The sequence below is a fragment of the Cupressus sempervirens genome, chromosome 11 (genome assembly GCF_028749045.1).
Source record: "Cupressus sempervirens isolate cs-2001-9-10 chromosome 11, ASM2874904v1, whole genome shotgun sequence".
Classification (NCBI taxonomy): domain Eukaryota; kingdom Viridiplantae; phylum Streptophyta; class Pinopsida; order Cupressales; family Cupressaceae; genus Cupressus; species Cupressus sempervirens.
In genome coordinates this window covers 267469989-267614167 of record NC_143128.1, presented here as the reverse complement: position 1 = coordinate 267614167, position 144179 = coordinate 267469989, and the positions used below count along the sequence as shown (strand labels likewise).

General features: G+C 35.6%; 2 protein-coding genes, 1 long non-coding RNA gene and 1 pseudogene across 3 annotated transcripts; 1 reads left to right on the top strand and 3 right to left on the bottom strand.

Moving 5' to 3' along the window:
• Positions 1 to 33721: 33721 nt before the first annotated feature.
• LOC149529159 (CRM-domain containing factor CFM2, chloroplastic-like) lies at positions 33722 to 77807 on the top strand. Its single transcript, XM_089807926.1, has 11 exons — positions 33722 to 34542; positions 39551 to 40094; positions 40222 to 40358; positions 73375 to 73701; positions 74886 to 75042; positions 75171 to 75463; positions 75631 to 75690; positions 75985 to 76113; positions 76283 to 76532; positions 76676 to 76806; positions 76920 to 77807. The coding sequence occupies exons 1-11, from the start codon at positions 33883 to 33885 to the stop codon at positions 77016 to 77018; spliced, it is 2787 nt and encodes a 928-aa protein (XP_089664052.1). The 5' UTR covers positions 33722 to 33882; the 3' UTR covers positions 77019 to 77807.
• On the bottom strand, positions 41713 to 42545 carry LOC149529161 (protein DMP4-like; annotated as a pseudogene).
• Positions 42266 to 77694, bottom strand: LOC149529160 (uncharacterized). Its single transcript, XR_016358323.1, has 4 exons — positions 77639 to 77694; positions 42877 to 42952; positions 42652 to 42790; positions 42266 to 42403 (listed from the first exon to the last, which is right to left on the bottom strand). It is a non-coding gene; the product is annotated as an uncharacterized LOC149529160 (long non-coding RNA).
• Positions 77808 to 101909: 24102 nt separating the features above from the next.
• Positions 101910 to 103708, bottom strand: LOC149529158 (B3 domain-containing protein At5g18000-like). Its single transcript, XM_089808116.1, has 4 exons — positions 103637 to 103708; positions 102460 to 102934; positions 102274 to 102368; positions 101910 to 102179 (listed from the first exon to the last, which is right to left on the bottom strand). Exons 1-4 carry the CDS (start codon positions 103706 to 103708, stop codon positions 101910 to 101912), a joined length of 912 nt encoding a protein of 303 aa, XP_089664242.1.
• Between the last annotated feature and the right edge of the window lie 40471 nt (positions 103709 to 144179).

Below are 144179 nucleotides of genomic sequence, written 5' to 3'. Positions count from 1 at the left end.
AACTGACTGGCACTAGCCTTCAAGTCTATATCAATCTTAGCTAGTTTATCCTTGATTTCCTTGGTAAAGTTTTTTGTATCACTCAACTTTACAAATAAAGCTACAACATTTTCTAATGTAGAAATTAAAGTAGACAATTCGACTTGATCAATAGCTATTTTGTGTGCTACATTTTCTAGCACTTTATTGTCAAACTTCCTTTCAACCTTCTAAAGAAGTTTGTCCTATCCATCGATATTTTCATTGAGTTTATGTACAATTTCAACCAGTTGTTCAATGATAGGTACTTTTTCATTTATCTCAATAGACAATGCATCCAAAAATATTTCTTTGATATCCTCAAGGACTTTACTTATGTCCCTTTCTTCCCTTAACATCTATTGCTTGTCTCTTTTCTTCCATAATTCTCCCAATATGCCCATTTTTTCAGTAGAAAAATTAGATTGGTCCCAATCTGGAATTACAATCTCTTCATCAAGATCAATATCATCAACAATTTTTCCTTTACCTTTGTCCTTGGTAGTTGATGAAGTTATGATCTCCTTTCCTTTGTCAACTCACTCCTTCCTTGGTTGATGCTCGGTTGATACCATGGGAGTCTATTACTCAGTTATTGTAGAGGAACTTGGTAAAGATGTAGTAATCTTCACTTCACTACTTAGCTAAACTAGGTTCAATTTGGTAGGTTGTATCTCGAGTGCTAACTTGGGAGGAGTTCATGGGAGAGATGCTATGACCTCTGTTGCAATTTTCTCAAGATTAGACTCTTCAATAGTCTAAACCTCTAGCAGGCCTCCCTCTTCTTTGATATAAAAAATGGTTTTCCACATATTTGATGTGGACTATACAAAATCCTTTATTTTATTTCACCAAATTTGAAAGGATTTAAATCTAGGCATTTACTTGTTTTCATATTTAGACACAACCTCCTTTATTTCCTTCTCTAAGAAGTTTGGCATAAACTTCCTTAGAGTCTATTCTCTAATTTCCTTCTCTATTAACTACATTTTTTGCGATTGTGAGAAACAACCTTCAGTAAGGTTTCAAGACAATTCCCTTCAAGTTCAGAGTAGTCATACTACCATCTAGCCATCTTCTCAACTAATGCCTCTTCAATCTGTTTCTACTCCTTTTTATTTTTGGAGTCATATTTGAAGAATTTAAATCCTGTCACTCCACTTCCATTGCTTATTATTTTTATTTTTTTCTCAAAGGTAGGTGGTTGTTTCTTTAGAGAGATGATTGGAATTTTTTCTTCATCTTCATCATCAACCTCATCCTCAAGCCTCAATTTCTTTCTAGGTGTCCTAGGCTTGGTGGCAGTGATCACAGGGGTAGAAGATTTTGTTAATTTCTTTGGTAGTGTCTTTGTCTTCTCCTTTGTAGGTTCCTTTGCCTCTTCTTCTTCTTCATCACCTTAATCTTCTTCTTCCTCTTCTACATCATCACCTTTTCCCTCAATAAGCATGAGAGGGGAATCAAATTTGGTTAAAAAAATCTCAAGCTTTTCTAACCTTTCTTTCCTCTCTTCAAGATTTGAGGAATCTAAATCTCAAGTGAGATTCTATTTTTTGCTTCCTCATAAGTTCCAAAATATGTAGCCTTGGGATTTACTATTTCATTGACAAGTGCTTCAATGATGTTCCTTGTTTCATCAATATTAACTTCGTAGCCCAATGGCTTTATCCATGCAATCCTAGGTCTAACTACTTGAATATGGACTTTGTCACAATCAACTAGGAAACATATATCTTGCTCATAATCATTTACTATTTGTTTAGGGATCCTAAACCTATTTTGCATCCTCTCCTTGAAATTATCAAAATATGAATCCATGATTCCTTACAAATTCTCACCCATTTCACCTATGAAATCATTGATCTAATATAGAACGGGTGTGTCCTTCTTCCATAAAATAGTTCCTTTTGATGGAAAGGATTTTTACAAATAAAAGAATAAAAAGACCAAGAGTGAGCCAAAAATAACATGAATTATTCTTGGAGGCTTGGATGCTCTACATGTTCTTGCTCAACTGGGAGTGTTCAAACTCGGCAAGGTCAAAAGATAATTTCTTCTCATGACTTTATATGCCAAGTCAACTGCTTCACAAGGAACATTTTTTGGTTGGCTTTAACTATAACTCTTGTGAGTTATGACATGAATGTCAAACTTTATTTCGATGTCAGTTACATTATTCAAATTCATGCCTCTATCGTCCCATTCAGCTAGGGTTAGCTTAGATAGTTTAACACATCCTAGGTTTTGGTTGTTTTGGACTTCTCCATCATTGGGTAACCAGTGATTCGATGGATCATCCTCTTGGTGATTGGAATAGGTTGCTCAAGCTAGAAGGTTATGTCGTGGACTCGGCTTAATACAAACCTAATCCACTATATTTGAAAATTTGTTGGCATATAAATGATGTGATTCAAACCCTTAACTTCCATATGCTTCTGTTCTGGTTTCAACACTTCATTCTCACACAATGCACTATATGCCTAATCTAGCTCAAAATTACCCAATTCTTGAATTAAATAGTGATAAAATAACCTTACATCATGAATGAGGAGTACCTTGGGAGGAATGGGTAAGTGTGGTCATGTTGGATCCTTCACCTCAAAAATTAAGGGATATAGTTTGAAGTTGGGTGGTATGTGTTGTCACAAAAGTTTGCACCCTTGCCTATAGTTTGACCTAGACAACCTTGTGAAACATGGAAACAATCTCCAAGTTGTGGAACTTGAACAATGAGATTGAGTCTCTAGAGAAGGTCAGTTTCCTCACTATTAGGATGCACCTAACTACGTCTTTGAAGGAAAAGGAAGAAGGAAATGCATGAAATCAAACTACCTATTCTAATCTAGAAGGGTGATACGCCAAATAGTACATTCAGTCTTATCTCTACCTAGAACTACGTAGTTCATCAACATAATACCAAAGTACACAAATTCAATCTTTGCTTTAACTCAATAACCATATATAGATTAGAAACCAATAAAATTCTATAAGGAAGGAACTTCACTCTATGTCATTCCAAGGAAAAATAGATACAACATACAAATTGGAGAATAGAGGCAATGCATTAACAAAAGGAAATAAGATATTGCACAATATATTAATGGAAGAAAGCGGCACAATAGAGGAGTCTATTCAATCAAAGGAAAAGGAAATTATAGTAGCAGAGGATGCAATATAGTTGATACAGAATCAGAGGAGAGACTGCCCCTTAAAAGAGTTACAAAATTTGTCTTTATAGCTTAGGCATAACTGAGAAGACTTCAATTGAAACCTAAAACTCAACCATTGTCCTAAAGTTGCAGAAGAACAATAACTAATGATCATTGGAAGTTTTGATTGGGTGCACATCCATATGCAGAAACTATGATCTTTACATGCAAATCTAGGCTTGAAGAGATAAAAACAATAGCCATAACTACTCTAGTTGGTAGATGGATTACCATGATGGCAGTAGAATAAAATTTGCATTTATCAAGCATGGAGAAGACCAAAAAGGGTGGTTGCAGGTGATCAAAGGACCTATTTTCTATTGATGAGCTACTTGATTTCATGTTCATAACAATGACAGGTTAGATGTGTCATCATTCAATAGTTAACTTTGCCACGTGCCCTGATATCTTTAAATGTTTCACCACCTCACATGCTTTTTCTAACTACCATTTTGACTTGCAATGTTGTGCTTTCCTCTAATCATCACTTTGTAATTCTTTTCTTCATTAACTATATGGCCTTGCAAAACTATGACACCTTTATTTTATGTTGTATCACTACTTCACAACTATCTATCACCTTAATTCATTAACCATTGCGACCCTGCAATGACCATTGAACTAACCTCTCACATCTTCGCAACACTTTAGAACCTAGCATTTCTTTTTCTTGCAATGTTGTGATATCCTTTATCTTTACCTTTATTTTCCCTTTGCAACCACTAGATACAAGCCCTTCTACATCATGTGACATCGTGACTGCTACCCTAGATGATTGTCATCTCACTTCACATCTTTGCAACTAAAAACGTTAACTATAGATTAATCCTTGTGATGTTGTGCTAGCTGCTTTAACCTTAACATTTCTTTGTTCGTAGCCTTGCAGCCATGAATCTTAACCTCATATGTAACCCTATGAATGAGTGAACAAAGTGTTTCGCTATTTTTCCATCTTAACCCTAGGTTACTCTTAACTCCTTGCGACAATGTGAAAACACTTTACTTAACTGTTGTTATCTTTCACATCTTTGCAACTTAGAAACTGGAGTTAATCGGACCGCTTGTGATCATGTGATGGTTCAAAATTTGATGGCATGGCTAATAAAACATGTGTCATTTCATTTCTTTCTCACTTTGGCTAGACTACATGCAACTTTGAAAAGTGAGAATATGATAGCCATCGATCTAAAAAGATCTGACAGTCATGATTGATCATGGGCCCTTGAGACATTTCTTCCTTGATGCTCCATGAACTCTCAGAATGTTGACACTTGTCTACCTTGTAACATCATCACTAGATCACCTGACCGTAGGTTTAATAAAAGGTGTGCTTAGACTTAGAGAAATAAAAGGTGGGCGTATAAATGATTTAAATGAATAGGGTGTGGGGTCAACACATAGAGTGAATGAACCTAACAAGTGGACTCAACTTAAGTGATGTATGGATAATCTAACCCTTCAAAAAGGTAATGCAAAATTATATCATTGAAAGGGATAACTAGGGCTTTAGTTAGGTTTTAGCCACATCTTTAGCACTTTATGCAAACTTGATGCCATGAATAGATATCTCTGATCAGATTTCAATGACAGTGAAAAGGGAAAATTGTGGGGGGGCTAAAAATGGCTAACATTTTGGTCAACTTAGAGGGGATGGAATGGAGTTACAAAAGTGAGCCCTATTCTGCAACAAAAATTGCAAACTTTGCAATTGCAAAAAAACTAAAAACTTTTCTATTTCACATAGAAATAGCTTGTGCTCACCCGCTTATTGAAAACTAAGAAACTAACCTATTATGTATAGAAACCCTTAAGATTCCCTAAAAGAAAGGCTTACAGAAAATTCTATTGACTAGAATTGGCAGGATATCACCATCAAGCATGGATAACTAAAAAGCATTGGCCTTTTTATAGCTGGTGATAACATATGCTGGACCACTCCACATAGCATCAAACTTGGAGTGTCTACCTAGTTTTAGCTTTGTCCACATCCCACTTGAGAACAAGGTCTCCCTCCTTGAAAAACCTATCTTTAGCCTTCCTGTCAAAAATCTTTGTGACGTGTTGATGATGTGTCTCAAGTGTTTGCATAGCTTGCTATATTTTTTCTTCTAGTTCAATCAATTCTACCATCTTGACTGTCATGGCCTTGTCTTCAATTAGCTCCAATTGATGAGATAATTCAAGATAGAGAAACTCTAGTGAAATAGGGAGCCTTGCTTCCCTTCCATATACTAGCATGAAGGGTGAGTTCCCAATTGCTCTCTTAGGTGTAATCCTATCAACCAAAAGAGTTGTTCTTAACTTTAAATGCCAACACCTCTTATTATATTCAATTGTCCTTTTGATAATCTTGATTAGGTTCTTTTTGGAGGACTCAGCCAAGCCATTTCCCTAGAGATAGTAATTTGAGGATGTACTCAAATAGATACCATGGTCAATTGCCCAAGAGAAAATGTGAGGCCCAACAAAGGAGTTGGCATTATCTAGTATAATTTTTGAAGGGACACCAAACCTGGTAATAATTCCATCAAGGAATTCCACTACTGAAGTCTTTGTGGCATTCTTCAAGGCTATTGTTTATGTCCACCTTGTAAAGTAGTCTATTGTAGCTAAGATCCACTTGTGACCAGAGCTAGAAGGTGGATTGATTGGAACAATGAAATCCATCCCCCATTGGGAAAATGGTTGATCAACCTGAATAGGATGAAGGGGAAGAGTTGTTAACCTTTGTTTACCATTAAAGAAGGCACACTTTTCACATTTCCTCACATGTTTATGATAGTCATTGAATAGAGTCAGCCAATAATAACAAGCTCTCATGATCTTCATGGTTGTTGTTCTAGCTGAGAAGTGGCCACCATCAGGGCCATCATGAAGCTCTTTTATCATTCTATTTGTTTGATCAGGGTTAATGCATCTTAATAGAACTCCATTGAGATCTCTCCTAAAAAGAATCTCAACCACTATGACAAAAGGAATAGACTGCAATCTGAACTGTCATCTTTTAGCTCTGTCTAATCCTTGTGGACATCCTCCTCCCAAAAAGAAGGTTGTCATCTAATGTATTTAACTATTCATATTTTGATCCCCTGCTAGTTATTCATCTTCTAATACCAGTGCAACCTCTTTGGTCATTTCCTAGGATGAAATCATATTCTCACACAGTCCTTTACCTCTCACAAGCTTTGTAATTTTGATGTCAACATCATATTCGATGACCTTGGTGATCCATCGAGCTCTTTTCACACTGATATCTTTGTTCAAGAGGAACTCCTTCGCACTTGCATGTGGAACTAGCAGCTGGACCTTGTTATGTGATAATAGATGTCTAAATTTCTTTAAAGCCCTTATGATAGTAGGAACTTACTTTTCTACATAATTGTATTTTTCCTCTTGATCCTTTAGCCCTTCACTAAAAAAGGTTATAGGTCATTCCTCGTCTACATCATTCAACTATGTCAAGATAGTTGATACATTTAATTCACCCCCAAGGGTATAGAGAATGAAATCCTTATCAAAGTGGGATTGATAAGGATAGGGGTTGATGCTATTGTTGCCTTGATTTCTTCAAAACTGGCTCTCCCTTCTCTTGTCCAAGTGAAAACCATAATCTTCTTCAGCATGACTGTAAGGGGTTTGACCATAGTAGCAAGATTAGGAATGAACCTTCTTACAAAGTTTATTCTACCAAGGAAACTTTACAGCCCCTTCTTATGACTAGGCAGTGAAAGAGAAAGGATTTCTTTTATTCTCTCTAGATCAATGGTTAAGCCATCCTACTTTCCTTGACTAGTGGCAAATACACACTTGCTTGGATTTAAGGACACACCATATTCCCTACATTTGATGAATACATCCCTCAGATGACCAAAGTGGTTTGCCACATACTTTGAGTAGACTATTATGTCATCAAGGTAGACCAACACAAATTTATCAAGAATGGTCTTGAAATCCATCTCCATTGATTTTTGGAAGGTAGCACCCGCATTAGTTAATCCAAAAGGTATTTTTTTCTATAGGCATAGGTGCCTCATTTAGTAGTGAAGGTTGTCTTGTATCTATCAGACTCCTAAACTAACACTTGGTTATAACCTGAAAACCCATCTAGGAAAGAAAATCCTTTAGAACCATTGACTTTGGATAATATTTGTTCCATGGAAGGGAGAGGATGGTGATGTTTGAGAGAGGCCCTATTTAGGTCTCTAAAATATACACATAATTTGATTTCTCCTCTCTTATTTCTAACAAGAACAAGGTTGGCTACCCAAGAGGAATGCTTAATAGGAAAAATAATGTTAGCCTCTATTAGCTTGGATAGCTCCCTTCTCATCATAGGTTCAATCTCAGGGTTAACTGGTCTTTGCTTTTGCTTAGCAGACTTTGCATCACTATTTAAATCTATGGTATGTTGAAATAAACTTGGGTCAAAACTATTTAAATCATTTTATGTCCATTCAAATACATCGTTGAATTCTTGACATAAATGAACAAGATTTTCTTGTTTGGCTCCAACACATACCTTTCCCAGATTGAGAATCTTTTCATTAGCAATGGAAACTGGTATGTGATCATCTTTATTTGTAGCTAGGTTTAGACCCCTACTCCTTGCTTGATCATCAGAATTAAAAACACCTTCTAAAGTGATTAGACCCTTAGGAAACTTGTTGGAGTTGAGGTTCATGATCTAATCACCATATTGGCTTTGTAGCTTGGATTGATTCATATTAGAGGATTCTGCCTCACTTTGCAAAAAGTTGATAATTTGTAGATCAGAGTCAAACACCTACCAATTGGCATGGTTATTTGGAACAACAAGTCTTACAACTAGCCAAATGTATTGCTCTCTTGTGTCCTCAACATGCTCTGGTACATCATAGTGAGCACCTATTGCTACAAGTTTATTAGCATGTTTGTTATCTCTTCTAGAGACACTTTGGATATTGAATTCTTGGAAGCCCTCAAGAAGATCCCAAACTTTATGCTTGTATGATTCGAGAATATTATTCTTTGTGATGTTATGGCTCCTTACTTGGTTAACGACTAGCTCATTGTCTCCAAAGACCTTTAAATATTTGATTCCCCTCTTTTGTGCAAGTTGGAGGCCTTGAGGCAATGCTTCGTATACTTTTATATTGTTAGTACAACTAAATTGGAGCCTATAAGAGAAATAGAAATTTTCCAAATTAGGAGAGATAAGCATCACACTAGCTCCTAAGCCATTCTTGTTTCTTGAGTCATCAAACAACATGCTCCATAATCCATTGGTATCTTCTTGAAATTTTATGAGGTTAGGAATAGGAGCATTCTTTTAAAATATGCAATAGGTGCCACGGCCTATCTCTAGAGCTTCTTATGCTGGATCAAACTGGAAATTAGTGGCCCACTCATCTAAAAGATAAGATCAGACACCTTTTCTAGGGAAGTGGTAGGTTCATGTGTCATGCCCTTATCATCTATCTCATGGATTAAAAAATTCATGTTTATAGGGCTAGGTGTATAGGTTTCTATGTGATTAAGAGCTAAAGCTTCTACCCTTATGGAGGCCTTTGTCCTATATCTTGTCCTAAAGAAAATATAGGACTAATCTGATGCAATATAACCACCTATATGTGTTGTGAAGTCTTTGGAAAGACAAATGGAAAAATGTGGATCAACCTCAACTATTGATATGTCTTGAGTGACAATATAACCAAGGCATGCATGCAATGCCATTTCCACATTTTCTAGGATTCCTACCATCATAATAGGGCTACCATCTAACTAAAGTACACCTCTAACCATTGGTTCATATTTAATACAAGGAGGTCAGCAATGCATTTAGGCATTACTGAACTATCTCTGGAATCTATCATGTAATTATGAACTAGTTTGTCCCCTTTAATCAAAGATACATAAAAAGGAGGAGGCTTATTTTTCTTACTTGTGTCTCCTTCTTTTGTAGGATGCACCAAACTCGTTGCATCATCTAAGGTGGCTAACTGACTTGACACTTTTATACTCTCTAACTCTTATCATAGTAGCTCCATCTATGATGACATTCTTGGAAGCATGAATGTTGATGATACTTCTATGGGGTATTATTGTAGAAACATGATTAGATCATTATCATGATGATATGTTACATTCATGACTATGTTTTTCATTGATGTCAACATAGTAGTTTTTTGTGGTATCTGACAGAAGAACAATGGAAAGATCAAGTTGGTACAAACATATGATTGAGTACTTTCACTAAAGAGGTTAATGGGAGATGATACTAAGTGTCTAGTATATGTATCTAACCTCAAAAGCATAAGATATTAAGTGTGTAAGAAGTTATGCAAGTTTCGGTGAAGACTATTCTAAGATAGAGTTTACAGAAGCATGTTTTGGTAAACTTGCTATATCTTTTAGCAGATTTGTTATTTTGAGAAGTTGAACTTAAAGATGTGAAGAAGAAATTCTAGAGATAACATAGCTAAGATTTCTCATCATAATGTTACACATATGGAAAGTTATTCAAGTTACAAGGCAAAAGATTAATGTTATCGCTAAGTGTAACGTGTTTTGAATGAGGTCCTATAATAATTAATTGAGAGGGTGTAATAGTTAACTCAGGCAATTTTTTTATAGATTTAGTATAAAGGAATGAAATTTTCCTTTATCATGTATGGAATGAATGGATGTATGAAAGATTGTAAGAAGCACAAAGAGCAGAATGCAAAGATAAGCAAAGCAGAGAAAAGTTGGAGAGAACTTCATTGCTGATGTTTTATTGTGAGATCTGAAGTTTGATATTTGGATCCAAGGTTTGTGACCTGGTCTACAAGGTCTGACAATGATTGGTTTGGTTGAAAAGATAGAGGAAATAATTTAAAGCACAATACAGACAATTATTCTACAAGAAGTAGTTGAAAAATTAGTTGGAAAATGAGTTCAGTGGTCTTGCCCCAGAAGCTATTTGGACAATGGGTCCTTCTATCTTCTACAACTCCTAATAGGGTTGGAATCTCATAAACAGGGATTCAAAGTCCCCTAACAGGGACTCACATGTACCAAATGTTGTAATAGACTCCTAATAGGGTCCATCCTCTAATAAGGAATATTTATATTAGTACATCATCTTGTTGCCTGCATCACTCACACTGGGGTTTTCCCTTTGATCAAGGGTTTCCCTAGTTAACAAATCTAGTGTAACTATGTATGTGCATCTTAGTATGGTTGTTTTTTACTTTGATTGAATGGTTAAGATTAATTAAGGTTGATAAATGTTTTAATTGGGTAACTGATTCCCCCCCTGCCTCTCAGTTATCTTGGTGGACTATTGTTTCTAATAGGTGTAGTGGCAACATCCCACATAGGAATATTAAAAATAGTCCTTTTTCATATGATCTATAATGTTGAGAGGAGTGCCAACTACTTTGACTGGAGCTTTGGGGGCTATAGGAACTGATGATTGAACTTGAGTAGCCTGAGGTTTAGTAGACCTATTATTTCTTATATTTTGCTTCTATCGCTGAGAAACATTTGATTGTGCATTTATAATTGGAGTATGAGGGGAAAAACCTGAAGTTGAAGCCTGGTTTGATGAAGGAGTTATTGTAGCATTCTCAATGGCTCTTATTTTGCTTCTAGTCTTATGAGCTACAACATCATAGCTATCATGGTTACCATAAAAATGTTCCTCTAGTTGATGGTTCATAAAAGAACAATCACCATGTTGTTGTAGGTGAGAACCATCAATAGGTTGGCTAGCACTATACTACTCTCTTGTTGCTTGATCCTATGTGGTTAGTGCTTGGGATGGTTTTTCCTTATGGCACATACAATACTCATATGAATAATTGCAAGAAGGAAAAAAATATTTCTCTTAATCAAGGTTATTATGAGGAAATAATGCCCTTTTTGGATTTGTGCTTGTATTTGCAGTAAGGGCACTACCCATAGGTCTACTTTGGTTTTGTGGAACATAACCCTGACCTTGATTTGGTGGCCTATTATATGTGGGGTTTTGGAAATGAGGTTGGGAAGCCCTTTTTTTTTTTAGCTTGTTTCCTTTCTAAAGTCGCCACCTTTTTGCTCATCTTTTGTACCATTGAGAATTTGTCTTCCATCTTCCTTTCTAGATTGGAACCTTGATCTTCTAGATTGGAACTCTGATCCTTGATCTTGTCAACATTTTGCATCAAATCTTGCATCATGTTCTTCAACTCTCCTAACCCGTTGGAGGGTGTAGAGGCTACTGGGGCTATGGCAAGAGGTTGGCTTGTGGATGTGGTAGGAATAGGGGATACTTTAGGCTAATGAGTAGGCATGTTAGGAAGGAAAGACATAACTTCCCTCCTTGAATCAAGGTATTTTTTTCTCTTATGGAAATTTCATATACAACTGGTAAGGTATCCCCTCCCATGGTTTGTAAAGTAGTAGCAATATCACTATTGAAAGCTCTTAGGTAATGCAAGAAAGCATTATCAGGGGAAGGTTTCACTATAGCAGGTATTCTATCCCATCTCTTTTGGAATCTATAATTAAAATCATTCATATATTCATGGGTTGCTCTTTTGATTGTAGTCAGCTGCTCGAAAAGTGATAGGTGATCACTTTATTATGTGGTAATCCCCTATACCATTGTAAAGCTTTTCCCTTTAATAATGAGGCTAAAATTCTAACAACAACATCATCTTCTATAATACCATGTATATTGTAGATGTTTGAAACTTCTTGAATATGTTCTATTGGGGAAATAGAAGTTTCATTAGTAAAATCCGGTAGACTTTTAAGAGCAGATACTATGATATCATGTCTTTGGACTAAGATGAGAGGAATCCCTCCATTAAAGGTAGAAAACACCTAATTCCTAGGGAGGGCCATGTGGAATAATGGTCTATTCAAATGAAAAGATGGTATCGTACTTCATGATCTATCAACTGGAGGAGTAGAAAGAGATCTAGTAGGTGTATGTGATACTTCTAAACTCCTCAATGGTGATAGAGAGAGTTTATTTCTTTTTCTTCTATGATTTAAAAATGAAAGTTTAGTAAACTATAAGTTACCTCGAGAAGATGCTCTTGTTTGAACCTTGGGCATGAATTACAACAATTCTAGTCTGAAAACCAAAATGTAGAGATGGAGTCACCAAGTGCTTTGAATAAGAGCCTCTTGAAGGCTCAAATGCTAAGAGAAGCACTATTTCCTTAGCATAAGTTTGAAGTTCCTTTCTTGACATGAGTACAATAGTAGACTTCAATATAGTCCCACTGGGTTTGCCAACAAAATTTGTCACAAAAGTTTGCACTCTTGCCTAAAGTTTGACCTAAAGTCAACCTTGTGAAACATGAAAACAATCTCCAAGTTGTTGAACTTGAACAATGAGATTGAGTCTCTAGAGAAGGTCGGCTGCTTCACTATCAGGATGCACCTAACTACTTCTTTGAAGGAAAAGGGAGAAGGAAATGCATGAAATCAAACTACCTATTCTAATCTAGAGGAGTGATACACCAAATAGTATGTTTAGTCTTATCTCTGCCTAGAACTGCATAGTTCATCAACATAATCCTAAAGTACACAGATTCAATATTTGATTTAACTCAACAACCATATGTAGATTAGAAACCAATAGAGTGCTATAAGGAAGAAGCTTCACTCCATATCATTCCAAGGCAAGATAGATAAAACATACAAATTGGAGAATGGAGGAAATACATTAATAGAAGGCTAGAAGACATTGCACAATATATTAATGAAAGAAAGAGGTACAGCAAAGGATTATATTCATTCAAAGGAAAAGGAAATTACTATAGCAGAGTATGTAATACAACTAATATAGAATTAGAGAAGAGATCGGCCCTCTAAAGAGTTACAAAATTTTCCTTTATAGCTTAGGCATAACTAAGAAGATTTCAACTAAAACCTAAAACTCAACCACTGACCTCAACTTGCAGAAGAATAATAACTGTGATATTGCTATCAGAATAATAACTACTGATCACAGGAAGATTTAATTGGGTTCACATCCATACGCATAAAATATGATCTTTACATGTAAATATGGCCCTAAAGAGACAAAAATGGTAGCCATAACTACTCTAGTTGGTAGATGGATTACCATGGTGATGGTAGAATGAAATTTGCATTTATCACATATGAACACCAAAAAGGGTGGTTGTACATGATCAAAGGACCTATTTTCCATCGATGAGTTGCTTGATTTCATGTTCATAACAATGCCAGGTTAGCTATGTCATCATTCAATATTCAACTTTTTTGAACGGCCCCATATCTTTAAAACATTCTACCACCTCACCTTCTTTTTCTAACTGCCATGTTGACCTATGACATTGTGCTATCCTTTAATCGTCACTTCACAATTATTTTCTTCATTAATTGCATGGCCTTTTGAAACTATGACACCTTCATTTTATTCCTTATTGCTACTTCATAGCTATCTATCACCTTAGTTCATTAACCGTTGCAACCTTGCGATGACCATTGAACTAACTGCTCACATCTTCACAGCAGTTTTGAACCTAGCATTTCTTTTTCCTACAATGCTATGATACCCTTTATCTTTACTTTATCACCCCTTTGCAACTACTAGATACAAATTCCTTATGCATCATGCAATGCCATGATTGCTACCTTGGTTGACTACCATCTCATTTCGCAAATTCGCAACTAAACATGTTAACTGTAGATGAATCCTTGCGATGTTGCGCTAACTACTTTAACCTTAACATTTCTTTGTTCACAGCCTCGTAGCCATGAATCTTAACCTCAGACTTAACCTCATGAATGAAAAAATAATGTGTTTCACTATTTCACCACCTTAACCTTGGGTTACTCTTAACTCCTTGCGACAATGCAAAACCATTTTACTTAACTGTCGTTGTCTTTTGCACCTTCTCAACTTAGAAACTGGAGTTAATTTGATTGCATCTAATCATGTGATGGTTCAAAATTTGACTTCATGGCTAATAGGACACGTGTCATTTCATTGCTTTCTCTCTTTGGCTAGACTTCATGAAACTTTGGAAAGTGATAATACAATAGCCATTGATCTAAAAAGATCTGATAGTCATGATTGATCATGGGCCCTTGAGACATTTCTTCCTTCGATGCTCCATGAACTCCCAAAATGTTGACACCTATCCACCTTGTGACATCATCATTGGATCACCTAACCGTGGGTTTAATAAAAGGGGTGCTTAGACTTAGGGAAATAAACGGTGGATGCATAAATGATTTAAATGAATAGGGTGTGGAGTTAATACATAGAGTGAATGAACCTAACAAGTGGACCCAACTTAAGTGACACATTCTCTATGATCTTGGTTTTAGTCATCATTACTATCTAGTGTGAGTGTTAGCCATGGACGTTGTGCTTTTTGTATAATTGTCATTGGATCATTATCTCCATCAGCATAGTGGGAGTGGACCTACATGTTTCATGTAGTTGGGAGGCATAGCTACCTATACCACTGCTAGGGACCAGTTTACAGAGGCATTCTATTGTCCTAGTGTGACTATTGCTTGATGTTTTTACTTAGTACTTCAAGTTTTAGAGTATTCTTTCTTCTTATTTATGCTTTCATTGGAATGCTTGTATATCATGTTTAGATGATGTTAGTATTGACTCATTTCCTTATTATGATGTTTAGCATATGTTAGATGATGAGTTTGATTTGTAGGATTATCTTATGCTTTACTTCTAGCATGTTAGATTTCCATATTCTTATGTTGTAGCACATTTTAGTAGTGATGTCCTCATAAGGTAGCACCAACAATCTGGTTGATAGTTTGGGATGCTACACGTGGGGGATGTCTAGGACCCATGATGGTCTTATGACACTATTATGGTTGGGAGGAATTGTGTACTTAGTTTGGTTGTTCTATTCATTTTGATGTTGTTTTAGTTTATTGTGATTTTTTTAGTGCAATGTGATGTTATCTTCCATACTTTCCCCTCACTGCTATGTTAGATGGTTAGATGCAATTTCATCTTGTAGCTATTTTTTTTAGTATCTTTGCCTCGACTGTGGATTCAGTTTTCCCTGGTGTAGAGGTTTCATTTCTTATTTTATCCCTTGTTTTGGTCCTTAGAGTAATTATTTCTTTTACTAGTTGATCATGCATCAGCATTGGGCGATATATTAAAGTATTGCACGCTCAAAGGAGAAAAATCGTGCGATATTGGAAAGTATCACACGCCCATGTAAACTCTATCATGCGACACTTTGTTGTATCAAACGCCTCTTGGAGAAAGGTCATACAATATTGGTAAAGTATCGCATGCCTTCTTGAGAAGTGTCACCCAAACTCTAATTGTATCGCACACCTTCACTAGAAAGGTTGTACGATACTGGAAAGTATCATACCATGCTTGTTTATAGTATCACTTTGATTTTGGAAAAACCTATGTGGGTGGATAGTGGGCACTTTTCGATTTGACTAAAAGTTTTTTAGAGGTTTTTTGGATACCCTTTATGGTGTCGTTGAATACCTTGGAATTGTATTTCGAATTCAGTATGTTATCAAATTCATATTTGTTTACATCCTTCTTTGGTTAGTCATTTTGTTTGATTAGTGGCGTTGGGAGATTCGTTGCTTATCAGGATGGTGGTTTAGTCTTCCATTGTGATATTTGTGATCCTTGTATGATTTTTTCATGTGCATTCATACTTTTTTTTTTTAAATTATCTTGACTTGTATTTCATCCTTGTTCCAAGGATCTCTGGGCAGGACATTACACCACATGCCTAGCACACTGTGCAAACTTGATGCCATGAATAGATATCTCCAATTGGATTTCAATGATGGTGACAAGGGAAAATGGGGGGATTAAAATGGCTAATAGTATGCAGTCTGCATTTTTTATCAACATTTCATAACCCTTCTTAACCTTTGTGCTTGGTGAAGCTGCCATAATGCTCGCTTGATGAAGAAATTTGGATGGTAAATTCACCTTCAAATTTCTTCAACAAATAATTCACTCTAGATCACTTGGGGGCTCAAAGAATGCTATAGTCTATTAGATCTCTAAATTCATGGTCAAGAAATAAATCTTCAATTTCTCCTTTAATCATATTTTTAATTTTTAGAACCTCATTAGTGCTCTGTAATTAGGTAGGTGAAGAAGGCTTGATTAAGTCTTCAAACTCGATTGCACCATGAAGCTTGGTTAGCTAGATGATTTCACTCAGTTGAGTCTGACCTTGCTTAGTTAAAGCTAAAGAGTAACTCGGATAGCTCGGTTATATCTAAGACTTAACATGATTCCTCCATCTATCCTAATGCATCTATTATGTTGATTTGGACTTTCTTGTTTGCATGACTAGAACTGATGTAGAATATGATTTTATTCATAGCTCCAGTGGTCTCCTTGTATGCTTATATAGAGGTAAATGAATCACCCAACTCATTACCTTGGGAGTTAATAACTTTACTATTTTGGCTTGAGTTCTCTAGAGATTTTCTCACCCATTACTGCTTCATTTGAGTGTTGATCTTATCAGCTTTTGTTTTCTTTTCATCTTCAACTGTAGCTCAATTTATGAAATTCTTTATTAGATGACCAAATTCTTTGCATACATAGCATCTTTTGGTAGGATTCCTTTTCCTAAAGTGAGTCCTCATACAGTTAGCTCCAATGTGTCTATATTCTCCACATAGATAATATATGTACCAAGTGTTGTAATCCCAACCAAAGATTGTTTTAGCAAGTTGTTCAATAGGATTTCATTTCTTGGTTCTATACTCTAAAGATTTATGACCTTGTTTGTTACATGTGAACCATTTTCCTTTAAACTTAGTTTTCTCTATGAATTCACTTGCTCTATGTCCATGCTTGTAAAAACTATAGCATTTACCATTAAATCTTGACTTTCCATTGCTCCAACATTTGTTTTATGTACAACCTAACTTTCCACAATGATTACATGTAGGTCTTTATTTGTTTTGAGCTCCTTATTGTGATGATTCTCCTTGTTCAGTGTAGCCCAATCCTTCTTTCCCTTTGTGTCCTTTCTAAGATAGCTCAACCAACTGATCCATGCTTTCTTGTGATCTCATCATTCTTTCATTGGTTTCTTTTTCTTCTCTAATATCATTTGTAAGTTATTTATTTTATGTCCATAGATTGATGACTTCTTGATTTTCACTATTTAACTGATTTATCATATATGCCTAACGTAGTGAAGGCTAGTGGATTTCATTATCCTTTTCTTCTAGTCTGGTGATGACTAATCTCTTGTCTTTATCTACCATCTCTTTGTTATTTTCAGCTTTTTTCTTTTGTTCCATAACTTCACATATTATAACTAAGTGAATCGCCTGTTCTCTTTTCAATTTTTTAACTTCTTGCAGAATGAGGTTCCTTCCAAGTAGATCTTGTATTGTTGCATCTGCTTCATCTGAAATTATTTCTCTGCAAGTATCTTCAATACTTTCTTCTATGTATAGATTGTTGTTCATCTATACTACCAATGTTTCTCTTCCTTTTAGGGATTGAGAAAGTTGATTCTTCAGTTTCTTGATTTGTTCCATGGCCACATTAGATCCAACTTTTCATTTTTAGTGGCTTTCTCTAGGTTGTACACTTTCATTTTTTCTGATCTTTTCTCTCAAGCTACTAAACTTCTGATAAGAGAGCCTTTCTCTGATACCAATTATTTAAAATGTAATGCTGACCAAGTGACTAAGAAAGGGGGTGAATCAAGAACCACTTTTTTAAAAAAATCACTTAATCCCACTTCATTATATTATTTAATTTACTTGCATGCATGGAACATAAGGAATAAAATAACAACACCACAACATAGTATTTGGTAACCCATAAACCCTCCAAGTAGAAGGTAAAACTGGTGGTACAGTAATAAAGTTGGTCTGTTAGGGCTTACAATTGATCACTTCTAGTGATCTACTTGTTTAAGAGTAAGAAGGACTATTAGTTCCACCTTCTAAAAGGATTTATACAATACAATTAAGTATGTACTCTATTAAGAGTTCCTGCAAAGGACTGTTATTTCCACCCTATTAAAGGATTTGGGATTGACGCACTTGTTACGATGAATCAATGGATTGATCTTTGATGTGAAACTTGATTTGTTGGTGAAGATCCTTTGATTAATATATATATCACCTAACTTTGATGGATGATTCTTTTCCTTTCCTTGTATTATTTGATAGCCTCCTAATCAATCTACTCTTCCATTATCCATATTCACTTATGATAAGAAGATGTAACTCAATACCTATTTTCTTGGATGAAACTAAGTGTCTTCCTTATATACTGATCCAAATAATAATTATGCATTAGGTCAACTAAAATAGAAATACAATAGTTTAAAAAATAATTAACAAGTTAGCTTAGTGCTGAGACTTGGGTCCAATAGCTTATTCGGGTGATACTCAAGACACTCGAGCAACACTGTCATCTTGGCTAACTTTGGCACTTGATTGATACTGGATGCTTGATCCATATTGATCACTCAAAAAATTTGGTTGGCTTGGTTCACACTGCTTTACCTACTTGGTTCTCATTCTGTGACAAAAATGATAAATTGACTTGGTTTACACTAGAGCTCAGTAGATAAGTTGTTAACTCGGTTGACACTACAACTCGGTAGATAATGTCAACTCAATTAACACTACTCATTACTTGCTTGGTTAACATTGTTAACTTGGTTCATACATGAACTCAGTTCACACTTCTGTTTGGTAGCTCAGCCACTATTGTCTTCTCATGATGACTAAGTGTTTTGGCATGAATTGACAATATGTCTTTCCATACGGTCAACAATATGGACTTTTGAATTTTCATACAAAATTTTAAAAAATTAAAAATAGTGTATTGTGATTGGTGGAAATAATACTTTTTAATCACAAGTTAATGAAAATTGATTGCAATAGTATTTAGCCTATCTACAAATACTAAAAAGGGTAACAAGAGCTATAAAGAAATCTAGTGGGCATAGAGCACATAAAATTTCAAATTTCAAAAGACTTTGAGAACTCGGCATTGATATAACTAGAGGGTTTTGAACAAAAGAAACATCAAGTAAATTTTTTGAAGAAAGATGATGAGATGAGTTTAAAACCCATCATAATCACAATTAAATTATAATAAATTTCTCAGAAACATTACAATCCCAGTAATGCAAATGACTAAGTTTCTCTATAGTTGTTTTCTTTAGAAAAATTGGGCTTCAAATAAGCAGAATCTAAATAGAAATCACACTAGTCAATGAGATCAAAGCCAAGAAGAATACAATTATGGAAGGTGTCGTATTAAGAAATATGCTTTGCCAAAATCCCATAGAAGAGTATACACATGAAGACTAAGCTTAGTACCATTTTTCCTCCCATTTTCTCTAGCATTAATTCTTTTAATATCCATTCTAAGCTAGTGAATATGTTTTCTTAGCACTAGCATACCCTTGTTCATGATGCTCAAATGCCCTACACGAAACAAATTAGAAGTTCAGTATGGTGGCTCTGCTTAGAAAGAGCACAAATAGAAGACTAAGTACAATAGTTGCAAAGAATATATATAGAGCTAATAGAAAATCATCCTCTAGGAATGAAGAATAAGATCCCAAAGAGTAGAAGTCAAAGTGATTCAAGGAAATAGTATGTACCTCCTCCTTTCCATCGGGTGTAATTGTACACTGAATCATTCATCAGTTACATTTATTCTCTACTACCAGGTTATTGAAATAAAGGATCATATATACTATTTTTAAAATACTAAATGATTATGATCTTTATTAAATCATAATTATATTATTCTACAAACTTATTTGATAAGACAGTCAAATGGAATTCACTTTTGTTTCAAAAGGATAAATGTTTATATTGAAGATTTATACCACTATAGAAAGCCTCTCGACTTAATTAAGATTCTTTAAATTTAAGGGAAGAATTACTTTTATTGTTGTTATTCTTCATTTTTTATTGTTTCTTTATTTGCATTTTAAAATAATTATATAGAAGAAATCATATAGTAGTTGGAATTTTTAGACCATAAGTCATATTTTGCCAATTTTTCTAGTGTACTTCAACATGTGAGTGGAGTTCTTAAAGCTAAGGTCTCAACTTTTGGGTATTCACCCTATAGGGACCGTAGAGTAGCAAGTGGTCCAAAAGTGCAATTTCAAAATGCTCCCCCAATACCTTCTATGCTTGTGCACCAATAGTTGCTCACTCAAAAATGTTAATACTTGTAACTAAATGTCCTAGTGGTCTTTATGAAATATTCCAATAGTGGTGCACAAATGGGCCAATCACCAACCAAAAAAGTAAAAAAATGATCGACTATTAGTACATGTGTGATTGGCTATAGTGCAATTATTTTCATTATTTAGACTCCTTTAAAAGTAGTAATAGAGGTATCTATGACAAAAACCATAACAAATTTTTGGAATTAGATATTTTCCCTTTTATCATTTATTTTTCTTTTTTAAAAAAATTAGCAACATTTTTAAATAAAAACCTCTTGGAATGTTGTTCTTTGAAATAAGAAAAGAAATATAATTTATAATGAAATAAGATTAGAATATTCCAACTAAGTTTGATGAAGGTATAGCTTAAATATTTGGTGATACTTTATATAAGACCCATTGTTCAAAAAAATAGTACTCAAATGTTTCCCACAACAATGATATCCACATGGACCACTCTTTGTAGTTGTCTTTTCTACAACCAATTGTTAGACTTTTATTTACTCCGCATTTATTTGTTCAAATATAGATATTGTGCATCATATAGAAGTGTTTCTTCTTAAAAATTTCACACCCACATTCAATGCTTACATACCTACTTCTCTTACCTAAATTTATTTTCTTTCCTTTTTTTTTCATTTTCCCATTTATAGATTCTTGGATGATAGCATGAGTGGTAGAGATTGGGCAAATGGCCTACAGTTATTATTATTTATCTTTTATGAAAAATGACACCATTATATCTTAATAGCTCTTATTGTTTATCTTCATGCAACCCACTTAAGGTGAATATGTTTCTGAATAATTATAGATAAATCCTTCTCCTAGCATTCAATCAAGATATTCTTCATTTAATTTACTATAACATTTATTCTCCATTCTTGAGAACTTGAATAGAAATCATATGCTTGACTATCATTCACGAATTTTCGTTCCTAGAATGTCTAAGATGTCATGAGCCTCACCAAGAATTCTTTCATGTAGTATACTCATTAGAAGAATCTTGGATTATCTTTTCTATGTTTACAAAAAGCTAAGGCATTACAAGTATAGAATACATTATCATTCAACTAGAGGTATCTAAATATGAATGTTATCCTAAAATAAGGCATAAATATGAAAATAACTATTATTATGTACAAGATTCTCATATGAGAAAAAGAGTTTAATATCACAATACAAGGTGATAGTTATCCTAAAATAAGACACAAATACAAAATACAATATGAATAAAAGAAGCTCAAATGAGATAAAGAGGTGACTATTTATAAGACATGTCACAAAGTAAGAAGTAATGACAACCAATGTGGGATAAAAGAGATGCACATATGTAATAAAAGTGTCCACCAAATAAGGAAATGAAAAACAACTTACTAAAGTTGATAAATGCAATGATTTAATTAGAGACCTATCATTGGGTATTGGATTCCACAACCAGAAAAAATACTAATAATTATGCCTCCAAAGACAACATGGACATTATATAAATAATAAAATGATGAAGCACCAAGATTTTAATTCTCTAATATAATGTTTAACACAAGAAGAAACTTTCTCTATTATGTATTTTAACTCACAAAATACATTGAACAAATGTAGCCTTGTAGAGAATTTATATGTCAAAATAAACTTTCAAATTACATAACAATGAACAAGATCATGTTTGCATCAAAACTACAAATTTAATAATTACAAACATGATAGAACATGGCCCTCTCTCCTCTCAATCAATTTCAACTCACACAATTACTTGAAACTCTATAGTACAATGTCTTTCTCTCTTCTTGAATCATTTTTATCATTTTTTTATTCTTCATATTTCTAAACAAAATTCCAGTTCTAGAAATGTTTATAACTTGGCTTTCACTATATACTCTTTTTGAGCTAAATTTTGAATCTCCAATTATTCTATTTTTTCTTGTACGTTGTCTTCCTCATTGTGCACGTACGTATACTCTTTCGTCATCTTTCTCATGCACCCTTCTTTTTTGTCCTTACTAACCTTTCTTTGCAATTTTCTTCAACCTTCATCTCTCCCACAAGGTTACCATTCAAATTTCCTTTCCTTGGGCCCATCCTCTCTTTTATGCATCTTTGTCTATATCTCCTTCTCTCTCTTTAAATTGTTCCAAATTATCTAACTACCATAAACTCAATCTTTTATTCAAGATTGTTTTTCAACTAATGAACTTTTGATCCCAAACAAATTATCTAACTAAACCAAGAACACAAATTGAACTACGAAAATAAATAATATTGAAGTTGGCTCAACGATGCTCCTATAATAAACTCCCTAAAAAACTAAAGAAAGCATGTTCTCTTATGCACGAGAGTAGAAATCAGTAACTATTCCCTATGTTCTTTTATTCCTCTTTTTTAAATATTATTATGGAAAAAATGTCATGCTTCTCCAACATCATTGGGTAATTGAGTTTACTTCATACATATATTTACACTCATTGTTCTCATTCTTCTCTAAAAAAATCTTTATCGCTTAAAAATACAAACTAGTATATGGAAATTAAGACATTCTGAGTCTTCAAACTTAAATGATTTGCCTTTCAACTTTAAAATCTTTCACAAGTTTATATAAATATGTACTTACAATTTTATTTTTGCATTCTATTACTTTAATGTTTTTTTTTTTCCAAATATACTTCCTTGGTAGGTAACTTCTTTTTTTTTTTAAATCATTTTTAACTTCACCATTTATATAAAACCAGCAATGGATTTACTAAAATCTACATATGCTACTTCACTTTTTTTTTTTTCCAAATTTCTCAACATCGGTACACAATTCACAAAATTTTATTTATATTCTTAACTTGTAGTGAAATAAACTTTATTTAAGTATAAAGAATGGAACTGAAATGAAATGTAAAAGTGTGATTAACAAATAAACAATACATGCACACATATAATACACAGATTTGGTATCGTGGAAACCCTTGGTTAGAGGGAAAAAAACCATGACGGGGATGACACTCACAATCATCTCACTATAGTTGAAAAGAGTGCTTTGTTAGATGCTTACAATTTTCCACTCTCTAGATGACTCACCCTATCAGGAGTTACTAATACCTTGTTAGAAGTGTTTCAATTCCAATTACATTTTATTATGCAAATGGATTTCAACCTCACTTATGTAGAATTCACCTTGTTAAAGGATTTATAATAAAGTCTTGCTAAAGATTGCTTGGTTAAGAGATTTAAACTTTTTGATTTGTTAGGAATACAAGAGAAGATATCCTATAATATGCACTCCTCTATGCTAATCATATCCTTGATTCTCTATTCTTGACTATAATTCAGTATTGTAGCCTCTCTACAAATAGTTTTTTCATCTCATTTCAAGCATTTCATCAATTGGTGTGATTCTCCTCTCTATCTCAGACATTTTGTTTTATCCATGGCAATTGTCTCCTTATAAACTATTTTTACCTTCAAGATGAAAATCTAATTAGGGTTTTCTATTTTCCTTGAATTCTTCTAATCATTATTGATTTGCAAAAAACCAAAATTCTTTACTATGTTGAGCTAAATTTTAATGTAAATGTCATTCCCAATGTGAAATATTTCTCCATTTCCATTTGCCAAAACATGTCTTAAATTCATACTCAACTCTTTACACAATTCCATACGATTTTACTCATTCAATTCCTTGAACAGTGTAATATGTTTTTCATGTTGGCCAAATTCATTGAATCTTCCACCTTCATGAATGATTTAACAATAAATCAATACTTGTTAATATTATGTACTATTTACTTGTTCTCCATACTAATTAGTTAATGATATCTTCACTTTTTCCTTTACCGGTAGTTCACCTATTCACTAATATCTTTCATGTTTTTTTATTTTAAAAAATGTGTTTCATTTTACCACTCAAACCTTTATCTCATTTTTTTTCATCAATGACATTATTGCTTCACCGATGGTCATATTGTGCACTAGTTAACTTAATCACCTAACAGTATATCGGTTGGTATAGCTGCTTACTAGTCGTATATAGTTGTTTACTGGTTAGTGAAACTTCACATATTTATGTACAACATATTCACTAATGTAACAATCTTCTAAACGGTTTTCCAACAATGATAATTATACTCTACAAAATTATCATCAATGCCAACTATCATGATTCTTCATATAATAAAGAGGCTATATCAAAAAGAGATAATGAAGCCTTGTTAGTCACTATGTCATCATAATTAGGTTTGATAGTTTCTTGAGACTCATCAGGAATAGAATCAATGACAAAATTGTTACCAAGATCATTAAAGGGGATTTTTTTGAAATTTTTTTCAAGTTGAAACCACATAAATTGAAGATATAAAACTTTTTACTCTCCAATAAAATTTGGGTTGAAATATAGGGATCCCCAATCATCATATGAAAGAGAAATAATAGGAAAATGACAATCATTAGATTTTTGAACTAGTTCCTCTTCAACAGACACACGAGTATTGCTTAATTTGACATTCAAAGAAGTATTTAGACTATCATTTGCAAAAAGTGTGTACATCACATTGTTGTAGAGAAATTTGATTTTTTTATGATGAGTTGAAGAAACAACATGCATAGTGTGCAACCAAGGTCTACCTGAAAGAATATTATAATTAAGAGGTTTAGGCATCACATGGATAGGAGTATATAGGCTAACATGACCTACTTTAATAGGTAAAGTGATGACTCCTAATACTTTTTTAGCAACAATTCCAAATCCATGACTCAGAACATTAAATTAGGTTTAATAGTGGACATATCAACTTCAATTTGTTTGAGCATATCCAAACTACAAACATTCAATCCAAGCCCACTATCAATTAAGGTCCTTTGAATAAGATTTTTATTGATAAAGGAAAGCTCCCATCAAGGTACCATATTGACATTGAACTTGTTTTGAAGGAAAATCATCTTGAGTAAAGACAATTTGAGCAAGAACGGGAGTAGGATATATACATTCAAAGAAGGAATTGATGTTATCTTGATTAGAAGGTGGATTTGGCAGAGAAGTTAAATCCCTTTATAAATCTTCATGCTATGTAGAATTTATAAGAATTTCCCATAAGGAAATATTTATAGAAGCAACATGTAATTTCTCAACTAAATCATACTCCTTTCCAAGATTTTGAGCAAGAAGGGGTGGAGGAGAAAGAATAAATTGAGAAGGTGGGAGAGAAGTGGTAACAACCAAATTAAAATGTTGAGGATTATTTAGGAAATATTTTTAGAAGCAACTTGTAATTTCTCGACTAAATCATAATCTTTTTCAAGATTTTGAGCAAGGTGGGGTAGAGGAGAAAGAATAGATTGAGAAGGTGTGAGAGAAATGGTAACAACCAAATTAAAATGTTGAGGATTATATCTTGTTCAATAGGTGTGAGCCATCGGATGATAATCCTAAAAGAACTCCAAAATATTTCTAGGGATATCTTTCACAGTTATAATAGGTTTATTCAAAGTTTTAAAGGAGTTTTGGGGATTGTATCTTCCAACTATTATCACAAGATTAGATCGAGAATAACCCTTAATAGTGGTGATAAGTCTATTAGAAGTTTGAGAGGAAGTTGATTGAACCTGCATCCGTTGACACTTATCTTAGGCTTTTTGACTACCATAGGTGGAGCATGAATATTGACAACATTAACTTGATCACATACTTGAATCTTCATAAACTCATCAATAGAAGGGAGAGCATTAAGGAGACTGATATTATCCATTTTTTCCAAGGTGTCCTTAGAATAGGGATTATGGATTTCCTTTAAGGCTTCATCTCTACTATGAGTGTCAAATCAAGGCAATTTGATATTCAAAAAAGTATATATTATGTATCTCTCTTGCTCTAAAATATCCTTATGAAGACGGTATATTTTAGGAGAAGGAGAAATAATAAGCTTGAATGTGCCATGTTTAAATAAAATAGAAGAAGTGTATGCCATTGTATCATCTTATTGGACTAAAGTTACTCTATGAGGAAGAGAATAATTAACATTATCATCTAATGGTTCATCCCAAATAATGATATTATTGCAAACTTTAACAAAAGTGTCATTGTAAGTGATCAAAGCTTTATTCCTTGAAGAAAAGGCATCACAAAGGGAATTTTGAAAGGTATGCCCATAAGGGAAGAACATATTAAGAGAAGAGTTAACATCAATTTTTAATGCACCTCTCGTAAGAGAGATTATTGAAAGAAGCATTAAGATCTTCTTCTTGCTCTAAAATGGTCTCATGGAGGGTTGGATCTTTAGGATAAAGTAAAAAAATGGAAGATAAACAACTATCGCCTTGAGTAAACAAATGCATTTCAAGGCTAATATAAAAGAAAGACATACATGGAATGAAATTTTGTTTTCTTTTTTTGTAAGAAAGGAATTGTAATGACAACTATTCAATGCATGAATGAATTTTTTAATTATTTGTTTGTGTTATAATGAAATGTAAGTAGCTAAATTAGATCAATGCAAAATTGCAAAGAAGATCTAAGATGTAAATGAAATATATACAAATTAAATATAGATATGTAAATGCAAGACAAAGGAGATCTAGTTATATGTATACAATGGAACAAAGTAGATCTAGATAGAAAAGGAAATCTAACACCAAAATCAAAATGAAGATGTAAGAGCTCAAGTTCACCAAAATGTATCATATAAAATGGTGAGAAATGCTAGGATAGATCACTAAATCATATATTATATTTAGGACGATTCAAAACCTTGTAACAAAGAAAATCTGATTAGCATAAGATGTCAATTTGTGATCTTCACAATGTAGGTTTTGGATGGTCGTTCCTTTCCATAAGAGGAGTTGTAAATGATATGAAAGAGAAGGATCTAATATATGAAAGTAAATTCTAGATGGAGTGGAGTACTCATATTCAAGGTAAGTTGAGGAAAAAACTTCAAATCTATAGAGACCTTACCAAACTCTAGTGAAATTGGAAGTAGATCAATCAGAATCTAGAAAATTGAAAGTTGAAGCTTTCAACTATAAAAATCTCAAGGCCAGAGGAAGAGGTCAACTTGGGGAGACCCATATTAGAGATAGGATGAACTTGGGGTTCAAACCTATACCTGAGAGGGAAAATTTTGGAGGTTTTGGGATTGTGACAAATACAATACCTTTAGATCTACAATTCTAAATTTGAAACTTTGTTAATCTACAACTACACATAATAAACAAGGTAAGATTGTTGGGGGGAAGAATCTTGCCTCAACCAAGCCCTTATTTAGGAATTAATCTTGAAATATAATTGAGAAAGCATAAGTAAACATAATCGATAAATCTAAAACATAAATTACCATACACCTCAATAATGTTACGTCACTTTGGAGATGATCACAAGTGTTGATGCAATATAGCTTGGACTCCACAAAAATAATAGGAAATCATAAAACCAAAACCTTAAATGATGAATGTTGTAATTTTCCATAATATTGGATTGAAGGGGAGAGAGACGAAGAAGACTTAATCGATAAATTTAAATATCCCTCCTTGATAGAAAACTTATTTGTCTCTTGTGAAGAAAGAAACAAGATCTAAGGAAAGAAATGCATCAATGTTTGATGGATGATGAATGCCTTCAATGAATGATTTCCCTCCTTTAGCTCCTTAAATGCACAATAGTTTTCTTGTAGGGATGTTCATTAATTGTGGGTGTGAAAATGAAGGGATAAGGCCTCCTTTTATAGTGATTTTGGGGTAATTTAAAAAAGGTAAACTCTACAAGGCAAGAAAGGATGGAGAGATTTTGCTTTTGGACCACAACCCCTAAAAGGGGACCTCTAAAGTATAGGTCGCCCCTAGGTGACCCATACCAGGAAGGTCAAAATTTCAACGCATCAGTGTGAGGAGCAATACAATCTTAAGGGGTTTGAGTTGATTAAAAATGATGGATGATAAAAATGATTAAAAATGTATTTGAATCTTGAATTTACCAAGATAGAACCTAGGGGAAGATTGATATTTGTGTCTAGAGGAAATATATATATGAGGATGCATAGAGATTATATCCTACCTTGATTTTTGCACAAGTTAGAAAGGGAAAAGTAAAGGGGTATGTATTAACTTTAAATCCTACCTTGACTTTTACAGCAATGAGAGAGGGAAATTGAATTAGGTATTAATGGGAAATTTATGCATAGACTAGAGCCAACATAGAGTTTGAGGAAATAATATTGATTTGGAGGATGCAAAAGGGCTAAAATGATGTGAAATTAATGTGGGAATCTATAAATGCTTAAATGAGCTCAAAATGAGTACCTAACAAGGGTGCTTACATTTTAAGATGATACATGATCAATGAAACTACAATGATGATTTGATGTAATTTGTGATCATGTAATAAATGTATGTTTTAGAGTTAGATAGATCAATGTTGATATTGACTATCATATGAGGTTACATGTTATCATTACTATGTTAGAAAGCGATCAAGAACATTCAAATTAGTGCTTGAAATTAACATATAATGATAGAAATGATCATGATTAATAAGATGTAATTCATTATTGTTTTTACCCAGTTAGATATGATGTTGGGGAGCCCTTAGAGGACATAGGCTACTAGTATAGGTTTTCTTATATTCATGTTTTAATGAATATACATGCAGATGTGCTATTATAGCTTTATGGATTTAAATCATTATTTCTGAATGTATTCAATGATTAGATTAAGACGCAATTGTCATTAAAAATTTCTACATTATTTTGATAGTTTACTTGTCATCCTCTTGGGTTCCTTAGTGGGGCATTACAATGAATCTTCATAAAATCTCTTCTTAAAATTTTCACACCCAATATTTAATGCTCACATCTCTACTTTTTTCAAGTAAATTTATTTGCTTCCCATTTTTCATTCATGCATATATTAATTTTTGGGCTATAGCGTGAATGGTAGACATTGTACAAATGGCCTACATTTCTTTATTTTTATAACTTATGAGAAAATACCTCACTATATTTTAATAGATTTAGTGTGCACATTTACATTATGATATGACAATGTTAACAATCTCCTTTCCCCTTTTGATATATCGGTCAACATATTCAAGTTATTCATTGTTTTATAGTTGAAAATAGAATGAAATCAGAGAAAAACAAATACATCCACACACAAATTATGTATGTAATGAAACCAAAATAGATGTCAAAATGGACAATAAAAAAGGTCATACCAACCTCTGATAACAAAAGAAAATGTTCTACAAGAGTTTTAAAAATACTAAGATGAAATATAGAAGAAATTAGGGCAAAAATAAATAATTAAGATTAGCCCTAGAAGATGGCAATAACATCAATATAAAATATAAAAGATTTGAGGTGGAAAAAAATTCAAAACAATCAATTATTATGTCTTTCATGTTAGTAATTTTGAATTTGAAGTCGTCAACACTTCAAATGCCACATTACACACAAACTATGTAATTAGTGAAACCAAACTAAATGTAAAATAGACACTAGAAAAATGACATATCAAATACTAATAATAAAATCATATGTTCTATAAGAGTTTCAAAAACCCTAGGATGAAATGTAAAGAAAATAAGGAAGAAAATAAAAAAATTAAGATTGTTCCTAGAAGGTGGCAATAACATCTACTATGGTCAGTTAATGCTTTGAAGATTAAATCTGTTTGAATATATCATTAAATTTAAGGATTATCTTTTGGCAATCGACATTGTTATGTCCCCTTCCTAGGTGCTTGAAGCTTCTCTAACTTAAAAGGCTACCACCTCATAATATTATGAACAATGGATGATAGTATCTCATTGAAGAGACAAAAAAGCTAGTTATTGTAGAACTAAAGTTTTTTTGTCAAGATTCCTTAACTGCTAAGGACCATCCAATCACTATAATATGGGGAAATAGGTTCATGCAAGCTTGAGGACAAAGTCTATTTTAGACTAGCATTTTTTAGATTCCATAGCTAGCATGGTATTTTTTGAGCAATTGGATAATGTCATGTGTTCTCTCATCACACATGTATTTACAATCCTCATGGAACCCACCATTTGTGAATATAATTTTGAGAAACAAATAAATTATTCTCCTAAAATTCAATGAGGGTCTTTGGCCTCAAAGTTTTTGTAAAATCTCTTCTCCATTCTTGAGGAGTTGATATCAATGATGTGCTTGACTACCATCCATGAAATTCCTTTCCTTCAATGTTTGAGGCATCACTAACCTCACCATGAAATATTCCTCTTGGGATACTCATTAGAATCCTTTTGATTTATCTTTTCACATTTAAAAGAAATCAAGGTCTTTAGATTCATAATTATTATAACATGTCATGATATTTTGCTAGCTATTATGGTTTTGAACCAATCATGTGATGCTCTCTACACAGTTTTTTTTTAACGTTTCTAGTTTCTTGTCTCTTCCAACAATGGCCTTACCATATGCAACCTTGTTATATGACTTTCCCATCAAGTTTAGCATTGAATGGCAAGTAGGCTCAACCTAGCCTTGTAAGTCCCATTTTTCAAAATGATTTCTTGATGAGTCGTCATCTCATGTTTTCTCATATTAGGAATATATAGAATATGTCATCTTAACTATCCAACTGGATGGATTGTGTGGTGGAATATAGTTATTCAATGCACATCTTATTTTCTCTACATCTATGGTCACTAGCCAGACATATTTAGGATGCATTCATATAAGACTATTGTTATCATGTGGGACCCTCAACCCCTCCCTTCGGACCTGTGTCGTCTCTGGCTAACCTCTCTGGTGGCACCCTCACTAACAGTTCAAGCTTTTGGTGTAGTGGTAGCCAGTCTGTGTTAAAAAATTGGCGACTCTACTAGGGAAGGGTTCAAATCCCACTAGTGCTCTTTTCTTGCCTCGTGGTCACCTATGTCCCATGCGGACCTCTCAGCTCAGGGAGCTTGATGCAGGAGCATCTTGCATCCAAAATAAAGGGGAGACATGTTGAATGTAAAATTTAAAATTTAAAAAAAAAAAAAAAAAAAAAAATCTGGAGGAGAGAGAAAAGTGACGAAAATTAGAAGAGAAATAATAAAAAAATAAAAAAAGGGAAAAAGGAGAAAAGAAAGGAAAAGGTGATTTCTATTTTCGAGGTGCATAGGTGGCATAATAGAAAAAAATAAAAAAATAAATGTTTGTCATTCCATTTATCGAGGTGAGTAGATAGAATTCTAGAAAGTTATGAATATTGTAGAAAGTTTTGGAAGTTGTAGAAGGTTGTGGAAGTTGTAGAAGGTTGTGGAGGAATCTAGAAGGTTGTGGATAAGTCATGCATGGGGTGGTAAGTGCCTATTTAAGCAAGGCATATGAGCATTTCTAAATCAAGCTCGAGGAGTAGTTTGAGAAGTAGAAGTTGTGGAAGGAGAAGCTCAAGGAGAAGCTTGATATCATCTTGTGGGTGTTGTAAGGATCTTCAAGTGTAATAAAATTTCTTGTGAAGCATTTTTTTTTTTTTTGGTCTCCATATTGTTGCACTCTTGGTTATGAGTTGGTAGGGTGGTGTGGCCCTCTATCAGAGCTAAAATGTTATCACGTGGGACCCTCAACCCCTCCCTTCGAACCTATGCAATCTTTGGCTAACCTCTCTAGTGGCACCCTCACTAACAGTTCAAGCTTTTGGTGTAGTGGTAGCTGGTTTGTGTTAACAAACTGGCGACTCTGCTAGGGAGGGGTTCGAATCCCACCTATGCTCTTTACTCGCCTTGTGGTCGCTTGTGTCCCATGTGGACCTCTCAGCTCGAAGGGCTAAACTATTATCACATGGGACCCTCAACCCCTCCCTTCAGACCTGTGCGATCTCTGGCTAACCTCTACAGTGGCACCCTCACTAACAGTTCGATCTTTTGGTGTCGTGGTAGTCGGTCTGTGTTATCAACTACCAACTCATATCTCCACTATTTTATGAAGACGCTTGCTACTTAATCCTTCAAACCTTTTTAGGTTTAAGTGAAGCTAAAGTGGTAAATGTATACAATAGACGATCATTCTATTAGAGGTGCCCACATATAATAGCTATCTTGAAAAAAGAAGAAAAATACAAAATACAATATGAACACAAGATGCTCAAATGAGAGAACAAGGTGACTATTTTTAATGCAATACAACTATCTTGAAAGAAGACACAAATGTAAAATACAATATGAAAACATGGTGCTCAAATGAGAGAAATGAATAACTATTTATAAGACATGCCACGGAGGAAGAAGTGCTTACAACCAATATGGGATAAAAGAGATGCAACATACATAAAGTAATATTATTCACTAAGCAAGGAAAAACACACCCACTTACAAAAGATAATAAACATGGCTACTCAAGTAGAGGTGAGAACCTAAGGAAGTTGGAAGCAAAACATAAGTAGATAAATAAGAAAATTAAATAATTCATTGAAAACTATTGCAAACTTGATGTAACATGTGGTATTAATGCAGTATGTGCAAACATGACTTGATTAAAAAAATGCATCTAAGTTCATCCAGCAGCCTTTGTTTGCTAGTTAGCTAAGAATTTGAAGAGTCAACGAAAACTAGTGAGGAGCTAGTAAGGAGCTTGTTGAATTGATAGGTGAATGTATTCTACTAGTTCAAATCCTTTGGTGGACCAAATAAATGATAATACAAAAACCAAAGGTAAATTGTTGATGTTTTTTCTAAGTTATATTCATCTTAGTGTATTATTTGAAATCTTTGTAGTTGTAAATTCCTAAGTTCATATGAAAACATGGATGCCTTATGTATGTGTATATCAAATTTGGTGGTCATACCTCTACTTGCTTGAAATAATGGTAGTTTGCAATATGTACTAACACTATCCATTAGATTATAAATTGGCCTATGTCTAAAAAACGAAAAGTGAACTTAAATTATTTGTTGATTGTAAAGTTTGTTCTAGTCAACATATAATAAATAATAAAAGTGATAATGATTTCAATTTGCATCTTATTTTCACTCTTCTAAATTAATCTACATCAATTTTAGGTTATAAAAAAATAATTTCATAATTAAAATATTAATAAGTATTTATAAGTATTTATAAGTCAATATACCATTTATCTCTATATTAAGACATTTCAATTGCCATTAACAAAAGGTTAATGGAAAACAACGTAATGTATTAATTTCTCACTGCAGGTCTTTCCGTAAAATTTTGAGACTTTTTTACACTAGGCCTATACCTGGTTACTGTGATACTTCCTCCAAATTTGGTCCCTAAAATGAGTGACTGTCAAATTGGATATAGCTGTCGGAAATATCTCAGCCATGAGCTACAACTAAGATAGCTCGATTATTTTGAAATATTCACACGAATAGTTTGTGGCGTTACACTGAGATCCCCAACTTATCCATACTAAGTATGGTGGAGTCAGAATTACACAGTTGCCTTCCTTTCGAAAGGAGTGGAGCTGAACAAGAACATTTGTGCCAATAAACAGTAGAATTCACATGCACTGCACAATTTCTAATGGCTATAATGACCAGGCTTGCGCTAAGTGGTTCTGCTCTGGCAATGTGTAATTTGTATATTTCACTGCAGAATTCTGAAAACCATGGCACCCATCTGCAGCTACCACTGACTTTGTGCAAGAAGCCCAAATTTCAGAGATTAAATTGTAGTGCCTCGAATAGTAGTCAAGATAACGATGAGCCTGTCAATACTAGTAATGGCATTGGGAAAATTGCTTTGCAGAGGATTGCAGACAAATTAAGGAATTTGGAGCATGTGGGCTTTGAACTGGAACCGGGTTCGTCTAGGAAAAAAACTGAACCCCCAAGCAGACCAAAACACAAAATTGGGCATAATGTAAGGAACAGGAACAGCTCAAATCATATGAAGCTAAAGTTTTATCAGGAGAAGCTGAAAAGGGAAGAGGAAGAAGTAATATCTGAGAAGAAGACACCAGATTTTGTACCTACATTAGCACAATTGTCAATACCTGAAGAACAGCTTAAGAGGCTTAGAACTCTCGGGAAATACTCAGATAAGAAGGTTAGAATTGGTAAGGATGGCATTACAGAGGCTGTGATTAACTATATACATCACCAATGGAAGAAGTCTGAGGTTGTCAAGATCAAATGCGGTGGTATATCTGCTAATATGAAGGAACAACAGGACATTTTGGAGGTTAGTTTCTTTTCTTTTTCCATTTTCTTTTTTTCAAAAATGGGAAATTGAGTTCCTGTTGTTTCTCGTGATTATATAAAAGATTCGATCTAAATCCTCTCATTGGACTCAAAATTTTATTGAAATTTTAGTTATTGAAATTGGAAAAATTTGAAATGATATTAGATTTTCCCAGGTTTTAAATTAAATTACATAAAATTTATTTGAAATCAATCTTTAGAATCACATTCCGTTTGACAAGATCTAATATACTCCCAAGCTAAATCATGATGACAAAACCCAGGGATGTAATGACTATATTTGATTATATAAGAAAAAAGTGGGGAAGGATCTCCCTTGTGGATTTCTATGCATCTGACTAAGCCGTGGCCTAAAAAAGAGCTCCATTTGAGATTGATTAGTCTCCCGTAATGAAATGTTTGATCTTGTATTGACTGGGTAAAAATCTCATTTTCAATCTGGCAGAGAGATGCATGTATGGTCCTGTTAAGCATATAGTTTTAAATTGTAATCCCTGCCCTGGTAAGACGGTAGTACTAGTGTAAGTAGAAGACTCAAGGATAAAAAGAAAGGTGGGGCATGCAAATCTCGAACTACAACCTTGAGAAGTGCAGTAGGTGAAAATGTATTGACAAATTTTACTACCTAACATGAAATATCCTGAACTAGGATATTGTTCAAATCTGATTTGGGTTTTTGATTTCGCCATCTTTAGCTGCTCAAAATGATGCAAATCTGCTCAATGATGAACCCTGAGTGAGTCCACCTCTTAAGTAGCGCTGGGATTCTGTCCAACCTATAAATATTGAAGGGTTTCCGTCCTCAGATATGACTACTAGTGTCAAACCAGCAACAACGGAAAGACTCCCATGGCCTAGGAAAGACTTGAGTCATAACTTAAGTTGGCCCTTTTTTTATAATTACCAATGAATAATTAAATTTGTATTAGCCATTACTATAGCTTTTTCCTCCTCTTATTTAATTAAACACAACCCCCTTTATTAACTTAATCGGTTTGCCTATGCAGAGAATTGATAATAGGCTAGCATTAACATATATAAATTTATTGGTAGGCTCGGTAAAAAAGGGACATTACAGACCATCATTTTTTTGAATAAATACTGATATTGCAAAAGAGGAAGATAATCCGATTTTCTGGTCACACAAAGTTGTATGTTGGGCCTAAATATCCCAGCTAACTTGCCTTATTGTGTTAATATCCTTTTCTGGAACATGAGAGTACACATTGCACACATTGAACATCATCCTGCTGGAGGCTGTGCAAATTTTTTTTAGTCTGCACCCAGGGCCTAGGCTGCATCAAAGCCTGTTAATAGGTTCAATACCGATGGGACACAATAAAGATAGAAAATTGCAGTTTTGCACCTCATATGCACAATCAATGATGATGTCATAATGTACCCCTTTTTTGGCTCTTCGGTTACTCTTGTACTACATGAATAAGGGTCATATAATAAAAAGTATTTTTCTCAACCCAAAAAGTTTTCATTTAGGTCATATTTTTATAAACTGAATTCTCTTGAAGTGTTGATGTGTGGTTGACAAAAATTTAAAGAACTAAATGCACTAATAGATTTGTAAATAAGTTGTTTTTGTTGTAAAATGTACTAATAGATTTGTAAATAAGTTGTTTTTGTTGTAAAATTCTTGTTTTACCTTTATTTGAAGATCGTTTTTATTTTGTGTAGGTTAATCCTGCTTAGGTGACCAGCTGGTTAGAGAGGTAGTTATCTCTCAAATCATTTATATACCCATCACTTGATTAAAAAAACACATCAATTCAAACTACAATCTTCAGGTTTTGGCTGGTCTTTAATGCTAGTATTTTGCTGAGCTTGCCTGGCATCATATTAACATGGTAATAGAGCCAACCAAGTTAGACTATTGGTTCAAATTTGCAAAAGTCTATTTTTGAATGTTTCCTTGCAAGTGTTAACCTCTATTTGTGGCTTCACAGAGGTCTTATTTGGCATCCTGAAAACTTTGTACAAGGCTTATTTGTCAATGGAATATGCTGAGATATTTTACACCACAGAGGAGGTTGATTTGTGCCTATGTGAAATCCATCCAGGTTTATTTGAAGGAGATCTAGTTCAAATTCACTTTGGAGGACACTTTGTTTTAATCTTTATATTGTAATAATAATTGCTGGCATTTTGATCATTTCCGCTGTAAGCATTCAAATCCTTGTATAATCTGCGAAGGCACTTTGTGTTTTATGGTGTTTTCTTGGATTTGTGTGAATATGTCTAAAATTTGTGTAAAAGTTTGCAAAAGGCTGGCTCTGTTTGCATGAATTTGCAGAGATGTTTGCAAAGGCTAGTTTTTTGCTAAATTTGGAGAGAGATTTGCAATATTCAAAAGCATTTGGGGCATTTTCAATTTCTGTTTGCAGCACAGGTGTTGAAAACATTTGTGGCATTTTGAACAGATGTGGCACTCATTTGAATCTCTATTTGTTAAATATTTGTAATTAGCCGTTGGAATTTTATAGTTTAGCACTGGAAATTGCATTTTTGGTGCTGGTGTTTGATTTTCTGCCCTTTCAACATATGGGGAGGGGGTTGTACTTTGTGTTGTGTCTTGTATACCTTTGCACTTACTTCTACAGTTCGGAGGTTCATTATGTTTTGGAAACAAGGGATAGAAAATCACTCCTTTAAGCAGTGTCTATCACCCTATCTCCTTGGACTTGTTGGTTGATACATTGATAACCTGTATCCTCCATCTATTATTGCATGTGCAAATTTTACTGTTGCTTCTTTGAGAGCTTCCAGTGGTTTGATGTATCGTATTTTAAATACTACTTGGGATGAGTACTTGACAGATATTGCAAGTTTGTTTGGTATGTCCTGTATTCTAGACTTGGGAGGACACTATTGAGGGTATTCATGTTCTCTTTAATGTTATCTCCTATCGAATTGCATCGTCTTCTTCAGATATTATGAGGGCATATTTAGACCCTCTTGTTCCCTCTCTACATCATCATTTGCCAAAGATTGGCATTGGTGTGGAGACATTTGACAAATGTTTGGAGGAATCATCATTGAGTTTTTCTTTCTGCATATTCTTTCCAGGATTTAGAAGACAACTTACATACATTTGTGGTTCTATTTCTTGAATCTTCCAAAATGTAGGAATATTGTTTGACTGGATTGGATCATCTTCAACATTCATTGTCAAGCTTCTACCATCATCATAGATAATTGATGGGGGCTGCATGGTCTCTTATTCTTCTTCTCTCTTATGTGGAGAATTTTTCTCTCAGATAGGAGTTTCGCAGGTCTTATTTATTAGGGACCATATTTCTTTATTTAGGGAGAGTTTATGCCCAAAGGGCTTCTCCTCTTCCCTATGAGGTTGCATTGTACTTGGGTGCCTTATTAAGGCTTGTTAACAGAACCCAATCTTTTGTCCTCATCTAGGTTGTGCTTAAGGGGAGAGGTTCTTGGTCTAAAATTCTTGATTTACCTTCATTTACGGGTTAATCTTGCTTAAGTAGAAAATTGCTGAGAGAGGTAGTTATCTCTCAAATCCTTTATCCATCACTTGATTAACGGAATAGATCAATTCATCCTACAACCTCCTGGTTTTCGTTGTATTTTTTATGCTAGTGTTCCACTCATATTTTGTCCTCCTGGTTTTCCTTGTATTTTTTATGCTAGTGTTCCGCTCATATTTTCTGGCTTCATTTTCACAGTTTTGGGGGCATAAATTTTCCTTATTAAATCTAAAAGAAGTAAGAATATGATGTGGAACACTAATAAGGCTTTAAGATGGGTACATGCATTTAGGTTTTATCAATCGATTGAAAATATAATCATCTCCATGTTTATCCATACTATGTTTTTTAAAATAGTGGGATTCAACTTGTCTCTTTGTCATATCATTGCTAATAACCTACATTACCGGATTCGCACCCTGGAACCTTGAACCAAGCTCGGGTGGGATTCGGATTCACAAATCAGTCCATGATGGATCCAGGATAGGTTCGTGCTTGATCTGATGGGTCCATGCAGATCCGCAGGATCAAATACGAACCCTACCCAGATCCATCACAGACTAGGGGGGTCTCGTGTGGACCTAGGGGAATCTCGCACAAATCTGCGCAAACCCACAAGCCAAACAAAGAAAATGTGGGGCCAAAGTCAATGTGATGATTTTGTTTAGAATCGTGAACATAGACCAATGATCAAGTATTTAAATTTTTAATGTTTATCTTTGACATTTGACATTGATTAATGATCAAGCATCATAGAGTCATACTGTGAAATAATTTAGTTTTACAATTATGTATATTTCTCATACTAGTTTGTATACACACACACGAACCCATAGGAATCATCATGGAAAAAAAAAATTCACGAATCCACGAACAGAATTCTTGTACCCGGACCCATGCACGAACCCGAACCGGAAACTTAACTAATAACCTCTTTGTTATCTAAAGGTTACTAAAAGGTGTAGATTTCTGTCACAATAATACAATTTTCCTAACATAAGTGATGTCATATGCAAGCTTACAACATTCTTTAAAGCGGTTATAAATTTTGGAATCTTGACATCTATGTCTAAAATTTAGAGTGCAGAATTGGAAATCATTTTGGCTTTTGCATTTTAATGCACACTGCCTGATGTCTTAACACAAATACATTAATGGTCTAATGTGCTTTGATATCTCTCGGTTCCTCAATCTAAGATACAACCAAAAAGCATTATTAATTGAAAAGGGAATTAAGAAATTAGTAATTATCCATATGTTGATTTTAAGATTGATCTTCTCCTTATGCAAATTCTTCTTGGATTTACTTTCTCAAATGGCATGCATCCTAAAGAGATTGCACGGTATGGATTTTGCGTGCTTGAGTTCTATTGAGTGATTGTTATTGCATCCTGTGAAGCCTGCCCTTGAGATTACTAATTCAAGCTACATAATTGATACTTGGTAGTTCTAAATTTTTAACTTTGGAATGCTTTTTGCTGTCAGAAAGAAACTGGAGGACTGATGGTTTGGAGAGCAGGAGATATTATAATTCTTTACAGAGGAGTCAATTACAAATATCCTTTTGAAAAACCTTCTCCAAGTACAGGAGTTGATTTGGAGTCTGCAGATGGTATACAATTTGCTTCTACAAGAAATTCATTAAACACATCACTCCGTAAAATGAATGGAAACCTACCTTTGGACACATCAAGTGAATATGGGAAAATTGATCTGGTAAATGCAAAAGGAATAGATTCTCTTGATAACCCTGACACTGAAGTTAATCAAACAGATTCCAACTATCCTCCAAATGAACAACAATTTGAAGGAAGATGTGACCATCAATTAGATGGATTGATTACTCATTTTACTGACTGCTCAGCATATGGCCCTTCACAAGTAGATGCCGACTTGTCACTAGAAATTGTTCCTCAATTTTTGACACCTGCCAGGATTCTTCCTTCTCGCACAAAAGATAAGATAACTGAGACCAAGATGAGCAGTTTGCAAGAACTTGCAGAGTCACTGCCTCCTAACTTCTCCCTTGGTACTCTTTAAATCTGTTCTTTTCATGAACTCATAGCAAGCTTTTTTTATTCTTATCACGAATCAGTATCAACATTTCATTATTCTTTTCATTTTGCATCTCTAACGGATATTTTCTTTTGGGAAAGATATAAATTGTCAACTGCAGGAATTGGCAGCTGCCATTTTTGAATTGTGGGAACAAAGTGAAATTGCAAAGATTGCAGTGAACTGTGGAGTTCAAACTCAGAGTAACATTAGTGAGAAAATGGTGGAAGAAATTATGGTATTTTTTCTGTTGATATGATGAAAATTCTAGTACCCTGTGGCTTTACTTTCTTTTTAAATTTAATAATCATGCTCTCAGTAGCCTGCCTTTACTGTAGACACGGAAAATTACACACACACCAATATTATATATTATTGTAGAAAGAAAATTAAAAAATCTAGTCTATATCAGTAGTAAATCAAACTCAAAAGGCTGGAATAAAATACAAATCCATTATAAGCTAAAGAAGAAAGAAAGATGCAAAACTTCAAACATCATATCATTAAGTAACTAGCACTTGCACTTGCACTCGATAGGTTTGGGGGTTGCATTAATTTTACAAATTATTTAATGTGTTAAACATATTTCTAAGCTCTTTAATTTTTCTCTACAAAAAGCAATGGACATAACTTTAACATACATTTTCCATTTGCAACATTATCAATTATTTGAATTATCCTAGATAGTGAAATATTGCAAACTTAAAAGTGGTAATGAGATGTTTTGGTAATTGAAGCTGATGCATTTATACATATATATTGCTCCTATCTATATGGGGAAAATTGCCCAAAGTGGCACAAATATCTCTTGTATGAAACAATAAATATGCACATAAATAATTAGAAATAAATGTACATGTTACACTATATAGATAGTGCAATTGCTTTAGTAAAAGTTTTATTGACACATAGTAAAAGCAACATAGCTCTTACTTCTAGTTGTATCTATGAGACCTTGAATGTATATCTAACATTTTGCCAACAACACTCTCAGACTCAAAATCCATGGCAGTGGAAACATGAAAAACACCATCACAACCATCAAAGGCGGCATCAAAGATCTCTTCATCATCCAAATCTTCTGTCCAAAGTATTAATCTCTCACTGGCCTATGAGAGATCCTACAAATGCTTGGTTTTCACTAGATTCATGTAAACCAAAGAAGAAAGCATGATGTTATCAACATTAGCCATATCTAGCATATGGAAAAGCTTGATGCCTTTGGACCACGACTCAAGCCTTTACACAAGCGATTTCAGAGCAATGATAATGGAGTGAACCAAACTACCTTGACAAATTGAGAGTATCCAATAATGACTCTCCAGAAATCAACTTCCTTCATACATTCAAAATCAATAGAATGGAAGAAATTAATCTTGTTCATATATAATCATAATCTACCTAACCTTAATATACTTAATCACAATCTTCTATTGTAATAAATATAAAACCAAACCTACAAGACTACTAAGTTGAATGAAAAGTCTCAAACCTACAAGATTACAAAGAAAAGACAAATGTGTATATTTCATTTATATGTCTAGTCCACTGATTCTACTAACACTATTATAACATTCACAACATCCAAATGATTGAAAAGTCTAAAACTAACAATCATCACTAATAATTTTTATTTCCTTGTTTCTCTTGCATTCTGATAATAGATCATGAAGTGTGATCTGAAATATTGATGCTAACAATTACTACACTATCAAACCCAAACATATAATGCATTGATATAAATAGTGGAAATCTAATAACGTTGATCACTAAGAATACCTATACCTGAGCAACATACTCTCCTGGCCAAAATACATTGAAGCATGCCCAATCCCTAGTCTGTGGCTCAGAAACAAGACAAACAACAAACTGATCACAAATTCACAACTGGCACATAATTCAGATAAATCCTGGGTATTTCAGGATAAAAGCAGTCTACTACATCAAAATTAGCTTAGCCTAAAAAAATCACAACCAACACAGGAAAGATGTTGTGAACAAAATCCAAAACCTAACCCTAAAATGCAAAGTATCAAAATCCTTACACTTCCTGCTCCCAAATGCCCACAGACCCCGTTGCGTTGCAACTGTCCATGAAAGACAAGACGAAAGAAGAAATTCCGCAGAGAGTTAGGAATTTTCGCAGGTGATCACATTGCCCACCGTTGGTAAAAATGGGGCAGAGCACTTGAAATGCTACCATTGTGCCCATGGGTAGCAGGTTGTTCAGATGAACTGTTCGATTTAGGGTCCAATTTACAGCCTGGATGATGCTCGCTTCCTCTGAAAATTCCACATCATCAATGCCTAAGAATGTCTCATGCTGCTATATATTCTAAGAAATGATTTTGGCTAAAGATTGTAATTTTATTGTTGTGTATGTGCTATTGTTACAGATTTTCACAACTTATATACCGCCTGGCATTATTAGAATTATTTTCCGTTAGGTGACAGCAAATGATGTGAGCTTGTTCCAGCTCCTTCAAACAAAAAAAATGTTTAAATTGTCTACAGAATAAATGAGAGTTGACCTTATCTGTTATGTGGCAGCAGAAGACTACTTGATGGTTTCTTTTTGGAATTCACCAGCGGCAAAGTTCAGGCCACAAAGCTCCTGATTACAAGCTGCAGCATGAGGAAAATCCAGTGGGCTCTCACCCAGGTGAAAGCCTATCGGCTAATTAAACAATGAGAAGTCGAGATGATAAAGTAAACGAAATAAAATCTACTAGAGAAACACCATTCAGCTCTTCTACCTTAAGTCCTTTGAACTTCCTGTCCATCATGTGATTCACTGGCCAAGCGTTCTTACTGCATCTCACCGTTAGACAACTGAATCATCAAAAGAATCTCTTTTATTTTTATAATATATATATATATAGTATTCAACAAATATAGAAACATATGAAATAGGGCTCTATTCATTCTGGAGCTTCATATCCAATCCACAGATATCAAAAGCATAATGCAACATAGAATAAAACCCATACCTGAAAATATAGGTTAGATGAGAGCACCCACGACAGCCCTATACATTACGGAACTGGAAATATAACTCCCACACCCATCAATAAAAATCAAGACATGCATAAAGGTGACCTCTGAAAGCATCCAAACTAGATTATGGTTATCAATTTGGATTCTGGAGTCCAAAAACTATTTTTACCTAGAACATAAAGGGTATCTATGTGGGTTGCCCATGCCTACAAACTAAACATGAGAGGCAAAGTCTTTTCAAACACAGAAGGATGCTTTCTATCTAAGCCTAAGCTTCAACTGTCAAACCTTCCATCCTTGATGACATGGCAATTTACTGTCTGTCTGATTGGGACTTAGACATTTCTAAATTTTAGTTGGTATCAATTTCTCACAATCGATTAGATTAAGATGCATAAACTTCTGGTGTAAACTATGTATGATTTTTTTCTAATGTTTCAGATTACATGTTGTCCATTATCAGCAAAAAAAAATCATACACAACTAAGTGCAGAAGTTTATGCATCTCGTCTCTGTTATAAACTTCTGGTTTGAACTGCATATGATTTTTTTGTCAACATTTCAGATCACACTCAGTAGACCATTATCAACATTTCAAATCACACCACAGTGGACCATTATCAACATTTCAAATCACACCAGAAATGTATGCATATTGTTTCAATGTTTTGTCTTTTTCTCAGTTGGCCTGCTATGGGGAGGTGGCTTTGTTGGCCAAAATTGGGCTTGAAGAGGATTTAGAATATGAATATTGACTGTTAGATACCCTTTGGGAAGCCCAAGAAATACAAGCTCTCACATCTAGAGCACTTACTGTTGTCCAGAGTGAAGAGTTAATGAGATATTCAGGGGAAATATTCTGAAAGATCAAGACATGGAGATGAAAGAGGTGGCCGGAAACAGTGAACTAGCTATGAAGCTCAAAGAAGATTCGTGTAGAGGAGATTATCCTGAATATTCCAGGAGTTGTACTTTTGGCTAGGTATTGGTGGCAAAACAACAATAATCACATTCTGCAGATTCCTTGACTAGAGCTCATACCCACCATGTGTTGGTGGGGCTCATTTTTTTATGCATAAGTAATAAGCCCGTCCTCATTGGTTTTATAAAAACACAATGCTAGAAGAAACATCCATCTAGATCATTGAGAATGAGGTAGTTACCATTTTGGTGATAGAATTTTGATTTACCCAAGACAATTTTACCATGGAGGGCAAACCTATGAATATAATTTCATTGATAATTAAGATTATGGAAGTTTCCAGTTCATAAATCCTTGATAAACTTAGGTGATGGAATTTTCAATTACCCAAGACACGGTAGAAACTGTAGTTGATGAATTTAGCCATGGAGAACAAAGTTATGAATATAACTTCATTGAGGAACTGTGTGATCCTTCTATCTTGATCAATATGCAAACAACATCAACCCGACATATTAAAAGGGAATTAAGATTCAGTATGTGCATACTCCAGAGATTCTAGGCATTTAAAAACATTCAAGTTTCAGCATGTTGACGGGTGAGGTTTGTGTACAGTACCATATACAATTGTGTCTACTATGTGTTGAGAACAAGAATTTCCTGAGTAGATTGTATAATGGTTTTTACATCTCTTAGCAACCTTAGCATTATGATGCCATTCCTCGGATAAGTGTGAAAGTTACAGATGACTGTGAGGTTACCCCCATTGCCTTTCCTAGAAGGAAATCCTATGGTTTTCAGATTGGAACAGTCAGGAACGGATGTACTCCCACCTCCATTGTATGAATAACATATGCCAAATTAAAAACCACTAAGAATTTGGATGATGGGGTCAATTTTCTACCATAGAATAGGATATAAAATGAGACTCTAGTCTATGAGGAGGCTCAAACTACAATTTGGAGAGGATGGAGCGGATAATTTGGAGAATGTACCTTACAGGATGATGTGGACATGTTAGGGGACAGCATATGTGATTGACACATAATTGGAGGTTCCATATTGTAGTCCTAGAGATTTTAATTTTTATGGGGACTTGCACTTCACGAAGTATTTTACTATACAAATTATATATTTTATTACTTTTGTAAATCCAGATGATAACTATTAACCTTTGTATATATTGGTCACTCTTCTGTTTCTTTCTATTTTTACATATTTTGACTGGTGACAAACCCCTACTTTCAAGATTTTTATTTTTATTGTCTTTTATCCAAAACATGTTCCACGAATGAGTTTGATTTACTCTTACTACATGTTAGCTGCAATCACTACAAGAGCCTATTAGAAGAAATTCTTATCCAAGTAGGTGATCGTAGGTCTAAAAAGATCTTTGTTTTCCATGATAATTCTTATTAAGTTGAGGATCGTTCTGGTTGCATTCTTTTAAGGTGGCATAACATCTGGTGTCAGGTCCATAAAGCTGCTGCCTATTGCAGAGTAGGGGCAAACCAGTGCGTGCTTGCAGAGGCATCTTTGGATCTCAACATAACATCTTAAGTGGTGCCCTACCACCTCCATTACAAGAAAAACGAAAAAGATTGTGACAATAATTTATTGTTGTATACTGAAGATACTGAGATTGATATATTTTTTCTCTATTTACTTGCCTGATCAAAATTGATTCTACCCTCTCAAGTTTTCTATAATCTTTTACTATTGAATAAATATACATTTCTATACAAAAGGTCCAAAAAATAGAGGGATCTATGTTCTTCAAAACGGCCACTTAATCTGAAGCATTTCTTGTACTACTGTGCACATATTCCACCACCAATTACAAGACAGTTGACTAAAAATGTCAAAAAACTACTATGCATATTTAACTTGATTTGATGTATCAGTTAATTCAAGAAATGGAAAATCCCTGTGTTGAAGACACATGGAGGGTTAAAATAGTAATATTCTCCAATTGGTAACCTATCAAAGATTATAAGCTTGTTTATGCTTAAGAGGTGATGATCATAAATCTATCTATTGACACTTGCAACTTCATTCAACACTACCCCAACCCAACACACAAAGTCAGAACCATGGAAGTAGTATTATTGAAATTAAGACCAATCATTGATTGTCAATATGGAGATATACAAAAAGGCAAATAAAATCTTATAAATAAAATATGTAATCTGATTTCCTTGTTTCATTATGTTGGAATGCCATCAATTCATGATCTCAAAAGGAAGGTTAAACGCCTAGAGAATGACTGAAACAAGAAAAGAAGCTCAAATAGTTTAAGGATTTGTTCTTGAGGATTGAACGATAGCAGTCAGTAGGAACACTACCAGGAAAACAATTGTGTGAGTAATAGTATGAGAAATTGGCTGCAGAGTGTTAGAATCTGAAAAGATTAATAACCCAGAAAACTAGTGCAAAGAATAAATATATAAACTATGAATGCAAATGATACAAAATCAAAATAGCAACACAAAGTTAGTCTCCAAGAGAGTAATGCAAATGCTAGAAGCAAAATAGCATTAAGAGGATGCAAAAACAAGAGATACAAATACAAGCCAGGTAGCATGCTTATATAGGCTAGGAAGAGGGAGGAGGTGGCAACACCAACCAATGAGGAGCAACCATCTATCGGACTAAAGATAGCAAAGTATCTTCCCAAGATAGTTAATGGATGCTCACATGTAAGAAGGTGACACCTCGCAACCATTCACCTAATAAGACATGCTTTATTAACCTAAGCGAGATTATTAAAAGTGTAGGAAAAACCTAGCAATATAGAGAAAAATAAATAACCTACTAGGAAATAAAAAACTACACTAACACCCCCCTATAAGCGAAGCTTAGGTGGATGTAGAAATGGATCCCGGCAAGTCAAGCCTGATGAGGTACCCATGTATATAAGATTCTCCCAAAAGAGAGAGAAAAGAGACCCCCCAAAAAAAGTAAGGACTCTGAGTGAGAGGAAGAGGCCCCCCCCAAAAGATGAAGCATCCCACACCCCTAGCAAAGCTCACAAATGAAAGAACTTGCTCTCAGTGAAGGGTTTGGTGAAGATATCAGCAACCTACTCGAAAGTCGGACAATAACGAAGGTCAATGACGTGACCATGGATGAGCTCTCGAATGTAGTGCATGTGCACCTCTATGTGTTTGGTCTGCTGATGATGAACCAGATTCTGTGAGATCTGAATGGCACTCTGGTTGTCACAAAATATGACTAATGGCCGTCTAATTTGGATACCAAACTCAGTGAGAAGATGTTGAAGCCAAATGGCCTCAGTGGCAGCATTTATAGCCCCCTGATACTTAGCCTCAATAGAAGATAGAGTAATAGCAAACTGCTTTTTGCTCGACCAACAAATAGGACCTGAACCAAGTGAGAAGTTGTACCCTGAAGTAGACTTGCGATCCTGAGAATCACCTGCCCAATCTGAATCTGTGTAGCCCACCAAATCAAGCTCAATACCTGTTGCGTAGTGAATCCCACAATTGTGATAACCCTGAATGTAGTGAAGGATCCGCTTGGCTGCTTTCCAGTGCAGCTCATGGGGTCCTGCATGAATCGAGAGACCATGCCTACGACATATGAGATGCCAGGTCTCCTATGAGTCAAATAAATGAGACTCCCAACAAGTTGGCAGTAGAAAGTGCCATCAACAAGTGGAGAAGAACACTGAGCCTCAAGTTTGACTCCAAAAAGGAAGGGAGTCGAAGCAAGCTTACAATCATCCATATGAAACCTCGAGAGTGACTATGTGATGGTGATCCCGGAAGGAGACTGAAAGATCTCAATCCCAATAAAGTAATGCAACAAGCCCAAGTCAGTCATCAAAAAACTATCCTGAAGGGCCACTTTGACAGCCTTAATGGTGGGTGAAGAACTTCCTGTGATCAGCAAGTCATCAACATACAAAACCAAAAATAGAAGTGAATCACCTTGTTGCAAAATGTAGACATTAGGATCAGAATGGCACCGAGTGAACCCAACTGATTGAAGGAATGAGTCTGTTGTGAGGTTTTCACACATCGCCCCAAATTCTTGGGGACCCCCTTTTTAATCGCCTTTAGGGCCAGTGGAGAAGGTTAGATGTATTTTTCACCCGATTTCAACTTGATTTTCCAGAGCTATCAGTTCTATCCTTAGGCCGAATAAGTTCAAAATTGATTTCAACTTGGCAGGATAAGATTGTGAATTTTGTACTTAGACGATTTCTTTTGAAAATTTGGATTTAATTGTAAATTTGAATAATTTTCAAATAAGGAAATTTTTCGTTAGACTTAGGTTCTTGGAAAATCTTTTTTTTTTTTGGTGAAATAGAATTTAATTTTGTAAGATGAAGTTAAATTGCAAAATCGATTTTTACTCTAGAGGCAATTTTATTTTTTGTCATAAAATTTTAATTATTTAGCAAAATCGATTTAGAGGAAAATTGCAAAAATTGGCTTTAATAGATTAAATTTGCCTTGAAAGCTTTTGGTATTTAATGAAATTGGTAAATTAATATTAAGAAATGGCTTTTGGTTAGCCAAAATTCAACTTCAAGGATGTATTAATTAGCAAACCCTCATTAAATAGAAATTTTTAGCATCCCCAAGGCACCATTCAATTTCGTTTTGCAATTTGTGGTTAATTAGTAAATTAAAAGTGCAGTTTTCATTTTAGAAAATTAAAATTTTGGCAAAGTATTTAAAGTGGGCCACTAACTTAGCTTTAATTTTGATTTTTTTTTTCCTCTATAGGACCAAGTCGGCCAGCCTGGGAGGAAGGTGAAAGCTGCTATAAAGGGAGTCCCCTCCCATTTCATTTTCATCAATTCATTTGCTCCTCATGCTTGGGCGAATTTGAAGCAAGGGCAGATTTCCAGACTTGGGCGAAATTGGTGGAAGGCAATTTTTTGGCGATTTTTGGGCAATTTCTCCATTGCCATTGTTGGGCGATTTGTCTAAGGGCTAGATTTTTTGCGTTTTTGGGGATTTTTGCTCCACTTTGTGGGCTGCGATTTGTGCCCTAGGTGGCAGATTTTACAGATTTTGCTCCTTCTTTGCTTGGGCGAATTTTGTGGAAGGGCAGATTTTTTTTCATGCTTAGCCGAATTTTGTGGGAGCCGAATTTTGTGGGGGCCGAAATTTGTGGAAGACAAAATTCTGATTTTCTAGAGGGGCTGCAATTTTTATATCAGATTTGGGCAATTTTGTTGGGAGAAGAGATACATATGAAAGTTTGATTTTTGCATAGAAGGCAAGTGTTGGATAAGCTTAGAGGCTTTGTTTTCTAATTTGCAAAGGGATTTGTAATTCTTTGATGTCATATCCCGGGTTCCGAAAAGTTGCTGTAAGATTATTAGTTAAGGTGAAAGTCATCATCTAGAGTTGCAAGGAGTGCTTAAGCTGACATCCATTCTTTCGCTCTTTTCTAAGAATTGCACTACTTGGTTCTTCTTGCCTTTTGGTCCACCACTCTACCATCCCTTAATAGGGCGACGAGCATGGAGGATGATAGTGCAAGTAAGAATCCCAAGCGGGCAAACGCTAAGAAAGACAAAGAGGATATGACGCCCAAAACTTCCTTCTTCTCGAAAATGAAGAAAATAACCGATACTAATATCGCTACAGTGGACATGATACGGATGAGGGACAGACTAAAGGAAGGACAATCCCCCTTGGCAAAGAGGATATACAAGAGCGGAATTGTACATGCAGCAGCTTTTCCTCCTACTTTGCCTTGTCCGGAATTGATTATGGAGTGTGCATCCAGATTTGATCTAGACAGTAAATCCATCATTTTTGGTGAAAGGAAGAGAGTGTTGGCCAACATTGGTGAACAAGCAATTGAAGAGACATTTAATATTCCCCAGAGCAAGGGCATGACAGTTGTAATGGTGGATCAGGCGGCCAAATCATTTCAAGGTAACCAAGAGGCCTACTTCTCACATCTAAAGCGGAATTGGATACACGAAGGAAGGAAAGGAGTTAACAAATCAACAAGGCTTACAGTGGCAGATTTCAAGCCGGAATATGGCGATCTCATTGTTCTTCTCAGCCGGATCATGGGCCTAGCTCAAGCTATGCAATTCGAAAACTGGATGTACTTCTTCATTGATGAAATTGAAAAGGGAAAAGGAAATTTTGATTGGGCTAGGATCATAAGTGAAAATTTAGAGTTGCAACTTAGAACAGTTCAAAACCAAAGGCAATTCTACATGGGATCCTATCTGTTTTACTTAATTGCTAGATTGTATGAGAGTCCGGGACTTAGGGCCTTAGGAGAGATTGGTAATGGGCCGGGGCAATATTTGGTGCATGAATGCTATCCGCAGCTTCATTTGCACAATAACAAGGATTACAAGATGTTTTGCGATGCATTCGCCATGAAGACAGTAAGGGTATTACAAGGGGCGCCTGCTAAGAGACTTTCATCGGAAGCAGAAGCAAGGATTAAGAAGTTTGGGAGTTGGTTCATCCAATTCCCGCAATTCACATACATTAGAGTGGCAGGAAGTACAGTTTGTCCCAAGAGGCTTCCAAGATACCCGCCCGACAAGGTAGTTTTGATGGAATTGGCTAGGCAGCTTGAGCACTATGATAGAGTAATGAGGAATGAGAGGAAAACAGGCGTTTCCTTCTCAATTATAATTGGCAATGATAGTTGCCCAAATCGGGCCACCTTTGAGGCTGCGGAAAAGGAATTGGAGTGGTATCATCTAGGATGGTACAGAGCAAGGCAAGGATTCGACCCTGTTGGTCTTATCAAGGCATCTCATGGAAGCGAATTTAAGCATGTTCCCACTATAAAGGACTTTTGGGCCAATGCAAAGGATGATTTTCACGTGAGAAAGCTAGCTTTCTCGAGATTGTCGGTGAACATGATGAGAGATATCAGATGGAGAGGCCTTGATATTCCCGATCAATTGGAGGATGATCGTAGTGTGTTGAGAGAAGACTATGAGACAGTAGTTGGAACAGAGTTGAATCCAGTGGATTGGGACGATCATCAGGATCCTTCCTTGGAGGCAGTCACAAGGACAGTAGATTTGCATACCGAGTCGTGGTATAATGCCAAGTTGAGAAAGCTACAAAGACAAAAGGTTCTCCTTACTTATGAGATGATGAAACCGAAGGAAGGTCTGGTAGAATCAATCGGACAGAAGGGTGAAGGAAGTGGCCGGCAATCGAAGACAGTTAGAAATAGCAAGAAGAGGGCTTTGGAGGTAGAGAAAAGCCAAGAACGTTCGGAACCTCCAGCCAAGAGACAGCGAGCAGCGCCGTCAAGGGAGAGTATAACTAAGGCTAGAAGCCAAGAGGTCAATTCGAGTGATAAAGGGGCCGCAGTGGAGGTGAGCTCTGATTCGGAATCAAGTGGCTACAGTGAAAGTACAGAGTACTCCCCTCTCTCGGAGAACCAGCAAGGAAATATGGCAGAAACTAGTAGAGAAGAAGATGGGCCGATTGATATTGAAGAGATAAGTCAGGCGTCTAAGGCCATTGGTGATGCTTTGTTGGTCGAACCGAATCCGGATTTGGGGAGATGCACTGCACCACTATGGTTAAGGCAAATGCTTATGCCGAGAGGCGAGGTGGTAATGGCTCACGCAGTTGATGATATCCAAGGACTAATAGAAAAGGATGATAGCGAGAACCAAAAACAGATGGCAAATACGGTGGCAAGGGTAATCAGAAGCGACAGTGATGGTCACCGAAGGGTTCAGATTGCTATACCAACAGTCAATAAGGCAGCGGATGAGATTGCAGCCCAGGAGTACGAAATAGTAGAACATAATTTGGGAAGAAATACAGATGATATGGAATGTGAGGAGGTTCAGGAAGGCATAGCATCAATCAGAGAAAGATTGAGGAAGGCAAACGAAAAGATAGTAAAGTTGGAGGCCGAAAACAAATATTGGAGAGATTGCCAGCCAATCCAACAGCTACATCAGGCAGCCCTTCCTCAAGACAGCGGGAGCAATTCAGAAGAGGTATCAGCTCAGTTATATGAAGTAAGGGGTTGGATCTATGATACAATCCAAGATGGGCGAAATTTCTTGCCCTCCTTCATCTCAACATTCCAGTCATTGGTGACTGTTAGAAACAAATTCAGATTATTTGAAGAGGAATGGAAGAATTTTCTTCCCATCAAGGATTTGGTTATTCCTAGGCTGCAGGCGTTCATTAGGCTACCGGAGGCATATTTGGAAAGAGCCCGGTTGGTTGATGAGAGAGGATTGAGCATAGTTGAATCTTGGTATGTCGCATTGACTACCAGATTCAGAACACTTGAAGAAATTCATGATGAGATTGCACAACACGGCCCAAGCGTCGACACTTCCATTTCGACCATGATGAGCGACGTTGGGGTGGCGCTTGATTTTGAGGGTATTAGAGAGGAGGATGTCAGTGAGACAGGATTTGGATTGAGATTGGATGAGTTAGGAAAGGCTGTCGTCAAAAGGAAACATCTGAACACCCTTTCCTCACTCAATGCTTTTATTGGGTTTGCAAAGGAATATGAGAAGGATCACGAAAGGATACTACAAGCAGCAAACAGCGTGGCAAAGTCAGCAGAACTCCGAGCGAAGCACACACCTTGTCCTCCTATGGAAGAAGTTAACAAAAGGCTAGCTAAGTTCATCGCCTTAGCTAAAAGAACAAAAGAAAAAGGAAGAATTATATTAGAAGATCATCTTATGTAAGCTCAAGTGGCAACTTTCTCTTTCTTCTAGAATAGGACAAGTGTTTGTTTCTGATTGGCCACCATTTTGGTGCCTTCTCATTGGTTGCCACTTTTGTACTTTTTTCATTGGTCCATTGATGAGGTGGCATCTTCTCATTGGCCGATGGGGTGGCAACCCTAATTAGGGTTTTTGGATCCAATCTGGATCGTCGATCTTGTTTTGATCTCTACCGTCCATTGTATTTTGGACCTCTATATAAGGCCATTGGCTCTCATTTGTAAAAGGGGGGGGGGGTTGGAGAAATTGTTGCGAAAATAATACCAAACTGCTCTCTTTTTCATTGCATGTTGACTAAGAACATTGGGTGTTATTGCATGTTTTCTACTTCCACATAGTTAAATTTTCTTTTCAAGTTGAAGCAATTTCATTTCAAGTTGTTAGAGTAAGAGTAAAATAAAATGGATAGTTGCATGGTAGCTTTGGTAGATGTTTGATAGGGGTCAACACTAGGCCACTAGCATCCTAGCGGCTGGTTGGGAGGCTTTGTGTGGTGATCTAGTTTACTTTCCTTCGAAGCGTTGCATCTATGGAGGTAGGGCCGCTGGTTAGCCTTCATTAGATTCGATCCCCGTCCATCTGCTAACCTTCCATTCTTAGGAGTAGGAGTAGTTGAGTAGCCAAATTTCATGCTTAGAAGAGGTTAGTTAGAGAAGTAAACCAAAACATCGGCATTCTCACCTTCCATCGCCATTCACCCTACATTGCCATCATCGCGCCATCAACATCATCTAGCATTCACACCGAACCACCATCTCCATTTTCTCACCAAGATCCAAATTTTTCTCAAACAAGAAAACGTAAGGCCGCCTACGTGATTACCAGCAAATCACATTGATAAAACTGAGCGAGTATCCAACGGTGTAAGGAACATTGGAGTTATACTCATGTCCCATGAGAGATAACTTTTCAAGAGAGGAATTGTGTATTTGATATTCTGTATCAAGCATCCAATTACTAATATGTTATGTAGTGACACAAAACTCGCATCAACAGAGTCCATCTTGGCATACCAGGCCCGAGGAGCCTGTTTGAGGCCATAGAGAGACTTCCAAAGACGGCACACAAGTGAAGAATCCTGAAGGAAGCCCTGTGGCTTCTCCGTGTAGATCTCCTCATGAAGATCACATCCATCTGATGTACTTCCCAACGATTAGCTGCAGCAATGGCAAGAACAAGTCAAATGGAATTCATTTGGGCAACTGGCGCAAAAGTCTCAAAGTAGTCAATCCCAGGAACCTAGGAGAATCCTTTGGCAACCAAGCGAGCCTTGTGTTTGTCAACTGACCCATCTGCTGCAAATTTTGTTCAATAGATCCACTTACATCGAACAAGTTTTCTTCTGTAATGCCCCGTCAAGGGATCCAAAGAATTAACCTAGTATTTCACTAAGTTTGGTAGCATTTTTTTTTTTAAAGTAATTACCACTTACAACTTATGCACAATAACGGAAGCAATAGCAATGTCCATCTAAAGAGTAAACTTAACATATACAACAGATTACATTCTTTAAGATCCCCTTAACGTGAATTACTTACATGAATCCATCTAGTACAACATCCACATGAAATAATATGATAAGTCCAATGTTCAGTTATTACATATCCAACTGCTCATTCATCCACTGTACATGTCACAGGGTATGAAGGCTTAAAAAAATATACATATGTAGAATAAGGTACATCATCCTATTCTAATCCATGATACATCAAAGTAAAGATAATCACATGATACTCATGATACATCATCATAAAAGCCATTTACATCTATCAGAAAGATCAAATAAATAAACTAAGTGCACGGTTCCTCCCAACCGTTAATAGCATCATTAGACCATCGTGGATCCTAGCCATCCCTCCATGCGTAACATTCCAAGCACCGAAGAGGTCATCGGTATTATCATAGTAGGAATGTCACTCCTAACATCCTACTAACATAAAAAGTAAAGCATAAGATATCATCATCTAATATATGCTAATCATCAATGAAAGGATACATATCCACCATCACAAAGGACGCATTAACCACAAAGTCTCAATGAATCTCAAATGATAAAAGTGGAAAATACACTACCACCCGACCGCGTGGTACCTAAGTGGTCCACTCCCACCGTGCTGAGGAGATAATCTCAAGTCCCAAAACAGGTTTTCAAAACCACATAGCACACGACTCTAAAGTCCAGGAATCCAAAAAGTATACTAACTCAAAGGTTCCAAACACAAAACAGACATCTACTTCCCAGAGGCACACAATGACATGTAGGAACCTACTATGCAAGCGGAAAAGTGTCATCGCATTTATCTCGTACAAGTTACCCTGGCAATTAGCTAAACTCCACGAGTCCATACAGATCTCATGCGGTCACTAGTATCCTTTCATACTGACAAGGCATACTATGGAATGCAAGGTCGCAACCATGCGTTCTCTCTACTCCAATCCTAGCCTATACAAGCACTCAAGGCATGGGCGAGAACCAAAACTCTTATCTTTTTAGGTTCATTCAGTTAGTATTAAGTGTGTGAATGTTATCACTTATTAACCAACTTACAATGAGTTACCCTGGCAGCCTCTTAGGGCCCCGGCCCCCATTGCAAGCCACTTCCCGACACTACATGCAGATATCCTACCCTAATGCTCATGGTATCATAATCATAAAGAAAGTCCACAAAATCACCATAATAAGGAATCAACAAATATCCATGATTAAAAATCATTAAATATGCATAAAAGCATCAAATCACCATGAGCAACATCCATAGAAAATCATGAACACAACAGCTCTCTATTGGCAACTGAAGTATCACTGATAATCAAAATATCCATTGGTTCTCTATAACCAAAATATATCTCAAAATCATACTGATCGAAGACTCCAAAATGGTTGAGTCAACACGTCACATCATGACATCATCAATAATAAATCCACATATTAGTCCCACCATGGCGACTAGAATATATCCAAGGACAACTGATCGATGACCAAAATAATGGTTAAGTCAAGGGTTCCAAACATAAGAAATCTCAACTATAACAATCAGTATTCACAATCAACTCATAGAGCATTCCATCACATAAGCATGGTTGGGTTTATAAAGATCGAATGAAAACATCATCAAGACATCACATTCACATAACCCCCAAGCCTCTGGTAGACGTCCTATACCGGTCAACACTAGTCAACCCAAGACCCAAAACATTAGTATAATGAATACACAATGTAAACACATGTTTTTGGTTTGCTAAATTTTCAAATTTGAATTCATATGCATAATCTCAGTTTTTGTATTCCAAGTTTAGAGAAAGAACATTTTCCTACGTTTTTCCATGTATTAATTTTTTTGGATGGATTAAAAATTCCCTCTAAACTCCAGTTTTCCAATTATAACATTTAAAAGACGTTTCCACTAACTTAACTTTCATATGCTTCATTTATCTTATAATCTTAAACTATTAATTCATAATAGTTAAAACTATAAAATTACAAAACTATTCATCATTAAAAAAGCGATGAATTTATAAATCTTTTATTAACAACTTTAAATCTTTTAATATATATATATATATTACATATATACATATATATATATATTTATATTTAAACATATACATACGTACATATATAATATAATATTTAATATTTTTGCATTTTATAAAAAAAAGAACTGAATTTTTATTAATTTCGATTCATAAGGAAATCGAATAACAAAGTTTCCTTAGAACAGAGCCGAATCAATATACCGTCGGCTGTCACTGTAGCGACCATTGCCGCGGGTACCCTGCGACCAATGCAGTCGCGGGTACACTACGCAGCAGGTACCGCGCGCCCCTTAAATACACGGGTACAGGGTGCGAATTCCGCCCCCACCCAATATGCATTAGTTTTTATGAAATCAAACAATCGCAATGCGATTTAACAAGTTGCGATTCCGCCATAATAAGGATACAATTATATAAATACATATCATATATATATATATATATATATATATATATATATATATATATATATATATATATGTATGTATGTATGTATATAACAAGGTTTATGTATGTATATATATATATATATATATATGTATATATATATATATATATATGTATATATATATATATATATATGTATATATATATGTATATACAGAATCTCAAATTGTTTATAAAATTACAAGCTTTCATTTTCAGAACCTCTCTATGAACTTGTTCCCTTAAGAATTTCTCTGATGACTAATTCTAATGGGTTTGTCCATGAAATTGCAACCCTAGTCCATATTATTTTCAGATCTAAACATATAGAATTCTTAAATAAAACTTAATTGCCCCAAATTGAAAATGCACAATGAAGACATATGGAAAATACGAAGAAGACAGGGGAAAGCAAGATGCAGAAGTATCATAATGAAATCACAAGAATCTACCCGGATTCTGATGCTAAACTCGCTTATCCTCAAACAACCCGCAGAGTAAGCTTCCCTTCTTCAGAATTTTCCCGAATCCTCCAATGCCTCAACTATTCTCCGCACTAACCATACTATCCACGCTATGTCCCCGCTCTCCCCCAAGCTATTAAGGAATGCCCGAATATAAAGAGCTTTCGGATAACCCTAGAATGCTTCTAGAATCGGCTGGAAGATATCACCAACTAAGCATGGACCTATTTCCAACCTTTTAGATAAGCCCTAGGGTTGTAGACTCCATGTGCTCAATTGATGCACTAACCCCCGTGTTGTTGACACATGAAAAATAGGGAACTGCATTATTTTCCATGCAAACTTATAACTCCAATAACTTTTAAATTAATTTCCATTTAAATATTTGTAACTTCCACTTTAATCTTCATAACTTTTATTTTAATTTTTTTTATAACTTTTATTATTAATATTTGTTTATTAATTAATTAATATTTTATAATTTATTATTAGTATTTGTTTATTAATTAATTAATATTTTATAATTTATTATTTATTTTAATTTCTAATTTTCTTTTAATTTAATTCTTTTCTCTCAATTAATTCTCCTTTAATTAATAATCAAAATATCAAAATCATGATATTTAATCTCTCAAATAATTAATTTGTTAATTAAATCTATTTATTAAAACTTAGTTAATAGAAAATTCACCCTGGACCTTCATGATAAAATATGAAAACCCATCATGGAACAATTCATACCAAATCAGTCTAAAAGATTAAAAATTACAAAATATGTCATCTGACACATTCAGTGGGTACTCAACTCAGATACTTATCCTAACTCATTAGGACAAATGGTTTTAGGGTTTGGGATTTGGACTTGAGAATTTATCTCCCCTCTCTTATCATTGAGATAGTATAATAGGGTACGCTCATCCTGGCAATTCAGGGAAGTCGATACCCGGTACCTGCAACCTGCAGAAAAGCCATGCATGTACATACAAAATATATAGTGCTAAGCTAAACAGGCAATGGCAGGAAGTGGTGCATCGTGTAGATCCCGACTAGGCAGGTGACTACGACTCCCTTCCTTAACCACATCAGAAACGCCATACAATAAGAAAACACGCACACCATACACATGCAAGTATGGGGTAAGTATCCATAATAAAACACATAAGATAATCAACCATCTAACTAATCATCAGCAGTAACCGAAAACAATATAGTGATCATCATACATACATGAAATGTGAAGTCTAAATGATCTCATCACATGATAACTGAATCCATAATATAATGTCTGATAGTGTCAAAACAATACCACTAATCCATCTACATAAACTAGTCCATCAAAGTCTGATAACAATAGCAATAATATGTCCAGAGAAGATGTGAACGAGGGTAGGCACTACATCTTCCCTTAGGAAGAGGGACAAGATCCCAAGTGTGGTTCCTCATCAAGGAACTATACTCTTCCTGCATAGTTGTATCCCACTCAGGAATACCAGAAGCCTCATGAAAGGACTGTGGATCTGAGGCAGTAGCAATGAAGACATGTGGAGCATCCTGGAATTTTGAACAAGTCTGCCTAGTGTCTGATGGATCCCCAACCCAATCACCTACGAACTGCAAGGTCTGTCTAGCCCAAAGTGGATCGGAAGATGGAGAATTTGGCAGGGAATCATTAACCTCTGAATGATGACTAGGAGAGGAAGGAGGTGAGTTCTCTAAATCGCTCTCTGCATCAGAAGTGGAGGTAGAAGACCGTATAGGTGAATCTGACTCATCAGAAGATCTGTCATGTATTCCAAGTGACTCCAATATCAAAGTAGGAATTGGAAAAGTGATAGAAAGTGAGCTTGAAGATCCTTCCTCAAACTAAACACTCCTCTCAATGAATAACTCATGTGTAGTAGGGTGGTGCAACCGATAACCCTTCACACCATTAGGATAACCTACAAATATGCAAGGTCTGCTTTGCGGATCCAAGGCCTTACGTTTCTCTGCATGAATGTGGGCCCATGTAGGAGAGCCAAAAACTCGAAAGTGCTTAAATGATGGTTTCTGACCGCTCCAAGCTTCAAAAGGAGTAACTCCCTTCAAGGCTCGATGAAGAACATGGTTCTAGATATAACAAGCACAGTTAATGACCTCTGCCCAATACTGTGGTGCAAGAGATCTAGAGTGAATCATACAGTTTGCCATTTCCTTCAAGGATCAATTCTTTCGTTCTGCAACACCATTCTGCTGAGGATTGTATGAAACTGAATGCTATAAATCAATCCCCTCTGAAGTGCAAAATCTTTCAAACCGATGGTTGACATACTCACCACCATTGTCTGTGCGCAAAACTTTGATGGCTTTCCCGGCTTGCTTTTCTACAAAAAATTTGAAGTCCTGAAAATGATCAAATACCTCTGACTTTTGTTTGAGAAAGTACACCCAAGTATATCGAGAAAGGTCATCAATGAATGTGAGGACGTATCGGGCCCTGCTGAAAGAAGGATGTTGAAATGGACCAGCCAAATCACTATGAACTAACTCTATTATCTGTGAAGCTCTCCATGCCTTACTTTTGTCAAACTTTTCCTTAGGATGCTTACCAAGAATGCAAGCTTGGCAAACATCGCTTGAGAACTGAACCGAAGGCAACCCATTGACCATGCTTTGCTGGTTGAGCTGATGCAAATAGCGAAAGTTAAGATGGCCAAACCGCTCATGCCATAATTTACTCACATCATTGGAGTGAGTGAGCAAAACAGACGAAGGAGGATCAGGAACAAAGTGAGAAAACAGAGTCGTGACTGATGATCTGCTCTCCCAACTGCAACTATAGAATCACTGTGCAACTCACATATCTCCACGGAATCAGGAGTGAACTCAACCCGCTTGCCTGAACCTGTGTGAGTGATCTGGTATACTGATAGGAGATTAGTTGATAATGAGGGTACACAAAGAACATCATGGAATGTGCGAACCCCCACATCAATAGACCCTCTCCCACACACCTCAACAGGAGTGTCATCACCCATCAAAATAGAAGGCATAGTACACAACTCCAAGGATGCAAGTTCTTCCTTAGATGAAGCCATGTGGTGTGAAGCACCTAAATCAAGAACCCAAGTGGATGGTGAAGAAGCAACTGCAACAAGAGCCTTGCCCTTTCCTTTCCCCTTGCTGTTTTCTTTTAGACCCTTCATTAGAACTTTGTTTGATAGACTCAGGAACACTAATATTATTCTTCTCAAGAATGTATGTCAAGTGATCAATTTGTTTCTTCAAACATTTATGTTCATCATGGTCAGGTCTTTTACAATAGGCACATTTGACCTTTTCTTTCTTAGGCTTATCGCCCTTGGAGGATGGGGTATCAATAGTTGCTTTTGAAGCAACCGGTATCTGATCCTTCTTTTCCTCGCTATTATTTTGTTTCTCATCCTTACTATTGTTGTTACTACTTTGTCATTTTTGTTCTTTTGTGCCTTGGTTCGCAAGGCATGTGACTTAGAGGACTTAAGAGTGCCCATCTGGATTAGCTTGTCCTGTTCTCGAGTGAGATTGATAGCAAAATCATCTAAAGATGGCATGGTGAACTGAGTACCAAGTGCACCCTTAGTAGCATAGAAGGTAGAGACAAACACAGAATATTCTGAACTTAGCTTAGAGAGAATACTAAGAATCAGTTGTTCATCATTTTTTTCAATTCCACATTGTTTTAACTGCAACCTTAGTGATTTCAATTTGGTGAAGAAATCCTGGATTGTGTTGAAATTGCCTAGACTTAAACTAATTAGTTCATTTTCCAACATATGACCCCTCATTGAATATTGTGTGCCAAATAGTGTTTCTAGCGTTGTCCATATTTCATTTGGTGTATCCAAAGACTCAATGTGAAATAGCAAGTCAGGAGAAACAAAGAAACACAATGTTCCATATGCCTCATCACATTTGTTAAACCACTTAGGCTTATCTTCATCTTTATTAGGTTCAATTTCAAGTCCCATAGTTATCCTATTTAATCCAGCTTTCCTTAAGTGAATTGTCATGCGTGATTTCCACTCAAAGTAATTGTATGGAGTTAGGATGGGCATATTTGTTTGATCCATGATGAAGAAATACAAAGAAGAAATGCTAAAAAGAAGAGAACCCAGCCACAACAATGCCCCCCCTTTTTACTCAATCATGTTTACTGCATAGGTTAATTAAGAAATGCACACAGATAATGAACTCGAACAGAAGTACTCTGTTATTCGCATAAGCCAACAGATTACATAACTGGTGATAAAATAAGATAAGATAAGATAAGATGATTTACAATGTACCCAGATGGGGTATAATTACTTTCTGTCGAACCTTCCAGAAGGGGTCCGTCGGCCACATACAATACTAATCTATTCGTCGGCTACAAATCTTTACCAACAATATGAACCCGTCGGCTCATCGGCTACAAAATCTTTACCGACAACACCCTGTCAGCCACAGCTTCTACCGACGACATCATCCCCCCCAAAAAGAAAAGTCGTCTCCTGACGACTAACAAAATAGGAGACAACCACATACAATAAAACAAAAAATACTAGAGGAGGTGGTGCCCCTGAAGAATGATACTGCCGACGCAACTCATAGACCTACTCCGTCCGGATGCTCAAATCCTTCTGTATCCGTGAATTAACCTCAACGGCCTCCTTCAGGAGAAGCGCCACATCCATAGCCTGCTTCCTTGCTAATTGCAACTCCTGTTCTACTGCATCCTTATCTCGTACAACTGCTTCCTTATCCTTCAACAACGTTGCCCTTTCAGCTGCCCATGTTGCCTACTGAGTGGCCAAATCCGCTGCTAACTTCTCTCTAGCCTCCCTCTCAACTGCTAGAGATCTCTTGGCCGCAATCTTGTCTGCTGCCCAGTCCACGGCTGCACACCTGCGGGCATAATAAATCTCCTTATATAGTGCCATGATCTCATGTTCCAGCTTCTCTAGCGGAGTGTTGCGCAGCCCCAACTCCGGCTCACTAGTCCAATCCGCCAACATCTCCGGTGTCTCGACTGTTGGCCAACCCCTCTCCTCAAAACATGAACAGAACCGCTGCGAACAAATCTCCCTGATGAAAGCTCGAACCAAATGCCACTCCCTTCACCGAGTCATAGCTTGCAATGCCACATCATGTCCCTTTTGCAGCGCAACCTTCATAGCCCTAAGGTAGTCTCTGCACCTGTCCTCATCCGACCCATAATCCTTTGCAAAACCCTCCATCGTCCACTCGGCATCACTATTTTGTTCCTCATCTGCAAGGAGCATGCCCACATCTGGTGCAGCCTCCTCTATTCTCGGCGCAACCACGGCCTGCGACACCCCCACTTCCTGAGGCTCTGGTGCTGTAGCTGATACTCCTAGGTGCCCGGGGGACTGGATGGACGGACCAACCTCGGCAGGGATAAGTCAGAACTGCTATCTCAAGAAAGCGCTGGCTCTATCCATCACCTCTGACTGCTTTGACTGTGCGGGCTCCATGCCCTCCTGTTATGTTGGCTCGGCTGACTGGACTGGCTCGGCAGATGCTAACAAGGAAGACGAAAAGGTGACAATTGCATCACAATCAATCAAATCCAAGCAAACTTGGGGCTCAAGCTCCAGTGCTAGTAATTTGACACTGCGGGGCTGGCTCCACTGGGACATCTACTACAGCCGCAGAAAAAGTCGCTCTTGGAGTGGTTGCTAGTGCAACAACTGTCGACGGTGGGACACGCTCTGCTACTGCCCGAGGGACATCTGCTACAGTTGGCAGAGTCATCACAACCGATGCATGACCCTGACCAAAAGGGGGAATGTGTGACGTAGGAGCGGATAAGTGCGCCGAAGTGGACAACTGTGGCAGGGTGAAAAATGTGGGCTCATTATCTGCTGGTTCGCTGCCAACCTTTGCGAAAGTACTCTCTTCCTCATACTCCGCCCCACTGCTTTCCAAAGTCTCCTCCTATCTGCTGTCAGTGTCCTCGTGTGCCGCCTGCAATCCCCGAAATACCTTTTTCTGTCCTGCGGCTGTCCCACCTGTCTCCAGATGTCTCCAATAAAATATCGAAGGCTCTCCCTGTGCCAAATTCCCCCGAGGTGGTGCTTCAAAATCATCCATGGGTATTTGATTAACCGCTGCCTCCAGAAACAAACCAATCGCATCATATGGCATAAAGAAGTGCGATGTTGAAGCGTCATGAATTCCTCCATCCTGTTAGCAAGGACTGAAGCCCAATCATACACTATACCCTGCATGATACCATTCATGAATACAACCTGTGGCAATGCAATATCTAAAGCCCAAGTCGCACCCATCAACCTACTCTTGATCACATCCATTATGCACCTCCAGTGACCCTCCCGAATGAAATCTCTGCAGAGCCCTCTGCATTTTGACCCCTTAACCACTGAATCCATCTCCCCGGGTGAAAGATCGCGGCCCACTAGCTGTATCCAATGTTCCTTCTGTTCCTAAGAGAGCTTGTGGTTATTAATTTCCACCTTACCACCGAGGCCAGGAATGCCAAAAACCCTCGTGAAATCCCTAGGCTTAAAAGAAACTGTCATCTGGTGCTTTTTATACAAAAATGTACTCGTTCGGGTGTGCCGATTATATGCTTCTATCATTGTCCTCAATATTGATTCAAATAAACGGGTGGAAAAAACTGGAAGCTCGATGGCCCAATGTACCTGTGCCCGTATCAAAATCTGCTTAATTTGGTCTGCCTCCGGAGTCTCCTACCACCATCTCCGGCATTCGCTGCCATTAAGTCCCTCGAACTGGACGGTGAGATGAGTGAGTTCTTCCTTGACTTTTTGTTTCTTGCTACTGGAACCCAACAGCCCTACAACTCGGATCCCAGATGCCAAAACCCTTGCATTCTTTTCTATATTTGCCTCCAGCTGACTCTTCCACTGCTTCCTTTTGCCTACCGATTCCATGCAATAGCGGCTTATTTCTCCTTATATAATCAATGGTTCCCTCTTTTGCATGCAGGACAAACAATGAGGTCATAGCTAAATGATCATCCGTGGAAGAAAGAAAACACTCCGCATAGTATCTTCCATGAGAGAGAAAAGGGTAGCCGCGAGAGAGCTTCAAACTGCGGAAAACTAAAAGAATATACCGCCTACGGAAAGAAAATTCAGACCGCAAGGAACAATAAGAGATCAATACCGATGCAATGACACGCCCCCAAAAATTCCTCTAATCTTTGCCGTCTTGACACAGTCGCATGGAGGCAAGTTCAAATCTGGCAGCAAAACTTGCAATCATCTAATCGATTAAAGAGTAACCCTTCTAAATTGCTTCCGATTAATGGCACTTCATTGTATCAATATTCACAACAAGGGTGTGATGAATTTCAATAACTATGCAAGCCGTGACCTCAACCTTAACGCTCAATCGCAGCCAACCTTTACAACCTTCCCTCAACCGTATCTCCTCGAGGTTCACATTGCGAAAGAGGATTGTTGGCGCGGGAACAGAACATCCGCGAACGGAAAGAGAAAAAGTCTCAGTGTAGACTCACCCGAGGAAAGCAAGAGTTAGCACGGGTGCGCAAGGGAAGTTCTGCGAAAGGAAATAAGACAGCGTATAAGTAAAACAGTCCGCGAGGAGAAACAATGTTCCGCGGAAAAGAGTCAATTGCCCCGCGGAAAGAGTAATATTGGTCCACGAAAAGACACGCAAGCTCTCCCGCGGTCAGCTGCCCGCAGGACGTGTCTGCAGAATAGTCTGCCCGCGGAACACAGCCCGTAGGACAATCTACCCACAGGACACAGTCCACGGGCCTCAGTTTGCAGCCTTCCAATATTTTTTTTTTCTTTTCTTTTCTTTTTTTTCCTTTTTTTTTTCTATTAAATATACAGCACTTCAATTTTGCCTCGAGGCGTCGCCGTTTTGCAACGACGACGAGGAAGCCATCCAGTCATTCTGCAACGGTGATGGCGGCGAAGTTTTTCTGGTGTGGTATATTTTCAATTTGGATCCGTTGACTGCGTGAGGCACCTCTTGCCCATCCAAGGTCAACAGTTTAATCGCTCCATTGTCGCCAACCTCTCGAATCTGGTATGGTCCGACCCATTTGACCTTAAACTTCCCTAGCTTAATCTCATTCCGCCCATCATACTTCAGTACCAATTGCCCCAACTGAAACCTACTGAGTTTCAGATGCTTATCATGCCAGACCTTGCATCTGTTCTGTGTCACTTCCGTCGCCCACTGCGCCAACAATCACTTCTCCTCGAGCTTATTCAATTTATGTAGCCGCTCCCTTAAGCTTTCTACGTCACCTAGCTTATTTTCTTGTGCTATTCGCAGGCTCGGAATCATGCGTTCCGCCGGTACCACTGCCTCCTGTCTGAACATTAACTGGAATGGCGTGTGCCTTGTCGTCACCTTATACGCTGTGCGATAAGCCCAAAGGATGGCCGGTAAGTTTTCCTCCCAATTTGTGCCTTCAACCGCACAGGATTTGTAGATGATTGATACCAGAATTTTATTTGTAGCCTTGGCCTGTCCGTTTGCTCTCGGGTAGTATGGACTGGACAATAAATGACAAATCTTGAATTCAGTGGTGAGCAGTCGAATGACATGATTAACAAAATGTCCACCCCTATCACTTGTTAACTGTAACGGAATTCCATACCTAGTAATGATCTACTCATAAATAAACCTTGCTATACTAACGGCCGAGTTGTCTGGTAGCGCACGCCCCTCCGCCCACTTGGTCAAGTACTCCATTGCGACAATGATGTATCAGCACCATTTATTCTTGCTCGCTCTTAGGGTCCAATGAAATCCAATCCCCACCGCTCAAAAAATCCCTGCGCATGCGAGGGGTTAAGTGGCATGAAGTCTCTCTTTAGCGGCTTCCCGGCCCGTTGGCAAGTATCACACCTGACGACCCATTCCCGTGCGTTGTTGTACACCATCGGCCACCAGAGTCCTGCAAGCAATATCTTCTACGCAGTGATGTCAAGTCCCATGTGTCCTCCCGCGAGACCCTCATGTGCTTTTAACACTCGCGGTATCTCCTCTTCTAACACACACTGCCTAAGAATATGATCCGATCCCATTTTGTAGAGCAATCCGTTGGTCAACTGGAAAGTACGGCTCCTGATTATCAACTTGCGCCTTTCATTTGCTGGCATCTCACTAGGAAACTGTCCTGTTGACAGGTATTCTCCAATACTCCTGCACCATTCCGGCAGTACTGCAATCTGAAACAGCTGTGCGTCAGGAAAGTCATCATTCACCCCCTCTGTCGGTTCCCCTGTTTTGATCCACGACAGGTGGTCGATGCTGACATGTTTCTTCCCTGGCCGGAGAATGATTTTGAAAGTGAACTCCTGCAACAGAAGTAAATGATTCTCCTTTGCACGTTAACCTATCCAGCGGGTATGACACCTTGGCAAAATTTTTAATAAATCTCCTGTAATAGCCTATATGTCCGAGGAAAGACTTTACCTCCGTCACATTAGTAGATGGTTGCATTTCCAGGATGACTCTTACTTTGTCTGGGTCAGTCTTCAATCCTTCCTTACAGACGATGTCTCCGAGCAATCTCCCCTGCGGAACCATGAATCTGCACTTCTTAGGGTTCAACGCTAGCCACGCCCTGCGACATCTCTCCATACATTCACCGAGTGCTGCCAAGTGTTTGTCTTTCGCGCTAAATACCGACCAATCGTCGAGGAACGCTTTGAAGTTTCCCACGGACATCTTGTCAAAGATGTGCAGTATAATCCGCTGGAAAGTTGCCGGCATGTTACACAAACCGAATGGCATCCGATTGTATGCATAGACCCCATCTTCGACAACAAAAGTAGTCTTTAATTTGTCCTCCTCCGCTATAGAGATATGATTGTATCTGGAGAACCCATCCATAAAGGAGTAAATTTCATGTCTGGCGACCTCCAAAATGTTGTCTGTAAACGGAATCGGAAAAGGATCCTTGACCATGACTGCATTGAGGCATCGGAAATCCACGCATATCCGGATCTGGGTGGTGTCTTTCTTCAGTGAGATAACTATAGGCAACACCCATTCACTTGTCTGCACTTTGAAAATAATTTCAGCCTCCAACATCCTGTTGATTTCCTCTGTGACCCGTGCCGCGTAGTTCTTGTTCATCTTGTAGGGTCACTTCCGTACAGGTACCGCTCCTTCGATCAATGGAATGCGGTGCACACACAACTCCGGCGGTACACCCTTCAGGTCCTTGTATGTCCATGCAAATACATCATTGTATTCCAGGAATATCTTTAATGGTACCGCTTTGAGTACCGGATCCCAATTATATTCTACCAAAATGTTCTTTGGTGCTGCTTCATCCACCAAATTCATTGCTTGTAGTGTAGCTTCATTATACTTGATTGTCTCCCCCTCACTGAATGCATGGGCGGGTGTAACATCCAATGGTGCATCCCCCTCATTTACCTCAATAAACTCCTTTGGAAATTTATCCCCCCTCAGACCTTCCTCAATTGTCAGTACATTGCAACTCTGGAATAGTTCATAGTCCTCTATTTGCCAGTGGTAGAGACCATTGACCGAATCCAAGTCGTCATCCGTTGATCTTTCGTCCAATCGCAGGACTCCCTCCCGATCTAGTTCCATACGTTGTCTTCCTTCCTCCTCTCCCTCGAAATCTAATGACAGGGCCTCTTCCCCGACCATTTGGGTGTGCAAATCAATACGAAATCGTCAGCCTTTACTTTTGAGTGACAAGGTGTTCTTCCAATCGTGTCTTACTCTGGCTTGAATAAGCCATCTGCGGCCAAGGATGGCGTCGTATCTTTTTCTCTTCAAAGGGATCACGACAAAGTCCAACAAGAATGGCTGTGTGCCAATCGTCATCGACTGTGCCATGAGAACGCCCAAAGGTTTGATGCCATGCTGGTCTGCTGTGAGCAACTGAAATGTAGGGGGCCACAAGGTTGGCTGTCCCAACTTTTTCCAGGTCTCCTCCGATAAGACATTTACGCCAGACCCTCCGTCGACTATTGTGTCTGTGAGAACATGTCCGAGGATCCCCATCTCGCAATCGCGAGATGTCGGCCAGATGTGAGGGCTAGCAACATTTGGTCTTCTCCGCCTGCATCAGTTTCCTTCCCTCTACCTTGTTCTCCTGGTATTCTCGGAGCTGGTGCAATATTTGTGAGAGTGGATCAGCACTGGGGCATTGTAAGAAGCAAATCATTTATCTTGACAGGTATCTCCATTTGCAAAATTTGTCGTACAATGTTTTGTTCCACAGAATTCCTTGCCGAAGTGTTGGTGGTGTCCCTCAACTAATTTGTTTCTGCCTGCGATGCCTTTTCAATCTCTGCCCGCACTTCTCCAAATTTCCTCTTTTCCTCCGCCAGGTCCGGGTACTCTTTTGCTTGCCTTCGTGTGATTGCCAACACCTCTCATTCAACCCTGACAATGATCAAGTTGACTCCAGATTTTGGACATTTGGCATCATCATGGTCGCTAGGTCCGCACCATCTGCATAATAGTTTGGGTGTATTTGCAGTTAGACATTCCCAGGCAAAGTGTCCCCACAAGTTACATGCGCGGCATTGTACGATCGGCCGTCCGTTTGCATCATACTGAATTCGACTCCTCTCGCCATTATTATTGTTATTGTTCGCATTGTTATTATTGTTTTGCCCTCTACTATTATTCCTATATCCTCTCGACATAGCACCAGCATTATTGGTATTTCTGCTACTGCCTGACGGAGACACTTCCTGTGTAAGAAGTACCTACGGAAATCCTTCGGTCTTCATGTTAAAGGGACATTCCTTGGTCGAATGGCCCATGATCTGACAAATGTCACAGAATTGGTTCTTTGGACAAGATCCTTTAATATGACCGTCGGTCTTACACTCTGTGCACCACAACTCACTACCCTTTGTCTCCTGCATATTTTTAAACTCCTTCATCATGTGGATCATGTCCTTCTGTAGGGCGCAGACCTTCTTGCTGCTGCCTTCATCGTCGCTGCTATCTTCTCCAGAAGGCTCATCGTTATCAGAATCAGATGAGCTAGTCTTCTTCTTCTTTGTCTTCTGCTCACTTTCGAGGTTCAATGCTGTTATAAGCTTCCGTGTATGACGACGGCAACACAATTTTCATTTTCTTCCGCAAGTTTGGGCGTAGACCTTCCATAAACCATCTTTTTTGAAGTCCGTCCGCCAACTTATTTTCCATTTTGTTTATCAAGTCTTTTAATTTCCTGGCGTAGACACGGACGGTTTCATTCTTCCCCTGCTTAGTATTGAAGATCTCTGCTACAATTTCATTATCATCACACAACAGTTGAAATTCGGCCAGAAACTCCTTTTTAATGTTATTCCAACTGTCTAGCTTCTGCGGATCTGTACTAGTAAACCAATCAATTGCCACGCCCTATAGGGTGGCCGGAAATTGCCTCATCCAATTGTCTTCATCAATTATGCCATTTGCCCTCTATATCATTTCACATGTTTTGCAGTGTCGAATGGGATCAGTCGTACCATCACCATTGAACTGCGGCAGTTTTTCTTTTGGTCCTGCCATCACAATTGATTTTTGTAAACAGGTGTTGCTCAGTCCTGCAACATTGGCACTATTCACTCCCACACCATGGCTTTGTACTCCCACACCGACGGTCTGCACTCCCGCACCGACGAACAGGTCTCCCACACTGGCGAACTGTTCTCCTACACGAGCGGTCCGCACTCACACACCGGCGGACTGCACTCCCATATTGGCAGTCTGTTCTCCCACACCGGCGGACTATTCTCCTGCGGTCTCAACAGCCGCGAACGTTGGTGAAGAAGGATCTTCTGAAGTTGTCCCCTTCGGAAGTGTATCCCGGATGAAGAGTTCACTCCATGCTCGTGCTCCCTCGGCACTCCAAGCCGTGCGAGTTGATGCTCTTCCGTCTGGATTCTCTTCCCTCGACGAACACAAATTCAAAAACTCCTCCCGTGCTTCTTCCACCAATTCCACCCGCTACCGAGTTTCCTTCAACAATTCTTCCGTGCTTCGATTTCCGTCGGCAATCTTTTGGAATCTCTTTCGTCGTTTGGCTTGCTATGCCAGAATTAAATTTTCTTGCACAGTACGGATTCCATCTTTTCCCTTGACCTTATTTCAATCCTTGTTAAGCTGATTTGGCATTAATCTTCATTCCTCCCACCTTCCAAGTTCATAGGGCAAGCGCCAAATGTTTACTACATAGGTTAATTAAGAAATGCACACAGATAATGAACTCGAACAGTAGTACTCCGTTATTCGCATAAGCCAATAGATTACATAACTGGTGATAAGATAAGATAAGAGAAGATGATTTAAAATGTACCCAGACGGGGTATAAATACTTTCCGCCGAACCTTCCAAAAGGGGTCCGTTGGCCACATACAATACTAATCTATTCATCGGCTACAAATCTTTACCAACAACATGAACTCGTCGGCTACAAAATCTTTACCGACAACAACACCCTGTCGGCTACAGTTTCTACCGACGACAAATCAAAGAACCCCCCCCCAAAGAAATATGGTTTGGCACTTTATTCTAATGCATTTACAACTACCACTAGAAAGAAATACTTAGTGGTCTTGATTTCAATGCATTACAAACTCTCATGAAGAGCGTATGCTGAAAGTGAAACTTAGGCACAATAATCAAGGAAGAAAATAGCACCACTGCGATCTACTTGAAAAATCATGCACTTTCAAAAGAAGAATCACCTCAATACGAGGTCGTATGAGAAAGTTATGATCCTCTGAAGTTTCCAAAATGAGAATTGTGCACAATCACGGCCGAGAATCTGCAATTTTTGAAAAAATTATGAATGAAAATCAAAAAACAACTCCACTAGTGGATAGAGCACCAAAAAATAGCCAAGGTCATAACAAGAATCGTCAAAATCGGAGTCCGTATGAGCAAGAATGATGCATTTAGCTTTTCGCGCTCAATTCTGCAAAATATATAGATTGCATGCAAAAACTAAAAGATACCTAGATGGTTTTTCGAGGCTGCAAACAAAACCCAGAAAGCGTTTTTCTTGCTGATGTACAAAAGATGTAGCTATAGTGTAAATCAAATGCCTTTAACAATAAAAAACGGCCCTAACAACCAAAAAACGACCCCAACAACCAAAAGACGTCATGAAAAGATTGAATTAGCTACCTAAGTCAATAAATGGCATGTTGGAACCTACAATATTGATTGAAAACACCAAATATGCAAGCTGGTTGTCAGATTTGAGATTGAAACCCCAGTTTTGCAACTTGCATGATGATCTCTGATCTCGGTGAAATGAAAGCCAAATCTAACTTTCTCAAGCTTGTTGGACGCATTGGAACAACCAGAAATGTTGCCAGTATAACCAGAAATGCTGCAATCACTCAGAGATTAAAAACGTTTTTGTCAAACTTTTATGATTCTCAAGATCATCTGGAGATGGAGAGAAGAGCATACTGGGTTTTTCAAAAACTTAAAATAAGATTTATTAGCACCCCTTGAATCTCTCAAATAAGGAAACTAAAATCTACTCTTGCACATAGAAAAGTTCTGATACCATGTTAGAATCTGAAAAGATTAATAACCTAGAAAACTAGTGCAAAGAATAAATATCTAAACTATGAATGCAAATAATACAAAATCAAAATAGCAACACAGAGTTAGTCTCCAAGAGAGTAATGCAAATGCTAGAAGCAAAATAGCATTAAGAGGATGCAAAAACAAGAGATACAAATACAAGGCAGGTAGCATTCTTATATAGGTTAGGAAGAGGGAGGAGGTGGCAACACCAACCAATGAGGAGCAACCATCTATTGGACTAAAAATAGCAAAGTATCTTCCCAAAATAGCTAATGGATGCTCACATGTAAGAAGGTGACACCTCACAACCATTCACCTAATAAAACATGCTTTATTAACCTAAGCAAGATTATTAAAAGTGTAGAAAAAACCTAGCAATATAGGGAAAAATAAATAACCTACTAGGAAATAAAAAACTATACTAACACGGAGTAGTAGATTTGGTAACAAAATTTCAATGAAGAGCAACCATTCTCTTGGTAAAGCGGATTACTCATCTGTGCTCTATGAAATTATTCTGTACAAAATCTCTTACTATTTGTCATCCGTTTATTGGGCTTCAATGTTTTCATTTTGTTAATGTAGTGCTTTATATGAAACCAAGATGTAACTTGAACGTGCAGCTGCAAGTGCAAAAGTAATTTCACCCATTGTTTCTCATGGTCTAAAAACCCCAAGAGACACAGCTACAATTGTGAGATTTCTTCTAATTTTTTAACAAGGAAAATCTCTCTCAAATCTGAGAGAATTTTGTATTGAACAAGTTAATTTCCCAGGTGCAGGCTGGAAAACTCCTCAGGGATCCCCCAAAAAATACTATTTTCTTTATAGACTTGCCAATTTATAGAAATGCAACCAGGTCTCTCCATTGATCTTCTTTAGTCGAAGAGATGATATGGGAGAGTTTCTTAAAACTTGCAAGTCACTGGCAAGTCTTGGAGAATGGGCCAAGTAAGCTTGTCTTTGTATAAACTCACTGCATACACTCAAGTCTGGGTGAGTTTGATACAAGTCCTGTATGATGGATACAAATACTTCATTTCCATATCCATTCTGTTCAGTACGATGGTTAGTCACAATCATGCTATAGAGCTTTAGTAAGACTGTATCCCATTGTCATAATCTTGGTTGAGGGATCAAGTAAGCTTGCCTTTGTATAAACTCACTGCACACTCTCAAGTCTGAGTGAGTTTGATACATGTAATATACAATGGTTGATCACAATTGAGCTAAAGAGCTTTAGTAACATTGCATCCCATGGTCATAATTTTTTTAGATATCTCTTGTTTCCATGTGTGTAAGCCGATGTAGTAATGACATTGTACCATTTTTTTGTTCTCAAATGTAAGCATATTTGTATAACTAGGATCTTTATTGCTTCTGAATTAATGTTTTTTTTTGCATAACAAAAACTCTTTGCACTTTAAGTTTAAGGATGAGAACTCATTTTGGTATCAATATAATCTTTACCAAGTCAGTTATTGCACTTCACATTGTTCATGTCGATTCAAAGAAGATGTTTGCTATATATTGTTATACTACCTAAAGTTATGTTTTAACTTTTCTCTCAAATGTATTACAGCTTCTTACAGGTGGCACTCTTCTTTCAAGAAGTAATGAATTCATTGTTCTGTATAGAGGAACGGACTTTCTTTCCTTCGATGCTGATTCTGCACTCACAGAGAGAAAAGCAGCAAGGTTACTGACAGAGAAGATGAAAAGGAAACAAGTAAAAGAATCCTCATCTGTCCGCACTGAAAGGGAATTACAGTTCAATGTATCTGGTACAGTAACTCAAAATAAAAAACGGAAAACACAATGGCAAAACAGGCTGCACAGTGAAGATCAAAGGCAGATGCAAAGAGGAGCATACAAAGCTAAGCAAAGTCTTCATAGCAAGCTGGATAATGTAAGTGTCTAGAAGTTATATCTTTAATGTTGTAAGAGCTGGGCGAACACAGGAATGAGATTCTAAGCTGTGAATGTGTTAATGAAAGCAATGTATTTCAAAATATTCAGGGTTGCGTGACAGGATTTTATATTTGACTTTTATAAGCCATCCTCTCAACTACACACATCAACCACTTCAACTTCCATAGCTGTATACATCAAATGTTTAATTTGAGTGGAATAATGGTTGAACATTCTATGGCAATGGTACTGTTAGTAATGCATTTTCTTTTTACAGTGGCACTTGCCTGTCATGACCTCAGCCCGAATAACTCTGCCTGGGCCGTCTGATATAGTGAACCATAATAAACTCAAAAGCTACAAACTTTTATAGAAAATGCAGATGGTACAGGCATTCATTCTTCTACAGACATTCATCCTTCCTTTATTCTAGCTGTGGCTTTAATATCAATAGTAATAGCCAGGAAAATGCAGGAAGGAAAATTCTAGACATACTTGCCTAACCCTGCATACTTTGATAATATACTCCTTTCACTATGCATCTCAAATACTTCAACCTCACAACACAACCACCTCAAAACTGGTGAAAGGAAAATTCTAGACATACTTGCCTAACCCTGCATACTTTGATAATATACTCCTTTCACTATGCATCTCAAATACTTCAACCTCACAACACAACCACCTCAAAACTGGTGAAAGGAAAATTCTAGACATACTTGCCTAACCCTGCATACTTTGATAATATACTCCTTTCACTATGCATCTCAAATACTTCAACCTCACAACACAACCACCTCAAAACTGGTGACTACTCAACATTTTCATAAATATAACACAACAATTTATCGATACTGAGGCTCAAAACACAATGAACTTTGGAGCATGAGAACTGTGCAAGCCGACACCAATTAATATATGTAATAATTTAATAAGTACACATTTGATATGAGGCATTTTGAAAATTTAAAGAAATATTTAATATTTGCATAGAATGTCTGCCAATTTCAGTAGCATCTTTTTTGACCAAATTAAATTGCACTCCTACAGGCATGAGTTAATATATTATTTGCATCCGGGGATCTCATTTTCAACACATTGGTCAAGGCAAACAGAATGTGTGTAGTCTAGCTTGACCATAAATAAAGTATTTTCTTAAATGTTTCTCTACTTAATGTACAGGCTCTATCCAAGAAAGTTGAAGTGGAGAATGAATTACTTAAACTAGAACAGGATTTAAAATGTGTTGAACCACCAGCTGATCGAGAAACCATCACCATAGAAGAGAGATTAGTGCTTCGCAAGATTGGTTTAAGAATGAATGCATTTATATTGCTGGGTAAGCACTATATTTTTCCAGACAAAATCAAATAGAGTTTCTATGATGACTTACATGAGTAGTGATATTGGCATTTGCATTGATGCTAACAACTTAATGTTCTGTACCTCTGCTCCTACCTGTCTCAGGAAAACCAGGAATCTTTGATGATATCATTGAAAACATACACTTGCATTGGAAATATCGAAAAGTAGTAAAAATCATTTCAAAAGAAAATAGTTTTGTACAGGTTAAAGACTTGGCCAGAATTTTGGAATATGAAAGTGGGGGAATATTGGTGGCAGTAGACAGCATCGAAAAAGGTTATGCTGTAATTTTGTACCGTGGAAAGACTTATCAGCGTCCAACTATGTTGAGGCCAGATAGTCTCTTGAGAAAGAAAGTAGCATTAAGGCGTTGGAATGGTATCCAGCGGCGTGAGGTACTAGCAGTGAGAAATTTAGCTGCATAGGGTCATTTTTCTTTAAAATATTATTAACATTTTTAGAGCTTTTTCTAATATCAGAATGAATTTTTGTAGACTATCCTTTTTTCAATAAAATTTTCAATTCATTATTATGTTTCTGAAATACTTTTTCTCCATTTCAGTCACTAAGACTCGAGCTTTTGCGAGTGGAAAGGGATATAGAACGGCTGAAATTTCACCTTGTATGTCTTTTCCTTATGATAGACATGTTGTCAGTTCACTAAATGTTTGTACCATAAATAGATTACTAGAATATAATGACATAGAGTCATTATGCATCTACAATTTCACAGATGGCATTGCTAAAATGAAACTAGCATGCCATGGGTATTGTCAAATTTTCAACATATCACTATTGTACATTGCAAATGGAAGCAAACATGTTGAAATCTGAATGTCTAAAATTCTAGAATGTTACAGCTATTCGTTTACTATATTGTGGATTTATTAATCTTATTGGTCTTCTATTTCTTTAGGGTGAACTACAAGATTTCAAGGAAGAAATCCCTGAACAGTTAAGTGAAGAAATGGGATCTTATTCTTCTGAAGATGCGGAGGAAAATAATATTCAATTGATGACAGAGTTGGATTCAGAATATTTAGAGGTGGAAAACTGGATCCGAGTAGTCAATTGTGAGAAGTCCATTTTAGATTCAATGAAACAAGCTGAATAGATTAAACTTCAGAACTTCATATGTTTTTATGCCTGCTGCATTTGGTATAGCTGTCAATATTATTGCTTCCTAAGGTTATATTCATGTTTATCTTACGCAGGGCCAACGGCTAGAGGCATCCTTGGATCTATATGACAGCAGTAACAGAAATGAAGATGACCATGCAGGATTTCAGGGAGTAAAAAGTGCAACCAACTTTGGTAAGGCTATGATCAGCACTGCAGAACATAATCATAAAAAGGAAAGGACATCTAATGAAGTATATAGAGCCGAACCTCTTTCAAATAAAGACAGACGCTTGCTACGGGAGCTAGCTAAGAAAATGCCAAAGCATCCACAATTCTGTGTTGGTAAATGTTTATGCCTTGATGTCTTACCAAACCATTATTTTCCTTCATTGTATAGTGAAACGTGAAATATTTGTACACCTCACTGATGTAATAATTTTCATAGCAAGGTGAAACTGATACTGTTAAATGCCGGTTCAATGCAGGAAAGAAGAATGTTGTGTCTGATCTTGCAAAGTCCATTCGCTTCCATTTTAAAAAGCATTCACTTGTTAAAATTGACATCAAGGATAGGGCCAAAGGCACCTCAATTTCTGAAATAGCATTCCAGCTTGAGGTTGGTTTAAATTATTTATAGACTAAAAGTCTAAAATTCACAATTGAATTTTACATTTTGATTTAACACTTTTTAACTGCAGCTTATCAGATTTGTTTGATTGTGTATCACAGGAAGCGACAGGATCGTTGCTAGTTCATAGGGAGCCAGGCAAAGTTGTATTATATAGGGGCTGGCCAGATGGCCAAAAGAAACCTACGTATCATAAGTGACGAGGAGAAAGATATAAGAATGTATACTTTGCAAATTTATAAAGACTGTTTGGGAAGAGGGTACTCTGCAATCAAACATTTCCAGTTTGATACTTGGAAAAGCCTGTTAATCTGAACTCTCTGTGTAAGGCGAAGGTTGATGGAGAGTCTGATATTGGGATAAATGATTAGGAAGATATCAATCATGATTCATGAGAATAGAAAAGATGAAGCATATACAGCTCATTCCATGTTTTCATCTGTGACAATTAGGATGACTACATCAAGAGCGAAAAAAAATTGGGGTAGAAACTGTTCATAATTTCTGATTTATTTACAGAAACATTCATTGGAAAACCCTGAAAGACATTGCACCGAATTGACTTCACCTGAACCCTACAGCGATAAGATTGAAGGAAAATGGATCACAGACCAAAAGATAAGATTATGACTTCGTTCATGGCCAGTACAGACACCAATTTGGCATATGAAGCCTGCATTGTGGGTTTCTACGCAGGGATGCTGTAAGCTTGTATTGATGAGGCTAGACTTGACTGAAACCCATAGTGAGTGAAAAAGATAAGGCAATGTCAGTATTACAAACAATACCAATAACGACTGATCTTTATTAAATGAATTACCGGCGTTCAATCCGATTCACCATTGTTTCCTTTTTCCATCTGAAACAATGCCTTCTTCTGGCAAGATCTAAAATCCCAAATAATTAGGGAAACTACTTCTATTGTTCTAACGAAAAAGAAAAAATAACTGTACGAAGTTTCAAAAAGTTTTTTCCTTGGACCTGGTTTAGCCCTGAAATATGTGGGACTTTTGTATCTTCAGAAACACCTAAATCAGGATGTTTGGTGCGCGGGTAATGCTGACTATGGTGGTAAGCAAGAGCTCAAAACTTCATATTTTAAGCCTTTCATCTGTAGAGTTTTCAGTTGATTGGTAGATGTAAAGGTACAACCCGCCATCATAATAGTGCAGCAGAGATTTAAATGTGTGTGAACGACGTCAACACCATTACTGCACCGCTTCCCTTATTTCACGTTTTAATTTATGCTCGAAATAAATATGAAAAAAAAAAAAGTAAGAGAATAAAATAGAATATCTTATTATAATTTTATTGTTTAAAAAAAAAGATTTTCTTTTGAATGGCCTTCCACCAAAAAGACATCCTTTTGAATGGCCTCTCGAGGATCCAAAGAAAACAGGGAACCGCTGGTTCAAATTCTGAAGTTCCAAGAATGCACCACCTTGGTTGGGGATGATGTTCTCGTTCTAAAAAGTTTTGTTTATAGTGGCAAAATTTTGGGGACATTCAAGTTTCTCGGTGGAAACAAGTATACTACAAGTTTTCATGGCTTAAGTACAATTTTTTCATGTGACTAGTGGTCAACAATCCTTGTTTTACTTAGGATAATTTATGTAAGTGTGACTTTGAGCCCTCTTGATGTGTGCATTGTGTCGTAATGCTGAAGAAATTGTCTCTCGTTTTTTTTTCAGTGCTCTCCTTCACTAGGGGAAGAGACCCAATAGCCACCCAAGCTAACTTCACGCACCTAGAACTCCTAATCCATGCGCACACCTAGAACTCCTAATCCATACATCAAAATTTGTCATTTTTTTTGGTGAACCTCCGTAGGTGATTGAAAAGCTTAAAGCTAAAGTTTAGGCGTTTTCTACACTTACAAAGCTCTCCGTAGAAGTTGTAGACTGCAAAGTAGTCCAAAAATATCATTTCAGAACGTTTACTCAGAACTCATTATGTTCACCCCCCAATAGTCGCTCACAAAACAAAATTAGTACTTTTTGCACAAATGGATCAATCAGCAACTAAGAAAGCTAAAAAATGATCAACTATTAGTACATGTGTTATCAACTATTAGTACATGTGTTATCATTTTTAAGGGCTTTTTAAAAGTGGCAGTTCGGGGTTGTTGGAAATGTAGTATAAACTAGGTGATTGGGAGGGGGGAGGTGAATCAAAAACCAATAAAACTTATACTTTAATTCACCAATAAAACATTCACCATGTAATCTGATCTAATTGCATGCATGAAAGACTGAAAACAATTAAACATTCATTACACTTTGACACAATATTTGGTAACCCAAAAACCTTCCAAATAGAAAGTAAAACTGGAAAGGGGATGATACTCACAAGCTTTATTACTGTAGTATAAAGTTAGCATGTTAAAGCTTACAATTGACCACTTTTGGTGATCTGCCCTTTTAGGAGCAATAAGGAGTGTTAGGTCCACCTTGTGAAAGGATTTACAACATACAATGAAGTATGCACTCTGTTAGGAGATTTGGAATGAGATTGCTAAGTCCACCTTGTTAAAGCATTTGACCGATGCACCTGTTAGGATGAATTAGTGGCTGATCTCTGATCTGCAACTCGATTTGTTGAATGAGATTCCTTTGAATAATAATGATCACCTGACTGTGATAGATAAGTCTCTGTTTTTCCTTATACTACTTGTAGCCTTCTTCAACTCGCACTCATCTGCTTCTTACTTGTTCACATGCATGTTTTGGATATGATATAATACATTACATATATATCAATCCACTTAATTATCTTCTGGAGTCGGCTACAATACCAAATTTATCATAATTCATTAAGTCGGCCCACTACTATAACTTAGGTTTTGAAGACAACTTGATGATGTTCTAACACTCGGCAAACACTATCAACACTAAACAGACTTTGGCACTTGGTTGACGTTGAAGCTCAGTCCGTGATGATCACTTTGAGTAGTAGGATCTCGGTCAACACTGTATGACTCAGTGAACACTAAGAAACTTGGTAGATAATGAATTACTTGATTAACGTTGCATGGCTCAGTCAACACTGAATTCACTTTGTTAACATTGCGAGCTCGGTAGACACTATAGAGCTCGGTTAACATTGTCTCTATCTCAGATGCTCAATACATACTATGAAGCTTGGCATGAACTGTAGTCTGACTGATTAGCTCGGTAGCAATTGAAACACTTGGTTAACACTGCTAGAAGTATGGTAAGCTCGGTAGCAACTGTAGAGCTCGGTAGCAATGAAGCCAATTGACTAAGTGTTAAGTCACTAATAGACAAATGATTTAACCATAAGGTCAACAATCTCCCCCTTTGGCATTAGTGACAAAAACATTTATCATACCAAAAATCTAACTGGTCAAAATACAAGTCAAAACTCCCTCTATCCACAATCTGGGTCTTCAACTCAATTTTGGTTGTTGTCTGTTGTTGTTGCTCGGGAATCTCTTACTCTGTTTTATTTGATTTTTCTAAATTGCTTTTGTAAACATATTTTATGTGATCTGTACATGTGTCTCTTATTACAATTCCCCGTACATATATCTCTCCCCCATACATATATCTGGAGTATGTTAATATTCTCCCCCTTTATCAATAATATTTATTCTCCCCCTTTTTGGCATAAATGTCAAAGGTGCAAAATATTTACAAGTTAATACCAAAATGTGACAAGAAACAATTGTGAACCTTTAAAATGATTGTCGTTGTCTTGTCCCAATTCTCTTGCAATACCTTTGATGCATGCAAGGTTATCTACACTTCTGGTAAAAGTTCCATCATATGATCAACTATGGAGAAATTATTATCATGGACCAATGTCTTTGCATGTGCAATATGTTTTTGCATTGCATCCATGTTGGGAAGGATCATGCCTTCAATTTATGCAAGTGTGGCCCTTATTTTGGCTTCTTCCCTTAATAATTTTGTCTGAAGGTCTGTCAAATACTTGATCTTTACAAAATGCATAGAGGTGCAATTAGGATTAAGTGACAATTGTTGTGCACTTGCCTTCATGTCCTCATCTATCTTGGATAGTTTATCATGGATTTCCTTAGAAAAGTTAGATACATCACTTAGCTTTTCAAATAGAGAAACAACATTATTTATAGATATTTCAAATGTAGCAAGAATAGCAGATAATTCTACTTGGTCAATAGTTATCTTTTGTGCTACCTGCCCCAAAACTTTGTTTTCAAACTTTATTTTTGCCCTCTACAGAAGTTTATCTTTCCCATTAAGCTCCTCATTATACTTGCAAACAACTTCAACAAGTTGATCCAAAATTGGTTGATTTTCATCAACCTCAATACTTAGTGCATCAATGAATATTCCTTTTATATCCTTAAGCACTTTCTTTTTCTTTTTCCTTTCTTCTCTAAGTTTTTTTTTTGTTTAGCCCTCTTTTCCCATAGCTCACCTAGGGTATCCATTTCTTTAGGAGTGAGGTCAGAGTTATCCCAATTTGGAATAACAATTTCCTCATCCAAATCAACTTCTTCTTCTTTACCCTTTTCTATTAGAATAGTAGAAAGAATAATTTATTTTCCTTTGCTCTTAACTTATGTGCTCGGTTGAGGGTTAACCTCAATTGTCATTGCACTTGTTGTGGATACACTTGGTCTAGAAACAATAGTTGAAACAATAGAAACAACAACAAATGTAGGAGTAACAATACTAACAGTGGGAATGCTTGAAATACCTTGTTATAGCTCGGTAAAGCCTTATGTTGGAATGATTGGAGCCTATTGCTCGGTAGATGAAGTGATAGAAACTTCACTCATTGTAGCACTCGGTAATGTTTCTCAAAAGATTGGTTAGGTGCTTGGTGATGTAGATTTTAGCTCAACCAACTCGATAGAAGCCTTCTCTGAGTTGGGTTTCACTAAGGCTTTGCTCAAAGAATTAGGAAGAGAGGCCATTACCTCTATTGCTATCTTCTCGAGATCTGAATCTTCAATACTTTGTATCTCAAGCAGATCAACTCTTGTAGCTTCTTGATCCTCTTCTCCTTCAGCATCATCTCCTTCCATATTTTCAATATCATCAATTTCTCCATCATCTATTTCTTCATCATCTTTTTCAACACCTCCTTCATCATCAATTTGCACAACCTGATCACTAGGCTTGTGCAGCCCATAAATATTCTTCCATGCTATGGTGTTGGACTTCACAACTGACTCAATGTCTTTAGATAGGATCATAAATGCATTGAATCTGGGAGTTAGCTTTGTTTCATTCTCCTTCAATGATTTATTTGCTTCCTTATCAGTGAGACTTGGCATAAGTTGTTTAAGAGTTTGCTCTTTGATGTCCTTGGTAACACTTAATGCATTCTCCCAATGATGTGATATTGACTTAAATAGAGTATCAGGAACTTGCTTTAACAGTTCCTCTGGGGAGTTATTCTATTTTGCCATTTTAGCCACTAGGGCTTCCTCAATCTATTTCTGCTCTTCTTTGTTCCTTGCCTCATACTTAAGCAATTTAAAATCTCCCATACCTACTCCATTTTGCAGTCTAGATAACCTTTCTTCGAAGGTAGGGATGGACCTCTTCAATATGATATGTTTTGCTTCATCTTCATCATCTTCAAGTTTCAATTTCTTCCTAGATTTTGTTGCTCTTCTGGTGAACATAGCAAGGGATGATTTTGTAGGTTTGGTTATAATGATCTTCCCTTTCTTCTTGGGAGGCTCCTCCTCTTTAGGTTCTTCTTCCTTTGCATTCTCTTCCTCTCCTTCTTCTTCATCAAAATCATCTCCTTGTCTTTCAGTTATCAAGAGAGAGGAACTAGAAGATTTGGTGTTCTTGAGCATCTTTTCCATCTTCTTTCTTCCTCTTTTCATTGCTTGGGGAAGCTTGATTTCTAGTTCAATTCTAGCCTTTACTTACTCATAGATTCCAAAATATGGAGCCTTGGGATCTACTGGCTCATTCAAGAGAGCCTCAATTATGTATTCAGTGTCATCAATATTGACCTCATATCCCAGAGGTTTGACCCATGCCACTCTAGGCCTGACTGCTTGGATATGAACCTTGTCACAGTCAACAAGAAAACATATATCCTACCCATAATCCTCTACCAACTTCCTTGGTATTCTAAATTTGCCTTACATTTTCTCTTTGAAGTACTCAAAATAGTTATCCATTATACTTTCAAAATTTACTCCCATCTCTGTTGTATTTTCATTTATCTGATATAACACTCGTGAATCCTTCTTCCACACCACAGTTCCTTTTGAAGGGAAAAACTTTTGCACATAGAAAAATAAACAAGTCAATAGAGAACTGAACTTACATGGATTATCCTTTGAGACTTAGATGCTTTCCATATTCTTGTTAAATTGGCTCAACTACAACTCGGCAAGGTCGAAGGATAGATTGTTCTTCACCACCTTGTAAGCCAAGTCAATAGCCTTGCAAGAAACATTGTTCAGATGACTTGAGTTGTATATCTTGTGCGCAACAACATGGATGCCAAACTTAATTTCCATGTCATTTACTCTGTTCAACTTCATGCCTCTGTCATCCCACTCGACAATAGTTCTCTTAACTAGTTCAACCCGGCCTAGGGTTTCCATCGTCTTCGTCTTGTTCAACATTGGCAACCCGATAATTTTGTGTATCATCTTCTTTGTTATCAAAATAGGATGATCCAACCACAAATGCATGTTGTGGACTTGGCTCAGGATGAACCTAATCCACTTTCCTTGGAAATCCCTCAGTATATGTAAAATGTGCATTAAACCTTTCATCTCCAGATGCTTGTGCACGAGTTTCAAAACACCATCCACACATAGCTCATTGAATGTCTAGTTCATCTCTAGGGTTCCCAATTCTTGAATTGAACAGTGATAAAATGATTGGATACCATGAATAAGGAGTACATTTGGAGGAATTTGTGATTGCATGCGCACGAGTAGGGTCAAGTGCTTCTGCAACTGCTGGACTCAATTTGAATTGGAGAGCCTTGCAATTAAATCCTTGAATCAACATCTTTAAACCCTTTTTCACTATGCTGCTAGAAGACGTCATTTGCTCAGTTAAACTTTGAACACAAAAGTAAACTTCAACAATTATTGCTTCAAATCGCTTGGGGGATCTAAAATTGCTCTTCTCTCTTAGCTCTAAAAATTCATGGTGAAATGATTCGATTGATTTCCTCTTTTTAACAAAATTTTGTCTTTAAGATCATCATTAATGCTTCGTACAAATTTTCACTTGGTGATAGGATGTCCTCCACTCAATATTGTCTTTAATTCTTAGAAGACACCTTCAACTTGGCATTTGCATCCTGGTAAGGTTATGCAACCCAACCTTGTTCGGTAAGGTCTTGCGACCCAATATTACTCAGTAAGTTCTTCAGCTTCCATCTTCACTTGATGTCACCGATTCCTTGTGCATCTTGAATGTTGATATTGATCTTTTTCTTGCTAACTAGAATTGATGTTAGATGAATCACAATTCCAGTAATCTCCATACAAAACTAGGTTGAAATGGTTGAGTCACCCAACTCATTGACTTGGGTGTCAACATTTTCATTACTCTAATTTGCATCCTCAGGAGATTTCCTTACCCATTGCTGCATCATTTGGTTTTTGATATTTTCATCCTTAGCTTTATTTTCATCTTCAACTCTTCCTCTATTCATACAATTCTTGGCAAGATGTCCAAGTTTTGTACATACAAAACATCTCTGTGTAGTGTCTCTCTTCCTTGTGTGATGTTTTATGCAATTTGCTCCAATGTGCCCAAACTCACCACAATAATGACATTCACACCATGTATTGTAATCCCAACCAAATATAGCTTTGGCATGTTTTTCTATTGGGTTCCATTTCTTGGTCTTGAACTCTAAAGATTTGTGTCCTTGTCTGTTGCAATTGTGACACTTTCCTTCAAACTTGGGTTTCTCTATGCATTCACTTGCTCTATGTCCTGGTTTGTTGCAACTATAACACTTTCCACTAAAATTTGATTTACCATTTCTCCAAAACTTGTATGATGTATGACCTATTTTTCCACAATGACTACATGTAGGCCTTTTGTTCTTTTGAGCTCCTTGCTGAGAAGATTCACCTTCTTCTGTATATCCTAATCCAGCTTTACCTTTGTGTCTGGATTGAGTTTTCTTATCCATTTGATTCATGTTTTCTTGTGAATTCATTATCCTCTCATTAGTATGCTTCTTTATGTTGAGATCATTCTTCAATCTTTCATTTTTTGTTCTCAAGTTGATAAGCTCTTGATTTGCATCATTGAGTTGATCAATCAGATCTGTTTGTTGAAGAGATAGTTGATTAATTTCATTGTCCTTTTGTTCTATTTCTTATTTGGATTTGACCTTTTGTTCCATGACTTCACATAATCTGACTGATTGAATTTCTTATTCTCTTTTCAACTTTCTGACTTCTTCATGAAGAGTAAGATTATTTTCAAGTAGATCTGTGATTGTTGTATCAACTTCATCTGAACTTCTTTCTTGACAAATGTCTTCAATTCTTTCTTCAATGTAGAGATTGTCATTCATCTGTACAACAAGATCTTTTCTTCTTTTCAGAGATTGAGAGAGCTACTCCTTCACTTTCTTGAGTTGATCCATGGCCAATTGTAGATCCAATTTTTCATTTTCAATAGCTTTCTCCAATCTATAGACTTCCATTGTCTCTAATCTTTTCTCAAGCCGCTAAACTTCTAATGTGAGAACCAGTGCTCTAATACCAATTGTTGGAAATGTAGTATAGACTAGGTGACTGAGAGGGTGGGGAGGTGTGGGGTGAATTAGGAACCAATAAAACTTATACTTTAATTTGCCAATTAAACATTCACCATGTAATCTGATTTAATTGCATGTATGAAAGGTTGAAAGCAATAAAACATTTATAACACTTTGACACAATATTTGGTAACCCAAAAACCTTCCAAATAGAAAGTAAAACTGGGGTGGGGATGATACCCACAAGCTTTATTACTGCAGTACTATAAAGTTAGCTTGTTAAAGCTTACAATTGACCACTTCTAGTGATATGCCCTGTTAGGAGCGGTAAGGACTATTAGGTCCACCTTGTGAAAGGATTTACTTGTAACATACAATGAAGTATGCACTTTGTTAGGAGATTTGGAATGAGACTATTAAGTCCACCTTGTTAAAGGATTTGATTGATGCACCTATTCAGATGAATTAGTGGCTGATCTTTGATTTGCAACTTGATTTGCTGAATGAGATTCCTTTGAATAACAATGATCTCCTGGCTATGATAGATAAGTCTCTGCTTTTCCTTATACTTCTTGTAGCCTTCTTCAATTCACACTCATTTGCTTCTTACTTGCTCTCATGCATATTTTAGATATGATATAATTGTGGGGCCCATTTGTCATTGCACCAAAAGCCATGAATGTTAGTGAACATGGAACACCACATAATTAACCACTTGTGGGCAGGGGAGCGCATCGCATCACCCAACAATCTCCCCCTCGATGCACATACCAGTGCTTACGCGGGTTGAGAAGGTACCGGGGAGATTTGAACCCATGACCAAGCCAAAACTAGGCTCTGATACCAATTGTAGGGCCCATTTGCCATTGCACCAAAAGCTATGACTATTAGTGAACATGGAACACCACATAATTAACCACCTGTGGGCAGGGGAGCACGTCGCATCACCCAAAAATAATACATTACATATATACCAATCTACTTAATTACCTTCTGAAGTCAGCTACAATACCAAATTTATCATAATTCACTAAGTTGGCCCACTACTGTAACTCAGGTTTTGAAGACAACTTAGTGATGTTCTGACACTCGAAAAACATTATCAACACTTGACAGACTCTGGCACATGGTTGATGTTGAAGCTCGGTCCATACTAATCACTTTGAGTAGTAGAAATTCGATCAGTTTTGTATGATTCGGTGAACACTGAGAAACTTGGTAGATAATGAATTACTCGGTTGACATTGCATGGCTCAGTCAACACTAAATTCACTTTGTTAACATTGTGAGCTCGGTAGACATTATAGAGCTTGGTTAACATTGTACTCTGTCTCAGATGCTCGGTAGATACTATGAAGCTCAGCATGAACTGTAGTCTGACTGATTAGCTTGGTAGCAACTAAAACACTTAGTTAACACTGCTAGAAGTATGGTAAGCTCAGTAGCAACTGTAGAGCTTGATAGCAATGAAGCCAATTGACTAAGTGTTAAGTCACTAATAGACAAATGATTTGACCATAAGGTCAACAGGGGGTATCTATAACAATGTTGTATCGGTCATTGGACCCCCCAACGGTTACTGGATATCTTCCCCTAGACATATTTGGCACTTTTGATGAGAAGTGTGGCTCAAACTTGTTTGCATGTCTCTTCATTGGTGAATTTTTTGGTTCAATGGAGTATGACTCCTGTCCAAACTTATTTTCTTCAAATTTCTTGGATTCTTGACCCTTCTTTTATTGTTTGGTCTCTTTGGTTAGACAAAAAATGTTGGATTTTTCAAGATGTGTTGTTGGAAGCTCAACACTTGTACATGGCAAAAAATTGTTCATTCTTTGGGAGAAAATGTTTTGGCTAAATGTAACTTGAGGGAGGTTGTGGATATTGGTGATATTATTTTCTATAATCACCTCTATAATCCTCCTCCTCAAGGTAAGCTCATGAGAAATAGACGGAGACACCTGCTTCAAAAAATAAATTGGGTGGGCAGGTGGAGCCTCCTCTGCAAGGCAATTCAAAAATCAACACAGATGAGTCTTCTCAAGGAAACTCACATCCTCCAGGTATCAATGGAGTTGGCAGAGATAGCTTGGGGATTGTTCTATTTAATTTTTCTATTTATGGAGGTCGTCATACTAATAATTTGATGGAGGTTATTGCTATTTTGTATGTTGTGGAGTGTGATTGTGCTTTTGGTTGGAGTAGGCTCATTTGTGAATCAAATTTAGAGATTGTAGTGTGCATGTCGTCTTAACGTCACTTTAAGGATTGTGTGCTTCTTTAGACTTTGCTACTTTCACTCATTTCCCTAGGGAGTGGAATGGAGTTGCTAATTGCCTTGTCAATTTGACTTCTGATCACATGCATGCTAGGTATATTGTGGATTTGGGGCTGGTTGATGCCCATGCTTTTTACTTCTTGTACTTTGAATAAATTTTCTTTTAATGTAAAATTTAATACTTTAAATATAAATCAATTTTAATGTATTCAATAGATTAATTAGTGTTATGGAATTCCTAGGGGGTATAATATATCTCTAAGAATTTTTTTAATTTATATGGTTCTTTGTTAATAAGATATAATTTGCAAGCTTCTACAAGGAGAGAATTTTATTGTTGAAATGTTACTAAATTAAATATACTTTATTTTTACATTTTTCAAATAATATACAAGAAATTTCCAATAACATATTATTAAGAGTTTTAAATCATTATTTAAAGTAGTGTTTGCCATCAAATTACATGTACTTCATATATTCTAAACCATGTATATGTATATGAAGCATTTTCACTTAAAGGTACAACCATCATAACAGTTCAACAAAGATTTAAATGTGTGTGGGGACAACACCACCACCACTAAGAGAGAACCTATTTCACATTTTAATTTGTGTTAGAAGTAAATATGAAAAAAAAACTTTATAATGAATTATATGCAAATAGCACAACAAAATAGAATATCTTATTATAATTTGATTGTAAACAAAATTTAATTTTTTTATTATATTAGTTTGTCAAGATACTTTTATATGGTATACTCACATTAATTAAGATTACGTTTCAAACTTAGATTTTATTATAACAAATAAAATGCTATATTTAAAATATAATTAAATTTCAATGAATTAAATAGAATAATTCGTATTATGGTATTCTTGAGAGAGTATAATATATTTTTAGGAATTTTTTAATTTATATGATTTCTTGTTAATAAGATATCCATTATCTTTATATTTTTCAAATAATATAGATAAAAGATTTTGAATTTTAAACCATTATGTGTTGTGTGTGTGTGTGTGTGTGTGTGTGTGTGTGTGTGTGTGTGTGTGTGTGTGTGTGCGCGTGCGTGCGTGCGTGTTAATAACATGTCAACCATAGACTATCCTTGGCATGAGATACTTCTAGAGAACAATATGGAAATAATTGAATGCCTAGTTGTATTTTATTTTACTACGCTAACCTCAAATGACTAGATAGATGAGTGTGGTTAAAAAAAATCCCTAGAAACCAATTGTGATGCATAGAAAAGTAAAATATTGGCTCGATCTTAGAACACATAGATTTTATATGCAAGGCATTGATTCTAGATAGTTCATGGTTACATTGGACAAAGATATTTGTGGATTTGGATTATGTAAGCATGTGATTCACGTGGGTAGTAAGGGAAGAACAATATGCAATGTAAACAAAACACAAATAATGTCATATGTATATCTCTATGTTGGATGAACCATTTGCATAAAGATAAACTCCTTAATGGAAAGTATGCCATACTATTTAGTGGAATAAGATAGGGCCTTGCACAACCTTGCACAAATTTGAGAAACCAACTATGAGGTGAATTTCTTTTTTTTCAGTGCAACTTGAATTTACTAGAATGTAACACATCATTAATTTTCAATACGATAACCTGTGTCCTTATTTCTATGAACAAATTGATAGTGCAAGTGAAGTTCCTAGGGTGAAGGCACTTGAAGGAAATATTTTTTGAAGAAAACATAGGAGAATATGAAATGGTTGTCTGATGTTATAGTCTAGAGATTGTACACAAATGAGTATAAAGAGTACATCATCAAGTAGAAAGACCAAGGAGTGAAAGATATAATAGGATTGAGCATGTTAACATTTCCTATATGTTACAAGGAAGAAACATGTCAATTGGGTTCAATATGAGCATTGGCTCATGGTCCAATATTTTCTACCTTTGGTGTTTACTATAAAGGTAGCTAGGGATTCAAGTGGGATATTGTAGCTTTTAATAGATTCCAATATTTAAGTGTTTAGTTTGATTCATAATAGATTACATGCAAAGGTGCACAATAGAGAAGAATTGACATGACTCAGGCTACACAATTTGATGACAAGTAGTTGGTGCAATGTCTATGTAGTGCAAGTAAGTGGTGATGGTAGATGGCTTGTATGTCAAAATGGTCAAGTTGTATGGAAGCAAATTGTCTATTCAATATTAGATGACAGATTTTTATGATTTGTGCAAAATCCTTCTTTAATGCATGCAATTAAGTTTCTAAAACTAAATGTTGTTTAGAGTTGCACTAGTGATAGCAAGTGGGATGTGATTGCCAAAATTTCATAACAAAATTTGTATAAATAATAATTCTCAATACATATAAATAGGGCTTTTAACATTTAAGTTTGTATGTATTCATATAAATGTAATATAAATTTTCCCTCTATTCAATATAAGGAAAACAAATTCTAACATTTTTCCAATAGAAGACGTGAAACTTCAATTTACACTTAATTACATATCAATATATATTAAAATCCTCCAAAATTAAAAAATTAATAAATACAATGGAAATTAGATATTAATAATTTTACCATTACAAAATATATAAATGTGTGTTAATCTATCAACTGAACTTGCCATACAACTTCAGAAATATCTAATTGTTATCCTCTTCAAGAAAATGCCACTTTTTAGCTTTTCATACAAGCTTACAATGAGTACTATGTGATTAGCCAGCACAATAAATGACATTCTTTTAGTTTTTCATCTATAACAACCACTTAATCTTTAACTCAAGCTTTCTAAAGAAAAACTAAAACAATGAGCTTATTAGTCTCGCTTATCTATAGGTGGAGACTATAGTTTTTTATTCTCTTTTTTTCAATAGTTCTTACCTAGATTTCTGTGAAAAGAGTAAAACATTTGCTCTATATATGGTTGCAAAATTAATTTCTAACATAATGAATTTTCTGTTATAAAATTAGTAATTTTTGATTGGCTGAATTGTTTTTTCCTGGTGATCTTATATATTTTTTGTTCAAAAATTTTGGCATAAAATTGAGTTTAGCCATCAGGCAATGGATGAAGTGGTGACAAGTGGTGAAGAGACTTGTACAGAGTATTTAACGTAGCCTTTTGCACACAAACATTGCCATCAACATGTTGGCATTCCATGTACCCAAGAGCCACATGTATTCAGTAATAAATGTATTATTTATAAATAGTTTGTTTAGAACCCGTCCACTCTTATCTCATCACAAACAAAGATAAGATAGGAGCAGAGGATGGTGAGATTTTCCTATCCTGATATTTCTTGTTCAAATTTGCAAGACCCTCATAGCCATGAGAAATGAATTAGGCAGATGTATCAATTCTAGATTTTTATCAATTTAGTTTATTTCATTTTACTTTTTGTTCGAATTGATTGTTACAGTTTTCTAATACTACAATAAATGTCCATTACAATTGAAAGAACTATAGTGAGAGCTGTGATGAGGTTTTGCATAATTTAGTTATGTTTGTCTTGGATTTTTTCACATTGTTCAATTTGGGTTCCAAGTGAATTACTTTATAATTCACATATTTCAATAGGAGAGAATGCAACAAAATAAAGGCCCTAAGATTTTTGTATTGTTCACTTGTCCTTCTAGGGCATACATTTGAAAGTCATAGAAGTGTAAAAGGGGAAACTCAAAGATTAGGGTTTGAATGCATATTGTGAAGTGAAAAGTTAAGTGCACCATCAGTATAGATATAGGTGGCTCCTTCTGATCCATTAGCGGTAGCGGCTACGGTAGCACCAGTGGCATATGAGTAATCCTCATGCTACTAAGGATAAGCTTGAGCTTGTCAAGCTTAGTGGTTAGGCACTACATTAGATAAAATTTGTGATTTTATTTAGATATTAAATGTTAATTGCATCGTATTCAATTCATATCGATTTAGGTTTTCTAATATTAACATCACTTTAGAATTTATTGTTATAAAATTAGTACTAATTTCTTGGCATCAATTTATTTTATCATTTGTCAAAACTCATTAGTTACTTAAATATTAATTATAATTTATCTACATCAATCTATAATATGATCATCTTTAATATTCATAATTTCCTTGGATATTTATTAATTGCATTGGGTTCAATTCATAAAAATTTAAGTATAGTTTACTATTTTTTTAGAAATGATTGTCAAGAAACTGATTCTAATTTGTTATGTATTAATTATCAATTACACTTGATTCAACTCATATCAATTTAAGGTTTCAGTTCATATAGATTATTGTTATGATTTCATTTAAACTAATTATTTTAAAATGAGTTTTAATTTCTTTGTATCAATCTATTTTATCACCTTTCTCATCTGTAACACTATACAATTTCCAATTTAGCATTTCGCGTCTTGATCTGTGAAATATTTTGAAAATAATTTATTTAATTTTGCATATGAGGATTTATAAATAAGTTTATTGTTGTTCTTTTAAATCTATCAGATCTTAAGCTATTATCGTAATGTGTGTTTATCCCCTATAGGTGGAGAACTGGCTGTCCAATATGAGGTAGAGGCTCAAAATTTAGATGGTGTGCTCTAATGATTGAAGATGCAGAGGACACAAGTTCAAACGTCGTCCATAGAAAGTTGCACGGAATAAGAAGAAATACTTTTTGCTCTAGTAGTTGGCATAAAATTCATCACAAATTTAGGACTAACTAGAAGTTTAGGAAAAATAAATTTGCTTCAGACAACTAGATAATAGTTAATCTCTTTCATTACTCTTTCGATCACAACCATTGTTTTTCATTCAATAATGCAAAAACTCATGTAACCATATTTTAGGCTTCATTATATCACAATTACTAAAGAAAACTATGTTGATTAAGTAGAAGAAATAGTGATTTTTGTGGTACTCTCTGCTTAATAAATTTTTCATTCCCAAACACATCTCCTGTATTGGTTTTTGCTAAAAGTATTTTGTAGCTTAAGCTTTCATGTAGTGCCTACCCTTAGTTTACATTTTGTTATTATTGCCAAACTCTTTTAGGCTAGTTTATGCTTGATGATTAGTAGCATATTCTTTCAGATTATCAAATATTGTTTCACACTTGGGTATGTGCAAGATCATGGTGGACCAAACTATTGCCTTAAGTGGCAATGAAAAATTAGGACATATGTGTTAGTCAACTTGATGTGAAATCTTGAACTAGTTATGAACCTTATATCAAAAAATTGTAAGAATAAAATATGTACTAAATTGAATGTAGTTTCTAAAATACTAGCCCTTTTCTAGTAAAATATTATTTTAATTGGTAAAAAAATGGAATCTAAATGTACAAGTACAAAAAAAATAAAGCAAACATAAGAAGTAGGTGTATGTCTGACCACCTTAATCATAATCAAATGATAATATATATTTTTAAGATTCTAGATATAAGAAGTAAACTCATACCTGGATGTGATGCATTTTTTTTGTAATTTTATTCGAAGTAAACAATTAATTTTGAATTTTCTAGTACAACACTTTTTGGAATTAAAAAACTCTTGTGTCTAACCACCTTAACTCATTCAAAACTATACAAAATTAATATTTTTTTTTCCCTCATAGTATGAAAAGCATAGAATGTGAGGCATCTTTCAAATTTTGAAAAGGTTATACCATTTTAAAGTTATAACTTTTTTCAATGAATATATAAATCAACACTTTATAAGTAACTGCATTAGAAAATAAGTAATAATTACTTACTGAATTCATAATTTGACAGCAATTATATCGATGGAAAGATGATAATCTCCTTAAGAAACCCTTTTCATTTCATCAAATTCAGATGACATATCGCCACTTTTTGGCCCACCATGATCCTGTACATATCCACTTGGTTGATTTTATGATGAGACTACTTGGTACTATTTACTTTATGATGGATGATTTCACTTATTGTATTGTATCTTGTTTCATGGATCTGAAAGGGATGATGTATCTATTTTCTAAATGTATATTCTTTTAGCCTTTCATACCCAGTGACATGTACAGTGGATGATTGTGCATTCCAAATTTTATTACTAAGTGGCATTCAGAACAAATGTATATTATTTAAAAGGACTTGGACTTATAGTTATTCTTTTATGTGGATGTGTATTTATTTAACTTAGTATTAATTAAATTTAAATGTGATTCAATTTCTTGAGATCCTTAAGGGATGTAATCTGTTATGTTTGCTTATGTATGATTGGATGCTATTGCTTTCGCTACATTATGATTGATATGTATGTTATTCTTATAAATAAAAAAAAGTTTGGCAAACTTAGTAAAAACTTTTAGTTAATTCTTTTGGATCCCTTGGTGGGGTGTTACATTTGGTATTAGAGACCGAGTTCTACATTGGGAGCTCTAGGCATATTGGAATGCCAGTAGTTGTTAACTAGCTGAACTAAAATGTATTTTAAACTGTTATGTATATCTACTACAACTAAAAACTTGAACTAGTTAAATTGAAATGAAACTTGAATTGCTATATATATCTATTTCAAACTGAAAACTTGAAACTAGTTGAAACTGAAACAAAACTTAAACTATTAGTTGTATATTTTCAAACTTGAACACTTGAACTTCAAAATTGAAATATACTTAAACCTAAAAATAGGCAAAACTGAAAATTGAACTTATAATGTTTCCAAAACATGTGTCTTTCATGTGTTCTTTACAGAAGTATATTTTATGGTTATTATAGCATCTTGTATCTTGGATATTATTGTAGGATGGTATCTAGGACGAGATCTTCTATTAGAGGTCGTAGCCTAGGTCATGGTAGAGGCCTTGGACAAGGTAGAAAAATTAGTGTACATGAGTCTGTTCATGAAGGGCCTAATCAGGAATAGGATAGGGGAGAGCATTTCAATGAGCATCAGGAAGAGAACCTTAGAGAGTAGCAGGCCAACTCTGAGGAGGTTGACCTGAGGCAAATGGTGAAGACCATCATGGATCGCCTACCTCCTCTTCATGGTCAGGATGGAGCGCATCAGGCAGGGCATGAGCATAGACCTAGGTCTAGAAGCCCTCAGAGAGACTGACAAAGATCTATAGTAGCTACTCAGATGAAGGACCTTCAGAGGTCCAATGTCAAACCCTTTAATGGGAATGGTTCAAGATATGTAGCTGAGTAGTGGCTTATTGCTCTTGATAGGGTCTTTGCTATTCAGGATTTTGACACTAATTTGTCAAAGCGAGGTTTTCTATTACTATCCTAGAACTCTTTGGAGCCACTTGGTGGACTATCAAAGAGAAGAAATTGGATATAAAGATGAACAATGTCACATGGTAGTTATTCCTAGAACACTTTCGTGAGAGATTCCTACTAGAGGAATGGAACCAGTAGAGAGCAGATGAATTCCATAACCTGAGATAGTTCACTATGACTGTAGTAGAGTATGAACACAAATTCTATGAGCTCATGCCCTATTCTAGAATTAGTGATAACCCGACACAGTTGGCACAACATTTCATCAAAGGCTTGAACAATCGTCTAGTTGGGGGTGTTAAGGTATTTGAGCCTAAGACCCTTAAAGATGCGGTACATTGAGCCATCCTTGTAGAGCAAAGTGTTAACCTAGGACATGGGGGTTTTGTGGGAGCACCTACAGTATCAGGATCTAAAGGTAACCACAACTCAGGTGGGAATAGGAAACCTCCTTTTAAGGGGAATTAGAACCATCAAAAACTTCAGAAACAACAACAATAGAAGGGATCATACCCTCGGGCATAGAGTGGTGGTAGGAGTTCTAACTCTAAGAATTATTGCAACACACATCGCAATAGGTGAAATCAGAACACTTAGCCTACACAGAGCAACCAATCTTTTGCTAGTAGGAATAGCCACTAGCAGTCAAGTGTACCTCCAATAGGGAGGGGATCTGGTAGAGGCACACCATGTTACTCTTGTGGGCAGTTTTGACACATTGCAGCCTACTGTCCACAACGTGCATTTTAGTATTCAACTTCTAGGCCAGTAGCATCTGAGCCCATAGTTGGAGATGCAGGTAGAGCTCATAGGGTATTTATGGTGGTGGACCACCATCAAGTAGACCATCAAAGGATCATGGTTGAGACTATGACAACTATTTGAGGTACACCTCTCTCTGTATTGTTTGATTCAGTTACCACAAACTCTTTTATTTCTCCATCGTTAGTTTCTAAGTGAAAGCTAGAAGAGGTTACGCAAGATCTAGGTTGGCAAGTGGAACTAGCCTCAGGCACTAGGGTTCCCATGGTTCAAAAGTGTGAACTAAGCTTAGGAAGGTTGAAGACATCAATTGACCTTCGGGTAATTCCTCTTAGCTCTTACGATGTGGTCTTAAGTATGGATTGGCTTGACTCTCATATAGCTAGTACAGACTGCAGGAAAAAGACCATTGTGTGTCAGGATGATCAAGGGAAGGATGTAGAGATTGTGAGGATACAGAGACCTATATCTCTACAGATGATATCTGCTATGCAATCAAAGCAGAGCTTTCGTAAGGGATGTCAGGTATTTTCTATTACGGTAAGTGAGCTGGAAGAAGAAGACCCTATGGGAAAGACTATAGACCACACTATTCTATAGGAATATGTGGATATCTTTCTTAGTGAGATTTTGGGCATTGCCCTCGAAGAGAGATATTGATTTCAACATTAATCTCATTCCAAGAGCAGAGCCTATTTTTAGAACTCCTTATTGTATGACCACTCAAGAATTTAGTGAGTTGCACCTACAGCTCGAGGACCTTCTAGCCAAGGGTAGTATCCAATCGAGTGTATCACCATGGGGAGCTCTAGTGCTCTTTGTGAAGAAGAAGGATGGTTCATTGCACCTATGTATTGATTATAGACAAAGCTAAACAAGGTGACAATAAAGAACAAGTATCCTTTACCAAGGATCAACGATTTATTTGATCAGATTAAGGGAGCTTCAGTGTTCTCCAAAATTGATCTTAAGTCAGGATACCATCAGCTTCACATTCAGGATGCTGATATTCATAAGACCACCTTCTGAACTAGCTATGGGCACTATGAGTTCATAGTAGCTCCTTTTGGGTTGATGAACGCTCCATCAGTTTTCATGTGTTTGATGAATGGAGTGTTTTGTTCCTATCTTAACATATTTGTACTTGTGTTCCTAGATGATATACTGATATATTCCAGATCCCAGAAGAAGCATGAGGTACATTTGTGTTTTTTTTTGCAGTGCTTAAGATAATCAACTTTATGCCAACTCGGTGAAGTGTGATTTCTTTCAATAAGAGATATAGTACTTAGGGCATATCATATTAGGTGAGGGTATCTCTATAGACCTTGCAAAGATTCAAGCAATGGTAGATTGGCCCACACCCACTACTATGTTAGAAATTTGTAGTTTCATGGGTCTAGCTGCTTATTATCGTAGGTTCATCCAAAACTTCTCCAAAATAGCACATCCTATCACTTTCCTTCAGAGTAAAAGAAAGAAATTTTTATGGACGAAGAAATACGAAGAAGCATTTCAGAAGCTCAAGGAGCTTTTGACCAGTGCACCTATCTTATCTATAACTAATCCAGCAGGTGACTTCATGGTGTGTACAGATGCTTCCCTAGAGGGGGATCAGAGCAGTATTGATGCAAGATGGACAGGTGATTGCATATGAATTGCACAAACTCAAGGATCATGAGTTAAATTATCCTACGCATGATCTTGAGTTAGTTGTGGTAGCTTATGCCCTAGTGAGATCGAGACACTTCTTGCTAGGACATAGATTTGAACTTCATAGTAATCATCACAATCTATAGTACATATTCATGCAACCTAATTTGAATGTTAGGAAAAGGTGTTGGATGGAGTTTCCTTTCAAGTATGACTTTGAGGTAAAGTATATTCAAGGGAAGGAGAATGTGGTAGTTGATGCTTTGAGTTGCAGGAGACATGAGACACTATCTATGACTCTTAGTATGGATTTGAGGAGCCGTATACTTCAGGCACTCCCTACAAATATTTAGTATCAAGAGGTGAGCAGAGAGATAGATTTAGGGAGACTGTTGGAGGGTAGGTTTTCAGATTATGTTTTGGAGTCAGTGGCCTTTTGAGACATTCAGGAAGGATCTATGTACCACTATTGGATGAGCTTCATACATTGATCCTATCGAAGGCTCATCGTGCACCTTACTCGGCACATCCAAGTGTCAAGAAGATGCATGCAGATTTGCAATGTCTATTCTATTGGATAGGGATGAAGCGTGATATCACTGATTTTTTGGCTAGGTGTCTTGAGTGTTAGAGAGTCAAAGTAGAGCACCAACATCTAGGAGGGCTTTTACAGCCAAATCTCATTCCTTCATGGAAGTGGGACATCATCTCTATAGTAGGATTATCTATGGCTTCCCGTCAACATGATGCTATCATGGTCAATGTTGATTGGTTGACTAAGGTGGCACATTTTTCACTGATGAGGTCATCCTACATTGCAGCTTCTGTGGCTAATGTCTTCATGCGTGATATCGTGAGACTACATGGAATTCCTCAAAAGATCATTTCAGATAGGGGATCTTGTATTCACTTCCACATTTTCGACATCACTGCATCATGATCTTAGAGCAGAGTTGAACTTCAACTCAACTTATCACCCAGAGACAGATGGGTAGATTGAGAGAGTGAATCAAGTTCTAGAGGATATGTTGAGGATGTATGTGATGGACAAACAAACTCTTTGGGAGGACTATCTTTACCTAGTGGAGTTTTCTTATAACAACGAATATCACAGTTCTATTGGCATGGCACCTTTTCAAGCCTTGTATGGTCATCCTTATTGTACACCTTTGAGTTGGAACAGTCTTGAGGATCGCATCCTATTGGGTCCTGAGATGCTTTGAGATATGGAGCAATAGGTAGTGTGCAAATGTGAGTACGTGTCTACAACACAAGATAGACAGAAAAAATACACCAATGCTCATAGTACAAATAAGCAATTTTCTATGGGAGAGAAATTTTTTCATGAGAGTGTGTCCGCAAAAGAGTCTGATCCGTTATGGAAAGGGTTTGAAGCTAGCACCTTGCTTTGTGAGACCGTTTGAGATTCTTGAGAGGATAGGTCCAATTGCCTACTATCTTGCTTTGTGGCCTAGCCTAGCTCGTGTTCATGATGTTTTCCATGCTTCTGTATTTAAGCAATATATTCTTGATGTGGTACACGTTCTTGATTGGAATGTGTTACAGGTAGAGGATAAGCAACTGGCTTTGGAGCCAGTTCGTATTCTGGAGTAGCAAGAGTTGACCCTCAGGGGTCAAACCATAGAAGCCTAAGTCTAGGGGGGTGGATGTAGTGCCTACCCTTAGTTTACATTTTTTTATTATTACCAAACTCTTTTAGGCTAGTTTATGCTTGATGATTACTTGCATTATCTTTTAGATTATCAGATATTGTTTCACACTCGGTTGAATTTATTAAGAAACTACTACTTGGTACTATTTAGTTTATGATGGATGATTTCACTTATTGTATTGTATCTTGTTTCTTGGAGCCGAAAGGGATGATGTATCTATTTTATAAATGTATATTCTTTCAACCTTTCATACCTTGTGACATGTACAGTGGATGATTGTGCATTCTAAATTTTATTGTCAAGTGGCATTCAGAACAAATGTATATTATTTAAAAGGACTTGGACTTATAGTTATTCTTTTATGTGGATGTGTATTTATTTGACTTAGTATTAATTAAATTTAAATGTGATTCAACGTCTTGGGATCCATAAGGAATGTAATCTGTTATGTTTACTTATGTATGATTGGATGTTATTGCTTCTGCTACGTTATGATTGATGTGTATGTTATTCTTTTAAAAAAAAAAAAATGTTTGGCAAACTTAGTAAAAACTTTAGGTTAATTCTTTTGGATCCCTTGGCGGATGTTACATTTCAAAAGCATGACAAGTGTATTTTGAAATTGAATGAAACTTGAAAGAATTATTAATTTATGTTTAATATTATTAATAATATTATAGTTTTTAATGTTAAATCTATTTTTATTAATTATAATTGAACTTAATTAAACTGATTTATGTTTAATAATGTTATGATTTTTAAAAATTTAGTATGAAAGTTGAAATTTAAAAAGTATTCTCAAATTTAATTAAATTTTAAAACATTAAAAATAAGTCTATTAATATTGTTTTTTTTTTTTTTTTTAAATTGCTTGGAAACCATTCTTTTATATTCTTGAAATCAATCCATTATATCTACCCAATTTATTGTTTCTTGATCTAATTTTTTAACTCTCTGATTTTTTTAAGTAAAATATAATTCTATTGAGAACTCCTTTATTGTAATCAGTAAAAGTAAAGTTGTCATCTATTAAAAATTCTATCTATTTCTAAAATAAATTGACATTTTCCAAAAGATTTTGATTTAATATTGATTTTATTTGTTGATTGTGAAAGATTTATTACATGTTAACAAATATTAATTCAAATTTGATAGAATAACTAAATTTTTAATATTAATACATTATGAATTAATAAAATAAATATGTCATATTGTTTAATATTGATTTAACTATTAATTTTGATTGTTCTTGTTATCTATTAATCTTGATCTTATTATCTATTAATTAATGTCAATAATGTAGTTATTTTTTTAAAACTAGACTTAATTCTTTACTACAATAAACATTCCAAGAAAAGAGGCTCATAATTTACGTTGTATTCTAGTAGACTCTTACCTATTAACATTCTTTAATTCTTAATACATATTTTCTTATTAAATTTAATAAAATAAATGTGTTGAAAATAATTTTGGTTATATAATTTTAAATTTTTTAACATTTAAGAAAAATAAAATTCTTAATATCTGTTACTTTTATATTAAAAAACATTTTATCTATTTATTTCAATAATTGATCTAATATTAAATTGAAATAAATATTAAAATATTACATTATTAACTAATAGATCTTATATAATTAGCAAATATTAATATAATAATAATAATTTAGTTACAATTTAGTCACATAAAATAACATCATTTTTGTTTTCTTCATTGTGTGTGGCGATTGCTTCTACCATAGTGATACAAATCCAATTTTAATGTATTTTGGATTGGTTAAAATTTCGGGATAGAATTTTATCCATTGAGACACAATAATGTTAGTACCTTGAAATCCTTGGATTTCCTCACCCTATGAAAATTTAAATTTATCATTGATTTTGAAGGGGTGTCCATCAAACCTGCCTTCTATTGAATTTCACTTTTAGAATCATTGAACTAGATTTATAATTCTTTTAACATTCTTGAATCCAAGAGCTAAATATCTTATGCTAGAAATCTTCTTTAAGAAAGAACGTTGGCCTTGACTACCTTGGAATAGAAATCTAGATTCTGATAATATATTCTTCGACAAGGAGGAATTTGTTACAAAATATATGATTATTTCTTTCCCATTAGAGGTTCTATAAATCATGAGAAGGGGCAACAATCTAGATCGAAGAAACAAGTTCATTTGTCTTTGATTATTGTAGAATTATTTAAGCTTTAGTATTTTTAAACTAGGAAATATAATATAGACTATGAAAAAGGTGTATGGTAAACAATTCAATATCTTTAATGTCTCACAGAAATGTGTGCTTAGTGTCAACATACTATCCAATTTGGGGACTAGCTACTCGGACGTATCATTATGTTATCCTATAACAATCGGTAGTTCTTCAACCAAAAAATGATGCATAATTTTTTTTTAGTCCTACTAGTAACATATATTTTCATGTGACTATAGTCACTATACCAAACAACTGGCACTTGCCGGAATACAACCCGAGTTGGCCTAGTGGTGGAGAACTTGTATTCTTAAAAGAGAGGTCACAAGTTCAAATCCCACTAGGGGGTAGGGTATGTACGCCTTGTTCAAAAAAGAGTATGAGGTAATCCCATAAACTATGGCATAGTGTCGTGGACTACAAAACCCCCTTCCTTCCTTCCTTATTAGAAAAAGCGCCTTCTTCAAAAAGAGTACGATGTAGTCCCATAAACTATGGCATAGTTGTCATGGACTATAAAACCCCCTTCCTTCTTTCTTTGTAAGTTTTCGAACAGTCCAAAAAGATTGTTTTCAATAGATGGAAGACTTTTCATTTTGTAGAGGCTCCATTCAATACTCTTCTAGCCTTCACAGAAACCATGAAAATATGACGAATTCTGTTGACAAGCTTGAAGACACATATGTCATGTTTATGCAGCTCATTGCTAACAACAAATCTTTTCCAACCCCCTTGTAACATCAAAGTTTTCCCATTTTTTCTAGCAATAACCGGCCACATCCCAGGTTTCTTGTGATGTAAAAGTTTTATCTGAATATTTCCCTTCGGTAGCCAGAGCTTGACAAAGTTTGCAGGAATCGCCTGCAACACATCAAATCAACAAGCATCTTTTAGCTCAAGATTCATTAAAAAGCATAACACTTTTTAAGTTATCTATATCAGCAGTGAAACTTACAAGTCTCAAAGTTCTACCAAACACTGCACTCTTTTTTATAAGCACTTCAAATTGTGGCTCCATTGATAACCCAGGGCTGAGAACTCCAGAGATCTCTGTTTTACACAGAAAATGTTATATGTGAGATAAATAATGCTATAGAATGATGTATGTAAAAATTTCATTTTGGAACATAATTGTGCTTACCTGAAACCCTATCAGTATTTGAAAAAGGTGTGTCTTCAGTAGCTGCATTAAAACAATTAGTAACAACAATTTCTTCATCTGAACTGGTTTCAAGAAGAGAAATCGGAACAATAGCAGAGGCTTTTGTGGGCATTTTCATCTGCTCACACCTCTTCTGATTGCAATCTTTTATAGGGACTTCTTCTTTAAGGCACAACGATGTATGACTCTGAAGAACAAAGGCACTCTGTTTCTCACGCCCATTTGGTCCAAATACTTGCACAACAAAGTACGTTTCATTGACATAACTGAAAACAAGTATATCTTTTACTGCTACACCATTGTCAGAAACAAAGCTATGCCAGCCATCTGTGAAAGATGCAGAAGAATCAGTACAACACAAGTTTACATGCCACATATGACCACTTGGGACCTGAAGAATTGCATCTTTACACTTCCTCCATTTGATTCTCTTTGCAATTTTGTCAGGGATTTCCTACAATCAATTACAAGAAACTTAGTTTGATCTTAAACAAAAAATAACTTGAACTGAAATTCAGTAAACAGAAAACAAATCCAGAAGGAATTCATCTTCTGCTACAATCATATTGATAAAATATTAAAATATTTATTTATGTTTTATAGTAGTCCTCTTTTCTCCATATATTATCCTTTAATTTGTGCAAGATGCTATAAATCCTCCCTTTTAATTCATTGTATATACATATTACAAACACAAAACTCAAAAACAAGTAAACACAGACAATGTGGATTGAAGCCTCACTGGTAAGCCACTGTGACATGAACGCACCAACCTGCCAATAATACTTCCATGATGCCTATTATATGCAGTTGGATTTCTCAACCAAAGGAGTGTACCAAAAAGATGACATTTTAAATACATTTTGGCATTCAAAAAAGACAAATCATGTTTAGAAACTATGAAATTGAAATCGAACGAAAGTGGAATTTGAATGCCATTAGTACAATCATTTGATTCCTTGAACAAAAGTAAATGATACTGTTCTTTAACATTTCTTACTCAGGAAGCCAAGGCTGTTACAGCTTCTGATAGGGAAGTCTTAACTTGATTGACTCTAGAGTCTAGACGCTGGTTGATTGTAATTAGTTACTTTCTTGTATGAATATCCACCATACAAATCTAATTACTAGATCGGGAAGTAACTTTATGATATACTGTGGTAACAAATGTACTTCCAATCCAACCTGCATATTCTGTCCCAAACCTCTTCTTGGAAGAGTATGCCATATTGTCATATTTTTCAAAAAAAATGTCTTCTAACTAAGACTTTTGTTTATCAAATGATTTTGATTCGAGTATAACAACTGCATATTCTGTTCTAAATGCAGTTTTTAAGAAACTAGTGAAGCAACCATGTTTAGAGGCATTGCACAGGCCAATTCATGAAAATGCCAGAAGTTAAGAATTTGGGAAGAAATGCAACTTAGAAGGGAAAGAAAAACATCAATGCTTACTATTCAAGTCATTTATAACAAACTAAAACAGGGGATAAAGAAAACCAAGCAAGCAACAACTATTCTAAAAACGTGGGCACCTTTAAGCCACTATAATTGATGCTCTGTAATCCCTACCACCAACCATATTTGTCTTCCTATTTTACTTATGTTTCTAAACTTTCAAACCAAAGATAAGAAACAAAGCAACCAAAGACAGTTCAAACTAAACAAACATTACATTACCCACCAGTGAAGATGAGAAGTCTCCTTCCATGACTATAAAAAACGAGAAGACTTCATTTGAGTTTGATGAGCAACCAGCCAAGCATTTGGAAATGCAGCTTCCGCATGCCATTCTTTTGCTTCTCTTCCCACTAACTTGCCATTCTCATATTATATACCATGTTTCGAAATTATAATTACATAATCGTGTATATAATAATACTTTTTACAGGACAATCTGTGTATGCTTTAGATCAGTAGATTATGTGTTGCAATTATAACCTATAATATCAAAAATGGGTATTGGTGAAATATTTTCACATCAGACATGTTAGGATTACACTTAACATATTATCATAAAGAAATCGTTCGCACAATTCATATTAGTATAAGTAGATTTTTGTTTATCTTAATCTCAGTAGATTTCTCTTCACCTAAAATTGATTACAAACCTTGGCATTATGAAAGAGACCAACTCTCTGTATGTATTCTTTCCGGATGCTCAATATGATTAAATGCTAAGCTTAAAACTCTCTCGAATGTGCCTTTACATGCATGATGCAACTCTATGGTTCTCTAATGGAAACACATACTTCCTTATTTAGGCTAATGGATTAACTTGTACATAAATAAGCAGGAATCCAGATTAGTAAATGACAGCCGTGGGCACATGCACGTTGGAAAAATGAAATGAAAAGAGATGAAAAAATACATACTATTTTTGTTCATAGGTATTAAATTACAGCTCAAATTGTAAATAAATAAGGGAAGATAAAAGCTTAGTTAGTTAGTTTTGGAATTCAGATAGTGGGTATGTGTTAAATGGGCTTAAATGTAGATTCATGTAAATGTCATATTCGTATGAAAATGATTTTTCATTCTATAGTACTTTTATTTTTCTAAGTGTTCATATTGTATAATTTTCTTTTGGTTTTTTTTGTGTTATTTCGTGTTATTCCAAGCTTAGAATTATATTGATAATTTTTATTTATTTAATAAGAGGACATGCTTGTAGAGTTCTCATATCTGATTATGATTAATAGTTCTATAGCTTATAAATTGTACAATAAACTATATACTTAAGCAATTCTTGTTGGATAAGGAACATATTTAACTGTTAATCTGAAGTTGTAAACATAAAATGGGCTAGCATAATATATTCACCATGGTCACAAGGTCATTGTAAAACACAAAAAGATCAATTCTATGGAGATTGTTTTGGTCCTATTAACTTTGTGTCTGATTTGTACACTCCTCCCCAACATTCACTTTTAGGGAATGCTTTTTCTCTTCTGGCTTTTCCCAATTTAGGGTTTTTCCTCTTATTTTGTTAAAAACTTTATGTTGTTTTTGACCCATCTTCTCTCTAAATGGAATACTTATCGAGATAAGTATACACGTCAGATCAGTCTCTATTTACATCATTGATATCTTCTAAACTTGCAATTACATATCTAGCTACCAATGTAGAAGATGTTATTCATCCCTCTCAAATGGATGTTATTGTTAATGAGCTCATTTTTAATGATCAACTTCTTTCTTTTTTGTCTAGATTAGAAGCTACATTAGTTTCCCAAGGACATTCATTGACTACTAAATATGCCCAAATTTTAGTAGAAGAATGTAGTGTACCAATTCCTCCCCAATTCTTTGATGAAGAAAACATGCCCCGTGACCTACCTGAGGATAATGTAAGCTTTAAATTGAATCTCCCTTCACCTAGGATGGTGGGCTTTATGAATGTTCTGGATATTAGCTTGGCAGTCAAAAAGTCTCTTGCTCAAACAGATAGATCTAGTCAAACTGGGTCCCACTTTGCTGATCCATTTCTTACTAATGTTAGTTTTGATTTCTCCTAGAAATTGTCTGTGCTGCAAACCCCCCTCTCATCATCTCCTATGACTAAGAAATCTTCAAAGCCTAGGGGTAGGCCATTGAAAGCTTCAAAAGTTAAAGGAGAAGTTGATGCAGGGATTCAGTCAACTTTGGATGGTAATTGTCCTGCCTCTAAATTATCGACAAGGAGTGCCAAGAGTGCTCCTTGTCAGTTATGAAGATACTCTTATGGAATGTCAGCCAAGGGCATTAATGCCCCTGACAACCGTAATAGGATCAAGCAGTGTCTTGGTTGTATTGAATGTGATCTAGTCTTGCTTCAGGAGACTAAGCTATTAACAAATAACTTTCAAAAAAATGTTGGATGTTGGTTAACATGGAATTCCTCACATGTTCCTAGCTTAGGTGCTTCTGGGGGCCTTGCTGAATTATGGAGTCCTAAGACTATCAAGGCTCAACATCTTCATTAGGGAACTAAATGGAAAATGTTATCCATTCAACACTATGAACTTTCATTCCATTTGATCAATGTTTATTGCCTTGCCGCTACGTCAAATAAAAAAAGTTTATGGCTTACTCTTACAAGTTTTATCCAGCACTCAGTAGGTGCCAAATTGATTATCGTCGATGACTTTAATGACATTCTTCATCCCAGGGATAAGTATGGAGGTACTATTCCCCCTCCTAGAGCTACCCAGGACTTTAATGACTTTGTTCATGATAATTCTCTATTTGATGTTCCCCCATAAGCTAGATCTTTTACTTGGACTAATAGAAGAGTTGGGTTCTATTGGATTGCAGTTCGATTGGATAGATTTTTGTGTTAACAATGTTGGAAATCGACGAATTATACTATCCAATTAGATATATTACCATATTCTAAATCTAACCATTTTCCTATTCAATTGTCCATTCTTCCATCAGATTCTCGTCTTACTAGTCTTTCTAGACCATCTTTTAAGTTTGAAAGTGTATGGTATCGTCATCCCCACTTTGATGACCTCTTAAAACAATGATGGAAGGATGCTCCACTAGAGCTAGGAACCAAAATGTTTCAGTTTCACAAGAAAATGCAATATGTCAAAGGGCTTATCAAGATCAGGAATAAATATGTTTTTAAAAATATTTTTAGGAGAAAAAGGTGGTAGAAGAAAAAATAGCTGAGATTAATCAACATATTTTACTCCATGAATGAAATGCTGATATGCATTCAAGACAAAAGAATTTGCAAGAGGAGTGGTTTGAATTATGCAAACGAGAAGAAGAGTATTGGAGACAAAATTCCAAAGAATTGTGGCTTCAATAAGGGGATCACAATACCAAGTTTTTTCATGCATCTTCCAAACAAAAGAAGGCTAACAACATAATCTTTACAATTCATGACCATCTAGGAAATTTGATTTCTGACGCTAAGGGTATTCAAAATGAGAGTGTAAGGTTCTTCTCTAATCTACTTTCCCCTCCACTGCAGGATTCCCGCTCTTCTCACCTTGTGGACGAGATCTTGGATTTCATTCCATCTTTGATTATACAACAAGACAATTTGATTCTAATGGTCCCATTTACTCTTTTTAAGATACGTGTTGTAGTTTTTTCTATGCCTTTTGATAAGGCACCACACCGTAATGGGTTCACTGCACTAATTTTTCAAAAAAGTTGGGATGTCATTTGTTTTGAGTTGCTTGAGGTGCTTGAAGAATCCAGGAAAAATGTATCCATTTTGAAGAATTTTAATACCACAATTATTGCTCTCATCCCAAAGGTTAATGATCCCTATTCTTTTTCTGATTTTCGCCCTATTTCTTTATGTAACACCATCTATAAGATTATCACAAAGGCTATTTATTTGCAACTTAAACCCATTATTCCAAAAATTATATGACAGAACAAGGGGTTTTTTTCCCTGGTCGAGAAACAACTAAGGGAGCCATAATATCCCATGAGAGCCTTCATTCCATCAAAGAACATAATATTGTGGCCTTTATTTCCAAATTAGATATGATGAAGGCATACAATTAACTGAATTGGTCCTTTCTTCTTCTAGTCCTTCATCAATTTTCTTTTTCTTTTAGGAGGTGTAAATAGATCAAATCCTACATTTCAAGTGCACATTTTTCTATTCTCATTAATGGTGCACCAATAGGTTTATTTGTCTCTTCCCAAGGAGTTCTTCAAGGTGACCCTCTTTCTTCATTCTTGTTTATCATTATGGAAGAGGCCTTCAACAAATTTATTAACTCTTTTAATCAAAAAGGGTTGTGGAAAGGTATCAATATTATGGGTACATCTTTGTCCATAACCTATTCTCTTTTGGCCTACGATACTTTACTCTTTGGATTATCTACATATCAAGAAGCACAAAGTATGAAGAGAACCATTGATCTATATAGACAAGTTTTCGGACAATGTATCGATGCAACTAAATCTAAAATTTATGTTTTTAATACATCCTAATTGGTTATTCAAATAATAATCCATCTTCTTGGTTTTCCCCTTGATCATTTGCCTTCTACTTATCTTGGTGTTCCCTTTTTTATGGGATTAAACAAACCCTCTTATTCAAAATTTATGATTGATCATATCAACAGTAGAATTAGTGTGTAGAAGGTTTGCTAATTATCCCTCTTAGGGGGTCAGGCCACAGTGATGACTCCCACTTTTTGGCCAACTTTGACACTAAAATGGATTTTTTAAAACAAATTTCATTTTCAGATGCATATTACTAAAAAACCGTAAAGAATTTGGAGATGATGTAAACTAGTGACTTTTAGCATTTTCTTTCTAGTTTCTAAAAATATTTTTAAAATTAAAATTAAAATCCATTTGAAGTCCATTTTTCATCTCCTTTGAGAAGTGGTTTAAATGAAAATCGACATTTTCAAAGAGTGACGAGTCTTTTGATCAAGATTAAAGAAAATTAAAAATGATAACGACAAAATTAATTCAAGGATAGAATAGTAACATCAATATCTATAAATTTTAGTTGGTTTCATTCAATTTCAATAAAAAATATAAATTTTATTTAGTGGCAAAGTGATGCTAATGATAATTTAGACATAGCTTGTTTTTAATCAATATCATTTAATTTATATTTATCAAAATCAAAATTTTCTTGATTTTATAGAAAGGTAACACACATACCTTTGATGGACATATTTTTAAATTTTTAAATTTTCTCATTATCTATTTTTCCTGAAGCTTCAAATTAAGATTTGTGAAATGGCTAGACAACCTATATTTAATAATACTACAAAGAAAACATCATGATAAACACAATAAATACTAAAAATATAGTAATTGGAAAGCTTATTTAGAGTACAAAAATTTTCTATATTTAGTTTTAGAATATGGACCTATTTAGTCCTTGTTTAAACCCTCAAACGGAATAAATTGATAGAAATTTTAGTAAGTTTGTAAAAATTCCACTTTTGCGACCTTCGAATGAAAGAGGCTTCAAACGAAGCCCTTGGAGAGGCTTCGAATGATGGGGCTTCATTTGAAGCCCCCTAAGGGGTTATTTGGGTGGTCTTAGAGGGGTTCAAACGAAGCCCCCTGGCCCACATTTTGCCCACCTATTGGCCCTAGGGGCTTCATTTGAAGCCCCTCGTGGCAATTGGCACAAGGGGCTTTGAACAAAGCCCCATGGGCCATGAATTCGAAAAAATCCTTAGGGGGGCTTCATTTGAAGCCCTTAGAAGATGATTTTCCCACTTTTCATTTGATTTCTTCATGATGAAAAGTGGGAACCATTATTATGGCCTTACCCCAGGTAGAATTTTGCTTATCAAAATTGTTCTCTCTATCATTCCTAATTATTACTTCACCATTCTACAAGCCTCCAAATGTATCATCCCTAAAATTGAAACTTTAATCCACACCTTTCTTTGGTTAGACAATACAAATGGATAGAAGAAAATACCTCTAATTTATATTCAAGCCATGTCAACCTCTTTTAGAACATGAGGTGTCAAACTTCCCAACATTACTAATAGGAATAGGGCTTTTGGTGCTAAACTTGTTTGGAAAATGTATGAGAAATCCTCTACTAAATGGTATTGCCTTTTATAAGAGAAATGTTTAGATAAATTGGAACCTTCCAAGCTTTTACTATCCCAAACCCGCCAAAGGGCTCTGTCATTTGGGATTTCATGATGGCTTCTTGAGAATTTATTACGTCATTCATATCATGGCAAGTGAACAATGGGTATAGTGTCAATTTTTGGTTTGATTCATGGAATGGGTTCTCCTCCCCCCTTGCCACTATTGATTCTTTAAAAGATTTCTCAATCATAGTGATTCAAGCTTGGGGGAATTTTTTTCTAATTATGTCTCAACTATACATAGATTCACAGGGCTATTCATTTGGAAAGACCCCTCAATTCTTCCTATATCCCACAATCAGATTGCTTCTCTCAAACTAGTATTATCTTAAAGGAATGCTTTTATGTCTAATCAACCAGATTGCCTCTTTTGGGTTCCAACTAAAGATGGTAAATATTTTGTTAAATAAGGATACTTAGCTCTCCAACACAACCAATTTAATCAAGCCACATATCATGCTTCTAAATTATGCTAAAATAGCTCAGTTCTACCAAAATCGGGATGCTTTGCAAGGCTTGAATTAAAGAATCAAATTTTAACTAGTGACCAGCTTCATAGATTAAACATTTATGATTCCTTTAACTGTGTGCGCTATCTGCAAGCTATAGAAACAAAAAATCATCTCCTCTTAAACTGCCCTTTTGCCCAACATTGTTGGCATTTTGTTCTTAATAAGGTTAATTTCCATATGTGATTACCTAACTCTATGTGGGATTTATTTCAAACATAGCCAATCTTATATTATGAATCAATGTGTCTTTGGAAGTGCATCTCTACATCTATAGTATGGGCAATTTGGTGGGAAAGAAACAAGAGAATTTTTAGATAGACATCATCTCCAATCCCTCAATTTTTAGAAGGATTAGAGAGATCAATTGTTGAGCTTGTTAATGCTTTAGTAAGTAAATATAAGGGTAAACATGTTTTTTTCTCCTTGGGATGGCTATGTTATTCATCAGTGGAAGGGTTTACCTTTTCCTTATCTTCCTACTCCATTGTGTCCATCCAAGATTCCTCTTTTTTGATATTGCGGTGACTGATCATGTAGTGGGGTTTGATGTTGTGGCGCCTTCACATTGTAAAAACCCTAAAATGGTCAATTTTAGAGGTTGCCTTTAAATGTTGTTATAAGTGGCTAAGATGCATAATGCATTGTAATGCTGGTGAACATTTTTTTTCGATAATAGAAAGGTTGAAGGTTGTGTAGGTCGATATATCCTAGGTTTTGGGTGAACCACATTAAATATGTGTGTTATCTATGTTTTTTGTGTCTTCTTCTATTATTTCTACATATAATTATTATTTTTTATATTGTTTAGAATTTGTCAAAACTTGATACTCTTATCTAAGCACAAACCAAGAGGATTCCTCCTAGTGAGGGTTAGTTCAAACTCAATTTTGATGGGGCCTCTAGAGAAAATCAAGGCAACTCTGGCTATGGCATAGTCATTAGAGATTTTAAAGGTCATGTAACGGTAGCAAAATTATCTCCTCTCCCTATATGTACTAATAACAAATTTGAGGCCTTGGCCTTTCTTTTTGGTTTAGAACTTGCAAAATCACTATCTATATCTATGTTACATGTTGAAGGGGATTCAACCATTATTACTAATGTGTGTATTAAATGTCAGGTATATAATTGTCCAATACAATATATATTGCATCAAGTATGATCTCTTCTTGATTCGATCTTTCAATGTTACATCATGCATAATTATAGAGAAGGCAATCTTTTAGCTGACTGTCTGGAAAATTTGGGTACTTATGGGGTTTATATTAACTCTTTACTTTTTGCACTTAACCTCCTTGATTTCCCTTGGTTAATATTATAACAAAAGAATATGTTTAGAATAATGTTGAGCCCTTCTCATATATTATTTGATAGTAGATCACAACTTCTTTTCATTTTCACATGTTTTTACTTTTAAGGATCTCACTTGTTCTTTTGAGATATTGTTTATAGTTCAGGGTCTTGAATTGTACTTACATCAGATGGATTTCTAATCTCATAGTCTCAATTGGAGTTTTTGATGAAGATCAATGATGGAAACTTTTATAACAGTTTTTGGCTTGGCTCTTAGTTTTGTCTACGACACCAAACAATGAATTGTATTCATATGAGTTTTGGCTTCTTTGTAATCACAATATTCTTGATTTGGGAATTTCAAGGGCAAGATTCATTAGTGTTGATAGATACTCTCTCTTGATGCAATATTTCTTCTTCTACACCCTTTTTGTATCAGGCAATGACAAGAGTTTTTCTTTTCTTCGAGAGCTATTTTGAACCAGTTATTATTAATATAAATATAATGTTTCACTATATATATATTCACCATAGCATTACTTTAAATACTTTCTACTAATATGGAATCGATAAGAAAGTCTACTCTAGTATAGTAAAGTACAATAAAGGATAACAACTAGGAACTCTCTCAATAATTACACCAAACTGAACTCATTATGTTAACCATTCACTATTATAATTCAACTCAAAAATACTATGCTACAAATTCTAAGAACATCTATTAATAGTACTAACCAATTCCTATCTAAAATGGAACTAACCAAGGGAAATGTGCATGAAGTGGTCTCCTTGAGTACACCTTGAACATGATTAATAGAAGGAAAGAGCTAAAACAATACTCAACATATTTGAGAATACATCATAATATCACAACCACATATAAATTAACTATATCATCAATATATTCTTTCACATAATATCCTTAGTTACAACATATGAAGCTTCAATATATAAAGCCACGAAATTTGAAACATTCAACCTCACAAGCACACAACTCCCTAGATCTAGGAGAATGATTTAAGAATCACAAAGACATCATAACCATGAGAAGTAGTCCTAATGGAATTTTATAACCTTGATAAGTTAAATCACAACTATAAAGATTTTGATACACCTCAACATTATTAATAAGCCAATTTGTTATCAATCAACAAAATATAATTGGAATCAATCTTTATTTCCTTCATCATTTGATAGGTCAACAAAGACACACAAGTTTGCAAGATTAATTCAACCCTACATCCCATATGAATACAAAATATTTACTAGTAAGGTGTTGTAGTAACTACATCAACTTGCAATATAATCACCTGAATGTTGCAAAACTAGTTAGTACAACAATAATCATATACATAATAGATAATTGCATTTTCACCAAGTTCTAAGTAACATAGAAATGACTTAAACAATTATTGAGAGACGTTTAAACATGGCGATGAAATCGGTATAAAAGTGTTATGGAACTATACCATCAATGTGCAACAAAGTCAATCCCTAAAGATATGTGTAAGAGATTAAAAACAAAAATCTTGAACAATGAATGCTTTAAAATGGTGTGATGTAGAATTATATTCCTTTTAGTACTCCATATCAAAATATTCTTAGTATAAAAAGTGCAACTGAATATCATTAAATACAAGTACATAATGTTAAACTACATTAATGTGTGTCTAGTTAACCATTGGTAGAAAATGAAAATCAAAATTTCAAATGAATTTTGAGGTAAGTCCATAGCAATAGATACAACATTAAGTCCATGGAAATACATGAGAAAATACAAATAATTAGGTCAATTTGGGTAATAAAGTCATAAGGATAACTGCATGAATGAATGTAATTAATGTCTAACCAAATAGGTGATTATGTTGTATATGCATGTATGGGTAGGACATAGATAAATGCTTGGAAAAATGTGTATGGGAATATGTAAAGGCTAAAGGAATTGCCTTAAATTACATACATTATGTCATTTATTATCATGCACATTTATTATGGATCATCCTTGAATGTGCACAAATTAAACAAGAAATGGCATGAGGTGTAAAAAAAATCATTACACTTTTTCCTCCACTTTTATGTATCTATGTGTCTTATAGTGATCATGCACATAAAATTATACATGTGCACTTCCAAATACTCATATAAATTAAACAAATATAAAAAGCTATCACGAAGGTTCACGTTAAGTAATTAACCATGTTGAATGTGATCATGTAGTTGTATTCTTTAGTATGTCTTTGCTATAGGAGCCTACAAATTAAAGGAAAAATATATCATAAGAAACTTCTATAATATAGTAAAAGGTAAAAATAATTGCAAATTGAATCTCACTATCAATGGTCAAGAGAGAGGAAATAATGTTTGATTCATTTCGTCTTAATGGAAAGTGACAATTGATGCTCGACATCTTTTGTGGTGATAAATAATTTAGGAGAGTGCATGGAGTGTTGGCATGTCATTAGAAATGACAAAATTTTTATGCACATATAATAATTTAAAAAAGACAACATTTAAAAGTTTAGAAGTACATTTTTAACATTGAATAACCAAGAATCCTACAACTTTTCAACTTAGACCTTAAATAAATAAAAGTGATGTTTATTTTATGAATTTTAAAATTTAGTCTAGACATACTAGAATGTAGAATTCTTAGTGTATCATATCTTTATTATGTGTGTGTTTGTGTCTATGCTTTATTATTATAAAAGTCAAACTAAAAACTAATTTAAAAATATTACATAAAATATAATTTAAACTTTCACACTTCAAGCTCTACAAAAATAATATTAAATATTAAAAAAAAATGGTAAGGAGGGACAAGGGATGGTAGTTGGAGTGAAGGCACTATCTCGTTAACAATTTGAAATGGAAACATTTTTATTATTACCATTTTGATCAAAGTTGTTAATATTATATATTTTAATCTATGTTTTATAGCAAAGTGAAAATTGATGATGAAATAGATGTAATGCGATTTCATTAGCTTATTATATTTTTGTGGAGATTACCTATTGATGTAAAGGCTTACTCTCTTCGCGAACACCACATGTTAGATGGTTCATATGAATGATTGTTTAGGGTGTGTGCACCAAGTTGTGGTGCCAAAACCATGACACCCCCTTTTTTTAGTTTTTTAAAGCGCATACGCGCAATAGCATATATCCACTTTAAAAAACTTAAAAAATTATAAATGGGCTGCAAACTCGCAACCTATTTCATTTTGCAAGATTTCCTCCTCACAACACATACACGAGTTGAAGGAATTGAAGACTTTCACTGCCCACCTCCTCAAAATTCCTCCCCGTCACCAAAGTTTGAGATCAAGATCACGTTGTATGTTTTCTACTCTTGTTTTGTATTGTTTTATATGTTTTTGCATTGTTTTGTAGGTTTTTTTCAATTTTTCTTTAAATTTGTTTATTTATTTAGATTGCAATTGGTTTCTTATCAGGAAATGTGGATAATGAACCACCAAATCCCCAACAATATCAAAACCAAAACCCTCCACAAAATCCAAACAAAACCCCTCGATAAGATGAGAATCAAAACCCTCCACAACAAGAGCAAATGAAATAGAAAGAGGGAAAAATTAATTAGAAGCACTCATTGGTAGGTTGAAAGCTTGTGGACAAACCAATCCAATGAGAGCACAATTGGCATCCTCCCTCGAGTCCATTATGACCCATGTAGCTTTTGTTAGTGGTAAGTTGGATATTTAGTGTGTTAAGAGGGATGCACAAAGAAGATATTACGCAAATAAATTATCATATCAAGATGTGAAAAAAAAAATAGCAAAAGGTAGCATTTATGCATTGTTTAAAAAACCTGGTGAACAAAATACTATTAGAGAGACAACTAAAAGGTTCCCTATACATTGGTGCATACATGATGGTATTAGAAATAATTTTTGGGATAGATGGTGGATGGTCTTTGATGCCCCTCCCTACAATAATCACGAGGTTCCAATGTATTTCTTAAAGAAATTGTATTGTGAGTTTGTCCTTGGGGAGATCCCCAATTATTTTGATATATTAGAATCTCAAGGTAGAGGTGGCGGGTCATCATTTGAGAGGCTAGGGGCACGTCATGACCCTAATGTTGATCCCCAATTTTACCTGACCACCTAGAGCAAACAGAATAAACAATTTGATCCCATGACGAACGGTGAGGGAGATTTGGTAGTTGGCAACTTTGTACTAGCTAATACTGTGAGTTTCAGCATCACCCGAGATGGCATCAAAAAATCAAAACAGAGTAAGATGTCCAAAAAGTGAGAGAGGTTATTGTAGGTCTCTACAATATGGTCCTATAGCACCTAAAATTGCATCCATACCTCACACGAGCTTTGAGATATGCCCCATCAAAGATCACTACCCTATGGCATTTAGTGACTCTTAGGGACATTTCGATTTGGCATGCCTGAGAACATTTGAACACTCAACAGGATGGGATGAGCTTGGGGCTATGGTTTACCTAACCACTCGGAGCTAATAGAACAAACAATTTGATCTCATAATGAATAGTGAGGGAGATTTGGAAGTTGGCAACTTTGTACTAACCAACACTGTGAGTTTCAACATCACCCAAGATGGCGTCACAAAATCAAAATAGAGTAAGATCTCCAAAAAGTGAGAGAGGTTATTTTAGGTCTCTACAACATGGTCCTATAGCACCTACAATTGCATCCATACCTCTTATGAGCTCTGAGATATGCCCCATCAAAGATCACTACTCTATGGCATATAGTGACTCTTAGGGACGTTTCGATTTGGCATGCCCAAGAATGTTCGAGTGCTTGACGGGATGGGATGAGCTTGGAGCTAGGGTTTACCTAGACACCCAGAGCTAATGGAATAGATAATTCAATCCTATGATGAATGGTGAGGGAGATTTGGCAGTTGGCAACTTTGTACTAACAAACACTATGAGTTTTAGCATCACCCGATATGGCATTGCAAAATCAAAATGGAGTAAGACCTCCAAAAAATGAGAGAGGTTATTGTAGGTATCTGTAACATGGTCCTATAGCACCTAGAATTGCATCTATACCTTCCACGAGCTCTAAGATATGCCCCATCAAAAATTATTGCCCTATGACATTTAGTGACTCTAAGGGACATTTTAGTTCGGCGTGCCCAAGAACGTTCGAGAACTCAACAGGATGAGACAAGCTTGGGGCTAGGGTTTACCTAGCCACCCAAAGCTAATAAAATAGATAGTTCAATCCCATGATGAATAGTGAGGGAGATTTGGCAGTTGGCAACTTTGTACTGGCTAACACTATGAGGTTTAACATCACTTGAGATGGCATCACAAAATCAAAATGGAGTAAGATATCCAAAAGGTAAGAGAAGTTATTGTAGGTCTTTGCAACATGGTCCTATGGCACCTAGAATCACATCCAAACCTCACACGAGCTCTAAGATATGCCCTGTCAAAGATCACTTCCCTATGGCATTTAGTGACTCTTAGGGACATTTCGATTCAGCATGCCTAAGAATGTTTGAGCACTCAATGGGATAGGATGAGCTTGGGTCTAGGGTTTACCTAGCCATCTAGAGCTAATAGAACAAACAATTCAATCTCATGATGAACGGTGAGAGAGATTTGGCAGTTGGCAACTTTGTATTGGCCAACACTATGAGTTTCAACATCACCTGAGATGGCATCACAAAATCAAAATGGAGGAAGATCTCCAAAAAGTGAGAGAGGTTATTGTAGGCCTTTTCAACATGATCCTATATCACCTAGAATCACATCCATACCTTGCACGAGCTCCAAGATATGCCCCATCAGAGATCACTTCCCTATGACATTTAGTGACATTTCGGTTCAGCGTGCTTGAGAACAATTGAGCACTCAACAAGATGGGATTAACTTGGGGTTAAGGTTCACTTTTTCACCTAGAGCTAACATAATAGACAGTTTGATCCCACAACAAATGGTAAGGGAGATATGAGCAAGATATGTATGCCTAGGCCACTTTGTGCAAGATATGAGCAAAAGTTGCTAATTAGGCCAAATTGGATCTTTTTGAGTTTTTGGTCAAGATAGCCTAGGATTAGGTGTTTTTAGTTGTTTTTTAATAGTTTGGAACCTTTTCCAAGTTCTAGAAGTGAAATCTACTGAACTTTGCATTAGTTGCACTTTTTGTGCAAAATTGCAAAAGTTATAAAAGTTGCTTAAAAATGCAAATCTGACTGGAAACGTTCTAACCTTTGAAAAAATGTTTCCCATGCTCATATACTTGAGCATGGATAGCTTAAACTTCCCAAATCTCCAATTGCAACTTTTTTGCAAAAATTGCAAAAGTTGGTCAAGCAATTTTTTGAGCAACATTGCAACTTTTGAGCAATTTTTGCTCTTTACATATTTAGGTCAAATGGGTCCATCTAAGACTATTCTAGGACCCTATTTAAGATTACTAGGACCTATTAGGTAACCAAATACCTTAGTTTCTCATGAATATTGAAAGATAATGAATAAGCAATTGGATATCAACTACATCTATTAAATATACAAAGGAAGATATAGAAAACTTGCTTAATAGAGAGATTAATCTGAGAGAAAAGGACACTTTAGAAGAAAATGGTTATCTTAGTGCCATCCAGGGTATGCCAATTACTTAGGATAAAGAGACAAAACCTACAACTATTGGGAAAGAATGCACATTTACACAAACACAAAATTTTCAAATAGAGAAGTAACAAGTGCTATGGAATTGTCCATGGAGCAATGTGAAGTGAAGCCTCAAATTGGCTCATTAGTAGGCAAAGAATCTAGTCACACACTTCATTCCAAAACCACAGATGTTTCAATTAGAAATGCCTATTCATCAATGGCCTTGCATTTACAGGACTTGGGAAGCCAGGATACTCAAGCTGGGCATGATCGCTCAAAGTTCTCATTGAAATATATTAATGATCTTAACAGAACAACAAAGAGCTCATTGCCACTTTTAAATGCAGACTTTAGTTTAAATGGAGATTATCAATTCCCAAACATGCCCTAGTCAAGTAGATGATTAGTTTACAAAGAAACTAGTAGGAAACGTGGTTGTGGAAATGAGCTCAATGAACAAACAAAAATTGTTTGTAATCATTCCCCCAATAGTCACAACCTTTCAAGTTTGGTTGGATCAGTTGGGGAAGACCTTCTGATGCAGAGATCTCAACCTTCTTCTACCAATTACCTCCTAGGTGTCTAATAGCACCCAACCCACTGCAAGATGCCAATTTGGTTTACCACCCTTTGCCAAATACTGACCTATCTCTCTCCAAGTGGACTCCACTTTTCTAAGGTCTTTTCCCCTTTCTAGGGCTCTTGGCAAACTTGGATCCAATCTAGGCTTTAGGGATACTAGCCCTCAACTAGGCCAAATAAGGGAAAATATGTAACCAATTTTCAAAACTTCAAACTTAGGCTAGGATAAGCATGACTAGGCTTATACCACTGGGATTCAGGCACTTTTAGGGTCCTAACACCCCCAAGGGGTCAATTTACCAAAATCAGGCCTATAAATCCTAGTAGGTCAAATTTTAGTTTTCCTTGGAAAACTTTCAAACTTTCCAAAGGAAAAGGCCAACTTACCACCTTTTCAAATTCCCTTTACCTAGTTCCTAAAGAATCCAAAGGATCAAGGGCTAACTCTATTCTAACATGTCCAAACTCAACTTTGGTCTGCAGACTTAATAGGCCTAATTAGGCTGGGTTTCCAAAGCATGTGCCTAGAAATGGGTTCATAGAATCAACTCAACCCCATGTACCTCTTCTTCTCCTTCCTAAAACTCCATTTCACCTTTCACTTGGGTTCAACAATCAGTTTGAAGTCTGAATGCCACTTCTCCTTTACTTCCAGGCTAAACACATGGAGATGTTTAGCCTAGGGCCTTCTGGCAAAAATAGCAACCTAACTCCTCTAGGTCTAAAACTTTTCCATATCAAAATAAACTTCCCTAACTTGTATCCCCCCAAGTGGCATCAAATTCCAATTGTGGGATTGCAAGTTAGAGGCACATGTTTGCCAAAACCATTGAATTCAGGCCCAAACAAGCAACTTGTACAAAAAATGTAATAACTTGAGAAAATGAAAATATTAAACCTTAAAACCAAAATAAAATAAAGCCTAGTTCATCAGGTTATCCAACTATGTCAATTGATCACCTTTCCCAATCTGTACAAATCCGTACAACTTAGGAAAACATAGAAAATGACAGAAAATCAAAGTTTTATTAATATAAATCTTCACCAATCCATACCACTATGATGTTTTCTTCATGAACATCCTTTTATAACACATATTCCTTTCCTCCAATGGTCATAACCATCATTCAAATGGTTAGGCCAACGTTCAACCACTTTTTTATTTTTTTGCATAAAATGTTGTCATCAACTTTGTATTTTTGCATGACAACATTGACATTTTTGTGCTAGTGACCTCCTAGAAACCTAAATCCATCTAAGGACTTCCAAACTCCCTATCATACACAAAAAAACTCAATTTCCATAATGTGACCTTTGGTTCAATGTGGTATCTCAGTTTATAATGACACCAAGGATCCAATTGACCTTACAATTGGTCTTGTTACAAAAACCTTATTGGATTGACTATCCTATGGACCTATTAAACCTATTTTCCTTGGTTCCCTACACCACCTTCATATAGCCCTTTCAGGTGGGTGGAAGGTACAATGTAATGTTTTGACATTGAAATCAATAAAAACATCCCCATTTTCTTCATTTTTAGTGAGTTCTCTAGATGTTACAGTTGTGTATGTATGCCTAGGGATTTGTGCCTAGTATGGTTGGATATATGCTTGAATCACCTTTCTAATGCAACTAGTTTGAGGTTCTTAGACTTTGTAAAACTCAAGTTATTCCTATTTTTGTGTAAACAACCCGAATTCTGAGGGTTTCTAGGGTTTTGAAGAAAATTGGGTTATAACTCCATATTCCACCATAGGATAATTATGGACTTTGGTGGAATCCTTGTACTTCTAATGCACTTTAAGATTCTTTTAGTTTCAAGTTTTTATATGCAGAGAGAAAGGAGAAATATGATGCCCTAGATGCATATGCCTTGTATGCATCAATACACATTACTATTGTATCAGCATTTTAAGACCCCAAAAATTCATGTTTTGATTTGTAACTTAGAAAACAACATATTTGGGACATTCCTCAACTAACGTAATTGGTCTCATGTTTTTTACATGTGTCTAATCTGTACCTCCTTTGTAAATGTGGCCTAATTAACCCTTTTTGTCTAGTTGCTATCCCACAGGTTATGATAGTCTTCTTGATTATAAGATCCCTGCACTTTGAGATCTGATAATACATCAAAAATAGCAACTAACCTTGTTGTTTAGCATCTTGCTTCCATTGAAAATATACAAGTAGAAGACCAAAACATCATTTCTTGGGTTATTAGGAATCCTAGGGGTTAATGAAGGAACTATGCCTTCTCTTTGTTTTGGGGTCTCCAAATCCAGTTAGTATACCCATGATGATGTAAGAACAACATCCCTAGTGTCTTGTTTCATGATTCCATGTCTGGTGCAGGTTTCATATATTAAGTCATTCTAGTGATCTTAAGGTGCAAGTGTGGGGTTTTGAGCGTTGTTTGGGCTTTCAAACCTTATTAAGGTGTTCTTATGGGTTGTATTCTCCCAACCTACCTTGTTAGTACCCTGCCACTTGCATCATTTGGAAACACTAAAATAACTTATTTCCAAATTCTCAGCCCTTCACCAATTCCCAAACTCCTACCATTCACAAATCAACATGCTACAAGAAGTCAAATCCTTTATGGTATTTGACCTAGGGCTTTATTGGAAAATTCACAAAACACATCCTCTAGTCTTGAAACCATAGAATCTTAAAAAGGACCCTACTACCTACCATTTCCCAAGTGGCCATGAAACTTAAACCAAGGAAATTGCAGTTAGAGGCCCATTTTTGCTGTGTGCACCAACATGTTGTCCTAAAAACCTAGTTTCACTAAAAATGCAATAACTTGAGTTAGAAAACACGTAGAATGATGAGACTAGAAGAAAAAGAAATATGATTCAAAGATATATCTCAAAAATCCATCACATATGGTCTTAAAGTTTGTACATTTCATACATTGTGCAAACAATAGTAAAAATAACTCCAAAACTGCATTTCTTTCTTTGCAACTTCTTCTAATCTGTATGAGGTATATATATTTCCTATGTATATTTTTAATGGTTACAATAAATATTTTAATAGTTATAACCTTTTTCCCACTAAGTTGCAAATTTGAGCAACTTTTACAACTTTCAACAATGCAACTTTGCACAAAAAGTGCAATTTTTACATTTTTCACTTGATTCAACTTCTGGGACTTGGAAAAGGTTCCAACATACCTAAAACCAACTAAAAACAATTAATCCTAGGATTTCTTGACCAAAACATTAAAAATTCTGAATTTTCCTAATGAACAACTTTTGCTTATAAATTGCATAAAGTGACTTAAGCATACAAAATGGTGTCTTTCTTTGACAACCATTGTAACGCCCCACTAAGGGATCCAAAAGAATTAACCTAAAGTTTTACTAAGTTTTCCAAAAATTAATGGACAAGGTTTTCTAAGAATTTTCAACCTCTATGAATAAAGAGAAATTAACATGCATACTGGAAATTCATAGAATTGAAAGCACCGATCACAAGAAATATCCAGATAGCTATTCAAAAGACACGAAGAAGACAGGATTATCTAAACAACATAATTTAATTAGTGATCACAACACAAGACCCTACCTGTGCCTGATGCTAATACACAACCCAAAAAATTTGCAATAGAATCTGCTTCTATCCAAGATCTTCTCTGTAACAATTTCTCCCAAAATTTCCCTTCCAAAATTTGCTTCCAATTTTGGCTTCCCAAATTTTTGCATCCAAAAATCTCCCTCCTTCCAAAAAGAACCCTCTAATTGTGATAAAGAGCCCTCTCCTTAAATCGGGGCACTGATTGTGCGTTCACCTAGGGGAACTCCTTGCTCACAACCCTTAACTCAAAATTAACTTTTATTAATCTTTTCTTTTATCCTTTCTCATGCACATTAAATTATTAAATAGCTTTATTTAATTTTCCACTTGACTTCTATTTTTAATCAATTTATTACTTTTAATCCCATGTGCACTTTATAACATTATAATTTTCACTTATTTAATCTTTTAATTAATTTCTTTTATTTAATCTCATGCATAAGTCATGCAAACTTAAATTTTTTTTCATAATTTAATATATTTTCACTTTTTAACTTATTTTAGAAACTTAATTTGATAAAATATTTATTAACTTAAATAACAATAATATTTAGTATGAACTCTAAATATATTATTATTAAATTAAATAAATATTATCATGTTCTAAAATTTAAATTTATAACTTTTTAACTTCCAATTTAATTATTTTTATTTAATTAATTCTTCAATTAATTAAACATAATTAAATATTAAAATATCATAATAATTTTCCATTAAATTAAATCTTTTAATTAGACTTAATTAATAGAAAATACACAAAGGACTCATAAAGTAAAATACGAAAAACCCAATCATAGAAAAGCACATACAAAATCAAACTAAAGGGTTATAATCATGAATTAATGTCATTTGACGCATTCGAAGGGTACTCAACTCAGATACTTGTCCTAATTATCAACTAGGACAAATGGCTTAAAGGGTTGGGATTTGGACTCAAGAATTTATTTCCCCTCTCTTACCATTGAGATAATGTGATAGGGTATGCTCATCCTGGCAATTCAGGGAAGTCGATACCCGGTACTTACAACCTGCATAAAATCCATGCATGTACAGACACAATATTCAAAGCTAAATAGGCAATGGTAGGAAGTGGTGCCATCGTGTAGATCCCGACTAGCAGGTGACTACGACTCCCTTCCTTAACCACATTAGAGACGCCATACATAAAGAAAACAAACACGCACACCATACACATGCAGTATGGGGTAAGTATCTATAAGAAAACACATAAGATAATCCATCTAACTAATCATAATCAATAACTGAAAACACTGAATAATCATCATACATACATGAAATATAGAGTACCAAATAATCTCATCATAAAAATCAACTGAATCTGAAACAATAACTGATAAACTCAAAGTAATGCTACTAATCATAAGCGTAAAACTAGCCTAAAAGAGTTCAACAATGATAACATAAATGCGAACTAGGGGTGGGCACTACATCCACCCCCCCTTGACTTAGGCTTACTCCTCGAAACCTATAAGGATGGTAAAGTTAAGAACTCACTGTGCGGGTCCCATTGAACCCTTTCCCCCTGTATGAGGATATGGCTCTACTGAGAACACTACAACACAGTTAGAGCAATATGATTCTGGTTTAATGGTAAATCGAAAACCATATTGATCCAACATTTGTTCTTTAACAAATATTGAAATAGATCCCCTAAACACTCTAAACAAGAACAACATAATGTTTGCAAGGACAATAAAAAACATACTACCTTAAGGCATAGATAAAAGATACATGTTTGCAACATAATAAGTTTCAATTATCAGTTTTGGCCTATGTTTAGTTTTACGTATAATTTTCAGCTTTGAAGTCTAAGTGTTGAAGTATGAAAAATATACAACTAATAGTTTAAGTTCTTTTTCAGTTCAACTAGTTTAACACTAGTGGCATTCCAATATACCTAGAGCTCCCAATGTAGAAACTTGAGCTCTGATACCAGATGTAACGCCCTGCCAAGGGATCCAAAAGAATTAGCCTAAAATTTTACTAAGTTTTCCAAACATTTTTTTTTTAAAACAAGAAAGATAAATCATTCACATCAATCACATATTAGCGGAAGCAATAACATACAATCAACTCTAAACATACATAACAGGTTACATTCCTTAAGAATCTCAAGATGTTGAGTCACATTTAAATTTAATTAATTCTAAGTTTAACAACTACCACATCCACATGAAAGAATATTAGAAAGTCCAACGTCCATAATATACATTTGTTTTGAATGCCTCTTGGCAAATTAAATTCGGAATGCTCAATCATCCACTATACATGTCATAGGGTATGAAAGGCTAAAAGAATATACATATGTAGAAATAAAGATACATCATCATCCTCAAATCCATGATACAAAGTACAGTAAAATAAATGAAAACCATCTACCATACATGATACATCCATCCATCATAAAAGATATAAACATCCAACATGAAATACAATTGTCCATCATAAAATACAACTAACTAAACATGCAATTCCTCCCAACCATCAATAGCATCATTAGACCATCATGGGCCCTAACCATCCCCCATGCATAACATCCCAAGCCACCAAAGAGATCATCAGTACTATCATAATAAGGATGTCACACCTAAACATGCTATAACATATGCATAAAGAAATCTAACATGGTACAATAAAGCATAAGTAAACAACATCATCTAAACATGATAACAAGTATACCAAGAAACTCCAACCACAGTAGCAATGTACGGATCTCAAATGGTAAGAGTGAAAAAGCACTACCACCCGATCGGGTGAAACCTAAATGGTCCACTCCCATCACGCTGAGGAGATAGTCTCAAGTCCCAAACAGGATATCAAAACACATAAAACAAATACTCTCTAAGTCCAAGAAATCCTAAAAGTATACTAACTCAAAGGTTCCAACACATAGATCGACATCTAGATCTAGAGGCACACAAAGACACCTAGGAAACCTACTATGTAAGCGAGAAAGTTTCATCACACAAATCACATTGGAAGTTACCCGAGCAATCCCTTAGGAATCTTAGGTCCCCAGTGATCCTATGACCACTAGTATCCTCTCATACTGACGAGGCATACCATGGAATGCAAGGTTGTAACCAAGCGTTCTCTCTACCCCATCCTAGTATGTACTAGCACTCAAGGCATGGGAGAGAACATAAAATTATCTTATTAGATTCATTTTAATCCCCATTTAATGTAAATGTTATCACTTATTAAAAACAACTTATAATGAGTCATCCCCAAATCCTCTTAGGGACCCCATCCCCCATTGCAAGCCACTTCCTGACACTACACATAGATAACCTACCCTAGGCTCATGAAATCACAAATCAAAGAATCATAATAAAATCACCTCAGCCCTATACAAGCAACTGGAAAGCATCAAAAGATAATCCACAATAATCACATAAGTTCTCCATGAGCAACTGATAAGCATCAAATAATAATCATAATGGTGTATGACTCCAACATTGGAAGATGGTGTAGCTTCACAATTTAGTTGGCTTCTTGAGTGTAATAGTCTCATTTTTTCTCTTTGTCTTTCCAATTCTTCCTCTTTTTTTCTTTGTATTGGTGGTTCTTGTTCCTCTTCAAAAGTCAATTCTTCATTATTTATTTGCAATATTCTTTGTTCACACAATAGTTTCATTTTATCTCTTTAAATTGCTGAATCTCTCTCCCTCTCTTCATTTGTTTCAGTTTTTGGTTTCTTCCTTGGCATGATGATGATATCTATATGTCAAATTATTCAAACATCTGAATTACTTACAATTTGTAAATTACAAATCATTCAAATATATATATAAACTATAGTTATTTCAATGAATACACAATATATATTAAACAACTTGCCAAATTTCTAACCATGTTCAAATAACAATTCATTCAAACATACAAATTTCAATGAATTCACTATATATTAAATATGTCAAATTATAATCAAATTTGTCTCTATATAACAACAAATAATATTTTAAAAGGACTGCACTAAACTTTTCTATAGAAAGAATATTCAAAAAGCCTTCAAATAGTGTTTGCTAACTACCAACAGTTTGAAACTCATGTTTTCTATCAAAACAATAGAATACGCAACAAATAAAAAGTAGAATATGGATTAGCAGGGACCCAAACTTGCTTTATGACCATTTTTTGGTGTTTTCATATAGTGTGTACACACTAAAGCGTGTATGCACTATAAAGCGTGTACACATTATAGTGCATACACAATATGTGAAAAATAATCTCTCCGTATCCCACCATCCCCCATCCCCTACTCTCTCTCCTCTCCCATCCCCTACTCTCTCTCCTCTCCTATCCCCTACTCTCTCTCTCTCTCCTCTCCCATCCCCTACTCTCTCTCACTCTCTCTCTCCTCTCCCATCCCTTACTCTCTCTCTCTCACTCTCCCTCTCCTACTCCCTCTCCCACTGCCTACTCTCTCTCCCATCCCCTACTCTCTCTCTCACACAATCCCATCCCCACTCTCTCTCTCCCTCTCCCACCGCCTACTCTCTCTCTCCCATCCCCTACTTTTTCTCTCTCCCTACTCTCTCTCCTCTCCTATCCCCTACTCTCTCTCTCACACACTCCCATCCCCCTCTCTCTCCCTCTCCCACCGCCTACACTCTCTCTCCCATCCCCTACTCTCTCTCTCTCCCCTCTCTCATCCCCTACTCTCTCTCTCTCTCCCTACTCTCTCTCCTGAACTATCCCCTACTCTCTCTCCTCTCCCATCCCCTACTCTCTCTCGCTCTCCCTCTCCTACTCCTTCTTAGACTATCTCTCTCTCTCTCTCTCTCCCATCCCCTACTCTCTTACTCTCTATCCTCTCCCATCCCCTACTCTCTCTCTCTCCTCTCCCATCCCCTGCTCTCTCTCACATTCTCTCTCTCCTCTCCCATCCCCTACTCTCTCTTACACACACTCTCATCCCCCCTCTCTCTCCCTCTCCCACCACCTACTCTCTCACATCCCCTACTCTCTCTCTCTCTCTCTCTCTCTCTCTCTCAGGCTACTGTCTCTATCTCCCCCCTCTCCCATCCCCTACTCTCTCTTTCACTCACACACTCTCATCCTCCTCTCTCTCTCTCTCACTCTCCCTCTCCCAAAGCCTACTCTCTCTCTCTCTCTCCCATCCCCTAATCTTTCTCTCTCTCTCTCTCTCTCCCATCACATTCTCTCTCTTTGCCACCCCCTACTCTCTCTCTCTCTCACTCTCATACTCTCTCCCATCCCCTACTCTCTCTCATACACACACTCCCATCCCCCTCTCTCTCCCTCTCCCACTCCCTCTCCCACCACCTACTCTCTCTCACACACACTCTCTCTCCCATCTGCTACTCTCTTTCCCCCCTCTCTGATCCCCTACTCTCTCTCTTTCACACACACACACATGTGCGTGCATGTGCATGCACACTCTCATCCCCTACTCTTTAGATCTCTCACACACACTCCCATCCCCCCCCCTCTCTCTCCCTCTCTCACTCCCTCTCCCACTGCCTACTATTTCTCTCTCTCTCTCTCTCCCATCCCCTACTCTCTCTGTGTCACCCCTACTCTCTCTCACACTCTCTCCCATCCCCTTCTCTCACTCTCTCTCTCTCTCCCATCTAGTACTCTCTCTGCCACCCCCTACTCTGTCTCACACTCTCCTATTCTGTACTCTCTCTCTTACACACATTCCCATCCACCCTCTCTCTCCCTCTCCCACTCCCTCTCCCATGGCCTACTCTCTCCCATCCCTTACTCTCTCTCTCTCTCCCCTCTCCCATCCCCTACTCTCTAGATCTCTCACACACACTCCCATCCCCCCTCTCTCTCTCCCTCTCCCACTCCCTCTCCCACCACCTATTGTCTCTCTCTCTCTCTCTCACTCTCTTCCTTTGTACTCTCTCACTCTCTCCCTCTCTACTCTCTCCCTCTCTCTCCCATCCCCTACTCTCACTCTCTCTCTCTCTCTCCCCCATCCCCTACTCTATCTCTATCACCCCTACTCTCTCTCACACTCTCTCCCATCCCCTACTCTCTCTCTCTCTCTTTCTCACTCACACACACACCCATCCCCCCTCTTCTCTCTCTCTCTCTCTCTCTCTCTCTCTCTCTCTCTCTCTCTCTCTCTGCCTCTCTCTTTCCCTCTCTATGGACTATTTAGGTCTTAATAGTGTGTGCACACTAAAGCGTACATGTGCTATTAAGACTCAAATTTTAAAAAGCTTTAAATAGCGCATGTGCACTATAGTGCACACATGTTATTTAAAGCTTTGCATTCTACCAAGCCTAAGGCTTAGTTTTCCCTTGGGGATCCAACCCAAAGGTTTGGATTCTGTAAACTGGTCTGAGATGTGTTTTGCTGCAAACATACAAAAAATGATTGATTTTTCTTGTGTGCTCTCCTTCAAGTTTCCTCGTGGTTGAGCATTAATAAAATCAAGTTACATGACATTGTAGGTCTTTGTGTTAGCTATATAACCATATAATTAATTTTTTATTTGAACTATTTTAAGCATTTCAACTATAATTTCTTTTGAATTATGTCCATTTTTTGTCAAAAACCAACATGTACTAATTGGGCTGTAGATTTTAGCTTGTTCATCGAATTTTGCAACATGGTTTTTTAGAAAGTAGACTCCATTCTACACACTTTGAAAAAAGAAGTTTTGATTTTACATTAGTTTTTAATCATTTCTAGGGGCGCATATAGATATTTCATGTTTTTGGGATGTGTCTAATTAAAAAATTCATTAAAAAAAATACACATTATAAAATTACCTAAAAAATCTGGGATAAACTACATAGTGTTAGGTAACTTTTGACCAGAACGATTAAAGAATTTCAAAAAAATAGTTAAAATTTTAGGGGGGGCACATTTTCTACTATGTTATGTTTTTTTGGAATAAACAGGACCACTTTCTATGGCCCCCTTTTTTGAGGATCCAAAACTAAACCATTTTGAAAAATATATATAGTAGTTTAGAAACTAGATTCAAAGGACTACTACTTTTGTTTTTGTCACATCTTAAAATTTTGAGTGTAACTATCTTTGAATTCTTGTTGAAGTTTAGAAATTGCTGATTTTAGAAAAAAGGTGTCCACTTATACCCCCCTTTTGGCACCACAACTTGGTGCACTTACCCTTTATGTTACTCGTAATCAAGACAAGACGAGTTAAGAAATCATAAATTTAAAGGAAAATGTTGACTCTTGATATTTAAATTGAAATGTTATCCCCTTGAGTTATTGAGATTGTAAATGGGCTAAAATTATTGGAGTGTATATGTATGAGTATGGTAGGAAGTGGATATGAAGTATCTACTAGCAGTGTCAAATCCATGTAATGCCAAGGTTTGATAAGTAAGCATAGGTATGTGTGTAATATCAAGTGATTTTAAGGCAATATGTTAATTTTGAAAATCATTGAGATAAGGAAGTATTTGATTTGATATTTTATTGGATATTGATTTTAGTTATGAAATATGATGGATTGATATTTTGGTTTTGTTCCTGTAATGCAATAGAGGGAATGACACATCATAAAAAATGGGGAATATTATCAGAGAGAGGTAGTCTATCTTTGTAACACCATAGAGTGCCAACAAAATTCACACACTCGTGTAGAATATATTTTCAAAATGATTAATTATTACATGTTCTTATTTCAAGTGTGTTTATCTTTCCCTAAATTATGTTTACATCAATCTGTGTTAGTAATGTCTTTGAAAGTTTTGTGCTAATTTTATTAGAATGCAAGTTAGATTTATCATCATGTTGATGTGAAATTATTGAAACTCTTTGATATGGGGGCAATTTCTATATCATAGCATCAGGGACAATGCATTTTCTAAGGGAATAAGGACATCACAACCTATTTTCTCTTAAACCAAATAAATTGGTGGTCTTATTGCAATGCAGATTTTATTTTAGATAATATGTTGTGTGTAAAAGGATACTCATGGCTTAACTCGTGTAAAATTTTAGCTTAACCAACAAATAATCTAGCTAGATTGATAGAAAAAAATATGCAACTGTAGAAAGAAAAAATTAATGGGACTTCACTTTAATTACAATGAAAGGAATACAATAATATAGCCTTCCTCAAAGCATAAAGTAGAAGAAAAACCAAAATAAAATTGAAAAAAACCATAGTGTTCTTTAGTTAGCTTACACACTAAGAAAAGAAGCTTTATCCAACAAAGCATGGATAAAAAAAAACATACTAAGTTTGTTTTCTAACACCTCGACCCCTTAAGTCTAACTAAGGAGACAAAATCCTTAGAACAAGAAAGAGGAAAGAGGGAAAACCCAATAGGAACAAAACCCTCCCTCAAAATATGTACTAAATCTGCATGGAAGCGACTATGCTACAGTATCCTTCATCCTGAGAAGGTCTTACAAAAGTGAAATGGAAGAGACAATGGATCCCTCCACAAAATATAGTAAATGGTAGATGCTTGAAACTAGATGTAGAAAATGTTCCATGATTTTTTAACAACATTCCTCCCTTTAGGAAGAAATAAAACCAAATATGCATGAATGCAATCTTTACATTCCGAAAAGGAATATGTAGGAAGAAAACACAAGATATATATGTCTTTGTAATCTTCTCAATTGTCTCCATACTGAAAGTGAAATTAGGCATTGTTGAATATGAAAAACTAAAATGTTATGAAGACCAATATAGATTATAGTCCAAAGACTCAGATATCTTCTGAGAAGACAAATAGATGTCTTTGGAATATTGTGTCAAAGTATCCACTCTCATATCAAACTATGAGGAATGATAATAAAGAGGGTGAAAAAGAGGATAAGAAGGATCCCCCAAAACAACTAAAGAAGAATCACTCTCTTCAAAAAGAATATGTATGTTGTCAATAGTGTCATCTAGATCTGAAATAAGGGATTCTACAAACAAAAAGGATATGTCTGGTAGAAATTGATCCCATTCAACTGAATCCAAAAGACATAAATGTTCCTATTCCAAAGAGTCATTGAAAGCTTTCAATGAAGTGACTTCAAATTCTAAAGAAGCAACACTAGATGAGGTATCAACAAACTAATCATCCAAAGAGGATGTGTTCAAACAATCTAGGGCAATATAAATCTTGGTATCACCCATACAAGCTCGGTCTTCCAAGGAAACATTACTTTCAGATGAAGAACTAGTATCTCCATACAATTTTTGGATGATGGTCTAAGCAATGAAAGGGAACTCAATGTACTCTATATGATGTATAATATCCTAAAAAATAGTAAGACATATTAGTCCATAGACCATGTCATTACTATTCAACCATGCATTTTTTTGCTCAAAGTTGCTTGGCTCAAAAACATGTCCAAGGAGATAGGGTTGTAGGTCTTGCTCAAGAAAATGATTCTTTATCCCTTGTTTCCAAGATAAATAGTTCTCTAAGGTCAACTTCACAACAAAATGATAAAAATAATTACCAGAGGACATGATTAAGTCCCTATAAATGAAACTTTATCTCAGCTCATGAATACACAAAATCCCATAAGAGAAACCCTTCAAGACAAAGAAAACCTCATTCCTTTTGAGCTTGAATCTTCCATACCTGAAAAAGAAATTTTGTTCTTCTTTCTAGCACCCTAAACTCTGATACCATGTAAAATTTTAGCTTAACCAATAAATAATCTTGCTAGATTGATAGAACAAAATATGCAGCTGTAGAAAGAAAAAATTCAGAACAAAAGATAAAAATGGAACTTCACTTTAATTACAATAATATAGGCTTCCTCAAAGAATAAAGCAGAAGGAAAATTGAAATAAAACTAAAAAAATAGAAGTATTATTTAATTAGCTTACACACTAAGAAAAAAGCTTTATCCAACAAAAAACATGCTAAGTTTATTTTCTAACAACCCAGATCTTAGCTTGATATCATCTTGTTATGGTTTGTGGGACCTTTAATGGGTGCTTTCAATGTAGCCTAGCCTTGTATCCTTGTATATTTCATTCTCAACCATTGAAGTAAGTTTTGTCTATAGTTGTACAATGTCTTGTGCTAAGGTATTGAGCCTTATATGATTAAAGAGTAACATGTGTGTATTATAAAAACACCACTTTGCTACAATCTAGATCAATATATTTCTATTGGCCTTAAGCATTTCATGTAGCTGGCCTCTGCTTTAATTCAACAATTTCAACCATCATGGGTGGATTAAATATTAGTGTGTATTTTGATTTCTTGGATTTTCTCTTTTGTGGTGTCTGTTGTTATATTTCAGTTGAAGCACAATTCTGCAACATCTATCTTTAAAATCTTAAGCAGTGGTTTATTAATAATTACAATCATTTTGAGCTCCTTAGTTGTAAATAATTTTAGTGTATATTTTATAGTACCTGCATTAATTAGATCAAATGCATTGGTTGAGTTCAATTATTTTAGAGTGCCTTAGTTATAATGTCTTGAAGGAGCTATTGACTGTTTGGTCATATATTACATGTTGAGCTTGACCATGCATGGATGTGGCAACTGATATTAATTAGAATCTTTAAGTCAGTGCAACTTGTAGTCATTATCTTAGATAACTCAAGATCTCTCAGACCTGGATTATGTCTATAATGCAATTAATCAGACACATTTATTTTATTTCCTTCTTGTGGTGAAACTTAGGCTTCTTATTAACTTTAAGACTACAATCTTATGATTGCATGGCACAACAACATAAAAATATAGACCGTGCTAAAAACTTCCTTGGTATGTGTTTTAATGGGCCTGAATGCTTAACAATATACATGATGGAAAATGATATATGGAGTAGAAATATTGATGTTGTTATGTCTTTACACTAAAATAGGGGTAAATTTTTGTTGAAATTAAAAGACAAGAGCTAGAGAAGATACAAGAAGCTCTAATGAGATTTATACTGACCCACAAGTTGGTCCAACTCATGACATAAGTCAGGGGGAGAAACCATCGATCAACTATATTTCAATCCTAGATATGCTTGGAAGTCCATTTAGCCAAGTAGTTGGCCAAACCATTCCACTCCCAAGGGATATGAGTGAAAATTACAGAGTCAAGAGTCCTACATAATTGAATAATTTTTTTATAACCAAAGCCGAATGTCAATCAACATCTTCAAGATCTTGCTTATTCAATAACTTCACAACCAACTGAGAATCTATCTTATAAATGATCCTGCTCCAACTGCCCTTAAATTGTTCCACTATAACCAAGATAGCAAGGGCCTCCATGAGATTATTGGTATGATAACCTTTATCGATAGAGAAAAGGAGTTGAACTTCACCCAATTTGTTATGCCCAACTCCCCCTATACCAACAGGTCCAAGATTTCCTTGAGAAGAGCCATTAGTATTGATTTTAAGGATGCTAAGAAAAGGGGGATTCTAATGTCCCTCACAATTAACTCACTGAACCTTATTTCTAGTTCCTTTACCACAATGTTGAGTAAAAAACCTAAGGGCACTACCCTAAAGAGGAAAGGACAAATGAGTGCAAATGTCAACATCTCCAAATTACATACCCATAAGGTCACATTTTTCCAGAATAGAATGAGTATTTTTCCCACATAGGTTCACAACTCCAAGATGAACATCCTAAAAGATCCTCATATTTATTTCAACCCAAATATTCCAAGGGGTAAGGGAAGGACCAATAGCCCAAGTAACTTGAAGAAAATAGGAACTAGAAAAGGGATGCCCAAGGCGATCCCAAAACTCAGGCAAAGAAGAAACATGCCCACACAGATAATGCCAAGCATTCCACCAAAAGTGCCAAATTTTTCTATAAAATGAACATTGAAAAAAAGGGTGAGAGACATTATCTTCACCATTCTTGCATAAACCACATATTGAGGGACCCAAGGAACTACACTTGCAAAGATTATCCCAAGTAAGACAATAGTTGTGAATCGTCAACTAGAGGAAGAAGTTACACGTAGGCTTATTCCAAACTTTCTTGAGCCCAGAAACCTCCACATCATTAAACAACCATGTAGTAAGAACTAGATACCCTATAGAAAGAGAATATATATCAGAAGATGCACCACACAAAGCCAAAAAATCAAGTACCAAGAAGGAGTTGCATTCCCTTGAAGCCAAAATCTAAGAGAGCTCCAACCTATTCCCCTTAGAACCTCTTGGTGGCCAATTGGAAGAACTCTTCCACCTATACCCAACAACAAGGCCCAAATTATAGCTTTCTTTATAATGAGTTATTCTATCCCAACCAATAGAAAGAAAAGACTCCCAAAGATCCTACAAGTGTGGATGAAAAGAAAAAAGAGGAGGGTTTCCATTCCCCAAATCAACCAAGATCAAAGCCTCAAAACCTCTATTGCAAATCCCAAAAATGGGTTCTCTTAACCAACAAAGCTCTAATCTTAAGGGTATTCCACACCGTAGAACCTCTGCCCTCCAAAGGGAACTGAGAAACAATTGTAGATTCAACTCTAGGTAAATACTTATGAGATATGATCTTGGCCCAAAGTGGACCTCAGCTAGAACGCCAGGGCCAATAAAGCTTAGCCATTCAAGATGGAAGAAAAAAGATCAAGGCCTCCCTCCTTCTTTGGCCTACAAACTGTGTCCCAATTGATAAGGCTCCATTTAGAATTTTACATATTATCACTCCATAAAAAATATCAAGAAAGAGCATCAAAATCCTTGAGAAAATATATAGGACATATTGCAAGAGGGTCACCCGACTAGTAGTAGAAAGCCACCTGTGAATCCAGGGATTAACTTTTTAGCATAGTTTATCAAGTAGGTTCTTCCAGAAGATCATAAGTTGTCGACCTGGAACAATATGAACCCCCAAATAAGTCAAAGGGATAGCCTCAATCTGCTATCTAAGGATGATAACAATTCTTCACTAAATACACTCAAGGGTGTTGAAGAAATAGATAGAAGACTTATGATCATTCATTTTTTATCAGAAGCAGCCAAATAAGTTTCTAAAGTGAGAGTTAATAATTTAGCTTCCTAAATATAAGCTTCGCTAGCAAGAGTTGTATCATCAACAAACTGAAGATGAGAGAGAGAGTGGGCTATCCATTTCCCCTTCACCACCCCTATAATACACTATGGGAAATTTGGATTTTAATATATTTGCCAAGGCCCTTGGCCATAATGACAAAAAAATAAGGAGAGAGAGAGAATCTCCTTGGAGGAGACACCTAGAAGCCCCAAATAACTTGGAAGGCTCTTCGTTAAGAAGGAAAGAAAATGAAGGAGAAGTGACACAACTCAAAATCCTAGTCACCCACTCCAAGCTAAAGCCAAAAGAAAGCAAAAAAAAATAATCAAGAAAATCTATTTTACTCTATCATAAGCCTTAACGATATCAAGTTTAATGAACATGGCCCACTCTTTATAGGTAGACATAGAATGGATCACCTCTGAAGTAATGCACACTCCTTCTAGAATTTTTTTACTAGCTACCAAGCCCCCTTGTTCATCTGAGATAATCATGGGAAGCCAAACTTTAAGCCTTTCTGCAATTAGCTTAGTATAATTCTATTTTTTCTTTGACAACTAGGAAGATGCTTTATTTTGTTGGCAATAGCTTAGAGAATGTAGCACTCACTGATTACCAATGTATGGGTAATACATATAGAGTACTTGGATTTTATAAATTTATTATCTTCTTGCATTGCATGGGTGTCTTTTTTGATGTGGAAGGAAAGGGTTCTATTTGATAATGATGAGATTGATTGATGTAAGTTAATGGATCTTGAAATTTTTGCTATGTTTATTGATGGGGCATGCATGTTGAATATTATGTAACTCCACGTTTAATTAAGCCATGTTATATTTTTAAAGTGTTCAACATGAGAACATGATAAGGGAATGATAAATAGGGAAAATTTATTCATGTTATATTATCAAGCTACATTTTCTAACACTTATATTATTAACACTATTTGCTACATATAATTCCATTACTACTCATAGTTTTTCTTGGTTAGTCTTCCTTGCTATCAGATTGGGTATCTTCCATGGTAGGAAAGATTCTAAGGAACCTTAGTAGCTTCATGGTAGGTTGGAAAATCACTCCCACAATATTCTTTCCCTTATGTTTTTTGAGCAGGTTCTGGAGCTTCTTTCAGCTTGGTCATCATGTTCAAACCATCTTGGTATTCTAGTGTTTGATTTATAGTTGCTTTGGTTACTTTCAAATTTAGAATTTTTTAGTTTATCTCCTTCTTTCTTTATATATATATATATATATATATATATATCTTTTAAGTTAATGGAAATTTAAATTGTTGATTGGTCAATGACCTTGACACTTGCAAATCTTTAGCTTTTCATGGGATTTGTGGATGTGACATTGGTTTTGCATATGCAACCCTCATAGTTATAGACATTACAATATTTGATATTGCACTATTGCATACAACATTGAAATTCACACTTGAACAAGAGAAATAGCCTACAATACAAGCTTTGTTTTTGGAACCATTCTTTTTTTTTTAATTGTAGAAAAATCTCCTCTCAATATATAATCCTCTTCCTTTATATTATGTATATTCATCAAATAATCCTCTTCTTTTATTAAAACTCTCTTCTATATTATATCTTGTATTTAAATAATCATCTTCCTTTTAATATTATGCTAAAAATTAGTATCACATCAATTTCAATTAAAAGATGATACAAGACACACTATTAAATTTAATTTTAATATATTTAGATTTAATAAAATTTAATATGTTAAATAATAAAATTCATAAAACTATTAGTTTTCATAAATTTTAGAAATCGTACTTGAATCTGTTGGGTGATGCGACGGGCTCCCCTGCCCACAAGTGGTTAATTATGTGGTGTTCCATGTTCACTAACAGTCATGGCTTTTGGTGCAACGGCAAATGGGCCCTACAATTGGTATCAGAGCCTGGTTTTGGCCTGGTCATGGGTTCAAATCTCCCCGGTGCCATCCCGACCTGCGTAAGCACCTGGTATGCGCGTCGAGGGGGAGATTGTTGGGTGATGCGATGCGCTCCCCTGCCCACAGGTGGTTAATTATGTGGTGTTCCATGTTCACTAACAGTCATGGCTTTTGGTGCAACGACAAATGGGCCCTACAGAATCTACTTGAATTTCAGTTCAAAGAGGATATAAGACATTGAAGTTAAAATAAATTTATTATTTAATCTATTAGATAACAAAAATTACCAAACCACTAGTTTTCATACATTGTTGAACTCATGCTATTACATCTAAATCCTAAAACTCATATTAGTACATGTGAATTTCGAAGGACTACCTACCTTTAAATAATCTCATAACATATTTTAAATACTGATGGAGGCATCTTGCTAAGCATGAGAATTCTAGATTATACCAAGTGAGAATTATAGATTTTGATTGTTGAATAGATGCTAGCAATTCTTAGAGGTCGATAAAATGTATTCATGTTTTTAAGCCATTGATTGCATGTTTAGTGTGAAGTTTTATAAAGTTGTTTGATCAATTAAAATTCATGCAAGTTGCATGTTGGCCTTGGAAATTGAACAAATTAGAATGGATGATCTTTAAAAAAATCATAGACTCCAAAAATATCAATATAAAAGTGTCTTGAATAATTCCATTCTAGAAGTTTGATTTCAAAAAGATCTAGCTTTGCAACCAAAGCAACCTTTTGGAGAAAAAAAAAACTAGAAAAGTAAATAGACTTCTTTCAAGGCTTCAATACCCAATTTATATATTATATTTTTACTTACTTGAAACTTGAATCTCAATCTGAAATCACATTATGGCTTTATCATAGGGAACCTAGATCCAAATAATCATAGTGACAAGTTTCTTCATGAGATTGTTGTTAACGACACATATCCACCCAAGAGAGAATTGGCATCTTCATGTTAGGAGCAAGCAACAAAGAAACAAGAATTTTAAATATTCTTCCAAACAATAAGAGAATGCCAAAAAGGTATTCGATGTTGGGAAGGTAAGGTGAAGCTAAAATACAATTTAGGATGGAAAGTAGATATGTTCCTCCCTCTTTGTAGCAAGAGCTCTCCTTCTATAGATTCAGTATTGATATTCCAATAAATATTCTATCACAAAATAACATCTAGTCTATTTGCAATAGTACTGGGATCTATATTTTTTACATATGACAAGGACATTGTCTCTCAATTGTAAGTTCTTTATCTCTATGTGATGTTCACGTTCCATCTTGCCACTTCTTCTCACATTAAACACATTTCTTTATATTTTTACCCCTTTTCCCAAATCTTCTTTGAAGCATGTTAGATGCCTACTATCTGTCATCCCAAACCTTTGTCATGTTATCTTTGCATAAAAAAGACACCCCAAACATACCTTTATACTGGCACATCTCCCAACATCCCTTTTTCCAACAATTTTTTTGATGTAGAGAATATAAATACTACGGGGAAAAAGTAAGAGAGGCAATAAGAAAATGGATATAAACATTTAGAAACTTGTTTTAATAAAAAATATTAGGCCAATCATAGTATAAAAGGAATTTTTTTTGCAAGTTACACGATTTTCCAATAAAAATTTATAGAAAAAAACTTTGAAAATATTAGTCCCTTCCATTAGAAGGCAAGGACTAATAAAAATCTTATTTTCAATCCACATATAAAGAAAAATCTAGTCTATGAGTTGTATCCATTATGCCAAATTCTTTGTGAACCTTTCAACTTCACTAGTAGACCAAGGACCCTTTAACTACTTTGGACCTTTTAAATGTCTTAATTAAACATATTTATAGCTCATTGGGCCAACTATCTTTAAAATCAAAGTAAACTAAATCTAACCTAAAGAAGAGAAAAAATGTTTCCATAATTAAAGATAAAGAAAAAAATGCATAATCTTATGAAGCCTAAACATGAGAGCCATAATATTGTGGTATGATCAAGTCTGAGGTGGCATCAAGGAGCCTATTGGATGATCTTGTCTAGTTGAAGTGCCACATATGTTTCTCCAGTCAAGGTGTATTTTAGAGAAGTTGAGAATGACCTAATAATGTAAAAAGTCTAAGTTTATTATTTGTTGTTTCTAAACTTCATTTTCTAACCTAACTCATGTCACTTTATTTTTGTGAGCTTCCAAGTGATCTAGGAAAATGATCAATATGGATTCAATCCTTGCCATCTTGGAGAAATATTTAGTCATTAAGGATTTAATTTCTTTGATAACATATATTTTTACTTAAAAGGTTTTAATCATATGGTCATCTTCTTCTATAGTTTTTCTATCCTCTTTTAGGAGTTGAATGTTAATGCATTTTTTTGTCTTTTCACATTGCAATAGAAAGTTCAGTTAACTCCTTTAAAAACTTGACTAATTCTTCATGTCCATATCTACTAATGAAATTCCTCCATTCAATATTACTTTTGGAGACATACATTACATTGTCATCCAACCTTGATATCAACTTCTCAGTTAGAAACTTCATTTTCTTATACTTTTGAACATCATTCATCTAAGTGATCATCACTATCCATTTGGTTTTCTCCTTCTCCCAAGAGAATATTTCCACTTCTAATTCTTTACTAATCAAAAATTTATTGGAGTTAATATTCCAACTATAGTGAATAAATCAAATCTATTTATGTGTGATGCATATGTGGAAAAGAGTTTTAGTTGTAAACAATGACTAGTTGTAGATGTATCTCTCATATCCAGTTAGGTGTCTAGTTCAAGTGTGTGTTGTCAATCATAAAGCAGTTTTTGGTCAATCTATTTAGTAGTCACTTAGGAATATTGGTGGGTCAATCTATTGTATAAATATGCATATATTATTCAAGAATAACAAGTTGGAAATCCTTCTTTCTCTATTTTAAATGTGTTGTTCTATTTTTCTAATATGGTATTAGTATCATCTTCTTGTTAAGTTGTGTGTGTTAGAGAAGAATCTATCAAGGAGAAGAGGTACAAGGAAGAAAAACCAAATCTTGATGGTGACCATGATTTTATTGAAGATGAAACCATTATTCTATTTTGAAAAAGTTTATGCTCTGAAAATAGGAAAGGATGTAATAAGGCTAGATAGATTCTTAGTAGCCTAAGGTATTAACAGATCAAACAAACTATACCTCATTAGGGTTATGAGACACATATGTATGGATCAGTGTCCAATAATTTAGGGAGATGTGAAAATATGGAAGCTTAGCATCATACCTTAATGAGGATCATGAGGCATTTCATTTGTAAATGGTGTCCAATTCTGTTTCAAAGCAAGATGATAGCTAGATGACTATGCTAGTAGTTGGGAGCAACTTGAGGAAGTCTTATTGGTCTATGAGCTATCTTTCAAAAAACAAATTTCTACGCAATGTTTTTTAGTTGTCACATTAAGTGGGGATTTTGGATTTAATGTTCCAACTATAGTGACTAAATCAAATCTATTTATGTGTGTTTCATATGTAACAAAGAGTTTGAGTTGTAAACAATGACTAGTTGTAGATGTGTCTCTAATGTCCAGTTAATTGTCAAGTTCATGTGTGTGTTGCCAATCATAAAGTAGTTTTTTGTCAATCTATTTAGAAATAATTTAGTAATATTGATGGATCAATATGTTTCATAAATATCCATATATTATTCAAGAATAACAAGTTGGAAGTCCTTCTTTCTCTAATATAAATTTGTTGTTCTATTCTTCTAATATGGTGTCAGATCCATCTTCTTGTTAAGTTGTGTATGTTAGAGAAGAATCTATCAAGGAGATGAGGCCTAGGGAAGAACCAATACATTTATATGGTAATGATGATTTCATTCAAGATGAAACCTATTGGAAATGTAATGCAAACTAGGTGACTAAGAGGGGGGTGAATCGGGAACCACTTAAACTTTATTCACTTAATCCACTTTGTTAAGTTGTCTAATCTACGTGCATGCAAGAAACATTAAGAAGTAAAGTAACAACACCATAACACAATATTTGGTGACCAAGAAACCCTCCAAGTAGAAGGTAAAATTGGGGTGGGGATGACACCCACAATGCTTCACTACTACAATAATGAAGTTGGCATGTTAAGGCTAACAATTGGTCACTTCTAGTGATCTTACTCGATTAAGAGTAATAAGGACTGTTAGGTCCACCTTGTGAAAGGATTTATACAATACAATTAAGTATGTTACTCTATTAGCAATTTTTGCAAAGGATTGTTAGGTCCATCCTATTAAAAGATTTGGAACTAATGCACCTATTTGGATGAATCAATGGATTGATCTATGATATGCAACTCTGATTTCTGATGAAGATCCTTTGGTTTAAATTAATCACCTGACTGTGATAGATGAGTCTATTCCTTTCCTTGGATTTCTGGTAGCCTTCTATATAATATTATCTTCCATATTTACTTCTATACAATGTTCTTCAATACAATTCTTACATCATTCGATAAAAAAAATACATCATACTTATATCCATCAAAATAATTCCATCATAGGTCAGCTACAACATAAATGGTTCTAAAGATAATCACCAAGTTGGCTCAGTGTTGTAACTTGGGTCCAATGGCTTACTCGAGTGATACTAAAGATACTCGGGCAATACTGTCACCTTGGCTAATTCTAGCAATTGGTTTATACTAGATGCTTAGTTCATACTGATCACTCAGTAGACACTATTGACTCAATTCACACTTCTCTACCAACTTGATTATCAACTTGAAACAAGAATACTTTGCTAACTTGGTTCAAATTGGAGCTTGGTAGATACTTTCAACTCGATTGACACTGCTTACTTTATGCAAGGTTGACATTGTTTTCTTAGTTCCTTTGAGAGCTTGGTTAACATTGCAGACTGGTAACTTAGTTTCTATTGCCTTTCATTACGACTAAGTATTTTGACACTAATTGACAATATATATTGACATGAGATTAAAAATCTCCCCCTTTGGCATTAGTGACAAAAACAATTATCATGCACAAGATCTGAAATCAAAATAACTTCAGCCAAACTCCCCCTTTGAGTATGCTCTATTATGTAGCTTGGTTTGTATTGGAGACCAACTTGGTTTGAACTAAAATCTCTATTTATTTATTTTCAAAATTATTATTATTATTCTTATTTTTACATATCTTTCTAACTATACATATCTCCCTTTTGCATGTATATAAATATGTACATATACTTCCTTTATATACTTTCCCCCTTTGTATACTATACTTTTCCCTGTGTATACTTTCCCCCTCGTTTTTTTTTTATAAATGTCAAAAATTTACAAGGTTATGCCAAAATGAGAAAGAAAATCATAGTGTACACTCAAAATTACAAACAAATTCTTTCCTAATTATCTTGAAGCACCTTCAAAATGTGTAGATCAATCTAAAGCTCTACTGATAACTCAAACATGTGATCTACAACTGATAGATTTGTGCCTTTGACCAATGTCCTTGCATGATATATTATCTTATGCATGGTGTCCATGTGGGGAAGTGTCATACTTCATATATCAATCAATGTGTCCCTTATTCAAGCCTCTTCCCTTAGCAATTATGCTTGAAGATCTGTCAAAAATCTATTTTTTGCAAAATGATTGGAACTTTACCTTGGATATAGTGCCAATTGATTTGCACTATCCTTCAAGTCCATGTCAATCGTGGCTAGTTTTTCTTTTAATTTCTTGGTAAAGTTAGTGGAATCAATAAACTTTACAAATAAAGACACAACACTATTTACAACAATTTCTAATGCAAAAATTAAAGTAGATAGTTCTACTTGATCAATTGTTATTTTTTGTGCTATATTCTCTAGCACTTTATTCTCAAACTTCCTTTCAACTTTCATAAGGAGTTTTTCATGTCCATCACTATCCTCATTGAACATATGTATAATATCAATTAATTGATCAATGATAGAGGTCTTTTCATTTACCTATATGGATAGAGCATCCACAAATATTTCTTTGATATCTTCCAAAACTTTTCTTCTATCTCTTTCAACCCTTAGTATCTGATGCTTGGCCCTTTTCTTCCTAAATTCTCCCAAAATATCTATTTGTTCAACTGGTAGATTGGATTGGTCCCAATTTGGGATTACAATCTCCTCGTCTAGATCTATGTCATCAACTATCTTCCCTTTGCCTTTTCTCTTCAAGGTTGATGAAGAAATGATTTCTTTACCTTTGTCAATCAAATCCTTCTAATGTAACTTGGTTGAGACTATGGGAGCCTATTGCTCGGTTACCTCTAGGAGAGAGCTCAATAAAGATGTAATAGTCTTTACTTTACTTCTTGGTTGAACTAGGTTCAACTCAATGGATTATTTCTCAAGTGTTTCCTCAGGTGGAGTGGTAGGAGGAGATGCCATGACCTCTACAACAATCTTCTTAGCAATAGAATCTTCAATTGTCTAAACTTTTTACCAACATTTCTGAACCCTTTTTGACTTTTGCACTCAAAGATGTTGTCATAATTCTTGGTTGATGAAGAATTTAAAGATGGTGACTTTTCCTAACACTTTCTGTTGGAGTTGAGGAAAGCCAACTCTGAAGACTCCCAAGATCACCTGCATGCGAGAACCTGTCAAAGAGAAGC

Coding starts and splice junctions, on each gene's coding strand:
- LOC149529159 (XM_089807926.1), top strand. CDS start 33,883: ATGGCTATAATGACCAGGCTTGCGCTAAGTGGTTCTGCTCTGGCAATG. Junction 40,095..40,221: donor GCCTCCTAACTTCTCCCTTG/GTACTCTTTAAA, acceptor CTTTTGGGAAAG/ATATAAATTGTCAACTGCAG. Junction 75,464..75,630: donor ATGGTATCCAGCGGCGTGAG/GTACTAGCAGTG, acceptor TCTCCATTTCAG/TCACTAAGACTCGAGCTTTT.
- LOC149529158 (XM_089808116.1), bottom strand. CDS start 103,708: ATGGCATACTCTTCCAAGAAGAGGTTTGGGACAGAATATGCAGGTTGG. Junction 102,935..103,636: donor GAAGTACATTTGTTACCACA/GTATATCATAAA, acceptor AATTGATTGTAG/GAAATCCCTGACAAAATTGC. Junction 102,180..102,273: donor TTGGTAGAACTTTGAGACTT/GTAAGTTTCACT, acceptor GATGTGTTGCAG/GCGATTCCTGCAAACTTTGT.